Here is a 118,348-nt window from a genome sequence, read left to right as displayed (position 1 = left end):
AACCCAACAGTCAAGAGTGTTGTGTCGACCAGGCATCGTTATTGCAGAGCACTCACATCATTAATTTGTGTGTGTGGCGTGAATTGCTTTCCTTATTAATCAGGTTTGCATAAAGTAATATCCTGATTGGTGATTGACCTTGTCTCTCCTCATTATTGATTAGAATTTCCACGATTTGTTGGAACAAAAAATCTCAAATTTGGACTCATCAGACCAAAGGACAGATTTCCACCGGTCTAATGTCCATTGCTCGTGTCTCTTGGCCCAAGCAAGTCTCTTCTTCTTATTGGTGTTCTTCAGTAGTGGTTTATTTGCAGCAATTTGACCATGAATGCCTGATTCACACAGTCTTTAAATCTGTGAAGCATTTATTTGGGCTGCACTTAATTGTCGATTTTTGAGGCTGGTAACTCTAATGAACTTATCCTCTGCAGCAGAGGTAACTCTGGGTCTTCCTTTCCTGTGGCGGTCCTCATGAGAACAAGTTTCATCATAGTGCTTGATGGTTTTTGCGACTGCACTTCAAATAAAATAAAAAAAAACGGATTGACTGACCTTCATGTCTTAAAGTAATGATGGACTGTCATTTCTCTTTGCTTATTCTTTCCATAATATCGACTTGGTCTTTTACCAAGTCCCCCCCCCCCCCCCCCCTACCTTGTCACAACAAGCAACACCGACCCGTAGCATGCGTTCCAGCAGGTATATTGCACTGGTCATCCCCAAAGCCAACACTTACTTTGGCCACCTTTCCTTCCAGTTCTCTGCTGCCAATGACTGGACCGAATTGCAGAAATCTCTGAAGCTGGAGTCTTACATCTCCCTCTCTAACTTTAACCATCAGCTGTCAGAGTAGCTTACCGATCTCTGTACCTGTACACAGCCAATCTGTAAATAGCATACCCAACAACCTCATCCCCACAATGGCTGTGGATATGTATTACTCTATATTTTGTTTTGTATTATGTTAGCTATAACAGGAAACGTTATACAATGTATGTTATGAAATGCTTTTATATTTTGCAGGGCTCTACAGTGCTACCTTTTTACTTGTATGCACCTGGAATTTTTATTTAGGAGCACCAGTGCACCTAGAAAAATGAAGGATTTAAACTTTTATTTCTATTTGTCATTGTGATCCTAAATTGCTTTGAGTGCCTACATTTTTTATCATAGGTGCACACGTGCTCCTTGTTTATTTATTTTTTTAATATATATATATTTTTAAGTCAACGTAGAGCCCTGTTTTGGTTGTCTACTTCTTATCGGTTATGCATGTTCAATTTATTTTTATGTTGTATTCCAATATATTCATTAGTATATTTGGATACATTTGCATTTACAATGCCAATCTGACAATATTGGACTAACAATTGACATGTTTTTGTTAGGGATCCTATTTATTGTCCAAAAGGCCCAACTGCGCCACTCTCCCATCCACGGCATGCATTCGCTACCTATCAAATGTCTCTAACTACACTGCCCTACAATCACACGCTCCCAGGCCAATTTTACAAGGATGTACCGCAAACTACCGGCGGCGCCATGGCTGCGTTCCAGTTTGCATTCTTCATGAGTCCTGCGCTAGGCTCAAGGAAGTAAAGGCCTCTACAGCTGAAACTCCCCCGTCCCCAGCAGAGAATAGAGTCCCAGTCCCCACTGCCACATCCTCGCATGCTGCCCCTACTCCAAACAACTCCCCAGACTGAGTGGTAGCGCCTAAATCAATTGGGCAGAGAGTAGTGGACGAACTAAAGCACTACTATCATGGATTTCGGTTGCTTGGGATTGACACGAACATCGCAGGGAGAATGGTGTGGAAGTTACTACACGGCCAACAACTCACGAGGAGAGAGCGCAGAAGGGGAAGGCAACTTAATCCACAGGTACCTTCTATGCACACCTCTGCATTGATACCCAAGGAAAGGTTAGAGAATTGAGTGGAGTGATTCTCTGGCTGTCAGCCTGTTGCCTGCTGATGTGTTATTAGCCCTATCACTGCAGCCATGCAACTGTTGCCAATTTGCAGTCGAAAGTTGCTGAGCAACTACCGGTATGTCACCTATGGGCGTTTGCGCCGGTATGGCCCGAAATATATTTTTTTGTATCGCAGATTTGTTCTGGCAATTCTCACATAGAAACGTAATTGGGAGGAAGCGTGTTTAACATTCTTTCCACATTTGTATCGTGATGAAAGTGGCCCTTTTTAGACCTATACATGCCTCTTGTAAGACCCTATGATCCGTGAACCGTACATGGTATAGACACCATCTGGGTGTCATGAAACTCCTTATAGTATGCTTTAAAATATGTAGTATGTCTATATTCTGAAAAAATTTAATAATTCACATTAATTTATTCATATCTCATAAGTACCCTTTTTAATTTAGCAAAAAATAAAGTAATTATTTGGGACAATATACTCTTCATCCAGCACATCAAGTTTTCAGAGTGGGTTCTGCTACTTGAAGAAATTCTGAATGTTATACATAGAAATTGACATTATAGGTTATTAACCAATCACATCCCTGCTGTATGATTGCACATTCAGCAAGTAGAGGAAGTTCCCTTTGAATGGATTTTCTCGTTCACTGTGTTGGTGGTGCTCATAAAATGTATCATAACTTTAAAAGTAGCAGTGAGCTCACTCTGGAAATGTGATGTACTTGTAGAGTATATTGTTTTAAAATTATCTGTCTAAAAAATGAACAAAATCTAAAAGGGTACTTTTGAGATACCAATATAGTTTAGGGCCGTGCTGGCATGGAATTGCCCCCATGTGACAACCTTGTAAATTGAGTGACTGTTAAGATTAATGACAAACACCTGGCTATTTGTCAGTACATGGATTTGTTTTTACAGTGCAAATCAGAGCCATTTGTGTAACTGTATTTTTTTAACTGATCTTATGAAACTGTATAACTAGGCCATGTGTCTCTGCCGGATCACACAAGGGTGTTAGGTGTCGTTGTTCTTTTTCAGAGTACGGTTCTGTAATATCTCTCTAGATGATTGCCACAGAACGCATTGCACCCATGAGTGTGTCAGAGCTGCAGGTGGCGTGTCGTAGCCAGGGAATGAGGTCATCGGGGCTGACGACCGAGCAACTCATGCAGCAACTGCAACAGGTACGTCGTCGTCCTCTAACTCTCCAACCTAAACTGCCCCTCACCCACATATAGCTGCCTGTTAGTATGTGAAAGGAATGCTGCTGGGTCAACCTGTCTCAAGTTTCATTCCCAGTTAAAGACTCCCTCCAGCTATTTAAAAACATATATATTGTTGAAAAACAATTTCATAAGTATAAATACAGTAATAAAGGGTATACAAATAGGGTTTCAGCTATATATATATAATATACACACACACACACTCAACATGTGTTTGTGTGTGTGTAATTTTATTTACTTATTTTACACAACTGCAAACTTCAAGGAGTTGGCCATTCAAGGAGTTTGCAGGGGTTGGTCTGATGGGTTATTCATTGTCATCTTCAATGACATAGATGACAACAACCACATTAAACAGGCAATGCATGCCTCAACCAGGGACAACCATGCTCTAGCAATTGAAGTAACTTCTGTCTCTCTTCTGTCAGTGGTTGGCTCTTCACCTGAAGGAGAATGTTCCTCCATCTCCTGTTGCTGTCCCGTGCCATGTACCATACCGACCTCACACCCAAGTCCCCTGTCATCCTCCACATCGTCAAACTGGAGGTAAGGGGCTGAAGTTGGCAACTAAAGCAAGGGTTATGATCAATACAACCGCTTAGGTCAGGGCCAAAAAAGAAAGGGTGATGGCATCATCCATTAAAGACAGCAGCAACAACTTTTCTTGAATTCATAGTGGTCTTATGTGTTAAAAAAGCTGACACGATTCGTATGTTGCAGGTGCCTCAATATAAACGTAGTTTTCAATTTCAGAAAGCATCTTCTGTGAATGTTTTCTTGACCACTCCTTTTGTCTGACAAACTGGGATTGACATTAGTGTACTAAAGGGAGGAAATAGTACTGGAAGGTTTTATAATGGTTATTTTAGGCACACTGTGCCCTGAAACATGTGACTCCTTGGAGAGAATGTTTCACCTGAGGAGAAATGGCAAGTCATGTTGCTGACAAGGCAAAACTAGAGATTTTATTTCTTCTGTAATTGCTCTCAACAACCTTCCTAGATAAGAATGCCTCAGAGTAGACCATTGCTAAGTAACCTGCCACAATAAGACCAATGGCAAAGTGTTCTATTGGGCTGAGCTATAATTATGTAATGGCTACATTACCAGGCGCAACAGTATTTTGGCATCATCCACTGCCCAATGCCCTAATCTAACCAATAGACCGAGCAACAGAAGGCTAAATTCAACATTGAATTGATCCCCTCTTTTCTTGTTCTTCCCTGCAGCAAGTCACCGCCCCCTCTCCCGCAGAGATTGAAGCCCCTGTCAAAGACAAGCCCATGTCTGCGTCACTAGAAGTCCTGGTGGACTCTGCCCCCATTATCATGGACAGGAAGGTACACACTGGACGCACTTCTAAATTGCACGGTCAACGGGGTCCCTTCCATTCAGTCCATTTCTGTCTTTATTGATGGGGATTGATTGTTTCTGTTGATGTGGATGCTTCTTCTCTAAGAAAAACACCAAGAGAACTTCCTAGCCAATGTTTGTTGCGCGGCAGTAACGTTTTCTGATTCCCAAATTAGGAAATTAAATCCCAAATCAAAAAGTGCAAGCATACAGACACACTGACACCCCCCCACGTTTCCTTATTCTTAGAATCCCTTCTTTTTCCAGGTGGGGAGAGTTTTGGATAAAGCCAGGATTGTGGAATTGAAGATGGCGTCACCAGAAGCTCAGTTAATACATGTACGTTTGAGTGGGAGATGTTTCATTCCATGGTTTTGTGTACAACGCTTTTGGAAAGAAAGTGATACAGGAGCAGAAAGTAGGCAAGTTCAAGGGACATTCAGTGGGCTTTGTAATGGCCCTTTGGTTAGAGTCCACCCTTATCTGTTGTATTTCACAAAGCGGCATCAATATGTTAGCTACTCTTTTTGGAAGTAATGATTTGTTATATACCATCACATTTCAAGTTTAGATTTTCTGCTGTTCTCACTGATAATTTTCATTAACAATATCTAGTCAACCTATTGGTTCTTGAATAGAACATACTTGTCTTAGCTTAGCTCTTTGCGATTTTGCTCATATTATCTATCCTCCATTTTCAGGCAAAAGGTGCTGAGTTGGCTGCTAAGATGGCTGCCAGCATAGACTGCTGAAGGAAGCTGCAATCCCAACCCCCTTTCACTTCTGGTTTAGGGAAGCCATCGTGGCACACTTTTTAGTCAAGTAAACCAAGGAAAGGATGAGAGAGCTACACAGTTGGAGGCGGACATAGCTTACTACTTGTCATCCAAAAGGACAAGTCTAATCCCAAGAAACGACAATGGAGAAGAAGTGAGAGGGTCACTTTAAATGTATTGCTTCCTTCATCGTCTGAACTGTTAATTTGCTGCACTCCATCTGGCGGGATATTGCTCAAGTGTTTACAGTTGTAAGATCTGTGTCATATATCAGTATTGTTTTTACTCTGGAACAGAACATAATGTTCTGTGATTTGAACTACGGTAAACATTGCACTGTAACGGCAGCACATCTTTTGTATAATATCATGTTTAATAGAATCATCAGTCTCATCATTTATGCTAGCTAAATGGTATCCTGTAAATTTGTTGAATGTATGATATGGAAATAGATGCCTCTGCTTTGTGCAGTCCACTGGCCTATACTCTAAGCTTAGTCTAAGGGGCGTCAATCTTACTACAGTTTTATTAAGACAAAATTATGGGACGTTCCTGTTATTGGTTGGCGAACACATTGTTAATGGTAAGCTTGATGTTATTAGAATATCCCTCATACAGGGGAGTATAATGTTCACTCCTCTGGGACATTTTCGTTAGCCTGCTAGCTGCTACTACGTTGCCAGGTCACTATGTACGCCAGGTCTGCGTATTGGCTAAACCTGCAGTGTGAATCAAAATGGGTTTTATATTTTGGGTTTGCTTTATTTAAAGGGGTAACATGATATGCTGTGTACCATGTAGATAAATACCTTAAAAAATATAGTTTTTAAAATCATGATGCAATGATATAAAAAACATTTATTAAAAAAAAATTATATATAGAAAAATACGTGAAAAATATCAATAAGTCACTATAAAAACAACCCATTTATTTTATTAACCTTTCTGCAATTCAATTCCAAGCTTGTAAATTGCCAAAAACATGTGGGGCTCAAAAGTTTAGTTGATAAATTGGCAATGCTTTTAATTCGGGGAGAACCACTTGTCCAATTGCCCTTTAGGTGGAGATGTGTATAATTTATTTGAAGTTAGTCAGAAGTCAAATGTAATTTTTTCTCACCTGTTAGTACAACTATGGAAAGCCACCAACTCAATGTCTGCTTCCCCAAGGGCTCAAAAACAGACCTTTTGTCAAACAGTTTTTATATATTCTTTATTTTTGGTGTTTAGTTTTTAAATGTAATTTTCAGCCTATGAGGCAAAAGGTGCTTGTTCCATTTAACTCAATACCTCAGGAACTCAAGTATAGACTTCCAGAAAGTTTTAACTTGTGATTTTCTACCTCAAGTGAATTACAGTCAGAAATGGAACAATCTTCAGTTTTCTGATTGATAAGAAGCCTACATGCCTCCAGTAAAATGGAAGACGTTTAATTGCAATATTAAAAGTGCCATTTCAGTCAACAAACCTATGTCCTACTTTACTGTCTTAAAGGAAGCATCTTGATGCTGTTACTCAACTGATCCAATTAGCAATCTCAGACATCAACATAATGACATCTTCTCAAAAATAGATTTGCACTGAATTGGCTTAGTAAATTGTGGATCTTTGTCTGGAGAACACATTTCTTAGATGGTGGTCTTAGAAAAATAATCCCTATTTTTGGTCATTGACATATAGTGTAGTAATACATATCCACAGCCATATATTTATGTGTGAATATATCTACAGTTCAAGTCGGAAGTTTACATACACCTTAGCCAAATACATTTAAACTCAGTTTTTCACAATTCCTGACATTTTATCCAAGTAAAAATTCCCTGTCTAGGTCAGTTAACTTCTACTTCATCACAATCCCGGATCCGGGAGCACCCCCATCAGTAAAAAAGCTGACTAGCATAGCCTAGCATAGCGTCACAAGTAAATACTAGCATCTAAATATCATTAAATCACAAGTCCAAGACACCAGATGAAAGATACACATCTTGTGAATCCAGCCATCATTTCTGATTTTTAAAATGTTTTACAGGGAAGACACAATATGTAAATCTATTAGCTAACCACGATAGCAAAAGACACAACTTTTTTTACTCCACCATTTTTTCCCTGCATAGGTAGCTATCACAATTTCGACCAAATAAAGATATAAATAGCCACTAACCAAGAAACAACTTCATCAGATGACAGTCTGATAACATATTTATTGTATAGCATATGTTTTGTTAGAAAAATGTGCATATTTCAGGTATAAATCATAGTTTACCATTGCAGCCACCATCACAACTCTCACCAAAGCAACTAGAATAACTACAGAGACCATCGTGTATTACCTAAATACTCATCATAAAACATTTCTGAAAAATACACAGCGTACAGCAAATGAAAGACAAAGATCTTGTGAATCCAGCCAATATTTCAGATTTTTTAAGTGTTTTACAGCGAAAACACAATATAGCATTATATTAGCTTACTACAATAGCCAACCACACAACAGCATTGATTCAGGCCAACAATAGCGATAACGAATAAACCAGCAAAAGATATTAATTTTTTCACTAACCTTCTCAAACTTCTTCAGATGACAGTCCTATAACATCATATTACACAATACATATAGAGTTTGTTCGAAAATGTGCATATTTAGCGGCACAAATCGTGGTTATACAATGAGAAAAGTAGCCAAGCTGCCAACAATATGTCGGGAGAAATCTTGGGAGAGGCACCTAATCTAATCAGTAACTAATCCTAAACTTGACAAAAAAATACAGGTTGGACAGCAAATGAAAGATACATTAGTTCTTAATGCAATCGCTGTGTTAGATTTTTAAAATTAACGTTACTACGACATACAGCGTGCGTTAAAGCGAGACCGCACCGAAATTAATGGCGGAATAGTAGTTTAACATTTTTCAACAGAACAACGAATTAACATCATAAATAGTTCTTACTTTTTGATGAGCTTCCATCAGAATCTTGGGCAAGTTGTCCTTTGTCCAAAAGAATCGTTGCTCGGTTGTAGAATGTAGTCTTCAACGTTGGAATTAGCAGTAAACATTAGCCATGTGGCAAAGACGTGTCCAACTCACTATAACGCAGCACTAATAAATATCCGAAAATCGCAATATACTGATATAAACTGATACAACTCGGTTTAAAATAACAACATTATGATGTCTTTAACACCTATATCGAATAAAAACAGAGCCGGATATATCTAAGGGCTATAACGGGAGCTTTCTAGAACGACATCCAGAGGTCCTTTTTGCGTCATGGCGAAGATAAGAAAGGAAGGACCCCACGTTGCCAGCCCATTTATAAGCTCTCAGATCTGCCTAGCGACACCATTTCAATTCTCACTATTCGCTGACATCCAGGGGAAGGCGTATGCAGTGCATCTCAACCAATAGAAGACAGGCAAATTAATAAACCGACCTCAGAACAGCTTGCAGAATTCAGCATTCTCACATCCTCATAGGAAAATTGCTCCAACTCGAGTTCTGTTTTACTCACAGATATAATTCAAACGGTTTTAGAAACTAGAGAGTGTTTTCTATCCAATAGTAATAATAATATGCATATTGTACGAGCAAGAATTGAGTACGAGGCAGTTTAATTTTGGAACGAAATTATTACAAAGTGCAAACAGCACCCCCTATTGAGAAAAGGTTTTAAGATCACCACTTTATTTTAAGAATGTGACATGTCAGAATAATAGTAGAGAGAATGATTTATTTAAGCTTTTATTTCTTTCATCACATTCCCAGTGGGTCAGGAGTTTACATACACTCAATTAGTATTTGGTAGCATTGCCTTTAAATTGTTTAACTTGGGTCAAATGTTTCAGGTAGCCTTCCACAAGCTTCCCACAATAAGCTGGGTGAATTTTGGGCCATTCCTCCTGACAGAGCTGGTGTAACTGAGTCAAGTTTGTAGGCCTCCTTGCTCGCGCATGCTTTTTCAGTTCTGCCCACAAATTTTCTATAGGTTTGAGGTCAGGGCTTTGTGATGGCCACTCCAATACCTTGACTTTGTTGTCCTTAAGCCATTTTGCCACAACTTTGGAAGTATGCTTGGGGTCATTGTCCATTTGGAAGACCCATTTGCGACCAAGCTTTAACTTCCTGACTGATGTCTTGAGATGTTGCTTCAATATATCCACATAATTTTTCCTGCCTCATGATGCCATATATTTTGTGAAGTGCACCAGTCCTGCTTGCAGCAAAGCACCCCCACAACATGATGCTGCCACCCCCGTGCTTCATGGTTGGGATGGTGTTCTTCGGCTTGCAAGCCTCCCCCTTTTTCCTCCAAACATAATGATAGTCATTATGGCCAAACCGTTCTATTTTTGTTTCATCAGACCATCGGACATTTCTCCAAAAAGTACGATCTTTGTCCCCATGTGCAGTTGCAAACCATAGTCTGGCTTTTTTATAGCAGTTTTGGAGCAGTGGCTGCTTCCTTGCTGAGCGGCCTTTCAGGTTATGTCTATATAGGACTCGTTTTACTGTGGATATAGATACTTTTGTACCTGTTTCCTCCAGCATCTTCACAAGGTCCTTTGTTGTTGTTCTGGGATTGATTTGCACTTTTCGCACTAAAGTATGTTCATCTCTAGGAGACAGAACGCGTCTCCTTCCTGAGCGTTATGACGGCTGCGTGGTCCCATGGTGTTTATACTTGCGTACTATTGTTTGTACAGAGAAACGTGGTACCTTCAGGCATTTGGAAATTGCTCCCAAGGATGAACCAGACTTGTGGAGGTCTACAATTTTGTTTCTGAGGTCTTGGCTTATTTCTTTTGATTTTCCCATGATGTCAAGCAAAGAGGCACTGAGTTTGAAGGTAGGCCTTGAAATATATCCACAGGTACACCTCCAATTGACTCAAATTATGTAAATTAGCTTATCTGAACCTTTTAAAGCCATGACATCATTTTCTGGAATTTTCCAAGCTGTTTAAAGGCACAGTCAACTTAGTGTATGTAAACTTCTGACCCACTGGAATTGTGATAGTGTATTATAATTGAAATAATCTGTCTGTAAACAATTGTTGGAAAATGTACTTGTGTCATGCACTTGACTTGCCAAAACTATAGTTTGTTAACAAGAAATTTGTGGAGTGGTTGAAAAACGAGTTTTAATGACTCCATCCTAAGTGTATGCAAACTTCCGACTTCAACTGTATGTCCAGCAGGAGGTTAACCTAGACATCTTCTACATACAGTCAACTGAGAGTTTAATAGGCCTTGATATACAGTGCCTTCAAAAAGTATTCACACCCCTTTACTTTTCCACATTTTCCAAAAAGTATTTAGTTTTTTTATGGAATATTTCTTACGTTGTTAGCATGGAAAATGTTTTGTGTTATTACATACAGCCGGGAAGAACTATTGGATATCAGAGCGACAGTAAATCACCAGCACTACCAGCATTACGACCAGGAATATGACTTTCCCGAAGCGGACCCTTTGTTCACACCCTCCATGGCAATTGAACTGATTCCAGAGGCCGACCCAAAACAATGCCAGCGGAGGAGAGGTACTCAGAGTGGTCTTCTAGTCTGACTGAGGAGGCGTGCACACCACCCACCGCTTCCGAGTACATTACTCACTAATGTTCAGTCTCTGGATAATAGAGTTGACGAGCTCAGGGTGAAGGTTTCTTTCTAACGAGACATCAGGGATTGTAACATACTCTGTTTCACGGAAACATGGCTCTCTCGGGATATACGGTCCAACCAGTTGGGTTCTCAGTTCAAGAAGAAGGGCGGGGGTGTATGTTTCATGATTAACGACTCATGGTGTAATTGTGATAACATACAGGAACTCAAGTCCTTTTGTTCACTCGACCTAGAATACCTCACAATCAAATGCTGATCGGATTATCTCCCAACATAATTTTCTTTGTTTATAGTTACGGCCGTGTATATCCCCCCTCAAGCCGATACCACGACGGCCCTCAAAGAACTTCACTGGACTTTATGAAAACTGGAAACCATATATCCTGAGGCGACATTTATTGTAGCTGGGGATTTTAACAAAGCAAATTTGATAAAAAGACTGCCAAAGTTTTATCAACATATCAACTGTAGTACTCGCGCTGCTAAAACATTTGACCAGTGTTACTCCAACTTCCGGGATGCCTGCAAGGCCCTCTCCTGCCCTCCTTTCGGCAAATCTGACCCCGACTCCATTTTGCTCCTCCCTTCCTATAGGCAGAAACTCAAACAGGAAGTACCCGTGCTAAGGACTATTCAACGCTGGTCTGATCAATCAGAATCCATGCTTCAAGATTGTTTTTATCACGCGGACTGGGATATGTTCCAGGTAGCTTCCCAGAGTAATATTGGCGAATATACTGATACGGTGACTGAGTTTATCAGGAAGTGTATAGGAGATGTTGTACTCCCTCCGCAAGGCAATCAAACAGGCAAAATGTCAGTATAGAGACAAAGTGGAGTCGCAATTCAATGGCTCAGACATGAGACGTATGTGGCAGGGTCTACAGACAATCACGGACTACAAAAGGAAAACCAGACACGTCGCGGACACCGACGAATTGCTTCCGGACAAGCTAAACACCTTCGCCCGCTTTGAGGATACCACAGTGCCACTGACACTGCCCGCTACCAAGGACTGTGGGCTCTCATTCTCTGTGGCCAACGTGAGTAAAACATTTAAACGTGTTAACCCTCGCAAGGCTTTCGGCCCAGACGGCATCCCTGGCCGCGTCCTCAGAGCATGCGCAGACCAGCTGGCTTGTGTGTTTGCGGATAAATTCAATCTCTCGCTATCTCAGTCTTCAGTCCCCAAATGCTTCAAGATGGCCACCATTGTTCCTCTACCCAAGAAAGCAAAGGTAACTGAACTAAATGACTATCGCCCCGTAGCACTCACTTCTGTCATCAAGAAGTGCTTTGAGAGACTAGTCAAGGATCATATCACCTCTACCTTACCTGTCAACCTAGACCCACTTGAATTTGCATACCGCCCCAATACATCCACAGACGATGCAATCACCATCACACTATCCCATCTGGACAATAGGAATACCTATGTAAGAATGCTGTTCATTGACTATAGCTCAGCATTCAACACCATAATACTGTCCAAGCTCATCAGTAAGCTCGAGGCCCTGGGTCTCGCCCTGTGCAACTTGGTCCTGGACTTCCTGACGGGCCACCCCCAGGTGATGAGGGTAGGAAACAACACCTCCACTTCGCTGATCCTCAACACTGGGGCCCAACAAGGGTGCGTGCTCAGCCCCTCCTGTACTCTCTGTTCCCCCATGACTGCGTAGCCAAGCATGACTCCAACTCAATCATCAAGTTTGCAGACGACACAACAGTAGTAGGCTTGATTACCAACAATGACGTGACAGCCTACAGGGAGGAGGTGAGGGCTATGGGAGTGTGGTGCCAGGAAAATAACCTCTCACATTGTAAACTACATGATGATGGGTTATGGAGGCACCAGAGCGGTCGCCTAGTGGCTCCCCCCAGTTTGTTGGTTTACCTCGGATGCATGTATCACGGTGTGTCGCATGTGTCCAAAGGGGGGAATGGAAAGTTCTTGTAGAAAAGAATGGTACACACCCAAATTTACTACAATCGCTGCACAAATATGTGCCCAATGTCTAATTTGTCAAGAACACAGGAAACCAAGTATCAACCTCTGTCTAGCCTACCGGTCCCCTGGGGCCATTTAGTAAAATGTTTAGAAGCCTCTTGGACCTAGACTTGGAGCTCCGGTACCGTTTGCCGTGCGGTAACAGAGAGAACAGTCTATGACAAGGGTGGCTGGAGTCTTTGACAATTTTTAGGGCCTTCCTCTGACACCGCCTAGTATAGAGGTCCTGGATGGCAGGAAGCTTGGACCCGGTGATGTACTGGGCTGTGCGCACTATCCTCTGTAAAGCCTTGCAGTCGGAGGCCGAGCAGTTGCCATACCCGGCTGTGATGCAACCCATCAGGGTGCTCTCGAGGACCCATGCCAAATCTTTTCAGTCTCCTGGGGGTGAATAGGTTTTGTCGTACCCTCTTCACGACTGTCTTGGTGTGCTTGGACCATGTTAGTTTGTTGGGAATGTGGATGCCAAGGAACTTGAAGCTCTCAACCTGCTCCAATACAGCCCATTCGATGAGAATGGGGGCATGCCCGGTCCTCCTTTTCCTGTAGTCCACAATCATCTCATTTGTCTTGATCACGTTGAGGGAGATTGATTTTATTTGCATCTCTTTTAGTCCCCATTTTGACTAATCTTCCAAGAGTCCTTAAACATTCAAATACAATTTATAATACAAACACATTTTCACATATAACACACTATTACAAACATAAATAATATACTAACATAATGACCCAATAAATACTCAATCTAAAATATATTGATTCTTCATCTACTATAGTCCCACAACATTTCTATGTATTATATTTAAATCGTTTTAAAATAATGTTTAAATTTATATATTGAAAGGTTTCTAGTTTGCTCAGTTAATTTATTCAATTTCTTTTTTGCTCTAAATCAAAATGTTCTTTTGCCTATTTCTCTTTTCTGTCTGGATAACGCATAGATGGTGGACAATCTATTCCTAGTATTTACGGAATGTCTGTCTCTTACCAACTGAATACCGTTGTGAATAGAACTTGGCCGTTTTAAATGATGTATATTATGAAATAAAATAAGCATGTTCCTTTCAATTATCTTGTTGATTGATGACCAACCAAGAACATTGCGCATGACTGCAACAGAAGAACCATATCTCCACCTTAAAACAATCCTTGCTGCTTTGTTCTGTGTATTCTGCAGCCTCCTGACTTCACTTGATGATGCATTTCCCCAGACCACAGAACAGTAGTTCACCTGACTCTCAATTAATGCTTGGGTTATTTGACCACAGAACAGTAGTTCACCTGACTCTCAATTAATGCTTGTGTTATTTGACCACAGAACAGTAGTTCACCTGACTCTCAATTAATGCTTGTGTTATTTGCTGAAGAATTTTTCCTGGTAAATATTTAGCTATCCTTCTGATTATGCATGCTGTTTTAATATTTTTTTTTTTACATAGATTAGTTATTTTGAGGTTGTTGTCCTTCTACCACACGGTCACGTCTCTGACCTCCTCCCTATAGGCTGTCTCATCGTTGCCGGTGTACATCAGCAAACTTAATGATGGTGTTGGAGTCGTGCCTGGCCGTGCAGTCATGAGTGAACAGGGAGTACAGGAGGAGACTGAGCACGCACCCCTGAGGGGCCCCCGTGTTGAGGATCATCGTGGCGGATGTGTTGCTACCTACCCTTACCACCTGGGGTCAGCCCATCAGGAAGTCCGGGATACAGTTGCAGAGGGAGGTGTTTAGGCCCAGGTTCCTTAGCTTAGTAATGAGCTTTGAGGGCACTATGGTGTTGAACGCTGAGCTGTAGTCAATGAATAGAATTCTCACATAGGTGTTATTTTTGTCCAGGTGTGAAAGGGCAGTGTGGAGTGCAATAGAGATAATGGTGTTGATGTGAGCCATGACCAGCCTTTCAAAGCATTTCATGGCTACAGACGTGTGCTACAGGTCGGTAGTAATTTAGGTAGGTTACAATAGTATTCTTGGGCACAGGGACTATGGTGGTCTGCTCGAAACATGTTGGTATTACAGACCCAGACAGGGTGAGGTTGAAAATGTCAGTGAAGACACTTGCCAGTTGAGTACACTTCCTGGTAATCCGTGTGGCCCTGCGGCCTTGTGATTGTTAACCTGTTTAAAGGTCTTACTCACATTGGCTACGGAGACTACGGCTACGATGTTTACAGGTTGGTTATGTGGTCATTAGTAGTGCGCTGGTCAACTGTTTGTTCACCCTTCCGAAATTGCTAATAACCCATCCGTAACTGCCCAACTATATGATAAAGTGAAAACCTGAGGGCTGCACCCAACCCTAACCCGCGCTGTAAGCTATACAGTCAGATATGCAGAAATATTTTTTTACAGGGGGTGCCTGATTTTTTTTGTGCCTAATTTAGACAGGTTTCTGGTTATAATTTCAGACATTTTGGAAGGCTATTTTGGTAGGCTTGTTAGTCAACTTGTGTATAATTAGATACATGCAACTTCTCTTCTGTCATTACAGTACGTTGCCCAAAAGGACCAAATAAACTCTCGCTCACCAGAATGTCATAAATTATAGAATGAATGCTTCAATCTAGTTAAACATTTCTCTGTCGTCTCTGCTTCTTTCGCTGAGCTTGGTACATCTTTTCCAAATGACATTTGTTTAACCGGTTGTAAGGAAATAGAAAGCTAATGACCCAACATGGGTCTGATAAGTTTCTGGTTTCTGATAAGATTTCAGAATGAACCTGGAAGAATCCATTGAAGGGTTTAGGTAAACTGTCTGGGAGGTATGAGTATTTGTAGATGAAAGTGCACAGTTGGCGTACATTAATGTCATAAATAGACAAGATATTGAGTTTCTTAAACAAAGGTGCAGATGGAGCCAGGTAATTAGAGGAGGTGGCTAGTCTTGCAAATGTATTTTGTATGATGAATAATTTGTGTAGGTTGGAGGCATGTGTTCTGGCTCAGACAATATTTACTGTAAATGAGATATGAGTAAATTAAGCTATACTATAGAGTTAGGAAGCAAGACTGACGAAGCAAACCACTAATCTTTCTGATGATACCAACAGATTTCATCACTTTGCTGCAGATAAATTGAATATGATCTTTCCAGGATAACTTTTCATTAATTTGAACTCTGAGGAATCTAGTGGATGTGACTTGTTCCATTTCATTTCTACCAATTGAGATTCTGGCTCTTTTTTTAAAACTTTTAAAAACTTTTTTTTTTACAATATTTCTTATTCTTACTAGTGAATACAATGAAGTTGAATTTTTTACATTTTAAAGATCATTTGTTTATCTGGAACCATTCACAAAATGTGTCCATGCCTGAGTTGGCTTCATTAATTAGTGAATAAATATTATTGTGTGATAAAATCAAAATGGTATCATCAGCAAAGAGAATGGGAAGTACGGTGGAAGATATAGATTAGGAATAACAAAGGTCCAATTATCAAACCCTGTGGCACGACACAGGATATCTTGGCCCTGGTAGATGCACAGCCGTTTGCATAAACAAACTATATAACCAATTATATGTATAATCATGAAAATGTAATAATGCAATTTAGAAAGTAATATTTCATGATCAACTGTGTCAAACGCTTTGGATAATGCTACCAGATACTAATTGAGTGTATGTAAACTTCTGACCCACTGGGAATGTGATGAAATAAATAAAACCTGAAATAAATCATTCTCTCTACTATTATTCTGACATTTCACATTCTTAAAATAAAGTGGTGATCCTAACTGACCTATGACAGACCATTTTAACTAGGATTAAATGTCAGGAATTGTGAAAAACTGATTTTAAATGTACTAAGGTGTACGTAAACTTCCGACTTCAACTGTATCATTTCCCTTTGACATTATGGGGTATTGTGTGTAGGCCAGTCACCAAAAAATCGAATTTTAATCCATTTTAAATTCTGTAACACAGCAAAATGTTGAACATTTTAATGGATGTGAATACTTTCTGAAGGCACTGTAGATGTTGCTGTTATCCCATATACACTGGTTAAGTTGTACTTTCTTTGTTTATAAAGCACAATGGTAACTTGAAAAAAAGCTTGTTTTCAATGAGATACTGAGACAACGACCATTACATTAAACATACACCAATGATAACACAAAGTAGTAGATTAACCCTATCAGTCCCGAGAACCCAGCAAAAATGTATTTATCTGCATGTCCAGCCCTTATATTTAGCCTCACAATGAAGTGTTTTACCATTTTCTTTTCAGGACAACCAACACACAACAATTTTACATAAACAGTTGCATCCATGAGTTTTAATGCTTGGATTTGACATGCCCAATGTAATATTGATTGTACAACATTGTTTGTATAGTGCACTTTATAGAAACATTTGTCACTAAGTGCTTAAAAACAACCCTTAGCAAACACATCAATCTAACTTTATCAGCTTTTATTTGTATAACACTTTTTACTAGTGCTTAAAAGCAACCACAGCACACATCACTGCTAAGTGTCTGACTTACTGACTGTAGGTCGCTATGGAAAAGAGTGTTTGCTAAATGACAAACGTAATGTAAATGTAGTCCAAAGTCATTATTTACCCTGTCATGGAACAATAGACATTCCATAGAGATTGTAAGCTACTGTTAAAGCCTTGATAGATTCCCTCCAATCAACAGTAACTGCATTGTCTTAAACATATTGCCAAGTGATGGCACAATAGAGTCCATCTTCCAGACCTCTGGTCAGTGTCATGACACCTTTATGTAACACCCTACGTATGTTTTATTGACAGTTTTCCTTTTCCTCAGGCGTTACTCTCTGGAGGCAGCCATGTCATGTCAGTCACCAGCTCCATGACCTTCTTACCTGTCTGCAGCCGCCCGGCCGGGCTACAAGGCCTGGCCCACTATCAACGCCAAGCTGCTTTACGACTTCTTCCCTTTTGTGTAAACGACCAATAGACGGAAGAGAGGGCAGGTACGGTGTATTCGGAAAGTATTCAGACCCTTTCCCAGGTTACAGGCTTATTCGAAATGTTTGTTTTTTTAATCCTCAATCTACACACAATACCCAATAATGATGAAGTGAAAACAGGTTCGTAAAAATGTTTAAAAATAAAAAACAGAAATACCTGATTTACATAATTATTTAGACTCTTTGCTATGAGACTCGAAATTTAGCTCAGGTGCATCCTGTTTCTATTGATTATCCTTGATGTTTATACAACTTGATTGGAGTCCACCTGTGGTAAATTCAATTGATTGGAAATTATTTGGAAAGGCACTCACCTGTCTATATAAAAGGTACCACAGTTGACAGTGGATGTGAAAGCGAAAACCAAGCCATGAGGTCAAAGGAATTGTCCGTAGAGCTCCAAGACAGGATTGTGTTGAGGCACAGATCTGGGGAAGAGTACCAAAAAATGTCTGCAGCATTGAAGGTCCCCAAGAACAGTGACCTCCATCATTCTTAAATGGAAGAAGTTTGGAAGAACCAAGACCCTTCCTAGAGCTGACCGCCCAGCCAAACTGAGCAATTGATGGAGAAAGGCCTTGGTCAGGGAGGTGACCAAGAACCCAATAGTTCCCGAGTTCCTCTGTGGAGATGGGAGAATCTTCCAGGTCAGCCATCTCTGCAGCACTTCACCAGTCATGCCTTTATGGTAGAGTGGCCAGATGGAAGCCACTTCTCAGTAAAAGGCACATGACAGCCCGCTTGGAGTTTGCTAAAAGGCACCTAAAGGACTCTCAGACCATGAGAAACAAGATTCTCTGGTCTGATAAACCAAGATTGAACTCTTTGGCCTGAATACCAAGCATCACGTCTAGAGGAAGCCTGGCACCATCCCTATGGTGAAGCATGGTGGTGGCAGCATCATGCTGTGAGGATGTTTTTTAGTGGCAGGGCCTGGGAGACTAGTCCGGATCGAGGGAAAGATGAAAGGAGCAAAGTACAGAGAGATCCTTGATGAAAACCTGCTCCAAAGCGCTCAGGACCTCAGACTGGGGCGACGGTTCACCTTCCGACAGGACAACGACCCTAAGCACACAGCCCAAGACAACGCAGGAGTGGCTTCTGGACAAGTCTCTGAATGTCCTTGAGTGGCCCAGCCAGAGCCCAAACTTTAATCCGAACGAACATCTCGAGACCTAAAAATAACTGTGCAGCGACGCTCCCCATTCAACCTGACAGAGCTTGAGAGGATCTGCAGAGGAATGGGAGAAACTCCCCAAATACAGGTGTGCCAAGCTTGCAGCGTCATACCCAATAAGACTCGAGGCTGTAATCCCTGCCAGAGGTGCTTCAACAAAGTACTGAGTAAAGGGTCTGAATACTTATGTAAATGTGATCAGTTCTTTTTATTATTTTGCAAAAATGTCTTGTTTTTGCTTTGTCATTATGGGTTATTGTGTGTAGATTGGGAATTTTATTTGATCCATTTTAGAATAAGGTTGTAATGTAACAAAATGTGGGAAAAAATTCTGAATGCACTGTATGCTCTAATATCCTCACCAGCATACCACTTAAAATGCATAGCCAATACATTGCTTCATTCTGAGTGGTATGCTAGTGTGGATATCTATACAGTCACTCAGTGTACTGATCAAATTGAATGTCAAAACAAAACTGATATTGCACAGACGGTTGGTTCTCTCGTTGTACTCAAATACTGTTAGCAAATACCTTCGTTTTTATTCATTTGTACATAATTAAACGTTTTTCTAATAAAATGTCATATTTTCTGTGATTCATACTCGTATTGTCTTTACATAGCAGGCATGTAAGTGGTATTCAGAAAAACAGCCAGATGCAACATTCATTACATGGTCTTATTTACAACAAATTAGATGACAATTCATTGCTTATTTGAATACAGGCATAGCACATACAAATCCATACATTTCGATACAAATATCAAATGTAACTTTGTATTGCAAAGCAGGATACTGGCATATGATATGAATTCTACTAATCAATTAAATGTAATCAGCTTTTAAAATCAGCTTGAATATGCAGATAATGGCTGGAAGGTTGACCTAACATTGGCTCATGATGTGGAATCTACAGTTGAAGTCGGAAGTTTGCATACACTTAGGTTGGAGTCATTAAACTTGTTTTTCAACCAGTCCACACATTTCTTTTTAACAAACTATAGTTTTGGCAAGTCAGTTAGGACATCAACTTTGTGCATGACACAAGTAATTTTTCCAACAATTGTTTACAGACTATTTCACTGTATCACAATTCCAGTGGGTCAGAAGTTTACATACACTAAGTTGACTGTGCGTTTAAACAGCTTGGAAAATTCCAGAAAATTATGTCATGGCTTTAGAAGCTTCTGATAGGCTAATTGACGTCATTTGAGTCAATTGGAAGGGTACCTGTGGATGTATTTCAAGGCCTACCTTCAAACTCAGTGCCTCTTTGGTTGACATCATGGGAAAATCTAAAGAAATCAGCCAAGACCTCTTTTTTTTTTTTTACCTCCACAAGTCTTGGGAGCAATTTCCAAATGCCTGAAGGTACCACGTTCATCTGTACAAACAATAATACGCAAGTATAAACACCATGGGACCACGCAGCCGTCATAACGCTCAGGAAGGAGACGCGTTCTGTCTCCTAGAGATGAACGTACTTTGCTGCGAAAAGTGCAAATCAATCCCAGAACAACAGTAAAGGACCTTGTGAAGATGCTGGAGGAAACAGGTACAAAAGTATCTATATCCACAGTAAAACGAGTCCTATATCGACATAACCTTAAAGGCTGCTCAGCAAGGAAGCAGCCACTGCTCCAAAACCACCATAAAAAAGCCAGACTACGGTTTGCAACTGCACATGGGGACAAAGGTCGTACTTTTTGGAGAAATGTCTGATGGTCTGATGAAACAAAATTAGAACTGTTTGGCCATAATGACCATAGTTATGTTTGGAGGAAAAAGGGGGAGGCTTGCAAGTCAAAGAACACCATCCCAACCATGAAGCACGGGGGTGGCAAGATCATGTTGTGGGTGTGCTTTGCTGCAGGAGGGACTGGTGCACTTCACAAAATAGATGGCATCATGAGGCAGGAAAAATTATGTGGATATATTGAAGCAACATCTCAAGACATCAGTCAGGAAGTTAAAGCTTGGTTGCAAATGGGTCTTCCAAATGGACAATTACCCCAAGCATACTTCCAAAGTTGTGTCAAAATGGCTTAAGGACAACAAAGTCAAGGTATTGGAGTGGCCATCACAAAGCCATGACCTCAATCCTATTGAAAATTGGTGGGCAGAACTGAAAAAGCATGTGCGAGCAAGGAGGCCTACAAACCTGACTCAGTTACACCAGCTCTGTAAGGAGGAATGGGCCAAAATTCACCCAACTTATTGTGGGAAGCTTGTGGAAGGCTACCTGAAACATTTGACCCAAGTTAAACAATTTAAAGGCAATGCTACCAAATACTAATTTAATGCATGTAAACTTCTGACCCACTGGGAATGTGATGAAAGAAATAAAAGCTGAAATAAATCATTCTCTCTACTATTATTCTGACATTTCACATTCTTAAAATAAAGTGGTGATCCTGACTGACCTAAGACAGAGAATATTTACGAGGATTAAATGTCAGGAATTGTGAAAAACTGAGTTTAAATGTATTTGGCTAAGGTGTATGTAAACTTTCGACTTCAACTGTATCTAGCCTGAGTGCCAGTATGTTTTCATACCAACTTATTTTCACTCATTGTCATGCCAAAGGTTTGGCTTGACAATGACAACAATTGAGTTGGCAAGAGTACAAACGGCTCTAGGAGCAGGCTCGTAACTCAGTGTAAGCTCCTGTCATTGTGGAATTACTTACTGAAATGGTGTATGGATGGTGAACACTATTTAGAATATAGCTTTGTTTATTGAACAATTCCAATGACACTATAAGTGGATAATGAAAACGGCATCATGTTCCTCTTCCTGCATCAGAACTCAATGGCATGCTGTCGGAGGATAGCTCGTAGTTTACTGTTCTCTTGTTCCTAAAAAGGGGGGAAGAGATTGGAGGGTGGGTTAAAACCGGGTTTGTTGACTGATGCTCTTCATAAGATGTAGAATCTAAATGCCTTAACAGGTCTCGGGCAGGTGGAGTTTTGGGTTCCCAGGGGCTGCCCAACTCACCATCTTGCCATTGTGGTCTTGTAGGTCGTTAACTTGCTGGACCAGGTGATCATTGCTCTCCTTCAGCTTTTGAACTTCGCGATCGGCCCGTGACTTCACAGACATCAGGATTCCTGGGTGGTGGAAGAAAACATGTCATGTTGGACACAAACCCATTTTGTGACATTGGTGACCTAGCTAGCTACTGTATGTGACATAAAAGGTTGTGTTCATTAGGGCAAGCTTTAACATGTTTCACAATGGAAACCTTAAAATTTGTGCTTGTTATTGGACATGTCCAGGGAGTGCCTAATGAACACGACCAGTGGGGGATCTCTCACCGTTGACTATCCTGGCCACCCTCCAGAGCCTGAGGAGGATCAAGAGGCCCATGCCGTCAAAGGCATCTTTACTGGTGATATACACAATGTCCAGGATGAAGGACACAATCACCACCAACCCGTCAAACACCTCAAACTTGTGATGGAAGAACTCCAGCCGGTAGGCAAAGAGCTTTCCAGCTAGCTCCACCATGAAGAAGGTGAGAAGAGCCAAACTCAGGTAGTGGAAGACCTGGTGAAGAGGGAAAGGACAGAGGAGTTGTAGTAAGAAGGTTTGGGTCACGCATTTCTTGATCCGTGTGCCAAATGGCAACCTATTCCCTATATTTAACTAGGCAAGTCAGTTAAGAACACATTCTTATTTTACAACAGCCTACCCCGGGCAAACTCTCCCCTAACCCGGACGATGCTGGGCTGATTGTGCGCCGCCCTATGGGACTCCCAATCACGGCCAGTTGTCATACAGCCCGGAATCGAACCAGGGTATGTAGTGACGCCTCTAGCACCGAGATGCATTGCCTTAGATCGCTACACCACTCGGTGGACATATCTCACCCGAGGGGCAACGTGCCCATGCTCCAACTTGATGATTGACAGGTCGATCAGTAGCTCGCCCAGCACAAAGAATGCATCCAGGATGACCAGGCATACCACAGCTATCTAAAACAAAGGAAAACACTCAACATCAAAGACCAACACCATAGCGATCCAAACCACAGCAAAACACCCAACATCAGTAAAGACCAACCTTCTGACAACAATGTACAACAAGAGAATGGGAGTGAATTTACTGTCACATTTGCAGCCTAGACTGAGAAACACACATCCACAGTTGACAGTTGACATTTGATTTGAGCAAAGGTAACATTGACTAACTGTGTTGGATAGATAGTATGAGCATTGCCTACTCCACTCATATTCCATACCTGGAATCTGTCTGAGCTGTAGAGTCTCTTCAGAGAGCCTCTGAAGGTGAGTTCCCCGTGGGGCAGCTGTCCTGTGGCTGGTCCCGGCTCCTCTCTAGCCTCATGCAGCCCCTCGTTGTGCCAATGGGCTGTGTGGTCATCACCCACCGTGGTGAAATGCCTCAGGTACTTGGACATGGTGCTGCAGGGGGGTGGGGTGGCCCACCACAAAGAGACTGTGGTTTTCCTGGTTAGAAGTTAGCTTTGGCATTTAACATGATCAAATGTCACAAGTTTGTCTGAAGTACAATAACTCAATAGCCCTAGTGTTTATCTAAGGTTTTCATTTCCTAACATTGACATTGTTAGTTTAACCAATTTACTAGCCTTAACAAGGTTCATATCATCCCCAGCATGTTGATTAGGCGTTGGAATACATATTGTAACCCTCGTATTTTCATATACACAAAGAATAGACATGTCACCTATTGCAACTTAGACTGCTCAAACAGTAATTCATTGTACTGTACAATATGAGTATACTTCTCCTTTTAAACATTGCAAAAGCATGCAAGATGTCAACAAACCAAACCCTTTGACTCAAGATGCAAGTGAACTGTGTGGCCAACCTATGTTGAGTTTCCTAAGAAAATCTAGACCAATAGATTTTATCATTACAATAAATAATTGTTTTATGTCAACAATTCTATAGCCTGGTCCAAGATCTAGGAGGGGGTGACCTCGACAATTTATTGTTAAAACGAGAGGCTAACTGGATCTTTAATTTAAAGACCCTTGCTCCCTTCGGTCTCAACGTAGACTTTGATCTGAAGCCATTCTTGTGATTTTGCTATTGTAAATGTTTGTAGGCTTATGTAGCCAAATTGTATCTAAGATCGTACGCTATCCATTTATGTTTTTTGTATGCAATTTTAAAATCTGAGAATTAACCAATGATATCAGGCCACACCCGGCCATTATTACAGACACCTGTGTGTGTCTTTTGACACTATATAAATGAGTCACCCCGCAGTGTTTGTCATTGTACCCTGATGAAGACAGCTTGTCTGTTGGACATAAACATTTTTGCATCTGAGCTCCTAGAGTGTGTGGCTCTCCTTTATTTTTCCAAGATCTGTTTGTGTCATGTCAACTCCTTGTCATGCCAGAGCCCTATACTACGAATCAAATCAAATTTTATTTGTCATATGCGCTGAATACAACTAGTGTAGACTTTACCGTGAAATGCTTGCTTACGAGCCTTTCCCAACGATGCAGTTTAAAAATAATAACAAATTGTAACACAAGAGGAATAAAATACACAAGAATGGAGCTATATACAGGGAGTACCAGTACCAGGTCAAGGTGCAGAGGTACGAGTTATTTTAGGTAGATATGTACATGAAGGCAGGTAGATATGTACAGTCGTGGCCAAAAGTTGAGAATGACACAAATATACATTTTCACAAAGTCTGCTGCCTCAGTTTGTATGATGGCAATTTGCATATACTCCAGAATGTTATGAAGAGTGATCAGATGAATTGCAATTAATTGCAAAGTCCCTCTTTGCCATGCAAATTAACTGAATCCCAATAAACATTTCCACTGAATTTGAGCCCTGCCACGAAATGACCAGCTGACATCATGTCAGTGATTCTCTCATTACACAGGTGTGAGTGTTGACGAGGACAAGGCTGGAGATCACTCTGTCATGCTGATTGAGTTCGAATAACAGACTGGAAGCTTCAAAAGGAGGGTGGTGCTTGGAATCATTGTCCTTCCTCTGTCAATCATGGTTACCTGCAAGGAAACATGTGCCTTCATCATTGCTTTCCACAAAAAGGGCTTCACAGGCAAGGATATTGCTGCCAGTAAGATGGCACCTAAATAAACCATTTATCGGATCATCAAGAACTTCAAGGAGAGTGGTTCAATTGTTGTGAAGAAGGATTCAGGGCACCCAAGAAAGTCCAGCAAGCGCCAGGACCGTCTCCTAAAGTTGATTCAGCTGCGGGATCGGGGCACCACCAGTACAGAGCTTGCTCAGGAATGGCAGCAGGCAGGTGTGAGTGGATCTGCACGCACAGTGAGGCGAAGACTTTTGGAGGATGGCCTGGTGTCAAGAAGGGCAGCAAAGAAGCCACTTCTCTCCAGGAAAACATCAGGGACAGACTGATATTCTGCAAAAGGTACAGGTATTGGACTGCTGAGGACTGGGGTAAAGTAATTTTCTCTGATGAATCCCCTTTCCGATTGTTTGGGGCATCCAGAAAAAAGCTTGTCCGGAGAAGACAAGGTGAGCACTACCATCAGTCCTGTGTCATGCCAACAGTAAAGCATCCTGAGACTATTCATGTGTGGGGTTGATTCTCAGCCAAGGGAGTGGGCTCACTCACAATTTTCCCTAAGAACACAGTCATGAATAAAGTATGGTACCAACACATCCTCCGAGAGCAACTTCTCCCAACCATCCAGGAACAGTTTGGTGACGAACAATGCCTTTTCCAGCATGATGGAGCACCTTGCCATAAGGCAAAAGTGATAACTAAGCGGCTCGGGGAACAAAACATCGATATTTTGGGTCCATGGCCAGGAAACTCCCCAGACCTTAATCCCATTGAGAACTTGTGGTCAATCCTCAAGAGGCAGGTGGACAAACAAAAGCCCACAAATTCTGACAAACTCCAAGCATTGATTATGCAAGAATGGGCTGCCATCAGTCAGGATGTGGCCCAGAAGTTAATTGACAGCATGCCAGGGCGGATTGCAGAGGTCTTGAAAAAGAAGGGTCAATACTGCAAATATTGACTCTGCATCAACTTCATGTAATTGTCAATAAAAGCCTTTGACACTTATGAAATGCTTGTAATTATACTTCAGTATTCCATAGTAACATTTGACAAAAATATCTAAAGACACTGAAGCAGCAAACTTTGTGGAAATTAATATTTGTGTCATTCTCAACTTTTGGCCACGACTGTACATGAAGGCAGGGTAAAGTGACTAGGCATCGTGATAGATGAGTAAAATAAAGAACAGAGTAGCAGCAGCAAATTTGTGTAAAATGTTTGTGTTGTGTCGGTATGCGTGTATAGTATATTTGAATGTGTGTGGGGTTTGCGTGAAAGTGTCAATGTAGTGTGTGTGTGTATACACACCAAGTGTACAAAACATTAAGTACACCTGGTCTTTCCTTGACAGACTGACCAGGTGAAAGCTTTGATCCCTTACTGATGTCACTTCAAATCAGTGTAGATGAAGGGCAGGAGACAGGTTAAAGGACTTTTAAGCCTTGAGAAAATTGAGACATGGATTGTGTATGTGTGCCATTCAGAGGGTGAATGGGCAAGACAAAAGATTGACGTGCTTTTGAACGGCTTATGGTAGTAGGTGCGATGCACACCGGTTTGTGTCAAGAACTGCAATGCTGCTGGGTTTTTCACGCTCAACAGTTTCCCATGTGTATCAAGAATGGTCCACCAACCAACTTGACACAACTGTGGGTGTCATTGGAGTCAACATGGGTCAGCATCCATGTGGAACGCTTTAGACACCTTGTAGAGTCATTGCCCTGATGAATTGAGGCTGTTCTGAGGGGTGTGCAACTCAATTTACAATTTTACCATTTAGCAGAGCGACTTACAGTTAGTGCAACCATCTTAAGATAGCTAGGTGGGACAACCACATATCACAGGCATAGAAAGTACACTTCAGTGGAGTCAGAGCTATACTGAGCAAAGATATAAATGCAACATGCAACAAATAAATTCATTAGGCCCTAATCTATGGATTTCACATGATTGGGCAGGGGCACAGCCATGGTTGGGCCTGGGAGGGCATAGGCCCACCCACTGGGGAGCCAGGCCTGTGTAATGATCATGCTGTTTAATCAGCTTCTTGATATGCCACACCTGTCAGGTGGATGGATTATCTTGGCAAAGGATAAATTCTCACTAACAAGGATGTAAACAAATTTGTGCACAACATTTGAGAGATAAGTTGTTTTGAGCATATGGAACATTTCTGGGATATTTTATTTCAGCTCAAGAAACATGGGACCAACACTTTACATGTTGCGTTCATATTTTTGTTCAGCGTAGTTGGGAGTGCAAGTGCTGGTTCAGGTTTTATTTAGTATTTTCTTAGGAAGTGTTCTTGTACACTCCCCCCCAGTGTATAGTTTAGTGAGTGTGCGTAGGGTCATTGCAAGATAGGGTCAGTGCAGATAGTTAATTAATGGTTACCCTGACTATTTAGCAGTCTAATGGCTTGGGGGTAGAAGCTGTCTTGGAGCCTGTTAGTCCCGAAAGCCGATGCCCGGGTACTGTTTGCCGGACAGTAGCAGAGTGAACAGTCTATGGCTTGGGTGGCTGGAGTCTTTTTCAAGCCTTCCACTGACACTGTCTGATATAGAGGTCCTGGATGGCAGCGAGCTCGGCCCCAGTGATGTACCCCACAAGGGGTTTCTTCACAGCCCCCAAGTCCAGAACAGACTCCGGGAAACACAGTACTATACAGCGCCATGACTACATGGAACTCTATTCAACATCAAGTAACTCATGCAAGCAGTAAAACCCTTTTTTTTTTTAAACAGATGAAAACTACATCTTACGGAACAAGGTGGACTGTGAAGAGACAGACAGACACATACTCACACACACACACACTCTACACACGTAAATATTAATATTGTTTTATGGTGGTATTGTACATTTTGTGCTGTGGATATGTAGCGGTGGGGTGATGTGATGTACTGCTTTATTAGTTTTTTTTGGGACACTCAAATCAGTATGATATGTTATATTTGGTTACATAACACAAATGCGGAGAGAGTCCAAAAAGAGAACACAGAAAGAAAGCTGTTGTATAAAACAACTGTCTGTGGATTACATCTTCAAACTAAGGTCAACCATGTCATCCATGATAGAGGGAGAAGCGGTCATCCATATATATGGGTAAGAGTCTAGCTAGGTTTTCATTGCAAGTTAAAGCGTACTGTTATCTAGTTAGCTAACATTAGCTGGCTGCCTCGCTAGCTAACGTTACGTGTATGATCTGGGTAGGAGCTCTAGAAAGTGGCCCGATTTCCCGAGTTGGATGACTGTTCCAATTGATTTTTCTCAGTTGTTTTGAGCTGGGCACTAGAGTTGGGATTATTGTTCATTGTTTAGCTAGCTAGCTAGCTAGTTAGCTACATGTCAAAATAAAAGACTCCATTATGAAAGTAACCATTTCAAATAAACTTAGATTTGATATAGTGTGTGTTTTCCAGAGACGGTAATGTGAAGAACCACATGACCTGCACCATAGTCAAATTAGGATATAGGCCAAGGACTAGATCAAGTTGAATTTTATTTGTAACTTTTACCCCTTTTTCTCCCCAATTTCGTGGTATCAAATTGGTAGTTAGTCTTGTCTCAGCTCTGCCACTCCCGTACGGACTCGGGAGAGGCGAAGATCGAGAGCCATCCGTCCTCTGAAACACGACCCAACCAAGCAGCGCTGCTTCTTGACACAATGCCCGCTTAACCCGGAAGCCAGCCACACCAATGTGTCGGAGGAAACACTGTACACCTGGCGACTGTGTCAGCATGCTTGCGTCCGGCCCGCCACAGGAGTCGTTAGAGCGCGATGGGACAAGGACATCCCTGCCAGCCAAACCCTCCCCTAACCCGGACGACACTGGGCAAATTGTGCGCCGTCCCATGGGTCTACCGGTCGCGGTCTGCTGCGACAGAGCCTGTACTCAAACCAGGATCTCTAGTGGCACAGCTAGCAACTGCGATGCAGTGCCTTAAACCACTGTGCCACTCGACAGGCCCAGATTTTTACTACTACCTTTTGCAACTAATTTCTCCACTTGTAGTCTTGAAATCTTTGGTTGTTTACTACACTTTGAATCCTTGAAGAGATGTGTGGGGCTAATGCTTAAGAGGGTGTGAACGATGCTGAATGGGTGTAGACAAAGAAGAGCTCTCCAGTAGGTGTACCAAAATATTCACAGGCCATTTTCTCAACAGTAGGGTTACAATTTTACTTTGTAATTGTTCCTCAACCGCAGTGTATGATATACCATTTTCTGGCTCAGTCTACTTTTATCCAATGTAAAAAACTAAATTTATAATTTTGCTACATAGGACCGAATCCAGGTGGTGGGTCACAAATTGTTAATACCTATCACATTACACATTTAGTAATGACAGCATTTGCTTTCCAAACTGTACATTTTTCACGAGATTGTATTTTAAAATTTGCGAAAGGCAAACACAGCTGCAACCAACCATAGACATACTCTATAATCCATTGATGGCAGTTTCCATTCAAGTTAAGACTGCTAGCGTATTCGTTTTAAAGTCAAATTGAGATTCCAATATATATATGGATTATATGTCTATGGCCACAATGCAACAACCTGTTCCACAAGTAGAAAAAGGAGCGATAGCAGTGGGAAAAGGGTGCTTGTGCATTGATAATCACACAACAAGATGGCATTAACAATAAGTATTAAAATAAAGCCTACTTCCTGATGAATTTGCAAGATAACTTTTATTTCATTTTGACACAAATTAAAATGTGGCACTGACTTGTCCCATGGATTGATGTTCCGGCATTCCACTAGCTCCAGGGTTTCCCAAACTCGGTCCTCGGGACCACAAGGGGTGTATGTTTGATTTTTGCCCTAGCACCACACAACTGATTCAAATAACCAACTAATCGGGCCTCCCGGGTGGCGCAGTGGTCTAGAGCACTGCATCGCAGCGCTAGCTGCGCCACCAGAGTCGGGGTTCGCGCCCAGGCTCTGTCGCAGCCGGCCGCGACCGGGAGGTCCGTGGGGCGACGCACAATTGGCTTAGCGTCGTCCGGGTTAGGGAGGGTTTGGCCGGTAGGGATATCCTTGTCTCATCGCGCTCCAGCGACTCCTGTGGCGGGCCGGGCGCAGTGCGCGCTAACCGAGGGGGGCGGGTGCACAGTGTTTCCTCCGACACATTGGTGCGGCTGGCTTCCGGGTTGGAGGCGCGCTGTGTTAAGAAGCAGTGCGGCTTGGTTGGGTTGTGCTTCGGAGGACGCATGGCTTTCGACCTTCGTCTCTCCCGAGCCCGTACGGGAGTTGTAGCGATGAGACAAGATAGTAATTACTAGCGATTGGATACCACGAAAATTGGGGAGAAAAGGGGATAAAATAAAAAAAATAAAAAAATAACCAACTAATCATCAAGCTTTGATCATTTGAATCAGCTGTGTAGTGTTAGGGCAAAAAGCAAAATGTGCACAGATTTTAGGAAATGCTGTTAGCCATTTGCAACATGCACGCACAGTAAAAAGCCTGCTTGTGGCAGGTGGACGCAAGTATGGAGAACTGCATAGGCCTACTTGGGGTGTGTCTGAAGGTGAACATTGCGAAACAAGTGGGATCATCAAAACCAGTGGGTGTGTGTCGAAACCTGACAGTATTTTAGCTAAGCCAGTTAGGCAGAGTAGGATCATTAAGGTGGAAGGTTAGAAACAAACATAGCAGGTTAGGAGAATAAACGTAGCAGGTTAGGAGAATAAACGTAGCAGGTTCAAATCAAAGTTTATTGGTCGCGTACAGAGGTATGCAGATAACCTAGGTGCAGCGAAATCTTTGTGTTTCTATACTGAATAAAAAATATAAAAACGCAACATGCAACAATTTCAAAAAATGTACAGAGTAAAAGTTCATAAGGAAATCATTCGATTTAGGCCCTAATCTTTCAATTTCACATGACTGGGAATACAGATATGAATCTGTTGGTCGCAGATACCTTTTTAAAAAGGTAGGAGTGTGGATCAGAAAACCAGTCCGTATCTGGTGTGCAGCGCGATACATCTCCTTCGCATAGAGTTGATCAGGCTGTTGATTGTGTGGAATGTTGTCCCACTCCTCTTCAATGGCTGTGCGAAGTTGCGGGATATTGTTGGGAACTGGAACACACGTCGATCCAGAGCACACCAAACATGCTTAATGGGTGACGTCTGGTATGCAGACTATGGAAGAAATGGGACATTTTCAGCTTCCAGGAATTGTGTACAGGTCCTTACAACATGGGGCAGTGCATTATCATGCTGAAACACGAGGTGATGGCAGCGGATTAATGGCACGACAATGGGCCTCAGGATCTCATCATGGCATCTTTGTGAATTCAAATTGCCATCAATAAAATGCAATTGTTGTCCGTAGCTTTTGCCTGCCCATACCATAACCCCACCATGGGGCACTCTGTTCACAACATTGACATCAGCAAACCGCTAACCCACACGCCATACACGCGGCTTGTGGTTGTGAGGCCGGTTGGACGTACTGCCAAATTCTCTAAAAACAACATCTTATGGTAGATAAATGAACATTGAATTCTCTGGCAACAGCTCTGGTGCAAATTCCTGCAGGCCGCATGCCAATTGCATGCTCCCTCAAAACTTGATACATCTGCTGCATTGTGTGACAAAACTGCACATTTTAAAGTGGCCTTTTATTGTCCCCAGCACAAGGTGCAGGTACACAAGGATTTCGCTACACCAGTAATAACATCTACTAAATATGTGTATGCGACAATTACAATTTCATTTATTTGACCTTTGTAATGATCATGCTGTTTAATCAGCTTCTTGATATACCACACCTGTCAGGTGGATGGATTAAATTGGCAAAGAGAAATGCTCCAACAGGGATATAAACAAATGTGTGCACAAAGTTAAGAGAAACACGTTTTTTGTGCGTATGGAAAATGTCTGGATGGGCTCTTTTTTTCAACTCATGAAACATGGGACCCACATTTTACGGTAATATTTGTGTTCAGTGGAGGTCCAACAGTGCAGTAATACCTAGCAATACACACAATCCAAAAATAAGAAGCTGTTTGTCTGTCTCTAAGTCCCAGCTTTGACGCACCTGTACTGTCTCCGCCTTCAAGGTGGTAGCGGGGTGGGGTAAACAGGCCTTGAATCGGCAGAAAAGCAATATCTACCGTCGTAGTATGGATGAAGACTGACCTGGAATGTTAAGCTAAGTGAACCTGGCTAGTATTATAAAATACTGAGTAGATCTAGCTTACTTCGTAGTATACCACTCCGGAGTGACAAGGCTTTGACATAACACAAACAGATCTGGGACCAGGCTATCAATTTGAGGCCACACGAGAAATGACACCACTCAGTCCACCGAGGACTGGAATTGCCACTCACTATTGTAGAACCATATAATGTGTTGGCAACAATGTTTCGGAATACTGAGCGACACTTGCGGGGCACGTCTGATCTACAGCTCAAACCAAGGCATCTTGAGGACAACTCGTGATTTCCTGCTGGTTTAAAAAACAACGCCCGCTCTGCACTTTACACTATGTGCAAATCAACTGAATTAACTGGCATAATACATCGTTTATAATTCGTGTCAACCTTGAACTATTTACTTTAGAGTAGCCCCCTAAAATATGTTCATATCCACCGAAGAAATAGCCAGTTCACTAATAGAACACCATCTGAGCAACACCAAATCCTATTGCAGTGTGATGTGATAAATACTTTATTTGTTGAAGGTGGCTATTTACCTTAATGTAGACCTAGTGCTTTAATAGTTTATATTCCCGTTGAAAAGTTGTTTTTGTCCTCCGTTTTCCCATAAAACCTTTGTCCTCAACTCCGCCTCTGTCTCAGAACCAGCACATTCCAAGAGGAAGAGGGGTTTCGATGAAACTCGGCGCCCGTGTAGACGAAAGTTGACTGCATTAAATTTGGAACCGCACTGCCTCCCAGGCGTGAACCTGGTATTCAAAGGCTATGTCGGCTCAAAACAAAAGTGATGTAGCCTAATTTACGCACGTGTATTAATGAGTAGGATTCTGTGTTTTCCATGCAAAGGTGATTGCTTTTGATAAACGCTTTATCTGCCTTCCCAATGAAAACAAGTTTGAAAATGCAAAAATGTATTTTATGGAAAAGAGATGTGTTTCTGAATGATCACCATGCTGCCTTGTTGACAAAATGACGGAGCAGCTCCCAATGACGTGATGGGCCATTGTCCAGTGGCATCACTAGGGCTGGGCTTCGAGAGCTTCAGCCCCAGATGTTTTTTGATCGAGCAGGAACCTTTTGATGTCCCATAACCACACATCACCAGTGGCGACCTGTCATTCAGGGCAGGTGGGGCAGAGCCATCTGTTTTGAGCCCCACATTTTTAGCACATATATATATATATATTGGGGGGCTTGCCTGTTTTGCATGTTATTTTGGCATTCATACTGTCACATATCAATTTGCAAACAATGTAAAACATATATATATATATCATTGAGTTAATAAAGCCACATACATACATGGTCTCTTTTTTGTTTTCTTGAGTAAGGCAGCCCCAAAATCCAGGTGTTTCAGCCTAGCTCAGTGCTTTCTGTGGTGGTGGGGCAAGCCAGCAGAAAATACGGAGCATTGCGCCGTGATTGGCTCAGTGTTCTGTCACTCATGGGGACATTACGTCACTGCCAAGTCTAAGGGGAGACCCTAAAAAAGTATAGCCCCTTGGGTGCTGCCATAGAGTTACATTAGAAGTGCACATCCAAGAGGGCTCAAGGTCATTGGCCGCAGACAAAATGACGTCAAATCACGTTATATGTACAGTAGCTTTTAGTTGACTGATCATGTCACCATCATACTTTCAAAATCTTAGCTAGCAGTCATTATCATGAATCAAGTCGACAATCTACTGTCAAATCCCTTTTAATCCTTGTCACATGAAGAGAAATAATGAAGAGAAATTATAAATAAAACGTATCGGTGCTCATTACACAAGTAGGAAATCGCAAATTCTACAATGAGTTTTTCCAAGTTTAAAATGATAATCATTCAACATTGGCCATGCTGTCAATGTGCTGCGCTCAAAACAACTGTTAACTCGGAACTGCGAAACTTGACTTCAGTAAATTCAAGAAAACTGGGAAGTCGGGAATAAATGAGCTCCCACTGGGAAATACGCTTTGAACGGTCATCCAACTCGGAATTGTAAATCCGGCCTCTTTCTAGGGCTACGACATGAAGATCAATGATGTCATCATGATTCAACCTTGTTTTTTTCTGAGTTCCCAGTTGTTTTTAAAGCACCATAAATCCAGAGAATGCCAGACTTTGATAAAAAAAATTGCCCACAAAAAACCGCCACGCCACCTTCCTGTTCAAGTGAGCACAGCACAACAATGTGAGTCCAAAAATGTATTGTATGCTGCTGCATAAATTATGTAATATGCCAGGGAGATATGTATACTGTAGCTAAGAAAGTAATACTAAGTGTTGTTAGTAGCTCATGTGCATCACCCGAATAAGATGGTCTATTTACCCCTCTTCATTTCGCCTGCTGTTTTAACTTGGTGGTGCACATGTAGCCTATAACCTGTTTTAGAGAAATGTAATCATTGAATATTGTAAGAGCTTTCATTGTCTGCTTATATGCCCCCCTTATTTATCCTACCGTGCTGACTTGGGGTACAGGGAGAACACTGTAAGAACGGCCCATGTTCTGAATTCTGTCGCTGTACATTTCAAAAGTGCTAAACAAATAGTTATATTGACTACATCCGTCCTAGCTCGCTCATTAATGTCTTAATCGAAATTACGGATTGCCTTTTATCTTGCTTGTTGTCCCCTAATGCCATAGTTTGTACATCTCAATATTCATTAGAAACCACAATTGTTTAAGCAAGTCAGCCATATCAACTATGTTTTTTTAAAGGCAGTAAATGAGGCTGAATTAACTGTTTCGCTGCCAGACAAGGCTCCGCTGATAGCCAGGTTTAGCAGTGGTAAGATGTTGGGACTGCTGGTGGGACAGCTTTATGTAGGCCCTAACAGTTTGTGGGCACTGTTTGTTACCGTTATAGTGAAATGAATGTATTGTTTAGTGTTGTGTTATGTAGTGGCTTTGCTGGCATGCATCCCACTTTAAAAATGTTTTGCCCCACCAAGATTTACATGCTAAAATTGCCACTGCACATCACTTGCGCTATGCAGTATTTATTTATGTTTTACTGACATTTGTTAATGAGTAGCAGGCACTGCAAGAAGCCCCTGGAGGGATGCTGGGATTGGTTGAGATTTCACAATGCAGTGGACTGATCACATCCATTGACCACTCCCCCACCCCTACAACACTGGTTAGACGTCAATGTCATCACTCAGCAAAACGCCTGTGAGTCAGTATGGATATTTGGAACTTCTTCCGAAGAGTGGCAAAAAAAGAGCCATTGAATGAGGTGGAGAGGACAGAACAGCCAGAAAGTCAAAGTGCAGCAGCAGCAGAGATAGCCACAGGTTTGTCCCAATGATGTATACTGAACAAAAATATAAACTCAGCATGTAAAGTGTTGGTCCCATGCATTTTATCGATGGCAATTTTAATGAGATCCTGAGGCCCATTGTTGGGCCATTCATCCGCCGCCACCACCGCATGTTCCAGCATGATAATGCACGGCTTCATGTTGCAATCGTGAGCTGGCCCGATTATGAGCTGAAATAAAAGATCCCAGAAGATTTCCAGATGCACAAAAAGCTTATTTCACACAAATTTTGTGCATTAATTTGTTTACATCCCTGTTTGTGAGCATGTCTTCTTTGCCAAGAGAATCCATCCACCTGACAGATGTGGCATATCAAGAAACGGATTAAACAGCATGATCATTACACAGGTGCACCTTGTGCTGGGGGACAATAAAAGGCCATTCTAAAAGGTGCAGTTTTGTCACGCAACACAATGCCACAGAACATCCAACCGGCCTTACAACCGCAGACCATGTGTAACCACGCCAGCCCAGGACCTCTACCTCCAGCTTCTTCACCTGCGGGATCATCTGAGACCAGCCACATGGACAGCTGATGAAACTGTGGGTTTGCAGAACCGAAGAATCTCTGTACAAACTGTCAGTAACCGTCTCAGGGAAGCTCATCTGCATGCTCGTCGTCCTCACCAGGGTCTTGACCTGACTTCAGTTTGGCGTCGTAACTGACTTCAGTGGGCAAATGCTCACCTTCCATGGCCACTGGAACTCGGGAAAAGTGTGCTCTTCACGGATGAATCCCAGTTTCAACTGTACCGGGCAGATGTCAGACAGCATGTGGGCGAGCGGTTTGCTGATGTCAACGTTGTGTATAGAGTGCCCCATGGTGGCGGTGGGGTTATGGATGGGCAGGCATAAGCTATGGACAACAATTTTAATGAGATCTTGAGGCCCTTTGTGGTGCCATTCATCCGCTGCCATCACCGGATGTTTCAGCACTTTCAGCACGATAATGCACGGCGTCATGTCGCAGGGATCTGCACACAATTCCTGGAAGCTGAAAATTTCCCAGTTCTTCCATGGCCTGCATACTCACCAGACATGTCACTCATTGAGCATATTTGGGATGTTCTGGATTGAAGTGTACGACAGCTTGTCCCAGTTCGGAGAAGGACAACATTCCACAGGCCACAATCAACAGGCTGATCAAATCTATGCATATAGATCAGATGCATATCTAAATTCCCAGTCATGTGAAATCCATATATTAGGTCCTAATTAATATTTCAATAGACTGAATTCCTTATATGTAACTCAGTAAAATCTTAGAAATTGTTGCATGCTGCATTTATAGTTTTGTTCAGTGTATATAAGCTCTGGATTGTTGACGCTATGTATTGGCCATTGAAAGGCTTTGAAGCCACCGGTCGGCCACATTGGCACTCCCCAGTAGGAGCGGCTGAATGGAATTCTGCAGTATTTCAATTAAATGTTTTAAGGACAAATTACATGTATTTTTTTGTTGTAGTGGGGACAGTAAAATTTGTAAACTCAACAAATTATACTTTAAGGGAAGTTTTTATAGTGTAAAAAAATATATATTTGTATGTTTAGCTCACATAATATAATTTCAAAGTATGCATTAAGGCGGTTAGACATTTAATAAATGCATTTCTATAGCTTCCAAAATGTTTTTTACGGTGGTGGTGCCAAGATGGAGACATGGTGGCTTCAACACTGCGACCCCAAATTGTCATCTAGTGTGTAAATATAAATGATTGGTTTGTGCAGGGTTTGGTGAGTCTCCCCCACCATAAGGGTTGGCTAATGCTAATAAACTAGCGTTAGCGCTCAGCATCCTTAAGCAGCTATTGTGTCAGTCAGAGTTATTTAACAGTATATTTAGTGAATGGGAAAGCTAAGGATGTTTATATAAGTCATGATATTAGGAAAAGTGTTTATTTCCAGCGAGTGTATTTGATGGATTTCGTTTCTGTAGCTAGCTTGGCTGGCTAGCCACTTCGGTAGCTACTGGCTGGCTAGGTAGCTGAAACCGAAGAGATGATAGAACGTTTTTCTGACTGGAGCACATATCTTCTGACAGTGACGCAGTGCCCCCCTGTGGATTGAAGCTGAACTTTACTACAACATTATATTTAACCCTTTTTTTAAATTACCAATGTGGATGTGATAGAACTGACCAAATTAAATGAATCATAGAGGTCTTATAACCTATTCCGTACCGCACGGAAAGCGGTACCAGAGCGCCAAGTCTAGGTCCAAAAGGCTTCTACCCCCAAGCCATAAGAGTCCTGAATAGCTAATCAAATGGCTACCCAGACTATTTGCATTGTCCCTCCTCTTTTTACGCTGCTGCTACTCTCTGTTATTATCTATGTATAGTCACTTTAACTCTACCTACATGTACATATTACCTCAAATACCTCCAACTAACCTGTGCCCCCGCACATTGACTCTTTACCGGTACACCCTGTATATAGCCTCGCTACTGTTATTTTACTTCTGCTCTTTAATAATCCGTTTTTTACATTTTTACTAATACTTTTTTTACTTAATACTTTTTTTTAAACGGCATTGTTGGTTAGGGGTTTGTAAGTAAGCATTTCACTGTAGGGTCTACATCTGTTGTATTCGGTGCATGTGACAAATACAATTCGATTTTATTTGATTCTACTGGTAAACATGCTTGTTTTTTCCATATAGGCTTTGTAAGTATTTGTAAAAACTGAAAATATTTAATTGTGCTTTTATTTGTATTACTTTTTATTCACTTGGCTACTTACTTTGTATTGTTGCATTCTCGAGTGGTTAACCTGCATGTTAGTATTTAATTGCACTGTGTACGCCATGTATATCATGTGTATATAATAAACTTGGGGGAGGGAAGCCAGAAACATAATCATATTTTTTTATTTACAATGACGGGTTTGACAGCCTACCCCGGCCAAAGCCTAACCCGGACGAAGCTGGGCCAATTGTGTGCCGCCCTATGGGACACCCAATCACGGCCAGTTGTGATACAGCCTGGAATCGAACCGGGGTTTGTAGTGATACCTTTGGCATTGAGACGCATTGCCCTATACTGCTGCGCCACTCAGGGGCCCAAAAGGAGTGCGCCGCCCGGGAATCGAACCCGGGTCAAAAGAATGGGAATCTTCCATGATACCACTACCAAAACAACACCGCATTAGCTAATAGACATCAGCTGGTAGAACTCATGTTGTGAAATTAATCATAGCAGTCTTATAACTCCACTCCATTTGTTTCTCTCATGTCTCTAACACATTCCAAACAGGACAGATAAGAAGCTACATAGTCGTATCTGTCCTGTTTGGAGTTGTGTTGCACTGTTATGTGAACACTTGAATTTTTCTTTACAGTTGAGTTGCCCTGGTCAAGTACGTATACAGTAACTTTAAAGAGCATCTGCCCCTAGAAAACGTGTCATCTAGAAAGAAGCCTATGTGGCATCGATATAAGTCAGAAACATTTATTCTAGTGTCAAAATTGACTACAAAGTGTAAATAGGATAATTTTGGTCATAAAGTCACTCGTCCAAAACTGAGTTTTGTGAGACTTGTGGTTGTGACTGCATCACAATGTAAATGAATGTTGGGTTTGTTTCAATAATGCCCACATGCCTATAGCTGGCAGCACACAAGTAAATGTTTTATTTATTTTATTTAACCTTTATTTAACTAGGCAAGTCAGTTAAGAACAAATTCTTATTTACAATGACGGCCTACCAAAAGGCAAAAGGCCTCCTGCGGGGATGGGGGCCTGGGATTAAAAAATGATATAAAAAAATACAATATAAATATAGGACAAAACACACATCACAACGAGACACAGCACTACAAAAAGAGAGACCTAAGACAACAACATAACAGTAAAACATGACAACACAGCATGGTAGCAACACAGCATGACAACAACATGGTAGCAACACAACATGGTAGCAGCACAAAAACATGGTACAAACATTATTGGGCAAAGTCAACAGCACAAAGGTCAAGAAGGTAGAGACAACAATACATCATACAAAGCAGCCACAACTGTCAGTAAGAGTGTCTATGATTGAATGTTTGAATGAAGAGATTGAGATAAAACTGTCCAGTTTGAGTGTTTGTTGCAGCTCGTTCCAGTCGCTAGCTGCAGCAAACTGAAAAGAGGAGCGACCCAGAGATGTGTGTGCTTTGGGGACCTTTAACAGAATGTGACTGGCAGAACGGGTGTTGTACGTGGAGAATGAGGGCCGCAGTAGATATCTCAGATAGGGGGGAGTGAGGCCTAAGAGGGTTTTATAAATAAGCATCAACCGGTGGGTCTTGCGACGGGTATACAGAGATGACCAGTTTACAAAGGAGTATAGAGTGCAATGATGTAATCATCAATTTGGAGTGCAGCTGCATGCCGCCCGATCGTAATGCCTGTGGTAAATTTGGGTTGGCTTTGGATATCCCTATGGGGCTAGTTAGGGACCATCTGTAAATTGCAAAATGTACATGGAACAATGTTAAAATTCCAATAGCTCCAAAATTCATTACTTAAACACATCAAACCAACTATAAATTGTAAAAAATGATATACAAATATTGAAATAATTTAATGAGGATTTAAAGGTGTGCAACATGAAAATATTGTCTCATTTACTTTGTGTAATATATTGACGGTCCCTAACTAGCCCCAGACATAGGCTATCCAAAGTCAGTCAAGCCGCACACCAGCCAATTGGCTAAATAATTTGTCTAACTCTTCTCATCTGTAAACAAACACATGGGAAACTCACATCTAACCACACCCCAAAACCAACTCACGTTTGAATTCAGTCATGGCTGCTAGCATTTCTTGGCTGCTAGCATTAAACAACCAAATCTAAAATGAGGCCAAATCAGGAAGTGCAGTCGCCCTTTAAAACTAACTAATGGCATGTTGCACCTCTACCTTGTTACCATTCAGATGAGCCAAGGAGGAGGACAGATGAGAACAGCAGGCCGGTGGAGCACTTAGAACAACAGCAGCCAGGGGCGAATAGTAGGGTAGAGGATGATTTGGGTGACCCAGACACAAGCCCAAAACAAAATAAGCTACCCCAGTATCCCCTTGACCGTTTTGGATTGCTAAACTAAAGAGACACACCAGACAAGAAAAAGAGACAGCAACAGAAAAATAGGATATGATGGAGAGAGACAGGAGAAGAACAGAACGGGCCATAACAGAAGACGATAGACAAAGGACACAGTAACAAACAAGAACCTGAGACGGCAACGTACAAGACACAGACAGCAACAGATAAGACACAGAGAAAGTGACAGAAGAGGGCAGATGGAGATAGAACAGAGGTGGACTGAGCACACAGTAGACTGCCACTTCAAACTTCTCTATAGATTCTAATGAATTTTATTTGCACAAATTATAAGAGGTGAAATACAGACAGGGGAAAAGTAAAACACGGTTTACGAAGAATTTGCAGGTGAGGTGAAGAAGCCTGTAAAATTACTATTAAAACCTGTCTGGCAATTCTCGCGCAGTGTTCTCTCATCATCGAACTGCAGCCCTCCTCCTTCCCCTCTGACCATTCAAAGATAACGTACCTCATCACGCTGATGTCTGGGAGGGCTCTCGCCTGGGCTACGGCCATGTGGGAACAACAGTCGGCCATGTGCTTCAGTCTGGAGGAGTTCGTGGCGGAGGTGAAGAAGATTTTTGATTCTCCATTGTCCGGGAGAGAGGCTGCAAGGAAGTTACTCCAGCTTCGGTAAGACTACCGCAGTGTGGTAGACTATGCTGTGGATTTTCGCACGATGGCAGCTGAGAGTGCATGGAACCAGGAATCACTGTTCGACATGTTCCTGCATGGAGTATTGGAGGAGGTTAAGGACGAACTAGCAGCCCGGGAACTACGGACGGATTTCAACTCGCTCATCCCCTGACCCTCCGGATTGACTGGCGGCTACGGAAACGTAGGATTCTACCTCGCCTCCGACGCATCCCGAAAGTCCCCTATGTCTCCACTGCTGAGAGGACCCGAGGCTACCCGAGTTCCCCCGAGAGTCTCCGGAGTCTGCCGATTCACCTCAGCCGATGCAACTAGGCAGAGCTAGGCTGTTCCCAGCCGAACGTCTACACCGGCTTCACACGAATACCACTCCCACCAACCTACGAGTATTAGGGAACCACAGCGAGATGATCCAATTCCTGCTGATTAAGTCTCCTCAGGTTCCCGTGGTATTGGGATTATCTTGGCTCCAATGACACAATCCCCTTATTGACTGGACTGCTGGTGCCATCATGGGCTGGAGCCCATTCTGCCATGCCCATTGCCTGAAGTCAGCGCAGCCTGCCCCGGGACGTCTTCCTCGCGGGCTCGGAAGTTGCCCCGGACTTCACCGCCATTCCCGCGGAGTACCAGGACCTCAGGGAGGTTTTCAGTAAAGCCCGGGCCACTTCACTTCCTCCTCACCGACCCTATGACTGCAGGATCGACCTTCTCCTAGGCATCACACCACCCCTGGGACGACTGTACTCTCTGTCGGATCTGGAGACCAAGGCTATGGAGACCTACATCGAAGACTCCCTAGCTGCAGGGTGTATACGTCCTTCAGCCTCCCCTGCTAGCGCAGGGTTTTTCTTTGTGGAGAAGAAGGACAAAACCCTGTGCCCGTGCATCAACTACCGGGGCCTCAATGACATCACGGTGAAGACCCACTACCCGGTACCACTCATCACCTCGGCCTTCGAGCCGCTCCAGGGGACCACCGTTTTCTCAAAGTTGGACCTGCGGAACGCCTACCACCTAGTGTGGATACGGGAGTGGGACGAGTGGACTGCACTCATCTCTCCCAAAGTTCCGTTCTCGTGGTCCCCAGCTGGTGACCGGGTATTCTGGGACCTCAAGCACCGCTTCACCACAGCTCCCATATTGATTCATCCTGACCCGTCCCGTCAGTTCGTGGTGGAGGCCGATGCTTCGGATGTCGGAGTGGGGGCTGTCCTGTCCCAGCATTCTGCCCTGGACCTCAAGCTACATCCCTGTGCCTTCTTCTCCCATCGCCTCAACGGGATGTAGAGAAATTACGATGTGGGGAGTCGTGAGCTTCTCACGGTGAAGATGGCGTTGGAGGAGTGAAGACACTGGTTGGAGGGGGAGGAACATCCGTTCATTGTGTGGACGGATCACAAGAACCTGGAATATCTCCGCACCGCCAAGGTTCTCAATTCCAGGCAAGCTAGGTTACTCGGTTTAACTTCTCCCTCTCCTACCGACCGGGATCCAAGAATATCAAGCCGGATGCGCTGTCACGCCGCTATAGCCCCGCATCTACACCCTCGGATCCCGAGACCATCCTTCCCACCTTATGCCTGGTGACGGGGGGAGAGAGGGGGGGGGGGGCAGATAACCAAATGTTTGTGCCTGACTCTGTTCGTTCCTCGGGCCTTGGAATGGACCCACTCCTCCAGGCTTGCCTGCCAACCAGGCTCCCGTCGAAACCTGTGCCTTTGTGCTGCAACGCTTTTGGTGGCATACCATGGTCCCGGACATCTCCGCGTTTGGCGCCGCCTGCACAGTCTGTGCGCAGAACAAGCCTCCTCGGCAAGCTATGGCTGGTCTCCTTAAACCACTGCCTGTCCCTCACCGTCCCTGGTCTCACATATCCCTGGACTTCATCACGGATCTTTGCCCGCCTGATGGCAACACTACCATCCTGACAGTAGTGGACCGGTTTTCCAAAGCCGCCCATTTCCTTCCTCTTCCCAAGTTGCCCTCTGCCAAAGAGACGGCCCAGAATGTGTCCCAGATCCAAGGACTCCTGGTGGACATGGTTTCCGACTGGTGTCCTCAGTTCTCGTCCCGGTTCTGGAAGGCGTTCTGCACACTCATTAGGTCTTTGGCCAGCCTGTCATCCGGGTTCCACCTGGAGTCCAACGGCCAGTCGGAGCAAGCCAACCAAGACCTGGAGGCGACTCTTCGCTGCCTTATCTCCGCCAACCCCACCACCTGGAGCCAGCAACTCGTGTGGGTTGAATACACCCGCAATACCCTCCCCTGCTCTGCCACCGGGCTCTCACCTTTTGAGTGTTCCCTGGGTTATCAGCCCCAGATCTTCCCGAAACAAGAGGAAGAGGTCGACATACCCTCATACCCCCAGATGTTTGTCCGCCGCTGTCGCCGTACCTGGAAGAGAGCCCAGTCGGCTCTTCTCAAGACCACCACCAGGTATCGACGACAAGCAGACCGCCACCGGACTGGCATCGTCCCTCGAGACCTGCCCCTCCGGTTGGAATCCTGCAAACTTTCCCCCTGCTTTATCGGCCCTTTCCCTATCTCCAATATTATTAGCCCCTCTGCTGTTTATCTTCTGTTGCCCTGTACCCTCCGTATACATCCCACTTTTCATGTGTCTAGGATTAAACCTATGTCTCACAGCCCATTGTCTCCTGTTTCTAGGCCCAACCCTCTTCCCCATCTCATCGACGGCCAACGGGCATACACAGTGAGGTGCCTCCTGAAGGTTCAACCTCCGGGCAGGGGATTCCAGTACCTGGTTGACTGGGAGGGTTATGGCCCAGAGGAGAGGTGCTGGGTCCCCGCCAGGGACATCCTAGACCCAGGCCTCATCGCTGAATTCCAATGCTGGCACCCCGGTCAACCAGGTATGCGCCTAGGTAGGACGCCAGGTGACGCCCCTAGAGAGGGGGGTGGGGGGGGGTACTGTCACATCCTGATCTGTTTCACCTGTCTTTGGGCTTGTCTCTACCCCCCTCCATGTGTCGCCCATCTCCCCCGTTATCCCCAGTGTACTTATACCTGTATTGTCTGTTTCCAGTTCGTTTTGTTTCGTCAAGCCTACCGGCGGTTTTTCCCTTGCTCCTGTCTGTCTCTAGTTCCTGTTTTCCATCTTTCCTGGTTTTTGACCATTCTGCCTGCCTTGACCCTGAGCCTGCCTGTCGTTCTGTACCTTGTTATATCACGCTGGATTACTGACCTCTGCCTGTGCTGACCCTGAGCCTGCCTGCCGTTCTGTATCTTTAGGACTCTGCTCTGGACTACTGACCTCTGCCTGCCCTTGACCTGTTGTTTGCCTGCCCCCCTGTTTTTGTAATAAACATTTGTTACTTTGAAACTGTCTGCATCTGGGTCTTCTCCTGAGCCTTGACAGGAGAGAGGCAGAGAAGGGGTGGGTACACTGCTCTATGTATTCTAATTACTGCAGAGTGTGTGTGTGTGTGTGTGTGTGTGTGTGTGTGTGTGTGTGTGTGTGTGTGTGTGTGTGTGTGTGTGTGTGTGTGTGTGTGTGTGTGTGTGTGTGTGTGTGTGTGTGTGTGCGAGAGTGTGTTTGGGTACTGTGGGATTCTTTGATCAGTTTGGCTCATTGGACAGGTCATAGTCTATGTTTGAAGTTGTTTAGTGGTTTTTGACAATACACTGTAAATGTATCTGTTCGGGAGTAGAGAGTGCTCCAGAGTAGAGGAGACCCACAGTAGCAACTATAATTGAGTACGGGCAGTGTCTGCTGTGGCAGGTGGGAAGGTGCAAGTTACCTGAAAAATATCTAATCTCTCAATGTTCTGATCTTTCAATCTTCATCTCAAAGTGCACCAAATTCATTCATTTAGCTGTTGAAATTCTTTCTCTCTTTTTTTGCTGGGGGAGAATGTCCCCAGACCCCCCTAGTGGCTTTGGGCTAAGCCCCAAATGTCTTCAAATCCTACAAAAGCCCCTGCCATTGCTTGGATCAACCCGGGTCAGCATAAAATAACTCCCTAATTTAAAAAGCCTTCCCAACTTCTGGGGCATATGCTGCTTTCATAACGAAGTGGGAAGGTGGTAATTACTCTTTGTGAACTCATAAATACCAGTTGGATGCATTCACGTGCTTGGACTTGTTGAGAAACACCGCTTGGCTATTGGCCAGCGTCATCCATAACTAAAAGTACAGATATCATTATTTTTAACAAATTATAGTATTCAAAACCATATTAATAGTTTTCATTTTATAAATAATATTTTGTTGCTGCATTTAACTGCTGAAAAGGCTGTTATTGAAGTCATTTCCTTAGTAGGTGATATCAGAGGTCAGCATGTGGGAGAAATAGGAGCTCAGGGATGATAGACGAGTTTCCCACTTGTAATTACCAGTTGGAGGGGCGTTCAAGTTGGTTATGAACGCAGCAATAGACCTTTGCAGCTTATTCTGCACAGTGTCGGAAAGTCATTAGACTACACGTACGTTGAAAAGTGAATTGTCCCCCACGATGAAATCGGGGAGGGGACTATGGATCTGTCTCTGTACATTTGTACGAATGAACGTTAGTCACATACAATATCTGTAAGCACTGGCCCGATTTTGACAAAAAAATTGGTGAATGATACATCTAGCCATAGAGATCCGGCATTTACAAAATTACACTGATTGGCCAGACGGTGGCGCTATAACACAAGATTGAAAATGCAAACTTTGGAAGGTCACGCCCCTCACCACGTTTGACCTTAAAGTCATGAAATTTGGTACATAGGTCCCTCTACTCACAAGGAACAAATTTGCCTCAGGGACCCATAAGTTCTGTCAAGATGGATTTTTCGCCATTTAGAATTTTGTGAAAAACAACTCTGGCATCAAATGACCGATCTGCATTAAACTTGATGTGTGGCATCTATGGAGAAATGTCTCCAAACACACAATTCTTCAGACTATTAGCTAAAACAACATGGCTGCTATTGACCAGTAAACATTCATGTGGGCGTGGTCTGGCACAAATCGATATAAATCAGTCAGGATATTCGTATTGTAACAACATTTGGTACACAAGTTGCAAACACTGTAAAGACTCAACATATGCAAGAACATTCATATCGACCACACGGTGGCGCTATAATACGGGCACATGTTTATAGCTCTTGATCTGTTTGACTCAGTGATGAAATATGGCACACTTGCTCAGGGATGTGAGTCTAGCTAACCCACGCAATATCTCAGACAGCACTGGCCCGATTTTGACAAAACTTGAGTGAATGATGCTTGTTGGCATTGAGATCCTTAATTTACAAAATTACACTGATTAAGGGGGCGCTGCATCATTCGTGGGGGCCAACATGTTTACTGTTGCCTTGTTGGTTACTGATTTCATACTTTGGGTTTTGTAAATGATCTGAATCAATCACCACCAGCCTCATGACAAATTAATAAAAACATGTTTTTAAAGTGTTGATGTTTCTAATAAAACAAATTTGTGCACTATGTCATGACTCATGTCCAATACACTCTGAAGACATTAGTGCTTACTCAAATCTCAATTGACAGAAAACTACAAGGTGTACTGTACCTGTTGACTGGATCTGTGTGTGTGTGTGTGTGTGTGTGTCTGTGTGAGTGCATGTAACATTTCAATGGAATGTCCCGTAGTCTACATTAACTTTGTTGGGTGAAAGTGCATCATTTTTATGGTGATAATAAATTTGAATGTTTTATTTAGTCTTGGACGTCTCCTAGACACTCAACTCAACTTCCCATGCAAGTTGATGTCTTCTGGTTCCATGTTACCATCTACTGGTCAGTGTTTTACCCTACAACCATTCTAAAGAAGGAGATGTAAACCAGCACCATTAACCAAATATTATTTCTGCTATTTTATGATGTTGGCACACTAAATAATATTATTCTAACAACCTCAGAGAAGTTTTCATAGCAAGTAAGAGGGCCTGACAAAAACATCCAGTTGGGTCAAACCAAATCGGGTTCAAAGCCTTTATTATTTCCATCCCAGACACATAGGTAAGTCAGTGATGGTTACTTCACTTCCGAGTTCGTCGTTTCTTGCTGGCCCTCTGTGATGAGGAGGTGAGGCTCGGTGGAGCCCTGGATGGATGGGAGGCCCGGATTTGGCTTCTTAGGGGGCCTGGGGCCACAGCCACTCTCTTTCAGCTGGTGCCAGCGGCGGTAGGGGGGGCAGGTGCTGGGGGTGTGGGGTTGGGGGCGGGAGTGGGGGTGGGGGCAATGAAGCAGCCTCTCTTGTGCCACTGCATGTCACGAACGCGTCGGACAGACTGGATCTGAGGTGTCGATGCTCCCCAGTCATTCCAGTGCTTGTAGTCTCCATGCTCAAAGATGTACTGGCGGCCCCTGTAGCCTGGGAACATGTAGCCCACCCACCTAGGGAGGACAAGGGGACATACAGCTATAATGACATTTATGCAACAGAATCGGTTGAACTTCAGAGCCATACTTGCATGAGAGATAACCTTGCAGTAACCTAGCTGTAGACAGATACTGTATGCCTGATCTCAATGATGTGTAAAGGTGTTGAACTTACGCTCCATTCGTAGCCTTGATGCTGGCCACGCGGTCCTGAAAGCCATGGACCCACAGGCTGGGGACGTCGTCATCCACAATCTCCATCTTCCTCCCGGCTAAGCCTGGGTTCTCGAACAGGTGGAGTTTGTGATCCGCACTGTCCTGGGCAGGAACAGGAATGGGTGGTGGTTACACTATGTTTTCATGTCTGCTGTTTACTTGGTGTTTACTTTTGAGGAAGGTAGCTACTACTCCAGGGCTGGTAACCCTACTTAGAAAAGTGCAGTTTAAAATAACTAAATAATGATCAAATAAATACTTTTGGTGGCACAAATCATTTGGTACAAATAGGTTTCTTATGTGTAATTCTGTTAACTTAGGAAACAAAAGGGATTTGCCCTTTAGCTCGACAGGTTAGTCTTATCTCATTGACATGACAGTTGGATGCCTGTCCACTGTGGGTTGCTATGATCAGTAGGCTACATCCTTATATACTGTACGTAGATTATGTGTAAATCATTTTGGCTATATTCTGTCTGTGTATTCTGTTTATTGTAAGGGGTTGTCAGCACCATTGCACCATGTCAGATTCCTGGTACATGTAAATATACCCAGTTAAAGGATGATGATTCTAATTATAGTTACAGGGATATACTGACCACTTTGAGTGGCCTGAGGGACAGCAGGTAGTTATTAGTCTGGCTGTTGGTCCAGGTGCTCCAACGAGGATACTCGCCCTTCTCCAGCACAAACTGCTCCCCGCCAAATGCCTGGCGCTCAAATGCCACCCAGCTGAGAACACAAAGGTAATTACACTTTACCAATTTCTTGTACATAAACAGTAGTTGCGAGATAGTAGGAGAGACCGGGGTTGGTTGTCACACTTTTTACTCTTGTGTCTCTTTCTCTTTTTTTTTTTAATAATATGTTTATTATTTTCCAATAAAAATAAAGTAAAAAAAGACAGCAATACAAACAATGACATTCATTGTACAGTTGAATGGGATGGCCACTTTAGAGGACAAAACAAAAGTTAACTCACACATACACAAAATAAAACAAAATCCTATTAGGTGGTACATGTATAAGAAGACAGCATATAGTCATTACAAGCAGTGTAGTTAAGCCAAAAATAAATATTGAGTGTAGTACAGCACAGAGTAGCAGCAGATCGTCAACCCAGTTATGAAGCGGGACTAGACCATTTATCCAGTATCGGCTGCCATATTTTGTAAAACAATGGACTTCTATTGGAGGTGTTGTATCGAATCTTTTCCATATGTATTACATTCCCTAAATCCCGTAACCACATTTCAAAGGTAGGTACAGTCTCCAATTTCCAAAATTGCAATATGAGCCTTTTGGCTAATAGAGTACAAAGCGAGACAGCTTTCCCCTCCTGGTTATTCCCATCAACTGTACCAAACAGAGCGATCAATGGGTCTGGGGCTAGAACTCTATCAAAGGCCTTAGATAAGTAATCAAAAATGAGAGCCCAGTAAGCATGTAATTTAGGGCATGTCCAGAATAAGTGGGTCAACGTCCCCTCATCCTGCTTGCACCTCTCACAGTGGTGAGGTGTCCGGGAATATTTTATGCAGTTTTACTTTTGAGTAGTGTAACCTGTGAATCACCTTAAACTGTACAAGGTTGTGTCTGGCATTCACTGAACTGTGGTTTATATTCCTGAGAGCTTCTATCCAGTCCTCATTTGAGATTTCTGAACCAAGTTCTTGTTCCCAAGCCCTTTTAATGGTGTCTGTGGATACCTCTATGTGGGCCTGTAGCACATCATACAGTCTAGAGACCGACCCTTTTGAATGGGGTTTGACAAGGATCAAGCTATCTAATGTAGGACTATTTGGCTTCATGCCATACTGTGGGATATGTGTCCTTAAGAAATTCCTGATTGGGAGGTATCTGAAAAAATGTGTTGTTGGCATGTTGAACTTTGCCTGTAGTTGTTGAAATGAAGCTAACTGACCATCTATGTATAGATTACCAATTGTTGTGAGCCCCTTCTCCCTCCACTGTGAAAACACCACATCATCCAATGCAGGGTGGAAAGCATGATTCAGGCTAATCGGGCTGTCTATGTAAACAGTGGGTATGTTAAGAAAATCCCTAATCTGTTTCCAGATCCTAAGCGTATGACAAATGACTGGATTGGAGTCATAAGTGGCTTTTTTCACATATGATGGGCTATTAACAAGTGCAGGGAGTGAGGAACGTTGACAGGAGGCCTGCTCAATCAAAAGCCATGAAGGCATATCCTTCTGTCTCATCTCAGGTAAACTTTCCCTCCAGAAAGACACAATGTTCAGATTAGCAGCCCAATAATACAGTTTGAAGTGAGGAAGGCCAAAGCCCCCCTCTATCTTGTACTTGCATAAATGCTTCTTTGCAATTCTGGCTGCCTTGTTATCCCATAAAAATGGAGTTACTATTGAATCCAGTTTCTTAAAATAGCTTTGTGGTATGAAATTGGGTAGACATTGGAAGAGGTAAAGAAACCTGGGTAGGACAACCATTTTAATAGCGTTTATACGACCAACCAAGGAAATAGGCAGAGTTTTCCAAAAATCTATATTTTGTTTAAGCTGATATATTTTCATGTCCCAATTCGCTTTCAATAGCTGATCAAGGTCTCTTGTCACTACAATGCCAAGGCTTGTGAACTTGTCCCTCACTGTTCTAAACGGGGTAGATTGCAGAAATTGCATATCCACCGGCCGTGATATTGGCATCAACTCACTTTTTTGCCAGTTTATCTTGTAGCCAGAGAAGGAGCCGAATGTGTTTATCAAGTTAAGTAAGGGTGGAATAGAAGTTTTAGGCTTGGACAAAAACAAAAGAACATCGTCTGCATATAGGGAAATTTTGTGCTGTGTGTCTTTTATTTTAACAGAAGCTATATCGGGACATGCCCGAATGCGAGTAGCAAGGGGTTCCATGGCTATAGCGAAGAGAGCAGGCGAAATAGGGCACCCCTGTCGGCACCCCTTGAACAGGCGGAATGACTGCGACATTTCCTGATTGGTCACCACGGAGGCCATTGGGTGTGCATAAATAATTCTTATCCAATTAATAAATTCCTTTCCAAACCCAAAATGCTCCAGAACCGACATCATATACTTCCACTCAATCTGATCAAACGCCTTCTCTGCATCAAGAGCTATTACCACTGCCTCAACTTTATGATCATGATACATTACGTTGAAAAGGCGTCTCAAATTGTAGTATATATGTCGGCCCGGGATAAAACCTGTCTGGTCAGGGTGTATGATGTCGGAAATATATTTTTTCAATCGGTTTGCCAATATCTTTGTCAACACCTTGTTTTCTATGGGGAGTAACGACACGGGGCGATACGACGACATCTCCACGGAATCTCTATCTTTTTTCAAGATCAGGGCTATTGTAGCCTCATACAGTGTTTGCGGGAGTTTGGCATTTTCTTTTGATTGTTGAAACATTCGCAACATAAGTGGAGATAGACTAGCGCAGTACTTCTTATAGAATTCTATTACATATCCATCGGGCCCCGGGGCCTTGCTGTTTGGAAATTGTGCTATCGCTGTGTTAATTTCCTCTAAGGTTATCCCTGCATCGAGTGCAGCAGCTGCCCCCCTGTCTAGTTTAGGAAGTTCACATTCAGCGAGAAAGCGTTCCATAGTTTGTGGATCAGTAGCATCGCATTTTGATTGGTATAGCTCTGAGTAAAACTGCGCAAAGCATTTATTAATGTCCTGCGGATCTGTTACTATTTTACCCTTCTTGTCTTTTATTTTGTGAATAGCTCTAGATGCCTGTACATGCCTTAGCTGTCTTGCTAATAATTTATGTGGTTTGTCCCCCAGTTCAAAATAACTTTGTTGCGTTCTAGCAAGTAAAGAGCCCAACTTCGAAAGGATGGTATTGTATTCATATTTTAACTTTGTGATCTTCTCAAGGACTGTATATGAGGAATTTGTCCTAAAAACGTTCTCCTGTTCCCCTAACTCTCTTTCAATTTCTCTCAGCCTAGTATTGGCACGTTTCTTCCTCTCTGATGTATAAGAAATAATGTAACCTCTAATCACAGCCTTTAGAGATTCCCAAAGGGTGGAGTCGTCAACATCCCCCGTGTCGTTAGTTCTGAGGAAAAAGGCAATCTGCTCCTTCAAATACTGACAAAAAGCCTCATCTTTCAACAGGTATGCGTCTAAGCGCCACGGTCGCCGACCTGTCGACATATTGTCGAGTTTCAGCACCATGGACAGAGGAGAGTGGTCTGTAATTAGAATGGGGTGATAGGTAACCGATTCAGCTGCTGAAATTAGTTTGGAGTCCAACAAGAAATAGTCAATTCTGGAATATGATTTATGAACTGATGAAAAGAAAGAATAAGTCTGTTGGGTGCGTCAGTCTCCAAATATCGACCATGTTAAGGTTTGTCATCAATGTATTTAGACAGGCACTGGCATTTGATTGTTGAAGTGACCTTGATAGCTGTTTATCTAAAAGAGGATCTAACGTACAGTTAAAGTCACCTCCAACAATAACACTTGTATCCGAGATATTTGGTATGGCCTTAAATACCCTTTGAAAAAATAACGGATCATCGAAATTGGGTCCATATAAATTGACCAAGGTTATTGGTTTTGAATTCAGTGTACCAGCAACAATAATATACCGACCATTAGGATCTGAAATCGAGGTTGAGTAAACAAAAGGAATGTTTTTCCTTATCAGGATTGCTACCCCTCTCGCTTTTGCATCAAAGTTAGACTGGTATATCTGACCGATCCAGCTGACTCGTAGCTTGGCCTGCGCCGAGCGTTTAATATGAGTTTCTTGAAGAAGCACTATGTCAGCACCCAGTGATTTAAGATGAGAAAAAACCTTAGCTCGTTTCACGACATGCCCTAATCCATTACAGTTCCAGCTGACTATCTTTATTCCACCTGGTCTACTCTGTGCTCGGTCACTATGTGGCATTTCTTATTTTAAAGCAAATTGCTGCTGTCATACAAAACCCAGAAGAAAAACGTCCCGCCGTACGGGAGCTTGTCATGCCACCTGTATTAATAAACGTGAACATAAAACACAGACCCCATCCCCCCTCCCATCCCTTTACTGAGTGACTTCCCCAAACGAAGCACTCCTTGGCTAACACACAAACCTTAGGGTGTCTAGACATACAGCTTGAACTAACTCGTCGTCTATAGATGCTCCGCATATAAACTAATATTAAATAACACTTAACTTAACTCTCACGTTAGGGGGTGAGTGGCGCCAAAACATGACATGCCAAACAATGCTATATTAGCCACAACATCTCACCTATCCTATAAGTCCCAATTTCTGATCTTCTGATCGAAAAGACATAGGCCGGAAATTCAATTCAAACACATTCCTGGCCTGTATTTGGCCATTTAGCCGGCTGGCACAGCCGTTCTGTATCCTCAGCCGGGGAGCTTGCTTGTCAAGAACAGATCGGCCTCTTTTGCGTTGTCAAACGTACGTGTTGATCCCTCGACTGTCACCTTAAACCGGGCTGGGAAGAGGAATCCATATCGGATGTTGGCCGCCCTGCATTTGTTGCGTACCTCATCATACTCTTTCCGTTGGTTCCTCACCTCCAAGGTAAGATCTGGGTAGAAAGACACCCTGGCTCCGTTGTAGTTAAGGGGGAACTTTTGACTAGCCAGCTTGAGGATGAGATCCCTGGTGTGGGGATAGTGCAGCCTTACAATGAATGGCCTTGGTGGCCCGCCCTTGGCCGGCTTCGTTGCCTGTGATCTGTGTGCGCGGTCGATCAGGATGGCCGTTTTGAAGTGTTCACTCCCCAGCAATGCCGGTATCAGCTCCGAGACAAATTCAGTGGGTTTCCCTTTCTCAGTGTCCTCATGGATCCCACATATTCGGATGTTCTGGCGTCTTGAATGCGACTCGAGCATTTCCAGTCAGGGTTTTGTTGTCATTTTTGAACGTTGCGCACTGTTTCTCTATGTCCTGTAGTCTGGCCTCGTGATCGACTGTCGTCTGCTCAACCTCGTGCACCCTTCTCTTAGTTGCCTTCACAGTTTCGGCCAAAGTACCAATACTCTTTGAGATATCAGCCAACCTTGTGTCCACCTTCTTGCTTAGTGCGATTATGGCAGCCAGTATGTCACTTTGAGTAGGATCTGTGGGGAACTCTTGGAAGCTAGCCTCTTCAGCTAGCTCCTCGTGGGTCGGCGACGTTGAAATTGGTTCGTTGTCTATCTCATTCCAATTATCTTGTTTAGCGCCCCCTTTTTTGGTGCCTTTCCCCTTTGTCATATTTGTTTGAAGTTATAGGTTGTGAGAGGTTAAGATAAATACTAATTTGTTTCAGAATTGAGCGGAGCTCTAGCAAAGCACGTCTACTCCATAGCACGCTCTCTAGCGCCCCCCCTTGTGTCTCTTTCTCAGCAGCAGTATATCTTACAAGACTCTTTTCAATATTAGGAGAAAGAGCAAGGTCTTGGGTTGAAACTGGGACCTTTTTTTAAAATCATTATCTTATTTCAACATGGAGTTATAAGGCATCAAACACACTCTGTCCACTTGTGACAACCATCGCGGGGTTGGTTGTCACAGTATGGGGTTGGTTGTCACAATGTTTGCTAGTAACTTATTCCTTTTGTAACAGGGAATGAAGCAATACAGCCAACAGTCTTAGAAGTAGCCAAGCCTTTCTTTGATAGAATGATATTCCTAACAAACTTCAGCATTTTATGCCTTGAGAATAATATCCCACTGGGCACACCTCGTCATTTCAACTTGGAGAATTGGGTAATATTTGGTTGATACGTTGATCAATGTGATTACAACTTTTTTTCACCCACTCAAAAAGACAGTTGAAAGTTTGTTGAATTCCCAATGTGTTACCACTATGCTTTTAACCATCTAAAAGGACATCCAAATTCTCGCAGTAGCACATTGGTAACAGACAGTGACAAATCTCAAAGATAAGCAGGGCCTGGATGGAAAACTGCAGGGTAGTTGTAGATAGATAAACTCTCCAGTAGGAGGTGCTGCCCAGCCTATTGCTTTTTTATTTTAGTGGATATTACATTGAAGATCTGACGTTGTTTCAAAGGTACAAATTCAACATATTTTATGCAAGGTTTGTCAATGTTGAAATTGGTTACCATGATGACATAATCCTATGGTTAAAATTTTTACCTCAAAAGATTACTTTTTTCAAATCCAATGTATTTTCCACGCAGATTCCACGTCACAATACCTTGACAAATTACACTGAAACAATGTTGATTTAAGCAGTTTGTGCCCAGTGGGATATGACATTTTGAGTACATTTGTGTGTGTATGCGTGTTTGCACACGCCTGTGTGTCTGTGTAGGTGTGTGACAGAAAACGTGTGTGTGTGAGAGAGAGGCAACAAAGAGAGCTCTTTATAGCACAAAAGAGATGGGATGTATTGTATACTGGCAGTGGCAACGTTGATAGTGACAACCAACCCCAAGTTCCATGTGACAACCATCCCCAACCACCCCCCAATGCTAATGAATATGTTAGTTACCACATGGCTTGGCCTAGGAACTCAGAAATTGGTTTGAAATATAGCGTTCCCTTTCCTCTTTTCAACAAACATAAGTGTTCATGGATACTTCCATAATAAACATTTACAAAGAACATACCAATATATATTTTTACTTTCACCTATGAAAAACACAAATTCTCCTAACCTCAATGTTTTATTATGCTGACATGAATTGACCAGGTGGATGAGTTCTTTCAAATAGTTCACAGATTTTAACCTTAAAATTATTACACAGCACCATTTACATTGTGAGTAATTAGCACTGTGAAAACCAACCCATGAGACAACCAACCTTGGTCTCCCCTGCATGAAAGGTAATTGATAAGAACTGTGATCAAAATGTATACACAGTTCAATAAGAATGGAATTTCATTGTCTAGAGACTGAAGTTGGATTCATAAATGTTTTAACGTTTTAATAAGGGCAGTGTTGGAGAGTATTGGAGAGACAGGTAAACAGGAAGTGGGCAAGAATGAGGCATGATGGAAAATGTAGAAAATCAATATTGGTGACACTTACGGTCCTGATTCCACGATGATAGATCCCACCTTCTCACATCCCTTTTCGATCACATTCTTACACTCTGCAGACAGCTCCATTTTCTTCCCACAGAAGTTCTCAAACTCAAACACCACCACCTACAAGATAAGCCAGGAAGAGGCATGGGTCAGTGGTAAGTAATTACATTAGTACAAAATAGGCTTAACAACAACATTAACATTAGCAGAAACTGCATGAAGATTGCACAGTTGTAATTTAACAATGTGTTGTACTATACTGCCGTGTTATTGTGCGTTATTTTGCTTATGTCATTGTAAATACATACTGGTAGTATCAGTGACATTTCATAAAAAGTCAGACCAAGTGAATCTTAGGCTAAGATATAAAACGATTATAATAAGGTCCAACGGATGTCAGGCACCTTGTAGCTCTAGGGTGAATTCTTCCCTACAAAAAGAAAGAAGGTGCTCCCTAGAACCATAAAGGATTTTTCAATTGTCCCCATAAGAGAACCCTCTGAATATAACATTTTTTGCCTCCATGTGGAACCCTTTTACGAATACAATGTTCTACGTGGAACCCTTTCATCACTAAAAAGAAGGTGCTCCCTAGAACCCTAAAGGGTTCTTCAATTGTCCCCATAGGAGAACCCTCTGAATGTAACTAATTTTGGTTCCATGAGGATGCCCTTTTACTAATACAATGTTCTACATGGAACCCTTTTACCACTAAAAGATTCTAAGAATACGCTTTTTCACCACCAAAGGATTGTAGGTACAGAACTAAGATCAGCTTTCCCTCCCCAGTCCTAGTGGGGAAAATACAAAATTGACCCAAGATCAGCATCTAGAGGCAACTTCACCCTACACCCACCTTGTAGGTGGCTCCTGCCCCTCCTTGGCTCTTTCCAGCTGCTAGCTGCTCCGGTGCACCCTGCTGCTCCGACATTTTCCCTCTGCATTCCAAAGAAAAGTTGACAAACGTCCAAAAATGTTTGAGAGGTGCTGACTAACGGAATAGTAACTTCATGGTGGAGAAGAAGGCACTGTTTGCACGAAATGTTGTTTTTTTCCCATTACATCATTGTTTGACCATCTACATTCCAAAACATTCTTACATAAAAAAATCTTACATATTCTGATTCCACAAATGGACTTTTACATTTGACACGATGCATATTCAGTTCCAGGTAAAATAACAGTGCATACATAGTTATGGACAGCGATAAATGGGGATAATTGAAAACAGCAAGAGTTGCAGCACAAGATAGACAGTCAGAGCACCAAGGAAAGAGAGGGATCTGTCTGTTTTTACCTGGATGGCTTGTGCTTCACTGCACCACGTACGAGCCACACTCTCTCCGTTTTTCCTTGTTCTTTCTTTTTTCTTTTTCTCTCCCTCTTTCTGTCTCTGTATGAGGGTGTGTGAGTGTGGAGGCCTGGCGAGCAGGCACTAGGAGCCGGGGGGGTATTTATGGTTTATAAATGGCACACAGCAGCAAAAAAACAGGGGCGGGTGATGCTGTTGATGCAGCAAGTCTGTCGCTCGCATTGTGTCCATCACATTGCCTCTCAATAGGGCTACATGCCCTCGGTCGGGGCATATTGGCACCCGCTGCCACCCGGGCCGACCACGCTCACGCTGCCACCCTGCCAGTGGCCTGATGGTGGTCACACACAGACAGCGAGCCAAGAGGATTGAGCGAGATCAACTCCACTCAGCACTACTGGCCACACCCAACTGCCCATCTGTCTGTCCAGCTTTCCATCCGTCCGCCTGTCCACTGCCCCGCCACCTCACCCGCACTTTCTGCTTTCTATTTACTCTCCTTCATCTTCTTCTACCTTCACTCCTCCCTCGTGCATTTTATTACTTCATTTTCATCACTCCTCTTTTACTTTCAGTCCTTTCTTCATCCTTAAAGTTGCTTTCCTCCTATCCTTTTCCTCTCCTTGCATCCCACTATTCACCTCTGTCTCTAATCTATGTGTGACACTCTCCTATGCATCAGGTGTCAGTACTATATCAGTAGGATCCCAGTCAAACATCTGTCTTTGCCATGCAAACCCTGAAAATCGTCTTACAAGCCTCCCTTGACGCACTGGACATTTTCGCAAGCTCACTTTCCAGGGGGAATCTGGAGAAGGCCTTCCTTACTATACAGTAGTCATATTGTCTATTGACACCTGGTGCATGGAACCAACATGCTCCTATCACACACTTTTTGGTAGCACTTTACTTGACACCCAACGTCATGACACGGTCATAACCATGTCATAATATGTCATAACAGCTGACATAACTTGTCATAACCTGTTATAATAGGGTCATAACACTGTCATGACACATAGTTAGACCTGTTGTGACATATATTGCATTATTTTATGGCTGGTAATGACACGTACATAAGAGTGTAAAAACCCACAAAACCTACCACACAAGGCAAAACATTTCATTAGTCTGCGTGTCAACAGTATGTTTATGTTATACAGTACCAGTCAAAAGTTTGGACACACCTACTCATGCAAGGCTTTTTCTTTATCTTTTACTATTTTCTACATTGTAGAATAAGAGTGAAGACATCAAAACTATGAAATTACACATACGGAATCATGTAGTAATCAAAATAGTGTTCATCTTCAAAGTAGCCACCCTTTACTTTGATGACAGCATTGCAAACTCTTGGCATTCTCTCAACCAGCTTCATGAGTTAGTCACCTGGAATACATTTCAATTAACAAGTGTGCCTTGTTAAAAGTTAATTTGTGGAATTTCTTTCCTTCTTAATGTGTTTGAGCAAACCAGTTGTATTGTGACAAGGTAGGGTTGGGATACAGAAGAAAGCCCTATTTGGTAAAAGACCAAGTCCATATTATGTCAAGAACAGTTCAAAAAAGAAAAGAGAAATGACAGTCCATCATTACTTTAAAACATGAAGGTCAGTCAGTACGTTTCTTCAAGTGCTGTCGCAAAGACCATTAAGCGCTATAAGTTATCAGCCTCATAAAATTCAGCCCAAATAAATGCTTCATTGAGTTCAAGTAACAGACACATCTCAACATCAACTGTTCAGAGGAGACTGCGTGAATCAGGCCTTCATGGTCGAATTTCTGCAAAGAAACCACTACTAAAGGACACCAATAAGAAGAAGAGACTTGCTTGGGCCAAGAAACACAGCAGTGGACATTAGACCGGTGGAAATCTGTCCTTTGGTCTCATGAGTCCAAATTTGAGATTTTTGGTTTCAACCGCAGTGTCTTTATGAGACGCAGAGTAGGTGCACGGATGATCTCCACATGTGTGGTTCCCACATGTGTGATGCTGCATCAGATGACCTGGCCTCTATAATCACCCGACCTCAACCCAATTGAGATGGTTGAAGAGGAGTTGGACCGCAGAGTGAAGGAAAAGCAGCTAATGACCTCAGCATACGTGGGAACTCCTTCAAGACTGTTGGAAAAGCATTCCAGGTGAAGCTGGTTGAGAGAATGCCAAAAGTGTGCAAAGCTGTCATCAAGGCAAAGGGTGGCTACATTGAAAAATATAAAATACATTTTGATTTGTTTAACAGTTTTTTGGTTAGGACATGATTCTGTATGTGTTATTTCATAGTTTTGATGTCTTCACTATTATTCTACAATGTATAAAATAATAAAATAAAATAAAAACCTTGAATGAGTAGGTGTGTCCAAACCTTTGACTGGTACTGTATATATTAAAAAAAATATTGACCATATTAAATTATCATTGTAATTGCGCACACATTGATGTCAGACATGCACCTACCCCAATGCTCTGTTGCTGATGACTGAGATGAATGCAGGAGCAGATTTCAGGAGCAGGACAAGACACCCTCTTTTTGACTAATGACTGATATAAGGGCATGTTTGTGATAGGCCTATTTGGCTTATATGATTATGATGGTCATAGTGCTTCTTCACAGTGTCATAAAGTGTATTTTCTTAGTCTAAGTAAAGTTACACAAGATGGTCACAATTCTTCATGACAGTGTCATAAAGTTTATTTTCTACAAGTTATTTAAAGCTTGAATGTAAAGAATTCATTACAACAACAACAAAGGATTTAAGAAACAAACTTTCAAACGAAAGGAAACCTCTTGGCATGCAAAAAAGTTATTTGAATAAATGTGTAAATATATATTTACAGCTGTTGTGACATACATATATATATATATATATTGTGACAAGTTATGTCAGCTGTTATGACATGGTTATGGCCATATCATAATGTGTTATGACATTGGGTGTCAAGTGGTGTTACCCACTTTTCACACAGTCAATGTAGACTAGTAGGTGTAGGTGTCAAAAACATTCTATGGTGCCATTCAAAACATGTTTCTTACTGTATATAGGCCTACAGTATTTGCATTTCTGAGTGTGTGGATTGTTTGTGTTTTCTATTATTCCATTGAACGTTATGAAGATAATATGAAAGTGAAAATGTTAGAGATTTGCACCCTTTCAAAAAACACTGGTAGAAAATACTCCTTAATTGATCTGGCAGCAATGAACAATATCAGCTGATCAACACTCAGAAGAAACAAGATCTTATCTGTGGCTGACAGCAATACATACAGACATATCAGATCAACATGCTTATTACTAATGCAATGACAATAGGACCTTGCCCAAATATACTTGAATCTGTAAAATTAGTACTTATTATTTGATAGACATCATTTTGTCAATGTCAGTCTGCACCTATGGACGGGGAATGGTATTGTATACAATTATTTTCTGGTGCACCTGTCATTGTTACTGTAAATGGATCACTCTTAAAGTGCTTTATGGCACTTTTGCAGGATTTGGGCATCATGGCAGGCAGAGTATGCACATGTGTATTGGTTTGTTATTGGCTGAGATCAGATGAAAGACCTATTGTACACAGGGGTTGAGACATTGTCTCTAATCAAACCACACAAGTGCACAAGTGTACACAAGTGTGCAGACAGAGCTATTCCTCTCCTTTTCTTGTTTGGACAGAGTAGAGATAATATCGTTGTATCTACCAGATACTTTTATCAAGAGCAGCTCATCAGAGCAGCTCATCAGAGCAGCGAGTGAGTGCATAACATAACAGAGAAAGGAAACTGACGGATTAGTTCAAAACAAGAGATCAATTGAGAAAGAAGGAAAGTTCCATTGGCTATGTGCCAAAAGATGTACAATTCAAGTATGTATGTGAACCTTGTGGCATTGTGGATATTTGTGTGCATGACCTAAACACGTATGGTAATTACGTCAAGCTCCCACACAGAATCTGGCATGCAAGTTTGGATGGATGGAAAGATACAGTCTAGAACATATAGTGGCCTGGGATGAGAGGCACTTGTCCAAATGTTGCAAATATTCTGTGTGTGTGTGTGTGTGTGTGTGTGTGTGTGTGTGTGTGTGTGTGTGTGTGTGTGTGTGTGTGTGCGTGCTTCTTGTTTCTGTGTTGCAAATAGTCTACATGCTTATAATTCCTTTGACGAATAGAAAAGTCGAAGAGATGGTCACAACGCAGGGCAGGAAAGTATCCAATGCTTCTCCATTGTCTTGCATAGTTTGTCAATAAAAAAAGTGAGTTTCTGGAAAGGCACATGATTGGAGGGAGTCCAGGTCACTGCTGTGTTTGTCACAGGGGTGTTTGTCAGCAACAACAGCAGCATCAGTTGGATGATCTCCAAGTCAATGCCCAGCTAGCACATAATGTTCTGAGAACCATATGTTTCCTAGAGCTTGGTGAGAGCGTGGTTGTCCTATGGTTATTTTGCATGCATCCTTCCCACAACTTTCTGGGAATGGTGCAGGATAGTTGCTTGGCTTTGGAACATTCTCAGCACATTTAAGGAACTTCTTAAGAAAACATTGTTTTCTTGGAATTTCATTACTTTAACAGAACGTTTCCTAAAAGTTCAAACATGGTTATATTTCATTAAAATTTTGGTAACATTCTAAGAATGTTCTCCAACTGGTTTGACATTGAGAATGTTCTCCAATAGTTCAGAGAACATTAAGAAACAACATTTTTCTGTGGTAATTTTGGTACTTCAGCATAACGTTTCCTACAGGTTCTAGTTAAATTCATGTTCTCAAATTGTTCAGAGAACGTTAAGAACATTTTCCATAAAAAACAGAAAAACTTTAGTAACATTCAGAGAACGTTCTAAGAATGTTATTTAAAAACATATACATTCTGTTCTCAGAATTAACAAAACACTCTCTATCCTCTATCTTGTTAAGTGTGTTGGCTGCGCCCACTAATTGGCCATGCCGGATCTTAATTTGCGCTTGTTTCCTTTGAAATGGGGTCTATTTGAATAGATTAAAATGATCAGCTTTGTATGAGTAAAAAACAAACATGGCATGCTAGCTCCATCCTGGTGGCGCAGTTGACTAATTCCATGGATAAAAAACAGAAGATCATAGGTTACACTCTGGCACAATAAAAAAAGATGCCTTTCCATGTGTCCTATATGTTCTAAGCTATCAGTGTTTTTAAAAGTCATATTGAAACACTTTCTCAGGACGTTATGTAATTACCTTTAAATAACCTATAATTTACGTACTCAGAACGTTAATAAAACCTCCCAGGAAAGCTTCTCAGAATCTCTCTGCAACCTAAAAAATGTAAGTTTCCAGAACAGACCACGTTTTCACTTCCTTTCTCAGAACTTTTCGTTTTACCGGTCAAGATACTTATGGCTTCGTTCCCAGAACCAATGGGAAACCAAATACGTACGTTCCTACAAGTTCCAAGGAACCGAATGTGCTAGCTGGGTGGTATCTCCTAGAGGTAAACAGGAATAAAAGCTAATTTACATTAAACAGATACAGGGCATATTTTAAAGTGACAGTTCACTCAAATCAAAGTGTGTCTGAAATCGTCAGACTGCAAACTTTTAACAAGCTATAGGCTTTCTTTGGAGTTAACTAACACTTTAAGGTGTGCATGGAAGGGGAATGTGATCAGATATGTATTTTGATTGTAATAACGGGTGTAAAAATGAGGTCCATCCACTCAGCTAGTCCTCACTGTTGTATTGACTCAAGCGCTTCTTAGACTTGAGTTCTTGCAGCCATGAAGGAGACGAGTCCCCCCTGAGGGTCACACAAACATAGATCAAATGGTTTGCCTTGTAGCCAGCTATTGTTGCACATTTTGTACTAACAGCTAACTCATTTATCCAGCTAACTATTTCAGTCATCTGCATTGCTAGTTGTTATCTCATTCATCACATTTTGTTGATTCATGTTGAATAACATTTTAAAACTACTAAAATAACTTACAATGCTGAAAATGTGGTTTTATGCTAGTAAGATAAGAGCAGCATGTTGGGACTAAACTTACCCTCCATCTTTGTTCCCTACAGGGGGTAGCATCTGTGATGCCCCGGGTAGGAAGGAGGAACATCCGGGAGAGCGGGAGAGATGAGAGGGGGACGGAGCAAGACTGTCTGTCTGACTGTCTGTATCTGCTCCTTTAACTCCTCCCCCTGTTCGCTTCTTTAACTGGGCCTAGGAGAGGCAGTGAAGGTAAGAACGAGTCATGTTCTAAACCTTTTTGATAGTGCAGGGAACTCCTTACTAAGAAAAATCCTGCAGTAAACAATCACTTATCACCCATAATGCACTTTTTATGGTTTAGGAACTTTGTCATGCAGTATGTCCAGCAGTGCAGGTTTGATTGCATCTAAGATTACGCCCCAAAGGGCACCCTATTCCCTATATAGTACACTACTTTTGACCGGAACCCTATGGTCCTATGAACCCTAAATAGGAAATAGGGTGCCATTTGGGATGCAGCTTAGCCTCAGTCAATCTTTCAGGATGTAACATAGAGCATCGGTGGATTGAGAGCATCTACATACTGTACCTTGAGGGCGGACGGGTCCATTCCAGAAAAGAGGGGTATTCTCTGGGGCTGGGAAGGTGGTGAACATACCTCCCTCCCTCGGGGCTGCTCCTCATCAGACTCACAATCTCCCCTTGTTAGAGAGTCCACCTTATCTGAAAAAGGGGTATAACAGATGTTTGGTCTTGTGTGAATTACTTTTAATGAGGGATGGTTGCAATGACCCTTAACCTCTACCTCCTAGCCATTTGTGTATCTGAATGAAGGAGATTGGTGTAAGAAATATATGCCGCAAATTCCACCTAGCCTATTAGAGGGCAAGGTGTAGCTATCAACCTTTTGTCTAGAACTAATGTACATGATCTCTACAGATTTAGCTGCATTGGGATCCCGAGTGGCGCAGCGGTCGAAGGCACTGCATCTCAGTGCTAGAGGCGTCACTACAGACACCCTGGTTCGAATCCAGGCTGTATCACAACCGGCCGTGATTGAGCGGCGCACAATTAGCCCAGCGTCATCCGGGTTTGGCCGGTGTAGGCCGTCATTGTAAATAAGAATTTGTTCTTAACTGACTTGCCTAGTTAAATAAAAAAATGGGGGTAGGTAGTAGACAAATGGAATTGTCTACTAACCTGAGGAGTCACAGAACCTCCAGTCGTGGACGCGGTTTTCCTCAAGCGTTGCTGTGGTAGAGTTCTGATGGACAGCTCGAGGGGGGCGGGTCCTCCGACTCTTCCTCAGCTTTGCCCTTGCACGCTGAGCACTGGTGTCCAATAGAGGAGGAGAAATCTGTACACACACGCAGGGACAAGCAAAGTCAAATATCGTAGCCTACAAATACATAGTGAAAGTACCAGATAGGCCTTGACAAGAGACTTACATCAGGAAAGGCTAATGGCTCCTCTGTTTCTTCTAGTGGAGATGTACTGTTAGGCTCATCTGGTGTGACAGGGGAGACCTGTTCCACTGTCGTCTGCAGACTTAGGATGTGGGGAATAAAAAAACAGATCACAACAATTAAAATGGAAAACCTTTGTCCACTTAATCTGGTACTGCTCCAATGTGGGTTCACACAATCCATGTGTCCCCCCTGCAATATGTTTTATTAACCAGCAGATGTCAGAAGAAGTATACTACCTTCACTTTGTCTTGGTAGAACAAATGAACTACCTTCTGCGTACCGACCTGGTAGGCTACTTACTTATAGAATCGCAATGCTCCTCAGTGGCCGACAGCTTGACTTTGAGCCGATCAGAGTGCACAAATCTCCATGTGGGGGACCCGACAGGAGTGACAACAAAAAGCTAAAAAATATCTTACGCTATCTAGCGAATGACATGCTAACGGTTTATTTAACATTAGCTAGCTAGGAAAAAAAATGTCTATGGGCTGACACTGGCAGTTTGGGATTATGGAGAGTGAATGAAATTGTTTTTTTGCCATTTTGCTAGCTAGTTATCTAGCTGTGGCCATCTGGCTAGTATCAGGTGAACGGAAAGGCTCTGGAGCAACGAACCGCCCTTGCTGTCTCTGCCTGGCCGGTTCCCCTCCACTGGGATTCTCTACCTCTAACCCTATTACAGGGGCTGAGTCACTGGCTTACTGGTGCTCTTTCATGCCGTCCCTAGGAGGGGTGCGTCACTTGAGTGGGTTGAGTTACTGGCGTGATCTTCCTGTCTGGGTTGGCGCCCCCCCTTGGTTTGTGCTGTGGTGGAGATCTTTGTGGGCTATACTCGGCCTTGTCTCAGGATTGTAAGTTGGTGGTTGAAGATATCTCTCTAGTGGTGCGGGGGCTGTGCTTTGGCAAAGTGGGTGGGGTTATAACCTTCCTGTTTGGCCCTGTCCGGGGGTATCATCGGATGGGGCCACAGTGTCTCCTGACCCCTCCTGTCTCAGCCTCCAGTATTTATGCTGCAGTAGTTTGTGTCGGGGGGCTAGGGCCAGTTGGTTATATCTGGAGTACTTCTCCTGTCTTATCCAGTGTCCTGTGTGAATTTAAGTATGCTCTCTCTAATTCTCTCCTTCTCTCTTTCTTTCTCTCTCTCGGAGGACCTGAGCCCTAGGACCATACGTCAGGACTACTGGGCATGATGACTCCTTGCTGTCCCCAGTCCACCTGGCCTTGCTGCTGTTCCAGTTTCAACTGTTCTGCCTGCAGTTATGGAACCCCTACCTGTCCCAGACCTGCTGTTTTCAACTCTTAATGATCGGCTATGAAAAGCCAACTGACATTTATTCCTGATTATTATTTGACCATGCTTGTCATTTATGAACATTTTGAACATCTTGGCTCTCTCTAATTCTCTCCTTCTCTCTTTCTTTCTCTCTCTCGGAGGAACTGAGCCCTAGGACCATACGTCAGGACTACCAGGCATGATGACTCCTTGCTGTCCCCAGTCCACCTGGCCTTGCTGCTGTCCCAGTTTCAACTGTTCTGCCTGCGGTTATGGAACCCCTACCTGTCCCAGACCTGCTGTTTTCAACTCTTAATTATCGGCTATGAAAAGCCAACTGACATTTATTCCTGATTATTATTTGACCATGCTGGTCATTTATGAACATTTGAACATCTTGGCCATGTTCTGTTATAATCTCCACCCGGCACAGCCAGAAGAGGACTGGCCACCCCTCATAGCCTGGTTCCTCTCTAGGTTTCTTCCTAGGTTTTGGCCTTTCTAGGGAGTTTTTCCTAGCCACCGTGCTTCTACACCTGCATTGCTTGCTGTTTGGGGTTTTAGGCTGGGTTTCTGTACAGCACTTCGAGATATTAGCTGATGTACGAAGGGCTATATAAAATAAACTTGATTGTCACGTTCCTGACCTGTTTTCTCTTGTTTTGTATGTGTTTAGTTGGTCAGGGCGTGAGTTGGGATGGGCAGTCTGTGTTGTTTGTTCTATGTGGGAGTGTGTTGGTTAATTAGCCTTATATGGTTCTCAATCAGGGACAGGTGTTTTTCATTTCCTCTGATTGAGAATCATATATAGGTAGGCTGTTTTACACTGTTAGTTTGTGGGTGATTGTCTTCCGTGTCTGTGTATGTTGCGCCACACGGGACTGTTTTCGGTATGTTTGTTCGTTCGGTTTTTGTGTAGTCTGTTTTCCCGGTTCGTGCGTTCTTCGTGTTACATGTAAGTTCTTACGTTCAGGTCATTCTACATCGTTTATTGTTTTGTTAGTTAGTCAAGTATAGTTTGTTTTCGTCTTGTTTAAATAAATATCATGTCATATCACAACGCTGCGCCTTGGTCGAATCACTACTCCTCCTCTTCGTATGAAGAGGAGGAGGAACACCGTTACATTGATTGATTGATCAACAAGGGCTTTCTACAACAATAGCAACATTAGTGCAGCTAGCTAGTTAGCTAACATTGGATACCTAAAAAGCTAAATACACAGGGACTAGCATTGCCAAACTAAGCTTAAGAATGCAACACTACTGCCACCTTCTGGTTTGGAGTATTTTAACAAGGCTGATGGCTTCAAAGTCTGTGCGGTGTGAACACAAAAGCGATTGACTGCTGACACACTGTTCAGAGGGGCTGAGTGCTCTCGGCAAGCAAACATTTGACAATCTTACTGGTGTGTGGGATCCTTAAGACTATTGACATGCACCCATAGTGTAGTTATGAGTAGTATAGGGCTATTGTACGGTGGTTCTCCTGTACCTACCTGTCATCCTCAGACAGTCTAGTGTCACATCCCCCATACTGCTTGTCTGGCTCTCCACCAATCAGAGCCTCTGTGTCATGTCCCTCTCCCGCCCCCACACAGCACTTCAACTGCTCCTGATGAGAGAAAGAAAGAGAGAGTTATCAAAACTTTAGCTAAGTTTCATGAAGAGGGACACTATGCAGGGAGCAAAACAGATACCGATACTCAGCTGACACTTTTGCCTAGAGGGCCTATATAATGTTAATGTAAGGAGCATTCCCCTAAACGTGTGGGGCGACTAGGAGAGGGGGTTGCAAGAGAACGCTGTTGAAGAGAGCACATGAATCCAAGAGCGTTCATCACAACAGAGAAAGAAAGAGGTCAAACAACCAGCCAAGCATTAATATTTTAATGAGCTGGTCACAGAGGGTACACTGTCCTCAAAAAACACCACCCTGACACACACGATTACACACGCACGCGTGCACGCACACGCACACGCACACGCACACACACACACACACACACACACACACACACACACAGGCATGTACACATTAACAGACACACTGACAGTCACACACATTCTTTGACCTCACCTCACTCTAGTGTTTGTCAAGGCGCACATGCCAATCTACTGTCGTTTTTATGTTACCCAGCAACAAAACCAACCAGTTGAGACTGGTGGGAGGAGCTATAGGAGGATGGGCTCATTGTAATGGCTGGAATGGAATCAATGGAACGGAGTCAAACATGTGGTTTCCATATGTTTGATCTGTTTGATACCGTTCCATTAATTCCATTCCATTTATTTAATTCCATTCCCGTCCTCCTATAGCTCCTCCCACCAGCCTCCACTGAAACCAACCCGGTGTAAATACAGTGGGAGAGGAACAGCTTTTGATTTGGTAAACATCTTTCTTCATAACTCCTTTACTGCCTTGATTGCTGATTGATTGGGTGAGTCGGGCTACACACACACACACACACACACACACACACACACACACACACACACACACACACACACACACACACACACACACACACACACACAGAGAGAGAGCGGGAGCTATTTTCTCTGTCTGACTTCATTTGCACAATGCATCTGGCCTGGATGGCCTTGTCACTGTGGAGATGAATCAACCTCTATCAGTAGATTTGCCTACAGTACAGCAGGCTATGTCCTCATAGAGTAAGCACAGTGACAGACAGGAGGACTGGGTCTACTTCGGCCCTGTCTCAAATGACACCCTATTCCCTATATAGTGCACTACTTTTGACTTTGTCTCCACAACCCTGTCTGGTATGTACAGTAGCTGAGTTAAATTGCCGGTGTTACACCGGCAGCTGTATAGCAGTCCAGAAGGCAGCTAGCCTAGCAGGTTCACAAATCTCTACCTGTGTACATAGAAAGCTTACAGTGTATTAGGTGGGCAGTAATATGTAACCAAATTAGGAACTTAGGACAACTATAGTGAGTAGACCTAGCAATGTGGTATGAAAATAGTTTTGTTTTTTTAAAAGCCACTTTTTTACATTAAGGGCAAGTTATCCACATGTACAGCGATAATATCATAACTAGTGTATATCGATTGCAGTAAGTCATTCAAAAATAAGGAGTCATTCTCCTTCAGAACAAGGAGTCCTTCTATAATAAAAATATAATACATTTAGCAGATGCTCCTATTCAAAGCGACTTAAAGTAGTATACGCAGAGGTTATCGTATGGGTGGCACCACTGGGAATAATGTTCACATCTTGGGGAGAGATGTTATGACACAGCCAAACTATTTTTGCGGGGATCAAAACAGCATGAGTATAATAGGTGGGTGTGGGGCGAGGGTTACAAGTCAAGACAGAGCAGGATTCCTGGTAGTGCTCCGCAGTCACACCTCATTTAAACATCTTTACAGTATAGTATTGGGGGGCTTAAAGCCATCCAGACTGAAATACAACCTAATGCTAGCTAGCATGTCCTCTAAAACATGCAGCAATAAATTACACAGGCACAGACACACCTCGCTAAGGGGTGTGGCTTAAAGCAGTGTTGGGGAATAGAGAACTATATGTAGGTCAACTATACTGGACAAAAATATAAATGCCGCATGTAAAGTGTTTCATGAGCTGAAATGAAAGATCTCAGAAATGTTCCAAAAAAAGAAGCACAGAAAGCTTATTTCTCTACATTTGTTTATATCCTTGTTAGTGAGCATTTCTCCTATTCCAAGATCGTCTGAGACCAGCCACTTTAACTCAGTGAAATCGTTGAAGTTGTTGCGTCTATGTTTTTGTTCAGTATAGTAATTTCACTCCATTTTGCTGTAGCTTGGTGATAGTCAAACTAAATTCAAAATCTAGGTAGTGTTTTCAGTAGTTAATTACTTTTTTGCCATGTAGCAGTGTAGCTAACTACTGGAAATACACACTACCTTTTTCCCACAAAGAAAATAAAATATGGGTGAAGTAGGCAAGCATTTCCTCTCTTTTTTGGCATCAGACTGGCCTTATTCTCACTTGAAACAGTTTTGGTGTTTAATAGGCTAAATTACACATTCTGTTAACATTTGACTCCAGAGCAGACTGTTCTTGCAATTTGTAGTCTATGACATTTCAGATTTAGATGTGATCATCACAAAGTAGTTTGGATGCAGTGAACTACTTTTTCAAAGTAGCTTTAGTTAAGTAAACTATATATTCCTTATTAAGGGTAGCTTTAGCGTAGCTTCACTTTTTCCAGTGTGAAGCAATTGGTAGCTTGGTATACTATATTTTCAGAGAAGCTTCCCTATCACTGGCTAAAAGTGAGGTTAGCATGAGCAGACACATTATGAGTAAATTCATAGCAGGGAACAAACACACACAGCTGTGTTTCCATGGGCCTTATCTCTATCCCTCAGGCCTTGTGTTCCCACGTTCACACCACTGACAGAGGGAAATGCTAACCGTATGCATACTGATAAACAGCACACACACACGCACACCGGCATATGCCATAGGCCTACACAAGCCTCTGAGGGGTCGAGAAGAAGGATTGGAATAAGCAACAATAGGTAGAAAGGTGTTGGAGGGATAGAGGTGGAGAAAGAAGCGTAATTAGTGGCCCGACGGACTATGGAGGGAAAGAAGCTGTTCGGCTAAGTATCACTTTTATGTCCATGTTCATTCGAAAAAGGTTTTGGTTAAAGTGCAGATAATGACATTGTTCAGACAGGTTCTCTTACAGCGCTGGTGTCTGCTGCCCGTCTACGCAGCGTCATCCGCTGGCGACTTCGGACAGAGAACAACCTCAGGGATTGCCGGCTCCGGGAGGCAAAGCTACGCAGAGGGGACACAGCCCTGTCGAACCTCCTGCCCCCTCCCCCACCTTCTCCCTCATCCTCCTCTTCCTTCTCCTCCTCTTCTTCTTTTACCACCACCACCTCCTCCTCATCTCCCCAGACTAAGTTCAGTGCCCCCTGTAGGGAACGACGCACGCTGCCCACCCAGCCAGAGACATGGACCTGGGCGGAGGACAGTTTACCACCCAGGTACTGCATGGCTGTTGGCTACCACCGTGATGATGCTGACAGGTCACCGTGCTGACAGGGTCACCATGGAAACCAGTGAAACGTGGTAACCAAGCGTCAATACTTTAAAAAAATGTGGATTAAGGTTTGAGGTGTTGAGGTCGAGATAACCCTCTCCCCTGGCAGTGTTATACTTCCTGGTGCAAAAGTTCAAAGATGGCGGTGGTAGAAATTGTCCTCCTCACAGAAAGTCCACAGGGACCAGTACAGGTTGAGTTCATCAAAGTCTGACTTAGGTCCAAAGTGTACTGCTAGGGCAGGATCCATCTTATCTCCTCATGTCCTCCTGTATAAGCCTCACTCCCGCTTCCTGAAACAACTCTTCTTCTTTAGCCCTGTCAATCATTTGAACTGGCCAACCGTGTGCTCAGAATACAACAAAACCCTCCAATGACACCACAGTGCTCACTACAATGGATCTGAGCACACACAGTGACAACTAGACTGACAAACACTAAGAAACAGCCTGAAAGTGAAAACGTACTAAGTTATAAATCTATGACTCCTGTTGCAGCTGATAGACTATTTTCCTTATTGTATGTATTGTTCTTGTTCAATGCCCAGCCAGCCTTAAAAATGGACTACGTAGAACTACTTTAGCTCTCACTTATGTTCTTTGTCTATTAAGTCTCTTTCTCTCTCTCTTGCTCTGGCACATTCCCTCGTTCACACACACACACACACACCAAACCTGTCCGTCTCTCCTGCAGTTAAAACCCCCTGAACTCCCAGGTTCTCTTTGACCCTTCCTCAAACTTCTTTTCGGAAAATGGGATCAAATGGGAAAATCAGATGGGAATCCTGACCGCTTCGGGTATCCATCCATGCACAGCCAGGTGAGATGAGCTTCATTCGCTGCTTTGATCTCCACAGAGCTGAGTGAATGTTCCCAACGTTCCCAGAGAACAACAAACAAAGCTGGGCTCTGTGTTAAGAAGTAAGGTGGAAAATCCCACAGGAAGGTGAGGCTGGGCCAAGGTGCTGCTCTGCTCTCGCCTCCCTCTCGCCCTCTTTCTGTGCTGTAGGTAAGGGCAGGTGCCGGAGTGAAAAGCCTACCCTTTTCAGGCTAGGGGAGGGAGAGAGAGAGAGAGAGAGAGAGACAACAGGGAGAGAGGGAGAGAGGGAGAGAGGGAGAGAGAGAAAGAACTGAGAGAGAGAGAACAGAGAGAGAGCGAGAGAGAGAGAGCGAGAGAGAGAGAGAGAGAGACGAGAGAGACCAGAGAGAGAAACAGGAAGAGACGGGAAGAGAGAAGGATAGTTATGTGGAGAGAGTATGTGAGGTAGAAGTAGGGAGAGAGAGACAGCAGAAAGAGAGAGAGAGAGAAACAGGGAGAGAGAAAGAGAGTTATGTGGAGAGAGTATGTGAGGTAGAAGGAGGGAGAGAGAGGAAAGGGAAACAGTGTTTGTGTGAGAAAGAGAAAGGGGGAAGAGGAAAAGGAGAGAAGGGGGAACTTTGCTGTCAGTCCATGAGCCCTCCCTCTCTTGCTGTGTGCGTCTTTGTGTGTGTGTGTATGTGTGTGTGTGTGTGTGTGTGTGTGTGTGTGTGTGTGTGTGTGTGTGTGTGTGTGTGTGTGTGTGTGTGTGTGTGTGTGTGTGTGTGTGTGTGTGTTTGTGAGAGAGAGAGGGAGAGATAGAGAGAGCAAGAGTGAAGGCGGCACTCTCTCAGCAAGGGGTGGGGTGACAAGAGACGGAGGGAGAGAGACAGAGAGCAAGAGCTAGCTTGAAGTACCATGTATGGTATTTATGAATTGCTGTCTTGAGAGAAGTGAGGTTGTTGAACAGTGTTGATAGATGGGAGGGTGTGGGGAGGATTCTAATCTATTATTAAGTTATGCTAGCATGCCTTCCACTACTACATACTGCCCATCTGTCTGTCAGTCAGTCCGACAGTCAATCCATCAATCAATCAGTGAATCAGTCAGTCTGAACGGGCCTCTCATGGTTGGCTGCTCAGCCTGGGGTTTGGATAGCAAACACTCAAGACCCTTTGGACACTATCCTCTCTCAGCCCACATAAAAAATACTACAGTTTACAATAGAATACTACAGTACTTACTATAGAATTCTATAGTGAACTGTATTATACTGTAGAATACTATACTACACACTGTAGTATCCCTCGATCATGTTGTAGTATACTATAGAATACTATAGTTAATACTACAGTATTATCCGCATTAATTTGCATATACCCTGCTCATTCCCCTCCCCCATATCACAATTTGTGCCACCCATAAGTGAGAAACCTACATGCCAAGTATAGACCATATATTGTATCCATGGAAAGTAATATCTGCAAAAACACTACAGTAAATACTACAGTATAGTACAGTCCACAAAAACACTACAGTAAATACTACAGTATAGTACAGTCCACAAAAACACTGCAGTAAATACTACAGTATACCACAATCTGCAAAAACACTACGTTAATTATTATAGTGTATTTACTACAGTTCCATTACTATAGTATTTATAATATAGTTATCTGTAAACAGTACAGTAAAGTCTGCAAAACTCTACAGTGAATACTATAGTACTGTATGCATGCTATAGTATTTTTTTCATGTGGGAGACCAGTAACAGACTTCCTCTAGCTCTAGCTTACTCTACTTTAGCTCTAGTTTATCTCTAGCTTACTCTACTTTAGCCCTAGCTCCGGTCTAGCTCTACCTTACTCTTCTGTAGCTCTAGCTTACTCTACTTTAGCTCTAGGTCTAGCTCTAGCTTACTGTACTCTACTTTAGCTCTAGGTCTAGCTCTAGCTTACTGTACTCTACTTTAGCTCTAGGTCTAGCTCTAGCTTACTCTACTTTAGCCCTAGCTCCGGTCTAGCTCTACCTTACTCTTCTGTAGCTCTAGCTTACTCTACTTTAGCTCTAGGTCTAGCTTACTGTACTCTACTTTAGCTCTAGGTCTAGCTTACTGTACTCTACTTTAGCTCTAGGTCTAGCTCTAGCTTACTGTACTCTACTTTAGCTCTAGGTCTAGCTCTAGCTTACTGTACTCTACTTTAGCTCTAGGTCTAGCTCTAGCTTACTGTACTCTACTTTAGCTCTAGCTCTAGCTTACTCTGCTCTACTCTAGCTCTAGCTTACTCTACTCTAGCTTACTCAACTTTAGCTCTAGCTCTAGATCTAACTTACTCTACTCTACTTTAGCTCTAGTCTATGTCTAGCTTACTCTACTCTACTCTAGCTCTTGTCTAACTCTAGCTTACTCTACTCTAGCTCTAGTCTAGCTCTAGCTTACTCTACTCTAGCTCACTCTAGTCTAGTTTACACTAGCGCTAGTCTAGCTCAAGCTTACTCTACCTCACTCTACTCTACCTTACTCTACTCTAGCTTACTCTAGTCTAGCTCACTCCACTTTACTCTACTATAGCTTACTCTACTCTACTCTAGCTCTAGTCTAGCTCTACTGTAGTTCTAGTCTACTCTACTGTAGTTCTAGCCTACTCTACTCTAGCTCTACTCTGCTCTACTCTAGCCCTACTCTTGCTCTACTCTTGCTCTACTCTAGCTTTAATCTACTCCAGCTCTACTCTAGCTCTACTCTAGCTTTAATCTACTCCAGCTCTACTCTAGCTCTACTCTAGCTTTAATCTACTCTAGCTCTACTCTAGTATTGCTCTAGCTCTACTCTACTCTAGCTTTAATCTACTCTAGCTTTACTCTAGCTCTACTCTAGTATTGCTCTAGCTCTACTCTAGCTTTAATCTACTCTAGCTTTACTCTAGCTCTACTCTAGTATTGCTCTAGCTCTACTCTAGCTTTAATCTACTCTAGCTTTACTCTAGCTCTACTCTAGTATTGCTCTAGCTCTACTCTACTCTACTCTAGCTCTTACTGGTGAAACCTGACTCACCTACATCCCTAAAGTTATAAAGGTCATATTAAATAGAACATATTATTTTATCTTCACTGAAGCATTTTCATTTTGTTTTATATATATTAATTACAGCCAATAACGATTCAGCATTGATAAGGGATTTGCTGTAACTAGTAATGTGTGAGGGATTGCCATGACGTGCAGTAAATATGACTGGACTCACTGAACGGTAACTTCAGTTTTTATTCCAGTAAATGTAGTTTGGTTATTTAGCACCACTTAGTGGACTAAATGGTAACTCACTCATTCAAAGAAAAGGGAATTAAGGAAGTGAGATAAATATAAGGATAACATAGACTTGGATAGACTTCTCACATGACACAAAGCCTGTTTCAGCAGGCAGCACCAAGGGCTTTAAAATGGAGAATGCCCTATATAGCGTTACCTTCCCCTGTCACAGAAACCATTTTATGGCAAAAATGCAAAGCAGAGCCCACGATCCAACTCTATGAATGACAAGTCTGTTTTGCACACAAAAATTCTCTCTGCACTTCCATGTAAACACAAGAGTGTACTACAATAGAACGAGGAAGTAAGGCAGAAAAAAAAGCCACACAACAACAAAGAAAATGTGAATCACTGATGACGGGGAAAATACTTTGAACATGACTCATTGAAAAGAATAGTTCTGCATTAGTCAGCCTACTAAAAATACCACATTGAAGCAGAGCAGCATTTGCTACACATAAATGCGGTGGTAATCTCAATACAAAGCAACAGGAGCAGTCTCCTTATGTTTGTTCAAAAACATTGCATAGCTCTAGAATTGCTTTCATATACATCTGTCACTCAAACCCTTAATTCAAATTCAAAATGTTTGGTGTTTGCATAATCAAAATACTAACTAGATCATGTGGCTAGTTGATACTTCTCAATCCTACCAATGTGCATGGAATGTCTTCACTTTTTTAGCAGTGACTCTTCCCAGCGGGTAGAACCAGATTGATATTCAACATTAAAGCTACATTCTTTGTGTGGTGCGTGTGGATCAATAGAGATTACATTCATATTTAACCATGTTACCTGCCCTGAATTCTCTAGCTCTCTTTTACACTGACGGAAAGTGTAACCGCTTTCAATGTGGCTGTTTGTTCTTCTATGAGAAAAAAAGATCACTCACCCATAGAAGCCTCAGGTACGACAGACACATTACTCCTCTCTTATTCCCCTTCACCAGTTTATCACTCTGTCTCTGAACACAATCTATCCTCTCTTCCTCCTTTATCTCTCACTCTTAGGTCGGTATTTCCTTCCTGTAACTCTCCATTTCCTTTCCTTTTTCATATCTACAGTCGCTAGTGAATGTCTACACACCCGTTGCACAGTCTTCACATTTACTGTTTGCTGCCTTAAAAAACGAATCTAAAAAGGGATTAAATTCGATTTTTTTCACTATCAATCTACACAACATAGTCCACATTTTCAAAGTGAAAAAGAATGTGTAGAAAATGTTCTAAATGACTAAGAAATACTATATCAGGATGCACTGACTCCAACTGCACTGTTGGAACTAGGAACACAAACATTGCGCTACACCCGCAATAATATCGGCTAAATATGTGTATGTGACCAATAAAATATAATTTGATTTGATTGTGTATGTCTTCATACCCCGTGCGTAATATGTAAATCGGGAGGTGCTGGAACAAAAAGTGAGCGCGAGGGAGGTGACCTGAGGAGTTCTGAGGTACCAGAACGCATGAGAAAAAAAATCACCTTTATAATAATTGCATCACATTTACGTAGTGGCGTAGAGCAGAGAGTAGAGCCACTTACAGAAGTTGCACACATGGGAAACATTTTTTGTTGCCTAGGGTCCAGGAAATGTTTGGCCTTTTATAAACACATTTCATGCAATTCTACATCATTTTACATGACTGGAGACTTTGGCATAATTTAAAAAAAATGCCGCCTTCAAAACAACTGGGAACTCGGAGCTTGGAAATCTCCGACGTCAGACATCAGCGTGTTCAAGACAACTGGAAAATCGGGAAAAAATGAGCTCCAACTGGGAAAATGTATTTTGAACAGTCATCCAACTCGGAATTCCAAGTGGGGAAGTCTGGCCTCTTTCTAGAGCTCCGACTTTCTGACCTGAAGATCACTGACGTCCTGATTTGACCTCATTTTTTACAGAGTTCCCAGTTGTCTTGAAAGTACCATAATACTGCACAAACGATCGAAATGACAGGCTACTTTGACACTGACAAACTGAGAATCTGAGATCAATGAAAACAACCTTGTCTTGGATCCATCAATAGCCTAGGCCTAGGTGTGTGGAGACATATTGTAGGCTACAATATGAGGAGGAAATGATGGTCCTAAAAATACTTTCCAGTTTCACTGACTCACCCAATGACGTGCAGCTCACTCGCTGGTGATGGCATATGCGCTCGTGAAAAAAGCCTCTCAATATTTGGAAGTTGATCAAATATTTTGGTAGCCTACAGTTGACAGTTTGAAAATCTTCCTCTGAATATCCATCTTCTGCTAAAACTGATATTTCTTATTTGTTTTTGAAGTTACACGCCTGAAACCTTGAACAGACTGCTGACACCCTGTGAAAGCCATATGAATTGCATCCAGGGAGCTAATTTTCAATATGACCTTTCTCTTGAATTTCTAAGAGGATGGTCTCTCTCAAAAAAAGATTTCCAGTTGGTTTTTCTTTGGATTTTTACTACCATATCTATTGTGTTATATTCTCCTACATTATTTAACAATTTCTACAAACTTCAAAGTGTTTTGTTTCCAATGGTACCAATTCTATGCATATCCTGGCTTCAGGATGTATGCATATCCTGGATACTTTGGGCACGTCATTCAGACAGGAAGTGGAGAAAAAAGGGGCCTAGCCCTGAAAAAATAAACACTGCAGAGCAGTGTTAAAACCAGCAAATCAAATTGTTTGGGGATAGACTTGGTGGAGACAACCGAGCACTGAAGGTGTTCCTTGGTAAAGATTGCGACTCCACCACCTTTGGAAGATCTGTCTTCCCAAAAAAGGTTGTAACCAAAAAGGTTAACATCTGTGTTCAAAACACTCTTTCTTAACCACGTCTCAGTAATGACCAACACATCTGGATTGGAGCTGTGAACCCACACTTTCAATTGATACATTTTAGGTAATAAACTTCTAGTGTTAAAGGGCAGAAAACCCAGGCTTTTATGAGAGCGGAAATCAGTGAAGCAGATATCAGAACACAAGTCCGAATTGGGGCTAGCAACAGTAGATGGGCCAGTTTGTACATGTTCATTTTCAAATATCATCAGCAGTAACACAATTAGGGCACGGCAGAGGACAGGGAGAGCTCTGCAGTGTTTATTTTTTTATGACATTTGAATGTGCATCAGATGGCATCAAGATCATATTGTATAGCAATTTCATCAGGTAACATGAATACAAAGCCGGCGTGAGATGGTTAGAATAGGATGGGAAGCCAACAGTCTGTGTAACCAATAGAGAGTCAGAGTCCCGAGTGTGGGAACAAACATAGTCTGTCCCATGGTTGGGTAAACAAGCAAGTTCATAGTCAACAAAGCACGCAGGAGTCATGAGGCAAATAGCATAAAGCACAAGAAAAATATATAACGACTTGGGCTAGCCATTGTTAGTTCAAAGAGTCACTCGCCCCAACAAGATAACTTGAGAGAGTAGCTCTCTATGAGTCCAGTAGGCTTCAAAAGTATGAGATACAATAAATAAATAGTAGGCTTATACTAGTTAATTAAAGTGTTTCTGAGTAAGCTCACTTAATAAGCTTCACAAGTTAATTAGCCTACCTAAAATTCCGTTCAGTCCAAAGTCTGTGGTGTGTGTGTAAGTGCGTGTGTGCTAGAGGCGAGCGAAAGCTCGGGAGGGAGGGGGGACTGTGGCGGGGGTACCTGTACTAGACAGGGGGAGACAGGCCAGGGCAGATGGTGAACAGATCGCCAAGTGGAATACAAGCAGCAGTGCAGCAGGCAACGGGAGTAGGTGTCACACCCGCTTGGGAGAAGCTGTTTTCGGGAGGCAGATTCCTTGTAGAAAATCTCAGCTAGCTAGCTGTCCACCATTTTTCCCACGTGGAAAAGCAGGTCGTAAGCTAGCTATATCTCTTCAGTTTCGGCGAATGGTACTTCACGACGTCCAAACAAAGTTGTCCTGTGGCTGTTGTATTTTGGAGATTGCGAGGAGGATATCTTCTGATGTGATCAAGCAACAATATTGTTTCTTATTGAGGTAATTTACAATTAAAGTATCTTGGCTGCATATCAGTTCAAAATATAGATGAATCCAGGGGCTCCTGTATTGTAATGACCTCTGCACAGAGGGAGGGGGCTTCAAAAGCCTCTGCATTTGGGTGGGGGAGGCTGTGAAACTCTTTTGCCATTGTTGGGCTCAAGGGCTTTGACACCTCTCACTTCACACCTCAGTGCTAATCGAAGTTGCAACTGGATCTGTTCTGTGCTAGCAAGCTTGGTAGACTTAACTTAGTATTCAGTCCTTATAAAGTAACATATCATTGTAATTTATTTTTCTTCTTGGCTTACAAAGTAGCTTCAGACTAAACATTACCCACTCAGTTCCAGGTTGAATGGTGGTTTCAGGTTTCTGTTGTGCCTCTTTTGCTGGTCGTTGGTTTGCCAGAGCATTTGCTGTATAGTCCTTGGAAATAAAAATATTTGGTAGTAGGAATCCTTCCAGGTAATTTTTTCTAAAATCAGGTTGCAGGTTTGGAGTGAAGGTTATGTTGTGGAGGGTAGTATCCTGTATATGTCCTTGCAGAAAATCCAAGTTCATCTATCTCTAAATCTATCTTTTTGTAAAAACATGCTGAGAGAGGTATGGATCCGGCTCAAATTAAGCATTGTTCATACCCCAGAGTTAATACTTGGTAGAAGTACCTTCGGCAGCCATTACAGCTGTAAATCATTCTGGATGACATTCTACCAACCTTGCCAAACTCTTAGAGCAACATACAGTGCATTCCCATATTAGCATGTGAGACAGAGTAGGAGGCAGTTCACTATGGGCACGAAATTCATCCAAAAGTGAAAATGCTGCCCCCTATACCAAAGAAGTTAATTTAACTAGGCCTGCTTAATGGCTATGCTTACTACTTTTGTTAGCTTTTTATTGTCTGTTTACTTGCAATGCTATGCTATGTAGCCATTAATAAATTAGCCTGCAATAGCTTCGGCCTACTATGCCGCATGCTATTGCACCCCCTTTCTGGCCATTCATGCAGACCGTTACCAATGTATATGCTTAATGCAATTGTAATTGACTATTGCCATTAACAGCTGATTAATTGTATGTTCATTGCTATTATTGCTCGTTATTGTTTGCACCTTTCTGTGTCTCCTTTTAGATCAACCATGCTCCATACAAAGTCAACCAAGTCTCAAGTCAAGAGTCTCATGTTAACAACTTTCAGTCATTCCCTACCATGTATCGTCTCCATTACCTGAATCTATAAAGACTCTTAAACTGAACTGCATCTCTGCCTCCGCCTGCTCTTTAACTGGAGTCCCACAGTAGATGGGCATCACCATAACCCTCACCTCAATCTGTTATGATCTTGTAACTGAAGAATATTGTGACAGGCTAGGAACTAAAGTTTTGGTCAGTGTTTCCCTGGGAACGCTTATTAGGGAGAAATGCAGGAAATGTATAAAAGCACCCATTGGTCATGTTCAGGTGAGTGCATTGTTCCTGGAAAGTTCTTTGTTTGTATAGGCTGTGCAATGTTGCTGTTTTTTCTGTGAGCAACCATTTTGTGACCATACTGTCTTGAAGAAATGTTTGTGTGGTTGATTGTTCTCAATGGTATGTGTTACGTTTGACCATCAGTGAGTTTATTCACCTGTGACAATATTCAAGAGGTGCATTATGTAAAGCGACTGCAATAATATATTTTCATTTCAGATGGTTTGCTGGTTTGAGGTCCAGGCAGTTTATTGGCAGTGCCCTGCAATAAGTCTTTGTAGTCATTTGTATTTCTAAAATATTTGTTTATGTCAATGCCTTTATTTTCTACCATCCATATTAGTGTTTGGAACTGTTTTTGGTCATCTTGTGAACTTGGTCAGCTGAATCTCTGTGAAAGCACTGTTCTATTTCAGCAAGCTATCTAGTGGAAGTAACAGATCTAATTCATTTTGGTGTACCATTAATGTGTTATTTCTGTGTCAAACAAGCAAACCTAATTCTCTAAGCTTCAAACTTTGTTTGTTCTTTATCTGCCTCTGCACTGTTTCTCTTTAATGGGCATGGAACCTGTAATGTTTAGATGTTACAATTGTAATAAATAATATATTGTTGCATGGTCCATTGCATTGCTCAGAGCTGTTGACCCAACTCAATAGGTGTCCTGTCACAAACCTGTGTCTAATGTTGTAGTTGAAGCGTTCCCCTCATTAAACCATAACTGGCGTAGTCTGCCATTAGTTCTGCCATTTTAGCTAACGCTAGTTGTCGAGTGCTACTACGAAGTACTAAAGTAATTTCTGCAGAAATACTACAGTCATGTATGCAAAAACAGTACAGTAAATACTGAAACACTATAGTGAATACTACAATAAAGTCTGCAAAAACACTAGTGAATACTAAAGTATAATACAGTCATGTCTGCAAAAAACTACAGTGAAGTCTGCAAAACCTCTACAGTGAATACTACAGTAAAGTCAGCAAAAACACAACAGTGAATGCTATAGTAAACTACAGTCATGTCCACAAAAACACTGCAGTGAATACTATAGTATCTAGTACTACAGTATTTAGACCATAGTATATTATAGTATTTTTTTCATGTGGTCTGCCTTGATCTCATAATAGCTTGTATGGCATAATTAAATAAAACAATATACAGAGGCAAAACAATATACAGAGGCAAGAAAACGTATGTGAACCTGTCCTCTGACCTTAGAGAGCCTTGTTATTCTCTATTTCGGTTAGGTCAGGGTGTGACTTGGGTGAGTACTCTAGTTTTCGTATTTCTATGTTGGCCTGGTATGGTTCCCAATCAGAGGCAGCTGTCTATCGTTGTCTCTGATTGGGGATCATATTTAGGTAGCCTTTCCCACCTGTTGTTTGTGAGATCTTGTCTATGTCTAGTTGCCTGCGAGCACTACATTTGCGTCACATTTTGTTTTGCGCTTTGTTTTCTGGGAGTTTCATTTAAATAAACATGTGGAACTCTACGCACGCTGCGCCTTGGTCCATTCATTATAACGATCGTGACAGAACCCTTTGGAATTACCTGGATTTCTGCATAAATTGGTCATCAAATTTGATCTGATCATCTAAGTCACAACAATAGACAAACACAGTGTGCTTAAACTAATAACACACAAATTATTGTATTTTTCTTGTCTATATTGAATACATAATTTAAACATTCACAGTGTAGGTTGGAAAAAGAACCCCTAGGCTAATGACTTCTCCAAAAGCTAATTGGAGTCAGGAGTCAGCTAACCTGGAGTCCAACCAATGAAAGATTAGAGATGTTGGTTAGAGCTGCCTTGCCCTATAAAAAACACTCACAAAATTTGAGTTTGCTATTCACAAGAAGCATTGCCTGATGTGAACCATGCCTCGAACAAAAGAGATCTCAGAAGACCAAAGATTAAGAATTGTTGACTTGCATAAAGCTGCAAAGGCTTACAAAAGTATCTCTAAAAGCCTTGATGTTCATCAGGCCACGATAAAAATAATAATAATAAATGGAAAAAGTTCAGCACTGTTGCTACTCTCCCTAAGAGTGGCCGTCCTGCCAAGATGAATGCTCAACGAGGTTTAGAAGAATCCTAGAGTGTCAGCTAAAGACTTACAGAAATCTCTGGAACATGCTAACATCTGTTGATGAGTCTACGATATGTAAAACACTAAACAAGAATGGTGTTCATGGGAGGACACCACAGAAGAAGCCACTGCTGTCCCAAAAAAAACAAAGCTGCACGTCTGAAGTTTGCAAAAGTGCACCTGGATGTTCCACAGCGCTACTGGCAAACTATTCTGTGGACAGATGAAACTACAGTTCAGTTGTTTGGAAGGAACACACAACACTATGTGTGGAGAAAAAAAGGCACAGCACACCAACATCAAAACCTCATCCCAACTGTAAAGTATGGTGGAGGGAGCATCATGGTGTGGGGCTGCTTTGCTGCCTCAGGGCCTGGACAGCTTGCTATCATCGACAGAAAAATTAATTCCCAAGTTTATCAAGACATTTTGCAGGAGAATGTTAGGCTATCTGTCTGCCTAATTGAAGCTCGGCAGAAGTTGAGTGATGGAACAGGCAACGACCCAAAACACAGAAGTAAATCAACAACAGAATGGCTTCAACAGAAGAAAATACGCCTTCTGGAATGGCCCAATCAGAGTTCTGACCTCAATCCGATTGAGATGCTGTGGCATGACCTCGAGAGCAGTTCACACCAGACACCCCAATAATATTGCTGAACCTAAACAGTTTTGTAAAGAGGAATGGCCAAAAATTCCTTCTGACCGTTGTGCAGATCTCATACGCAACTACAGAAAACAATTGGTTGAGGTTATTGCTGCCAAAGGAGGGTCAACCAGTTAATAAATCCAACGATTCACATACTTTTTCGGTGTGAACCGTGTTTACACGGTGTGAACAATAAAGACATGAAAACGTATAATTGTTTGTGTGTTATTAGTTTAAGCAGACTGTGTTTGTTTATTGTTGTAACCTAGATGAAGATCAGATCAAATTTTATGACCAATTTTTGCAGAAATCTAGGTATTTCCAAATGGTTCACATACTTTTTCTTGCCACTGTATCTCCATGGCTTGTAGCTATATTACCCCCATAAATGCCTTTATGTGGATTCTCATGTCACTGAGCTTAATCCTCAGAAGCAACTGTTTGAATATTCAGAGCTTGTGGTTTCTGCTTGTCCATGGTGTCAGCCCTAGCTATGGAAACACAATTTCCCTAGTATAACACCAGGTTTTAAGCCCATGGTAAGTCTGCACATACTAGTGTTGCAAAGGAAAAAGGCCATGAAATACAATTTTTTGTGGAGATCATTTTCAAGTTCTCTCCCTCCCACCTTCCCTTTGCTTACCTCCTCTGTGTCCACATTTGCTTCCTCTTCTTCATCCACCTTCTCATGCTCCTTCTCCATCCTATTCTCTCGGGTGGGGACTACCCACTCTATGTTCCCCTCGGCTGGGTGAGATTTGACGTTGAGTAACTCCTGGGTGTTAACAACAGTTCTCTGGAGGCCCAGTAACCTTCCAGGGAAAGATGTCTCATCCTGGGCACGGTCGGCGACGAGCCTGGCCTGAGACCCCCACCTCCCGAGCTTGATGGAGAAATTATCATTGACCACCTCAAGAAGAGGTTTCTCCTCTTTGTTAGAAAAGTTGTAGACCACCTTGATGTGAGGCTGTTCCTCATCTTTCAGTATGGGTTCTATGATGGGGATGGTAGGGGAACGAGAAGGAAGCTCTGGCTTGGGAGATTGGTCAGGTTCAAGAGTGATCAATTGGACTGGGGAATCCGCTTGTTCTTTCTCCCTCTCTTCCTCTCTTTGTCTTTCTCTTGCCTGCTCTTTTTCTCTCTGTCTCTCATCTTCCTTCATCTTTTCCTCCTCTCTCTTTCTTTCCCTTTCCCTCTCCTCTTCTATGAGTTTCTCCCTGTCCTCCTCTCTCAATCTCTCCTCTTCCATTCTAAACATCTCCCTCTCTTCCTCCTTTCTCAGTCTCTCCCTTTCCCTCTTCACTTCTATCTGTCTTTCTGTCTCCCTCTCCTCTTCTTTGCTCCTCTCCCTCTCTTCCTCCTTTCTCAGTATCTCCTTTTCCCTCTCAAGTTCTATCTCTCTTTCTCTCTCCTTCTCTAATTCTTTCGTGTTCTCCCTCTCTTCTTCCTCTCTCTCCCTATCCCACTCCTCCTCTCTTTGTCTTTCTCTCTCCCTATCCTCTTCCTTCCTCTTTCTCTCCCTCTCTTCCTCCTCCCTCTGTCTCTGTCTATCCCGTTCCCTCTCTATTTCTCTTTGCCTTTCTCTCCCCTCTTCTTTCATCTTTCTCTCTTCTTCCTCTCTCTGTCTCTCCCTTTCCCTCTCCCATTCTTCCTCATTCTGTCTCTCCATTTCCTTTTCTTTCTCCACTTTTTTTTGTCTTTCTATCTCTAACTCAACTTCTTGTTGCCTCTCTTTCTCCCTCTCCTTCTCTGCTTGTCTCTCTTCTAGCACCAGCTGTTTAAGTTTTTCCTCCTTTTGCACCTTGGTCTCCATATCTTTCTCTATTTGATCAATCACTAACGCTTGTTTTTTCCCTCCATCTTCCATCCAAAGAAGTCTTCCTACTGGTTTGTAGAGTGGCACCTGGGCCCCCTTCTCCTCTCCCTCCTCCTCTTCCTCATCTTCTATCTCCTCACTATTAACCTTTATCCCAGAACGTCCTGAGTGACATAGGGTGGAAGCCTTGTCCTCCCGGGGAGCTAGCTGAACGCTTTCACTCGTTGCCAATGACCCCCCAGTGACACCCAACGCAGGGTGAACTCTGCCAGGGATTGGTTGAGGGGCAACATCCACCCTCTGATTGGATGCCTGAACAGGAGGTGTGTCTAATGCCCAGTCTTTAATTCGCTGTTTCACACCCCCAGAACCGTCTGCTTGTTTAATTGGACCAGGTACTTCCTCCCTCTTGGTCAGAGGCTCTGGCCTCGAGGAGGAGTCCAGCAGCAAACTGATCCTCCGTTGTATGCTGCACACGTTCTCTTCTCCTGCCTCCTTTACCCCTTCCCCAACCCTCTCTTCCTTCAGCGGTGCTGAGTGCTTGAGTCTGCACTCCGGGTCAGACGGTGTCTCTGGTGAATCTGTTATCTTCTCTTCCTCCTTGGTCCTGAGGACAGACACTTTGAGGACTGCAGTCTCTCTCTTGGTCGCCTGTTCCTGCTTCTGGTTGTTGTCTTTGGCTGGTGGCTGTGAGGGGCGCGAGAGGCCGGCCGACTCAAACCTGGAGGTGAGCTCCATGGACAGCCGTTTCCTGCATCCTCCCCAGCGGGCTGCCTGATCCTCCCCAGCGTGACATCTGACGATCGCAGAGGTGGGCTCGCTCACAGTGTCTTCAGACTGGGGTTGAAGGGTAGCTGAGGTGACCGATGTTAATGGTACAGCCTCAGTTCCAGTAGCGGAGTGGCCTGAATCAGAGTCGCCATGTTCATCCAGTTCAGATTCACTGACTTGATTTGCCTCCGAGGTTCCAGTGGGGTCAGATATGTTACTAGCCGGTGGCTCAGATGTTGGGGCAGTAAGGGAGCTGGATGTGGAAAGAGCAGCTTGGTTTTGTTCAGTGGTGTGGGTTGAGTCAGTGTGGGGTGTTATGGTTGAAGGAGCTTTGGGAGCATTGGCCGGTTCTGGTGTCATGGTGCTCTCTGTATCGCGTTTCACAGCTCCGCTTGAGTCAGACACAGGGCCACTGATAGGCTGATTAGGCTCCGGTTTGCTGGAGGTAGTGGGTGTAGTGGGTGTGGTCTGAGACGGCTGTGGAGTCCTTGTCAGTGTCTTTGGGGCTAGGATGGAGCGTAGGGTGGTGTTCCTCTGCAGTGAGAAAGGTTTGGGAGTCAGGCGAGGTTTGGGGCCTGGCGCAGGCTTGACGCCAGCCCCTCTTGCTTGGCCCACCTCACCAGAGGCCATGTCCATACGAGCTGCCATGCCCTCACTTTGTTCTTGAGAAGAGAAAAACCGAAGGGAGGAGTGGAGAATGGGTGGAAAAGGAGAATGGTGGGGAGAAAGGGAGAGGTGAGCAGGGGAGGAGAAGGGACAGAAGGGGAGGGAGAGGAAGAAGTGAACAGAGAGGCGAGAAGAAGAAAGGCTATTTTAGGCTACTGGTGCTACATGAAGCCAGGTAGAAAACAAATCATTTCCTTTACTTCACATTTAGCTGTCACTCTGCTCTCTGACAAATACTTTCACCATAATGTATCACTTTCACATATTCTGGTGATACTCTGTGTTAAAAGCCAGACGGTTTGGCTCTCTAAGGCCAAGCTAGAAGAGCTGGTTGGATTAGATTTTTACAGAGGAAAAATACCTACCTCTAAAACTAAACAAAGTGAGACATACTACAAGCTACCTCTTACACCGCAACTATACAGTATTATTGTTATGTCAGTCAAATAAATGTCAATGGACTGACTGTTGTTTGCATTTTGTTTGACATCCAATTCTACATTATGTACAACAACTCACTTAGTTTTGCGAGGGATTTGCCACCAAATGCAAACCTTTAGCACTATATTCACTTAAAGATGATAAATCGTATACTTATGATCACTTAAAATACGGGGATTGTCTACAAAAAGTGCTGTTGCTTATGCTCAAATAAACAGTGACATCCCACTGGGCAAAAACTGCTTGAATCAACGTTGTTTCCACGTCATTTCAACAATATAAAAATCATTGTATTTGCTAAAAGTTATCAACGTAAGGGAATATAGCATTTTTTATCACCCAACTTTTAGCCTAAATACAATGGCATGGTCATTTTTTTGTTGATTTCACGTTGAATTCACGTTAGTTGACAACTCAACCAAATGTAAATCAAAAATAGACGTTGAACTGACATCTTTGCCCAGTGAGATACTGTTCCTTGGCCTGATATTCATGATCTAGGGCTCTATTCAATCTGTAATGCTGATTGCACAAAATCTCTATACTATAAAGTTGTTTGAGTTGTTTAAAGGAAGCTGTTCTGATTTCTAACCATACTTATATTGACACTAGTGAGTCAAGACAGATTGTTTGGTTGATTTGTGAGTGATGTCATCTAAATTTGAATGGAACAAAACACAAATGTGTCCCAGTTGCATGTTGTACATCCTGTCTGGTTTTTCCTGTCAGCTGTCAGAGTGTAGTATAAACCAGTCCAACCACACACCACTGCTCCATATATGAAGCACTTTAAAATCATGTGAGAAGCTCCAAGGTCTGACTCGGAGGCAAAAGGTTGTCGTTCCAAATGGCACTCTAATTCCCTATAAAGTGCACTACTTTTGAGCCCTATGGGACTACCCCTTTCTAGCCCGTCATAATAGTAGTGGGACTCAGGGCTCTCATCAATCAACCGGGTTTCCACTTTAAGGACAGGATAGGTTTCCATTGAATAGGACTCTTGTCACATAGTTAGATACGATCTATTGGTAAATGTTTGCAACATAATCACTTGTTGTTGCAAACAAATGGGGACTGTCACCATTTTCTGACAAATACCTAGCAGCCAATTCTGATATTGGCATTATCTATCATCAAATCAAATTGTATTGGTCACATACATGTGTTTAGCAGATGTTATCGCGGGTGCAGCGAAATGCTTGTGTTTCTAGCTCTGACAGTGCCGTAATATCTAACAAGTAATATCTAACAATTTCACAACATATACCCAATACACACACATCTAAGTAAAGGAATGGAAGTAAGAATATATAAATATATGGACGAGCAATGTCAGAGCGGCATCTACTAAGATACAGTAGAATAGAATACAGAATATACCTATGAGATGAGTAATGCAAAATATGTAAACATTATTAAAGTGACTAGTGTACCATTTATTAAAGAGGCCAGTGATTTCAAGTCTATGTATATAAGCAGCAGCCTCTAATGTGCTAATGGTGCTAATGGTCTATTCCACCCCATGTAATAGATCCCAAAATATGCCTTTGTCAAATGTTGTTTATACAATTGTTTATACAATTCCAAAACACCTGCAACTCAGCGTCCCCTAGTCTCAAATAGTTTTATATGGGTTTGCAGTCAGTCCACAAAAGAAAATACAAAAACACACTTTACCTGCCCGAGTCTATCCTTTGCAGACTGATGTTGAAGACGTGTTCTTTTATACAGAACATATAACAAAGTTTAGCAACGTGCTAAACGTTTTGGAAAATAATGGTTGGTTGTAAGAAAAACTAAGGAAACAAACCCCTTGTTTGACTCTGTAACCTTCAGTTGGTGTTAATATGTGACCAATAAATGCAGCACACAATGACCTCACTGTGGTTGAACTCACATGGTCTAATCTCTCCTTCACAGCAGGTAGAGAGCGGATAAATAGAGGCATATCAAAACCATAAAGGCGCTATAATAACAATCATATTATAAAAGTCCTGGAATGACCTCCTGCTATGTTGACTCCTGGTAGTGAAATAGCCCTTTTCCTTGTTGCATATCCCTCCCTAGCCTATAGTGACAAATTAAAAGCTTTTTATGATCATATACTTAGAATCTACCTGTTTTGATAATGACTATGAGTCTTTCACTTTGAAAACAGTTCAACCAAAAGGACCTTTCTAGCCAGCTTAACGATATATAAGCTGTTACTTATAGCTGTGACCAACTGACAAGGCAGATGTTTTATATGAATAGACTTTAAACTTCAGGATCTCCAGATTACAGCATGTGTGGAACAGAGACTGTTTGACAAATTTGTCTCTCTCCAAAGTCATTCAACACAGATCCCACACAAGAACACTATTGTGCCACAGGGAACGATGGTCCGCGACAGTCCCTAGAGCGGCAGTCCGGACAGTCAAGCCTCGTGCACACCAACTGTGCCAAACTGTATGTGTTTCGTCTTCTTCAGTGATGTTTTAGGGAAGACTTCACTGGAAACAGTGTATTGCCACCCACTACTGGATACGGGAAATAAAAAAAAGGAGAAATCCAAAAGGGAAATAAATTAAAACATTTAAGCCACTAAAACATCAGTTTTTTTTAAAGTTTTTTTTAACTTTGCCCTAAATACACTCAGAGCCCTACTCAGATCTGGTTGACCTGAGATAATGGAACCACAGTACGCCATGCAGCTCCTCACCCATTACATCCTGCATTCCCAAGAAGCGTTCATCTGCAGACACGATGATATTGATATTGAGTTCTTATCCACTCCTGCAGGGCAGTTTATCACCATAGCAATAAATGGCAAAACAAATCTACTTTCTTCACGACAAGGATATCTGGATCCTGCACCTTGCGAACAGCAGCCACAGCGTTGGACTGCGGTGACTCCACGGCAACAGAACCACCAGAACATTCTTTACCTTTTCTTGCTGTCGCGGCATAGGAGACACGCTGAACAGCTCTTATTTTAGCAATCTCAGCCTCCTTCCCCCTTAGAGGACATTCAGGGAACTCATGTGCATGCTTCCCACCACAATTGCGACATTCAACACCATCATCTTCCGGAGCAAAATAACCCCTCAAGTCATTATCTTTGCAAACACACTACACATGCCCAAATGCTTTTCAGTTGGAACACTGCAGTAACCTGGGGACAAATGCCCTCACAGGCTAACTCACATATCCCATCTTGACATGTGTGGAGCGGCGACTCATCAAAAAACAGTAACACAGACGCAGTCTATATCATCTTTCCACTGAACATACGCCTCAATCGTCATGCCCCAAATACTCCAGGAATTTGTATCTTGATCTTCTCAGAGACTCCAGAATCACGCCCTTTATTCGGTGCACTGCTACGAAAATCTTTCTCCTTGATTCTAGTGAGGCGAACGTGCTCTCCTTTTGTTCTCCCGACAGAGAACAATTCTACAAAATTCCACTTTTGGTCACCCTCACAGATTCCACAGTACCCAACACTTTCTTCACCATCTTGGCAACATCAAACAAATCTCCCAAGTCATCAGAAATTTTCTGTCCAAAAATGATGCAGAAAAATTAATCCATGCTTTTGTTACTTCTAGGTTAGACTACTGCAATGCTTTACTTTCCGGCTACCCGGATAAAGCACTAAATAAACTTAAGTTAGTGCTAAATACGGCTGCTAGAATCCTGACTAGAACCAAGAAATTTGATCATATTACTCCAGTGCTAGCTTCCCTACACTGGCTTCCTGTTAAGGCAAGGGCTGATTTCAAGGTTTTACTGTTAACCTATAAAGCGTTACATGGGCTTGCTCCTACCTATCTTTCCGAGTTGGTCCTGCCGTACATACCTACACGTACGCTACGGTCACAAGACGCAGGCCTCCTAATTGTCCCTAGAATTTCTAAGCAAACAGCTGGAGGCAGTGCTTTCTCCTATAGATCTCCATTTTTATGGAATGGTCTGCCTACCCATGTGAGAGACGCAGACTCGGTCTCAACCTTTAAGTCTTTACTGAAGACTTATCTCTTCAGTAGGTCATATGATTGAGTGAAGTCTGGGCCAGGAGTGTGAAGGTGAACAGAAAGGCTCTGGAGCAACGAACCGCCCTTGCTGTCTCTGCCTGGCCGGTTTCCCTCTCTCCACTGGGATTCTCTGCCTCTAACCCTATTACAGGGGCTTAGTCACTGGCTTACTGGTGCTCTTTCATGCCGTCCCTAGGAGGGGTGCGTCACTTGAGTGGGTTGAGTTACTGACGTGATCTTCCTGTCTGGGTTGGCGCCCCCCCTTGGTTTGTGCTGTGGTGGAGATCTTTGTGGGCTATACTCGGCCTTGTCTCAGGATTGTAAGTTGGTGGTTGAAGATATCCCTCTAGTGGTGCGGGGGCTGTGCTTTGGCAAAGTGGGTGGGGTTATATCCTTCCTGTTTGGCCCTGTCCGGGGGTATCATCGGATGGGGCCACAGTGTCTCCTGACCCCTCCTGTCTCAGCATCTAGTATTTATGCTGCAGTAGTTTATGTGTCGGGGGGCTAGGGTCAGTTGGTTATATCTGGAGTACTTCTGTCTTATCCGGTGTCCTGTGTGAATTTAAGTATGCTCTCTCTAATTCTCTCCTTCTCTCTTTCTTTCTCTCTCTCGGAGGACCTGAGCCCTAGGACCATGCGTCAGGACTACCGGGCATGATGACTCCTTGCTGTCCCCAGTCCACCTGGCCTTGCTGCTGTTCCAGTTTCAACTGTTCTGCCTGCGGCTATGGAACCCTGACCTGTCCACCGGACGTGCTACCTGTCCCAGACCTGCTGTTTTCAACTCTCTAGAGACCGCAGGAGCTGTAGAGATACTCTTAATGATCGGCTATGAAAAGCCAACTGACATTTACTCCTGAGGTGCTGACTTGCTACACCCTCGATAACTACTGTGATTATTATTATTTGACCATGCTGGTCATTTATGAACATTTGAACATCTTGGCCATGTTCTGTTATAATCTCCACCCGGCACAGCCAGAAGAGGACTGGCCACCCCTCATAGCCTGGTTCCTCTCTAGGTTTCTTCCTAGGTTTTGGCCTTTCTAGGGAGTTTTTCCTAGCCACCGTGCTTCTACACCTGCATTGCTTGCTGTTTGGGGTTTTAGGCTGGGTTTCTGTACAGCACTTCGAGATATTAGCTGATGTACGAAGGGCTATATAAAATAAACTTGATTTGATTTGAAGTACATCTTCTTATCCTCAAACCCCACTCCTAATACAAACTGTGAAGTAGTTGGGCCATGAGCAGTAGGATTACCAGGCAGTGTTTTAAATTTGATTTTAGCACTCTTTATCCATCTTTTTGCGACTCTAGTCTATCCAGTATTCTTAGCACCTTCATTCTCAATCTCATTTTTGCTAACTCGGTATCCGTTTCCACCATTCTCTCTAGCTCTCCTTTATACGTATATATACACTACCGGTCAAAAGTTTCAGAACACCTACTCATTCAAGGGTTTTTCTTTATTTTTTACTATTTTCTACATTGTAGAATAATAGTGAATAGATCAAAACTATGAAATAACACATATGGAATCCTGTAGTAACCAAAAAAGTGTTGGTACTCTTGGCATTCTCTCATCCAGCTTCATGAGGTAGTCACATGAAATGCATTTCAATTAACAGGCGTGCCTAATTTGTGGAATTAATTTCCTTCTTAATGCGTTTGAGCAAATCAGTTGTGTTGTGATATGGTAGGGGTGGTACACAGAAGATAGTCCTATTTGGTAAAAGACCAAGTCCGTGTTATGGCAAGAACAGCTCAAATAAGCAAAGAGAAATGACAGTCCATCATTACTTTAAGACATGAAGGTCAGTCAATCCGGAAAATGTCAAGAACTTTGAACGTTTCTTCAAGTGCAGTCACAAAAACCATCAAGCGCTATGATGAAACTGGCTCTCATGAGGACCCCCACAGAAAAGGAAGACCCAGAGTTACCTCTGCTGCAGAGGATGAGTTCATTAGAGTTATCAGCCTCAGAAATTGCAGGCCAAATAAATGCTTCACAGAGTTCAAGTAACAGACACATCTCAGCATCAACTGTTCAGAGCAGACTGTGTGAATCAGGCCTTCATGGTTGAATTTCTGCAAAGAAACCACTAGTAAAGAACACAAATAATAAGAAGAGACTTGCTTGGGCCAAGAAACACAAGCAATGGACATTAGACCAGTGGAAATCTGTCCTTTGGTCTGATGAGTCCAAATGTGAGTTTTTTGGTTCTAACTGCCATGTCTTTGTGAGACGCAGAGTTGGTGAACAAATGATCTCTGCATGTGTGGTTCCCACTGTGAAGCATGGAGGAAGAAGTGTGATAGTGTGGGGGTGCTTTGCTGGTGACACTCAGTTATTTATTTAGAATTCAAGGCACACTTAACAAGCGCGGCTACCACAGCATTCTGCAGTGATACGCCATCCCATCTGGTTTGCGCTTAGTGGGACTATAATTTGTTTTTCAACAGGACAATGACCCAACACACCTCCAGGCTGTGTAAGGGCTATTTTAACAAGAAGGAGAGTGATGGAGTGCTGGCCTCCACAATCACCCGACCTCAACCCAATTGAGATGGTTTGGGATGAGTTGGACCGCAGAGTGAAGGAAAAGCAGCCAACAAGTGCTCAGCATATGTGGGAACTCCTTCAAAAAAGCATTCCAGGTGTAGCTGGTTGAGAGAATGCCAAGAGTGTGCAAAACTGTCATCAACGCAAAGGGTGGCTACTTTGAAGAATCTCAAATATATTTTTATTTGTTTAACACTTTCTTGGTTACTACATGATTCCATATGTGTTATTTCATAGTTTTGATGTCTTCACTATTATTACTATTATGTTGAAAAAAAAAAAATATATATATATATATATATATTATCAGTGAACTGGGCATTTAGTACTCCCATATGAGCGGAGAAACACATTCTTTGGCACTAAAGTTTCGGAACTGGCTCAGGAAATTAGTTCTCTTCGTCTACAAGGGAAAGGGTTCATTTCACAATTCAAGACGCTCAAATCCCGCTGAGTGTTGGTGATTTTGGTATACTTCCTCTGGCCTCAGTTTGCTATTAAGTAGGCTAGTAGTTGCGGGTTTGAAAGTCTAATTAGTAGGCCTATGCCTAGGCAAAAAAAAACTTAGGTAAGTAGGCTAATAGCCTAAAACCTTCGATTTTTGGCTAATGTAAACAGTACAGCATCCTAAAACTCAGAAAATGCAAGCTGCATGGTCCATCTGGCATTTGCCGTGCAGCATTTATGGTGATATGGCCTCTGCAGAAATTCAGGTCATTCAAGCCTCATGTCCACCAGATTAACTATTTGTGTTCCGACAGACGTTCAATATTTTCAAGTCGTGCATTGCTTTACATTGCGGTGGTACAAACAGAAGTTCATAAACAGTCAAGCTAGTTATCTAACTATGAAGTGAACCACTTTGCTAGATAGCTAAGACATTGCCAGCACCTAGCTTCCACTTTCCAGCTAATTCAACTGACCAGGTAATCCAATCGTATAGGCAATGTGTCTCCATGCAACATTTTTAGCATGTAGGTCGAGATAGCAATCAGCGCTTTGGTCAAACACGGCAGGGAACCCAGAGACAGCGAAAATTACCTTCTCCATGCTGCAAACCTTTCTGCAGCCTTGTGTCAAGTACGGAAAATGTGGACTAGACATCTGGCAAAAACAACATACAGCAAAACTATAAGCATTTGGTGGACATATGGCATCAGACTTTGAGCAGCGCTGTTTAACAAAGCTGTTGTGATTGAAGTTGTCAAGGAAGTGACTTTGTGCTTATACAGGACCTCCTGCCCCCATCTACCGTCAACCAATCATGTCAATGCGGAGCTATACTCCGCTATAAGGATCCCTCTGCATTGTTACAAAATTTGGGAGGCACATAGGTGATGAGTACTGATTTTGTACTCTGCATGCCTCTGGAGGCTCCGCAATTGCGTCACACCCCCCATACCCCTCCATACGGAGCCTCTGACCACATAGGAGGATAAAGCATACATTCGCTTTGAGGCTCGATCTGCCTGAATCAATGCTGGTACAGCAATACATCATACAGATTGTAACTTTAAAATATTGAGGGACTGTGAATCAGTGGTGGTTAAAAACAACACCTGTAGGCGCCATGGTTCAGTGCCTTTGCCCACCGCATGCGTAAATCAATTTTGGCGCAATCTCTCCAAAAGACCTTTGCGCATAAAAGTCTGAGTGCGCGGTTAAGCAAGCATGTGTAACCAATGCCTGGTGTGGTGCACATCATGCCACCTAGTGTTATTCCTTTGAAAGTCCCTCTTTCACCTGCACTTGCGCTCTGATCAGTTGTCATGGCAACTGTACGGCATGTGCCTAAAAAACAAGTGCTTGACCCATCAACGAGATGCGGAGGTTCGTCAGTCGACAACTACGACGCCATCTTACTACTTTAAGGTAGAGAGACAGAGACAGAGACAGATAGACAAGGTTGTCATCATAGCTGGGAATTATGAGCGGAGCTAAAGCCCGCATCGACCCGCCTGTTGCTGCTGAGAATGTCTCGAGCGCCGGGCACAGTTCCGCGGCTCCTGCGCGGGAGCGCAAGCCAAGTGGAGGGGTTCTGAAGAGACTCAAGTCTCGGCGAAGCCAGGTTGATAGTAGGCCCGTCACAGAAGACGATCTGCGGACACAAGTTGGCCACATCACCCCTGAAGAGGTCCTAGGATTGCGGGTTGCTACACGGGGTAGGCTATATCTATTTTCTGAACGATGCATTTATATACAGTGGCATTGAGTAATTGAGTGTGGCATTGAGCATTGAGTGTGGCGTTGAGTAAAACTGGCACACGAATGTCTGTCTATTTACCTGCATAGTCGCTATGATAGATGGATAGATCAGAAGATAGATCATTTTATTGCACTCTAGATCTTGTAAAACAGCCACTGAACACCCATAACCTGTATGTCCATCCCAGGGTACCTGTGTAAACCAGAGGACAACATCTTCAACATAGATTTCATTCGCTTTAAAATCAGAGACCTGGAGACAGGGACTGTGTTGTTTGAAATCGCCAAACCAGCTCATACGGGTACAGTCCATATTCTCTCTCAGTTTGTGTGTGTCTGTGTATTACCACTGTAGTATGTCTGACTAATATGATCATGTGTTTGTGTTTGTTGTATGTACTGGAAATCATCACCGTGCCATTGGTGTAAAAATAAATGGTGTGTGTTGTGTCATTGACCTCAGAGGAGGACGAGGAGGAGAATGGAGAGGGAGACATTAGTGCCGGACGTTTCGTAAGCTACCAGTTCACAGCAGCATTCCTACAACTGAGGACAGTGGGAGCCACGTGCGTAACTCTCTCTCTTTCAATTCAATTTCAATTTAAGGGCTTTATTGGCTTGGGAAACATATGTTAACATTGTCAAAGCAAGTGAAGTAGATAATAAACAAAGTGAAAAAAACAATAAAAATGTGCAGTAAACATTACACTCACAAAAGTTCCAAAAGAATAAAGACATTTCAAATGTCATATTATGTGCAAATAGTTAAAGTACAAAAGGGAAGATAAATAAACATAAATATGGGTTGTATTTACAATACTGTTTGTTCTTCACTTTTGCCCTTTTCTTGTGGCAACAGGTCACAAATCTTGCTGCTGTGATGGCACACTGTTGTATTTCACTAAAATGGGGCGGCAGGTAGCCTAGTGGTTAGAGCATTGGGCCAGTAACCGAAAGGTTGCTGGATCGAATTCCCAAGCTGACAAGGTAAAATATGTTGTTCTGCCCCTGAACAAGGCAGTTAACTCACTATTCCCCGGTAGGCCGTCATTGTAAATACGAATTTGTTCTTAACTGACTTGCCTAGTTAAATAAAGGTAAAATAAATAATTATGGGAGTTTGTTTTCAAATTCTTTGTGGGTCTGTGTAATCTGATGGAAATATGTGTCTCTAATATGGTCATACATTTGGCAGGAGGTTAGGAAGTGCAGCTCAGTTTCCACCTAATTTTGTGGGGAGTGTGCACATAGCCTGTCTTCTCTTGAGACCAGGTCTGCCTACGGTGGCCTTTCTCAATAGCAAGGCTATGCTCACTGAGTCTGTACGCAGTCAAAGCTTTCCTTAAGTTTGGATCAGTCACAATGGTCAGGTATTCTGCCACTGTGTTCTCTCTGTTTAGGGCCAAATAGCATTCTAGTTATCTCTTTTTTTTCCTTTTTTTCTTTAATAATTTTTTTTAAATTTCCAATGTGTCAAGTAATTATCTTTTTGTTTTCTCATGATTTGGTTGGGTCTAATTGTGTTGCTGTCCTGCAGTCTGTTTGGGTTTGTGAATAGAGCCCCAGGACCAGCTTGCTTAGGGGACTCTTCTCCAGGTTAATCTCTCTGTAGGTGATGGCTTTGTTATGGAAGGTTTGGGAATTGCTTCCTTTTAGGTGGTTATAGAATTTAATGTCCCTTTTTTGGAATTTGATAATTAGCGGGTATCGGCCTAATTCTGCTATGCATGTATTATTTGGTGTTTTACGTTGTACACCGAGGACATTTTTGCAGAATTCTGCATGCAGAGTCTCAATTTGGTGTTTGTCCCATTTAGTGAATTCTTGATTGGTGAGCGGACCCCAGACCTTACAACCATAAAGGGCAATGGGTTCGATAACTGATTCAAGTATTTTTAGCCAGATCCTAATTGGTATGTCAAATTTTATGTTCCTTTTGATGGCATAGAAGGCCCTTCTTGCCTTGTCTCTCAGATCGTTCACAGCTTTGTGGAAGTTACCTCTGGCGCTGATGTTAGGCCGAGGTATAGTTTTTTGTGTGCTCTACGGCAATGGTGTCTAGATGGAATTTGTATTTGTGGTCCTGGCAACTGGACCTTTTTTGGAAGACTTTTATTTTTGTCTTACTGAGATTTACTGTCAGGGCCCAGGTCTGACAGAATCTGTGCAGAAGATCTAGGTACTACTGTAGGCCCTCCTTGGTTGGGGAGCAAACAGTAAACATTTGACTTCAGATTCTCGCCAATTCGTTGATATATGTTGAACGGAGTGGGGCTTAAGCTGCTTGTGTACATGGATTTGATAATGTCGTATGTTTTTCCCCCAACACCACTTTCCATTGATTTGTATAGGAGACCCTCATGCCAAATTGAGTAAAAAGCTTTTTTGAAATCATCAAAGCATCAGAAGACTTTGCCTTTGTTTTGGGTTGTTTGTTTGTCAATTAGGGTGTGTAGGGTGAATACGTAGTCTGTCGTACGGTAATTTAGTAAAAAGCCAATTTGACATTTGCTCAATACATTGTTTTCATTGAGGAAATGTACCAGTCTGCTGTTAATGAAAATGCAGAGGATTTTCCCAAGGTTGCTGTTGACGCATATCCCACGGTAGTTATTGGGGTCAAATTTGTCTCCACTTTCGTGGATTGGGGTGATCAGTCCTTGGTTCCAAATATTGGGAAAGATGCCAGAGCTAAGGATGATGTTAAAGAGTTTAAGTATAGCCAATTGAAATTTGTGGTCTGTATATTTTATAATTTCATTGAGGATACCATCGACACCACAGGCCTTTTTGGGTTGGAGGGTTTATATTTTGTCCTGTAGTTCATTCAATGTAATTAGAGAATCCAGTGGGTTCTGGTAGTCTTTTAATAGTTGATTATAAGATTTGTATTTGATCATGTATATGTTTTTGCTGTTTGTTCTTTGTTATAGAGAAGTGGTTTACCCATACATCTCAATTTTGGATAGATAACTCTCCATGTTGTTGTTTGTTTAGTATTTTCCCAGAAGTGGTTAGAGTCTATGGATTCTTCAATTACATTGAGCTCATTTCTGACGTGCTGTTCCTTCTTTTTCCGTGGTGTATTTCTGTATTGTTTTAGTGATTCACCATAGTGAAGGCGTAGGCTCAGGTTTTCTGGGTCTCTATGGGTGGGTTGCACCAACATGGTTTAAATTAACCTAGGATTAGAGCAAATCTAGGTTTATAATTAATCAGAGATGTGTTGCAGCACTTAATTTAAAATCTGGATCAGTAAATCTATGATTACCGGTATTAAACTATGATTAGTGACATGTTACATCAATATATCGGGTATTTCGTGAGTTGAAACGAAGTAGCTAGCCTACTTGACAAATGAGGCCACAAAGTTGCTGTTCCTTGATAAAATAATAACAATGTAACGTTATAACTACTGCAACTCCATCGTGAAAGGTTCTAATGGGTTGGCTGATTTGAAATAAAATCCGTTATTTGCCAGTACTAGAAAGAAAACTAGTTTGTTAGCTACTGTAGCTAGCAAGTTTATAAACCAAGCTAGCTAGCATACAATATTATTCATTATTGTCATTACTTAACGTTATTTAGCCACAAAAAAAATATCTATTGCCAGAGCTGATGGAGGAATTTAGTAACGTACTGGAGGATAAAAAGTCAGACAACACGACTGTCAAAAAGAAGGAAGATACCTAGGTCATTTTTGCGACAAATATAATGGATCGACGCGGATTAAAAAGAAGAGGGACCCAAATCGGATGAAAGCGTGCTGGAAAAAACCTAAAAGCGAAAGCCAAAAAGGATGGGGGGGGGGGGGGTGCTCCGTCCAAGGGAATTGATCCTATCACCCAGAAGATATGCGAGATGATTCCCTAGCAGTTTGCCTCTCTCCATAACCCCTATGATAACGACGGACAACTTGACCCACCAATATTTAGTAAGCATAAATAACTGGTAAATATCAATGCCTATAATGCACGTTAAAACTAATGTTAATGCTACTTCACTACAATGTTACCTTTATCAGGCCCGTTACAGCATGTTGCATAACATCATCATTCGTACCAAGGCTGGACATATCATAAGCCCCAATTCAATTGTTGTACAAAATGGGCATGTAAATAGCCTGCTAATAATGAGTTAATTATCATAAAACTCAACAGGATTCAACCTGTTTCTAATTATTCTCTGAGGAACTTGTTTTGGTCTGCCATTTTGTCAGTTAAACTACCTCAAGTGGCAGTTTAGAATTAATCTCCAATCTAAGTTGATATATATATATATTTTAATTAATCTAGATTTAAAGTGAAAACTAAATGTAACATTAGAGGAAGGATTTAATTTAAAACTAGGTTTAAAATTTGGTACCACATGATTAATAGATAAACCTTGATTTAACCCAGTTTAAGAGTTCATCCATGTTGGTGCAACCCACCCTATGTTTTTGGTTGGATAGGTTTCTCTATTTCATTCTTAAGTTTTTGCATTCTTCATCAAACCATTTGTCATTTTTGTCAATTTTCTTCGGTTTTCTGTTTGAAATTTTTAGATTTGATAGGGAAGCTGAGAGGTCAAATATACTGTTTAGGTTTTTCCTTTGGCTTTGATGCCTCATGATTGAGTATTGCTTTGTTCAAGTAGTCTATGATTTTGCGATGATCTGATACGGGTGTCAGTGGACTGACTGTGAACGCTATGAGAGACTCTGGGTTGAGGTCAGTGATAAAGTAGTCTACAGTACTACTGCCAAGAGATGAGCTATAGGTGTACCTACCGTAGGAGTCCCCTCGAAGCCTACAATTGACTATGTACATACCCAGCGTGCGACACAGCTGAGGAGTTGTGACCCGTTTTTGTTGGTTATGTTGTCGTAGTTGTGCCTAGGGGGGCATATGGGGGAGGGAATGCTGTCACCTCCAGGTAGGTGTTTGTCTTTCTGTGTGCTGAGGGTGTCAGGTTCTTGTCCAGTTCTGGCATTTAGGTCGCCACAGACATGTCCCTGGGCCTGGAAATGATTGATTTTCCCCCTCCAGGATGGAGAAGCTGTCTTCATTAAAGTATGGGTATTCTAGTGGGGCGATATAGGTAGCACACAGGAGGACATTTTTCTCTGTTGAGATAACTTACTTTCGAATTTCTAGCCAAATATAAAATGTTCCTCAGTTGATTAATTTAATAGAGTGAGTTAGGTCTGCTCTTAACCAAATTAGCATAACCCCTGAGTCCCTTCCCTGTTTCACACCTGGTAGTTTGCTGGATGGGACTACCAGCTCTCTGTAACATAGAGGGCAACCAGTGGGTCCATCTCCTCTATACCATGTTTCTTGTAGGACACACATACAGCACAGGACAGACAGCATAGTTTTTCTATCCACACGTTTACTCACGTACAGTACCTACTGCATGTTTACCCCCTCTCTGTCGGTCTGTCTGTCTGTTTCTCTCTCTGTCTGTGTGTCAGAGTGGAGTTTACAGTTGGCACCCGGCCTCTGAACAGTTTCAGGATGATTGAGAGGCACTACTTCAGGGATCACCTCCTGAAGAGCTTTGACTTTGACTTCGGCTTCTGTATCCCAAACAGCCGCAATACCTGCGAACACATCTACGAGTTCCCTCAGCTGTCCGAGAGCTTGGGTGAGTTTTACATCCCAACCATTAGTCAATTAAGCACTTTGTTACTAATGTTTTTTTGAAAAGTGCTACATAATTAAATAATGTAGGAGTAAATAAGTAGAATGTGTAAATTACATTTACAGTTGAAGTCGGAAGTTTACATACACTTAGGTTGGAGTCATTAAAACATGTTTTTTCAACTACTCCACATATTTCTTGTTAACAAGAGTCGGTTAGGACATCTACTTTGTGCATGACACAAGTAGTTTTTCCAACAATTGTTTACAGACAGATTATTTCACTTATAATTCACCATATCACAATTCCAGTGGGTCAGAAGTTTACATATACTAAATTGACTGTGCCTTTAAACAACTTGGAAAATTCCAGAAAATGATGTCATGACTTTAGAAACTTCTGATTGGCTAATTAACATCATTTGAGTCAATTGGAGGTGTACCTGTGGATGTATTTCAAGGCCTACCTTCAAACTCAGTGCCTCTTTGCTTGACATCATGGGAAAATCAAAAGAAATCAGCCAAGACCTCAGAAAAAAATTTGTAGACCTCCACAAGTCTGGTTCATCCTTGGGAGCAATTTCCAAACGCCTGAAGGTACCACGTTCATCTGTACAAACAATAGTATGCAAGTATAAACACCATGGAACCACACAGCCGTCATACCGCTCAGGAAGGAGACGCGTTCTGTCTCCTAGAGATGAACGTACTTTGGTGCGAAAAGTGCAAATAAATCTCAGAACAACAGCAAAAGACCTTGTGAAGATGCTGGAGGAAACAGGTACAAAAGTATCTATATCCACAGTCAAACGAGTCCTATATCGACATAACCTGAAAGGCCGCTCAGCAAGGAAGAAGCCACTTCTCCAAAACCGCAATAAGAAAGCTAGACTACGGTTTGCAACTGCACATGGGGACAAAGATCGTACTTTTTGGAGAAATGTCCTCTGGTCTGATGAAACAAAAATAGAACTGTTTGGCCATAATGACCATCGTTATGTTTGGAGGGAAAAGGGGGAGGCTTGCAAGCCGAAGAACACCATCCCAACCGTGAAGCATGGGGGTGGCAGCATCATGTTGTGGGGGTGCTTTTCTGTAGGGGGGACTGGTGCACTTCACAAAATAGATGGCATCATGAGGGAGTATAATTATGTGGATATATTGAAGCAACATCTCAAGACATCAGTCAGGAAGTTAAAGCTTGGTCGCAAATGGGTCTTCCAAATGGACAATGACCCCAGGCATAATTCCAAAGTGTATGTAAACTTCCGACTTCAACTGTATGTGGAAATGCAATCATTTACTGAAGGAAATGCACATCACCTTTTGAATACATTATCCAGACATTGGAATGACATGTGAAATACAGAATAATAAATGTTCCCTTCCAGTTTGTCAGATGGTGGAACATCCCTACGAGACGAGATCGGACAGCTTCTACTTTGTCGACAACAGACTGGTCATGCACAACAAGGCAGACTACGCTTATAACGGGGGCAGGCATTGAGAGTGTGTGTGTGTGTGTGTGTGTGTGTGTGTGTGTGTGTGTGTGTGTGTGTGTGTGTGTGTGTGTGTGTGTGTGTGTGTGTGTGTGAGTGCATGCTGTGCCCAAGCCTATACTCACACAAACAGACTCTCCCCCAAATGTTGATTACTGTAAGTTAAAAAGCCTTTATTGTCATGGTATAGCTGTATAGTATGGAAAAGTTTTAAAACAGCAGGACAGAGCCGCATAGAGCCACATAGACTACTGGCAGTAGTATGGCAAAACTCTGCCAATAGTGCTTTCTCTGTACCACCAAAAGGAAGCAGGTTGAACCCCAATGATGTGTCTCAACTAACCAAATGGTTGATTTTAGTGTGTAGTTATACAGTTGATGTACTGTGCATTCCTTGGCTTTTAAGGGAAAGCATATTCCCCACTTTTGTTGAACCATGAGAAGCACTAGTTTCCCACCAAATTCAGCTTTTTAGGAGTGAGTCATACCCGTAAAAGACCCAACAATGACCACACACACAGGCAGGCAGACAAACAATCTTTCTCTCTTTCTCTCCCTATTTCTATTTCTCTCTATCGTAACCTGCTGTGCTCAGGTCCACACTCCAGTCTGGAAATATAATTAAGATGGGAATGGGGAAGACATCCACGCACTCACACACTCACTGTCAAATACACATGCTGTGGGGGTGCTTTTCTGCAGGAGGGACTGGTGCATGTCACAAAATAGATGGCATCACGAGGGAGGAAAATTATGGAGATATTTGAAGCAAAATCTCAAGACATCAGTCAGGAAGTTCAAGCTTGGTCGCAAATGGTGGCCATCACAAAGCCCTGACCTCAATCCCATAGAAAATTTGTGGGCAGAACTGAAAAAGCGTGTGCAAGCAAGGAGGCCTACTAACCTGACTCAGTTACACCAGCTCTGTCAGGAGGAATGGGCCAAAATTCACCCAACTTATTGTGGGAGCTTGTGGAAGGCTACCCAAAACGTTTGACCCAAGTTAAACAATTTAAAGGCAATGCTACCAAATACAAATTGAGTGTATGTAAACTTCTGACCCCCTGGGAATGTGATGAAAGAAATAAAAGCTGAAATAAATCATTCTCTCTACTATTATTCTGACATTTCACATTCTTAAAATAAAGTGGTGATCCTAACTGACCTAAGACAGGGAATTTGTACTAGGATTAAATGTCAAGAATTATGAAAAACTGAGTTCAAATGTATTTGGCTAACGTGTATGTAAACTTCCGACTAATTATTCGAGGAACAGAATCAGAACCAGGAACGAAAGTGATCTATACTGTTCCGGAACAGAACCATTATTTGAAAAGCATGGGAACCGGTTAATAACATTCTTCTTTGTTCCGAGCATTTTTTTCCCATTCCTACAAAAATTGCAACAAAGCGCCTATGCAAAGCCCTCACTCTGTTACTCAGAAACGTATTCCTGTGTCTGCCTGCCAGCTGGAAATCTTGCCAGTTTGTGTGCGTGTTTAGGCTACCTGCCACTTCACAACCGAAGCATAGGTTACTGTAGCCTACTTACGACGTTATAAGCGTGATTCAAAAATTAGGGAGAGAGATTTTTTTTATTAGAGAAGAATGGATTAACTTTTTCAATGCTGGTTAAGGATACTATAGTTATACCGTTTCACATTGGATTAATTAACTACAAAAGATAAGACGTGTTTTTAATTCTAGTGCTGCTCTACACACACAAGCTTGTTAGCTAATGTTATTTCTGGTCCAACATTAAGCCAACTCTCTGAAGTTCAAAGACATTCAAAGTTCCCCTGCGTAGGTATAATTATACCTCCTGCGTAGGTATAATTCTGTGGGCCTAATTCAGATAATGCATGTCATGACAAGATGCCCTTCAAGCCAGGCCTCCTACACTTGTCCATAGTGACTGACAGCACAGTGCACAGTGTGTGTGTTTGTCTTTCATTATGATTAAACCATGCTGTTACGGCAAAAGACAATTTGCTTTTAACGACTTTCCTATAAAGATGAAATAGCTTGTCCGCTCCATTGCAAGCTGCTCTATCCACACTGATTGGTGAAGTAATTTGATGTCGAAATAAAAGAACAGAAAGGAACTATATAACCCGGTGCTTTTTTGGGGTTCGAACCGGTTCAAACTTTATTTTGCTGGTCGGAATAGTGGAACGGACACCCCAAAAATGTGGATTCTGTTCAGAACAAAACCATTGGAAAATCATTTTGGTTCCAACCCCTGCTTCACAAACAAGGTGATCAGAAGAAGTACTCGTATGTTTACATTCAAATCAAGAACAAAAATCTAAAGCAGTGAAAGTCACAGGTTGTAAAATAACTAGAACTTACAGTTTTATGTACACAAATATGTCCTTTATTTTTTGTGTCTTTGGTTGTTTTGAAAGGCACTTAAAAAATATATAGCTTTAATTTTATTTATATAAACTGAGAAGACCGCTCTGATCAGAAATGTTTTTCACAGTCAATAATTAGATATGCAGTCATATAGGATACAGTGTATTACTCAACTCTTAATTGTATTAATATGTCAGGTTGATACTTTTATCATGTTTTAAAGTAAAATGTTGTAGTGTTTTGGATTGTTTCCTCTAGAAACACCAAAAGCACGTGTGGCATAAACATTTGTGAAATATGTGGAAATTTAAAGGAATTGGTGATTGATCTTTGTTAGATAGAAATCAAATAGTGTATTATTGTGTATTTTGTTAACTACTGGCGTCCAGGATAAAGTGTGTAGTTGTATGAAATAAAAATGTCAAAAATAAATAAATAAATATACTGTATGTGCATTTTCAAATTAATTTGATGAGGTGCAGCAGTGCTTCAGCAATGCCATTCATTCATTCAACCTGTAAGATGTGTGTTTACCAGATTGTGTAAGCACCCTTTTCTAGGGAGAGAACAGTGTAATGGCTGGTGTTGGCCACGAGGTGGAGTCATGGGACAAGAAAGAAACAAGGGAGACGTCTGTTTTGGCGAATGGAAACATACTGTACTACAAGAACAATTACTAGAGGCATAATCTGTTGAAAGGTCATTTAAATGAATGAAACATAACCATTGATAACCATTAAATCAAATCAAATTGTATTTTCCACATGCACTGAATACAACAGGTATTCCTTACCATGAAAAGCTTACTTACGAGCCCTTAACCAACAATGCAGAGTTTTTCAAAAGTAATTAAGAAACATTTGCTAAATAAACTAGAGAAAAAATAGTAACACACTAAAATAACAATAAAAAGGCTATATACAAGGTGTACCGATACCAAGTCAATATTCAGGGGTACGGTTTAGTTGAGGTAATATGCAAATGTAGGTAGGGGTAAAGTGACTATGCGTAAAAAATGAACAGAGTAGCAGCAGCGTCTGTAAAGGAATGTGTGTGTGTGTGTGTGTGTGTGTTGGCGTGTCAGTCTAGTATGTGTGAGTGTGTGGTTAGAGTCCAGTGCGTGTACATCAAGCCTGTGAAAGAGAGTCAGTGCAAAAAATAAGGGGGTCAATGCAAATAGTCTGGGTAGCCATTTGATCAACTGTTCAGCTGTCTTATGGCTCGGGGGTAGAAGCTGTTAAGGCGCCTTTTGGTCCCAGACTTGGCGCTCCGGTACTGCTTGCAGTAGCAGAGATAACAGTCTAGACTTGGGTGGCTCAAGTCTTTGACAATGTTTAGGGCCTTCCTCTGACACTGCCTGGTATAGAGGTCCTGGATGGCAGAAAGCTTGGCCTCAGTGATGTACTGGGCCGTACGCACTACACTCTGTAGCACCTTGCAGTCGGATGCCAAGCAATTGCCATACCAAGCGGTGATGCAACCAATCAGGATGCTCTCGATGGTGCAGCTGTATCATTTTTTGAGGATTTTAGGTTCCACGACAAATCTTTTCAGCCTCCTGAGGAATAGGTGTTGTCGTGCCCTCTTCACGACTCTGTTGGTGTGTTTTGACCATAATAGGTCCTTAGGTCCAAAGCATTTCATGGCTACATATGTGACTGCTACTGGGCAGTAGTCATATAGGTTACCTTGGCATTGTTGGACACAGGGACTATGGTGGTCTGTAGGTATTACAGACTGGGTCAGGGAGAGGTTGAAAATGTCAGTGAAGCTGATTCAGCGCACGGTCAGAGTATGCGTCCTGTGGCCCTGCGACCTTGCGAATGTTAACCTGTTTAAAAGTCTTACATCGGCTACGGAGACGTAATCACACAGTCGTCCGGAACAGCTGGTGATCAGGAGCCCGTAAAACAGCAGCCATCCCCTCCGGCGAGATTCTATCATGACTCAAAATGTATGGTTGTACACATTTTATTTAGATGTAGCTTATTATTATAATAAGATGGCAAATACAGATTTGTGTATCCGATACAGGAGAATTTCGTAAAATGACACATTTTGGAATACAAAACAAAGCATCCTATTCTGTGATTTTGTGGAACAGTTACCCCCAGCTATGTTAGTCCTCTGGGACTTTAAACAAAACCTCCCTTTTTCTCACTCTTTATTTTCTTATCTGTATGTACGGCTCTACATCTTCCCCTTTCTCCGTTCCCCTCTCTCTTTCTTTGTATCTCTTTCCACCTCTCTAACTCATGTCCAAATCTCATTCGTTCTCTTCCCTCATCTCCCAGCCCTCTCCACACCTCTTTGCTCCTCCCTCCCTCCTCTCTCTCTCTGTTTTTCCTTTCTTTCTTCCTCTCTCACCTGGTAACCAGACCTCTGGAGAGGAGTGTTGAGTTTCCACTTTCCCAGAGAAGAAGACAATCTGAGCCTCACAAAATCCCCACAATGGAGCTCTCCCTAGTCTCCCTACCTCCCTCTGTCCGCTCTCTCTCTCTTCTGCATCTCTCTTTCACTCTCTCCCCTGTCACTTTCTGTTGAATGGTTTTAATTTCATTTTAGTATGTGTGTGTAAATTGTCACACATTCGTTCTGTCTGTTTGATAAGTTATTAAACTTCATGTTGCACTTCCGGTTCTGTCCACAAGATGACCCCTCCAGCTGAACTGCCCCTGTTAATATTGAAATGTGGTCATAGATATTATTACTGCATTTTGCCAAATGAGTGACCAAAACCTAAACTGCAGAAGCGTTTCTGCAATCGTCAGTGATATTACCAGACAATTTCTGTTCCTGTTGATTTTGCCATCTGATATTTCCTGACTGGTGAGGTCACACAAAGGCTTTGCCTGAGGGCCACATTACCATGGTGAAAGGTGAGGGGTTAGATGTAAATATACAAGCTCATGCTACATGTTGGAATACACAACATTTACAGCATTTGTTACCTCTCTTGCTCTCTTCTAAATGCCATCTCTCTCTCTCATACTGTATACACACACACACAATCAATCAAACAACAAAGCAGGACACGGTCAAACTGTAGGCTTCTGAATCAGATAGCTCAATCTGCCCTTTCCCCATAAATCAATAACCATGGGCTTCTATGCAGGGTTTGTTTATTATGGTTCCTGATAGGAATCCGCCATTGCTTTCACCCCTATTCATTCTGGTTGGGATCAGTGCAGATAAAGGAGAGGAGACAAGGAGAGGTAGCCACTGTTGATGATTGCGATACACCCCCATGTCTTTGCTTTTGCAGTGAAGCGGACGAGGGGACAGTCGTATCCTATAAATAGAAGGGAGGAATGGCGTTGATGGGCCCTGTGGATGGAAGTGGGGGGGGGGGGGGGGGGGGGGGTGGAAAAAGGATTAAAAGAGATACAGGGCCCTATTCCGACTTCACTTGTGTGTGTGTGTGTGTGTGTGTGTGTGTGTGTGTGTGTGTGTGTGTGTGTGTGTGTGTGTGTGTGTGTCTTTGGCAGAGGTGCTTTGTAGATGAGCAGTGTGGATTTCGCCACTGGGCAAAGTCTTTCCTCTGAAGGTTCCTATGGGAGGAGTTTCTGATCTGACCGATTATTAACATTGTTTGGTAGTTGATCTGTCACTTATTCATTGGTCAAGACCAATACTTCCCGATATTCTCATTTCGAGACTGCATTGACCATGTGACCAATGACCAAAGACATTGTTGTAATGTCAAGTACATAATGATGGGCTAACATCTAAGCAACATTGTATATGGTTACAACATGGTTACTATGTCAAGAAAACGGGAATTTCCTGCTCTAGTACAATGGTTAACCAAAGTTAAATGGTCTGATGTATAATGTTTGCTTAACCTGAAGATGCCGGTGCCTTAGTGGTAGATACGTGCCCAGGCCTGAAAGTTATCATGAACCACACAACTAAGGATATGTCAAATCCTTTTTCAACAAGCAAACACATTCTATTGACATTGTCTTCTTTTCCAAAGATACTGTAGCTAATAGCAAGCCTATTGCTCAAGTGCAAATGCTCAAAGGACAGCTAATAGTGCAACTGAGGTTGGTCAATGTATAGAAATTACATTGTTGATTGGTTGGTTGGGAGAGACTATAATGCAATAAGTAAGACAATGATGGATATGATGTTTCCCTAATGGTGCCTTGTTTCCCGTAACCATTGTCTTTGTGGTATATATTCAAGGTAAATGTTAGGGCTGTGCTGCATTGTAACTGGAAGCCTCTGTTGTTTGTGTGTGTTGCTCCCAGTCTTTTATTTTGAAAGAATGGGCAACTAAAACAACCACCTAGTTGTAGAATAATGTGCGAACAACCCCTTTATTTCCCTCCCCATATCAATCCAGTTTATAAATATTGTACTGGTGAGATTAAACCTTTACCAAACGTTGAAGCTGTCTGAAGCCTTCCTCTTAATCTCACCCTTCCTCTGTCTTTCTCTCCTCCCTTTGTCTCGTTCCCTTGCCACACCTTCCCCTGGGGATGGAGGGATTGTGATAGCAGGAGAGCAGAGGTGGAGCTGTTTGCGCCAGCAGCACAGGTGTGCTTGTTTTTTTCACTCCTTCTCCTAAAGCCTACTCTTCAGTTCCTCCTCTTGCCACCTGCCAGGTGAAAATATCCTGAGCAAAGGGAATGGCTTCTATCCTCTTGTTGTCTTCTTGGTCTATTGTAGCATTTCCCAAACGCAGTCTTTGGGACTCAGTCCTCAGTCCTTGGGGTGCACATGTTGGTTTTTGCTCTAACACGACACAGCTGATTCATGTGATCAAAGCTTGATGATTATGTTTTTATTTAAATCAGATGTGTAGTGCTAGGGCTAAAACTAAAACGTGCAGCCCTTGGGGACCCGAGGACCGAGTTTGGGTAACCCTGGTCTATTGGCTCCCTCCCAGGTACCCAAAGCAGGCAGAGACTTCCTGACGTGCGGTGAACGTACAACACAGTGGCATTGGCCAAGTGATTTGGGAGGGAAATCGCTCACTCGGCAAAAATGTACATTTCCCTACTTCTGTTTATTTAAACGGCAAAAGGTACAAAATCCTGAGAAAGGCTTGCACAGAATATCAGGGCTGGTTTCCCAAAAGCATCTTCAAGGCTAAGTTCATTGTTAGAACCTTGTAAGAACATCGATAAATCTCTGAGCTGTTTCCCAAATGCATCATTATTAACGCTGCACTTGAAAACGCTCGTAAAATAATGCTTGCCTCAGACCACTCGTAGAACAGCTAAGTGCGTCGTTCAATGCTTTTTTGCCCTCCCGCGTCACTTTATACACAGAAAATCCCCGCTAAACATAGAATTACATGGTTTATCCGTCTCTATGTGACTGCCGATAACTTCAGAACACAGTTGACTACAAATACAAAGTCGCCAATGTCTTTGCAATAGATACAAACATGAAATGAAAACCAAGATGACTGCATTAAAATATAAACCGTGGGCTATAGGCCTATTTCAATCACATTTCATGTTCAATCAATTGAGTTCTATATTGCTACTTGTAGGTTATTGTCTGTAATTTGTCTCAATATATTGCATGATGTGAAATATATATTTTCATGAGTTAGTGCATTTCATTGGGTAAGCATTATACTGTAATAAGCCACCTCAATATTTGCAGCCGTATGTGGTAATATCGCTCGAGAAGCTGATCCTTCTCAGTATTGTGAAATAATTCTAATGTTAAGGAAAGATTTGAATGGAGAAAGCTGACCCGAGAGCAGCGCTCCCTTTCTTTCGATTCTATCATGTATAACACATGCTCCAACGACGCACTTAGTGACCGTTCTCTCTGCGTGGTGTTTTGGGAAACGTTACATCTCCGGCCTTTGTAGGAAAGATGCATCATAAGCCTAAGTTCCATCGCTATCGGGAAACCGGGCCCAGCTCTTTGTAACACCTGGAGAGAAGCCTCTTCAACCTCAGGAAGCTGAAGAAATTTGTCTTGGCCCTCCCGTCGGGCTGTATCACCACCTTTTATGTCAATTGTACCGTCCGCAACCGCAGGGCTCTCCAGAGGGTGGTGCGGTAAGGCCAACGCATCACCAGGGGCACACTACCTGCCCTTCAGGACATCTACAGCACCCGGTGTCACAGGAAGTCCAAGAAGATCATCAAGGACCTCAGCCACCCTACGAGCCAGGGCCTCATCACCCCGCTACCATCTAGTAGGCGGAGACAGAACAGGTGCATCGAAGCTGGGACCGAGAGACTGAGGTCGTGTCTAAACTTGACACTTACATGCGACTTCTGCTATCAGAATATGAAGATTGCACTGAAAAGACGGGTCTAGACGCACAAAAGTCGCTTTGTGGTCTGATTGTGTTCAGATCTGGCTGACCACTTCAGGAGGTGGTCAGGGATGCATTGTGTGCAAATTTCTCCAGTCGGGCTACCGAAAGCGCATACAGTGGGTGATGTCATCAGCCCTCCTCCCACAAGTCTCCAGAAAACTTGTGTTTTGGGACAGAGAGGCACCTTTTCATTATAACGTGTGAGGCACGTGTTTGCTGGCCTCATAAATGCTAGCCAGCTATCTAATAGAAAAATAATGTATTTATGCTAACCCGTTTGCAATCCCTTTAGTGTTGCTTGCTAGCGTGCTGGCTAGCTACATAGGTTAGCTGGCTAGTTAGCTATAGTAGTTAGCTACTGCCATCAGTTGTTGTTTTGTTATTATCATATTTTGCCTGGCCTGATAAACAGCTTCTATCTCCAGGCCATCAGACTGTTAAATAGTCACCACTAGCTCGCCACCGCCCAGTACCCTGCCCTGAACTTCAGTCACTGTTACTACCCGGCTACCACCCGGAACTCAACCCTGCACCTTAGAGACCGCTGCCCTATGTACAGTGCATTCGGGAATGTATTCAGACACATTCCCATTTTCCTTTTTTTTTACGGTACAGCCTTATATTAAAATGTAATAAATACTTTTTCCCCCTCATTAATCTATACATAATACCCCAAAACGACAAAGTGAAACAGGTTTTTAGACATTTTTGCATATTTATAAAAAATGAAAACAGAAACACCTTATTTACATAAGTATTCAGACCCTTTGCTATGAGACTCGAAATTGAGCTCAGGTGCATCCTGTTTCTATTGATCATTCTTGAGACGTTTCTACAACTTGATTGGAGTCCACCTGTGGTAAATTCAATTTGTTGGCCATGATTTGGAAAGACACACACCTGTCTATGTAAGGTCCCACCGTTGGCAGTGCATGTCAGAGCAAAAACCAAGCCATGAAGTAGAAGGAATTGTCCGTAGAGCTCCGAGACAGGATTGTGTCGAGGCACAGATCTGGGGAAGGGTACCAAAACATGTCTGCAGCATTGAAGGTCCCCAAAAAACACACTGGCCTCCATCATTCTTAAATGGAAAAAGTTTGGAACCACCAAGACTCTTCCTAGAGCTGGCCGCCCGGCCTAACTGAGCAATCGGAGGAGAAGGACCTTGGTCAGGGAGGTGACCGAGAACCCGATGGTCACTCTGACAGAGCGCCAGAGTTCCTCTTTGGAGATGGAAGAACCTTCCAGAAGGACAACCATGTCTGCAGCACTCCACCAATCTGGCCTTTACGGAAGCCACTACTCAGTGAAAGGAGTTTGCCAAAAGGTACCTAAAGGACTCTTAGACCATGAGAAACAAGATTTTCTGGTCTGATGAAACCAAGATTGAACTCTTTGGCCTGAAAGCCAAGCATCACGTCTGGAGGAAACCAGGCACCGCTCATCACCTGGCCAATACCTTCCCTACGGTGAAACATGGTGGTGGTAGCATCATGCTGTGGGGATGTTTTTCTGTGGCAGGGACTGGGAGACTAGTCAGGATTGAGGGAAAGATGAACGGAGTAAAGTATAGAGAGATCATTGATGAAAACCTGTTCCAGAACGCTCAGGACCTCAGACTAGGGTGAAGGTTCACCTTCCAACAGGACAACGACTCTAAGAACACAGCCAAGACAACACAGGAGAGTGGCTTCGGGACAAGTCTCTGAATGTCCTTAAGTGCCCCAACCAGAGCCCAGACTTGAACCCGATCTCTGGAGAGACCTGAAAATAGCTGTGCAGCGACGCTCCCCATCCAACCTGACAGCGCTTGAGAGGATCTACAGAGAAGAATGGGAGAAACTTCCCAAATACAGGTGTGCCAAGTTTGTAGCGTCATACCCAAGAAGACATGAGGCTGTAATCGCTGACAAAGGAACTTCAACAAAGTACTGAGAAAACATTCTGAATATAATAATAATAAAATTTGATTTGATTTGATTTGAATACTTAAGTAAATGTCATATTTACTTGTTTGTTTTTAATACATTTGCAAAAAAAAAATATATATATTTTTTTGCTTTGTCATTATGGGGTATTGTGTGTAGATTGATGAGGGAATTCAAAAAAAACAATACATTTTAGAATAAGGCTGTAACGTAAAAAAATGTGGGAAAAGTGAAGGGGTCTGAATACTTTCCAAATGCACTGTATATATTTATATTTTTCCTTTCTTTTTATTTTGGGGATTTGTATGTATTGTTTTGTATTGTTAGGTATTACTGCACTGTTGGAGCTAGAACACAAGAATTTTGCTGCACCTGTGATAATATCTGCAAAATATGTGTACGTGACTAATAACATTTGATTTGATTTGAGAAGTTTGGAACATCTCAGTTCAACCACATCAATATGGTTAATGTCGCGACCTTAACACAACACCTAGCAACCTCGTCAAGAGGTTCAAACCTCTTGGTGTAACGATTAAGGTGTTGGCTTGACAGTCGCCGGGACCCAGGTTCAAGTCCCGGTCAGGGATACCCCCCAAATTCTCTATAATATGATCAAATGATCTTGCAATCTGTTCTGGCCTGCATAGCATTTGTATTGAAGATGCACCCAAAGCTGTATAACTTATAAAACCTGTAGCCTAGCCACTACCACTCCCAGTGAATCTTTTTAGATGGCCAAAAGTTGCCACTGCAGCACCCCCAAACTCCCTTGAGGCTCTCTCTGAGCAGGTCCCAGGACCTAAAGGGTCAAAAGTCATGGTTGAACAATAGGCTTCCCACTCTGGGTCAGTTGTGGTCAAGGAAACAAAGAGAAAGAAAAGTCCAATTGGACAAACTATCCGAGAGAGAGAGAGAGAGAGAGAGAGAGAGAGAGAGAGAGAGAGAGAGAGAGAGAGAGAGAGAGAGAGAGAGAGAGATCGTAGCTTCTTTAATCAAAGCTGAAGCCATTTTGGTTTGTTGAGGTTAACAAACCAGAGTACGTAGAAACGTCCAAATTACTGAATCACACATATCACTAAAGTAGCTGATTCAACTGTTCCAAGTCTCTAAGGCCAAAAAACGAATTCCTCCCCCTCCCCCTCCCCCTCCCCCTCTCCCTCCATCTTGCTCTCTCTTTTTATTCAGCCCCATTGATCATGCATGCAGAAATTCAGAAGGCCCATGGCTCCAGTCAGTCAGAATAGGAAGGGCACTAGCTAGGCTCTGTCCTACATACTGTTCTCTCGCCATGGTCCACCACTCCCCCCGTCCGCCCCCCTTCCCCCACTCCCCCGCCCGCCACTCAGTCCCTCTCGCAACCATTTGACACACATACGCCCCACAGCACATCTCGTGAGGCTGCACACAAACAGCCACCACTCATTATTGTGTGTGTGTGTGTGTATTCAGTGCAGTTCGACGCATTGAGGGTATTGTAAACACACACGTTTGTGTGTGGAAAAGGAGAGAGTCTGGACTAGAATGTTTAGTTGTTGGAGCCCCCTCTCTTTCTCACTGTCCTTTTTCTCTCTCTCTCGCTCTCTCTCTCTCGTTCTCCCTCTCTCGCCCATTTGGTGTTTTGATGCATTATATGTTGCCTATTTCAAAGGCAAAAGGTAGCTTGCCACGACTTGTTTCCATAATGCACATATTGTAGGCTACAGCTCAAGGTCCACCTTTCAAATTCATTTCACAGTGACAAGCTGGACATACTGTGGCACAACTTATTTCATATTTGTAGTTACCCCGCCTCCCTTGTGTTCTACAATTGATATAGATGCCATCTGTAAACTGCACCTAGTATACCTGCTCAGTAACTAGCAGTAAACAAACTGCAGTTCTGACCAGTAAACTTTTAAAGGTTCAGTTAATACATTAAACATAGCTGGTAGGGTAGTACATGCTTATTGTGCACCTCACTCTACCATAGGAGCAGTTCAACCAATGCGTTTAAAGCCCTCAGGTGACCATCTTGGCCCAGCCAAGAGGGTAGCCTACTTAGGGGAAAAGCTGGTAATCTTCCACTTAGTTGGTTAAGGCAGTCACATGGGCATGGAGTGTGGGGCATGGACAGGACTAGGGCTGGAGGATATAAGGACTAAGCAAGTTCAGCATCCCAAATGGCACGCTATTACCTGCACAGTGCACTGCTTTTTACAAGAGCCCTATGGGCCCTGGTAAAAAATGGTACACTATATAGGGAATAGGGTACCTTTTGGGATGCATCCAGGGAGAATTAAAACCCCAGCCATTTGCAGAGTGAGAGTGAGAGTGAGAGAGAGAGAGACACACACACAGCAACCTGCTGCTTCTGCGACTGAGTACAGGCATGTACAGTTCAAACAGTTCAAAATGAGCAGAGGCAGAGTACTGTGTAGCTTACATACCAGGCCTCTGGCACCCCGCAAGCACAGAGGTTCCTAAAGTGAATGCCTACTATAGGCTTTAGCTCAGCAGGGTAACACAGTCTTGTGGTGTGCAAGAGTTCCGGGTTGAAGGTTTCGAACCCAGTCGGTACCATTGGTGCCATGACCTAGATGGGTCTCTGCAAGGAGGAAGAGTTCTAAGGGGAATGTACTGAGTTGAGCCAATCCAAGTTGTACTGCGCTGGCCTGGTTAGACATCCATAAGTTGCTGGAACTGTGATGTGAAAAGAAAATATACAGCACCAGTCGAAGGTTTGGACACACCTACTCATTCAAGGGTTTTTCTTTATTTTTACTATTTTCTACATTGTATAATAACAGTGAAGATATCAGAACTATGAAATAACTCATATGGAATCATGTAGTAACCAAAAAAAGTGTTAAACAAATAAAAATATATTTTATATTTGAGATTCTTCAAAGTAGTCACCCCTTGCCTTGATGACAGTTTTGCACACTTTTGGCATTCTCTCAACCAACTTCATGAGGTAGTCACCTGGAATGCATTTCAATTAACAGGTATGCCTTGTTAAAAGTGAATTTGTGGAATGTCTTTTTTTCATAATGCGTTTTAGCCAATCTATTGCGTTGTGACAAGGTAGGGATGGTATACAGAAGATAGTCCTATTTGGTAAAAGACCAAGTCCATATTATGGCAAGAACAGCTCAAATAAGCAAAGAGAAACGACAATCCATCGCATTACTTTAAGACATGAACAAACCACCAACAACAAACTAACATGGTCCAAGCACACCAAGACAGTCGTGAATAGGGCACGACAAAACCTATTCCCCCTCAGGAGACTGAAAAGATTTGGCATGGGTCCTCAGATCCTCAAAAGGTTCTACAGCTGCACCATCGAGAGCATCCTGACTGGTTGCATCACTGCCTAGTATGGCAACTGCTCGACCTCCAACCGCAAGGCACTACAGAGGGTAGTGCGAATGGCCCAGTACATCACTGGGGCCAACCTTCCTGCCATCCAGGACCTTTATACCAGGCGGTGTCAGAGGAAGGCCCTAAAAATTGTCAAAGACTCCAGCCACCCTAGTCATAGACTGTTCTCTCTGCTACCGCATGGCAAGCAGTACCGGAGCGCCAAGTCTAGGTCCAAAAGGCCTCTAAACAGCTTCTACCCCCAAGACATAAGACTCCTGAACACCTAATCAAATGGCTACCCAGACTATTTGCATTGTCCCCCCTCTTTTACACTGCTGCTACTCTCTGTTGTTTTCATCTATACATAGTCACTTTAATAACTCTACCTACATGTACATATTACCTCAACTAACCGGTGCCCCCGCACATTGACTCTGTACCGGTACCCCCCTATATATAGTCTCGCTATTGTTATTTTACCGCTGCTCTTTAAGTTACTTTTATTTCTTATTCTTATTCATACATACTGTATATATATATATATATATATATTTAACTGCGTTGTTGGTTAGGGGCTCGTAAGTAAGGATTTCACTGTCAGGTCTACACCTGTTGTATTTGGCACATGTGACAAATAACATTTGATTTGATTTGATGGTCAGTCAATATGTAACATTTCAAGAACTTTGAAAGTTTCTTCAAGAGCAGTCCATAAAACCATCAAGCGCTATGATGAAACTTGCTCTCATGAGGACCGCCACAGGAAAGGAAGACCCAGAGTTACCTCTGCTGCAGAGGACGAGTTCATTAACTGCACCTCAGATTGCAGCCCAAAAATGCATCACAGAGTTCAAGTAACAGACACATCTCAACATCAACTGTTCAGAGGAGACTGCATAAATCAGGCCTTCATGGTCGAATTGCTGTAAAGAAACCACTCCTAAAGGACACAAATAATAAGAAGAGACTTGCTTTTGCCAAGAAACACAAGCAATGGTCATTAGACCGGTGGAAAGCTGTCATTTGGTCTGATGAGTCCAAATTTGAGATTTTTGGTTCCAACTGCTATGTCTTTGTGAGATGCAGAATAGGTGAATGGATGATCTCCGTATGTGTGGTTCCCACCGTGAAGCATGGAGGAGGAGGCGTGATGGTGTGGGGGTGCTTTGCTGGTGACACTGTCTGTGATTTATTTAGAATTCAAGGCACACTTAACCAGCATGGCTACCACAGCATTCTGCAGCGATACACCATCCCATCTGGGTTGCGCTTAGTGGGACTATAATTTGTTTGTCAACAGGACAATGACCAAAAACACACCTTCAGGCTGTGTAAGGGCTATTTGACCAAGAAGGAGAGTGATGGAGTGCTCAGAAAACCTGGCCTCCACAATCACCCAACCTCAACCCAGTTGAGGTGGTTTGGGCTGATTTGGACTGCAGAGAGAAGGAAAAGCATCCAACAAGTGC

General features: G+C 42.6%; 3 protein-coding genes across 9 annotated transcripts; 1 reads left to right on the top strand and 2 right to left on the bottom strand.

Annotated features, from left to right (window-relative positions):
• Positions 1 to 21,499: 21,499 nt before the first annotated feature.
• On the bottom strand, positions 21,500 to 33,206 carry LOC120025742 (voltage-gated hydrogen channel 1-like). 4 transcript variants are annotated; one of them, XM_038970376.1, is made up of 6 exons: positions 32,841 to 33,206; positions 23,296 to 23,476; positions 22,925 to 23,029; positions 22,370 to 22,601; positions 22,050 to 22,162; positions 21,500 to 21,910 (listed from the first exon to the last, which is right to left on the bottom strand). In XM_038970376.1, exons 2-6 carry the CDS (start codon positions 23,470 to 23,472, stop codon positions 21,854 to 21,856), a joined length of 684 nt encoding a protein of 227 aa, XP_038826304.1. In that variant the 5' UTR covers positions 23,473 to 23,476; positions 32,841 to 33,206; the 3' UTR covers positions 21,500 to 21,853. The 4 variants fall into 4 exon arrangements, with proteins under 4 accessions (XP_038826304.1, XP_038826297.1, XP_038826280.1 ...); XM_038970369.1 differs by having other exon boundaries at positions 23,296 to 23,510; positions 32,841 to 33,205; XM_038970352.1 differs by having other exon boundaries at positions 23,296 to 23,536; positions 32,841 to 33,204.
• Positions 33,207 to 47,299: 14,093 nt separating this feature from the next.
• LOC120062549 (beta-crystallin B3-like) lies at positions 47,300 to 84,529 on the bottom strand. 4 transcript variants are annotated; one of them, XM_039012604.1, is made up of 11 exons: positions 83,986 to 84,529; positions 67,466 to 67,581; positions 64,676 to 64,775; positions 64,428 to 64,584; positions 63,817 to 63,950; positions 63,292 to 63,458; positions 56,812 to 56,893; positions 55,957 to 56,075; positions 48,524 to 48,656; positions 47,884 to 48,026; positions 47,300 to 47,723 (listed from the first exon to the last, which is right to left on the bottom strand). In XM_039012604.1, the coding sequence occupies exons 1-11, from the start codon at positions 84,502 to 84,504 to the stop codon at positions 47,492 to 47,494; spliced, it is 1,902 nt and encodes a 633-aa protein (XP_038868532.1). In that variant the 5' UTR covers positions 84,505 to 84,529; the 3' UTR covers positions 47,300 to 47,491. The 4 variants fall into 4 exon arrangements, with proteins under 4 accessions (XP_038868532.1, XP_038868550.1, XP_038868540.1 ...); XM_039012622.1 differs by lacking the exon at positions 83,986 to 84,529 and adding an exon at positions 76,028 to 76,125; XM_039012612.1 differs by lacking the exon at positions 83,986 to 84,529 and adding an exon at positions 70,672 to 71,923.
• An 11,014-nt stretch (positions 84,530 to 95,543) lies between these two features.
• LOC120021429 (protein unc-119 homolog B-like) lies at positions 95,544 to 102,955 on the top strand. The gene is made up of 5 exons (XM_038965198.1): positions 95,544 to 95,778; positions 96,010 to 96,123; positions 96,285 to 96,387; positions 101,280 to 101,452; positions 102,840 to 102,955. The coding sequence occupies exons 1-5, from the start codon at positions 95,544 to 95,546 to the stop codon at positions 102,953 to 102,955; spliced, it is 741 nt and encodes a 246-aa protein (XP_038821126.1).
• Positions 102,956 to 118,348: the final 15,393 nt, after the last annotated feature.

Source organism: Salvelinus namaycush, chromosome 2 (assembly GCF_016432855.1).
Source record: "Salvelinus namaycush isolate Seneca chromosome 2, SaNama_1.0, whole genome shotgun sequence".
NCBI classification, from domain to species: Eukaryota; Metazoa; Chordata; class Actinopteri; order Salmoniformes; family Salmonidae; genus Salvelinus; species Salvelinus namaycush.
Note: the sequence above shows the minus strand (reverse complement) of the source record. Positions and strands in the feature narration are given on the sequence as shown.

Bases quoted from the DNA above. Each gene is read 5' to 3' on its own strand.
- LOC120025742 (XM_038970376.1), bottom strand. From the start codon at position 23,472: ATGTCCAAGTACCTGAGGCATTTCACCACGGTGGGTGATGACCACACA. The intron at 23,030-23,295 runs GTATGGAATATG...CCTTTGTTTTAG, and splicing joins ACAGCTCAGACAGATTCCAG to ATAGCTGTGGTATGCCTGGT. The intron at 22,163-22,369 runs GTGAGAGATCCC...TCCACCACCCAG, and splicing joins GGTGGCCAGGATAGTCAACG to GAATCCTGATGTCTGTGAAG.
- LOC120062549 (XM_039012604.1), bottom strand. From the start codon at position 84,504: ATGAAGGAAGATGAGAGACAGAGAGAAAAAGAGCAGGCAAGAGAAAGA. The intron at 63,951-64,427 runs GTTAGTAGACAA...CCCCTTTTTCAG, and splicing joins GAGGTTCTGTGACTCCTCAG to ATAAGGTGGACTCTCTAACA. The intron at 63,459-63,816 runs GTACAGTATGTA...TGCCTCTCCTAG, and splicing joins TGGACCCGTCCGCCCTCAAG to GCCCAGTTAAAGAAGCGAAC.
- LOC120021429 (XM_038965198.1), top strand. From the start codon at position 95,544: ATGAGCGGAGCTAAAGCCCGCATCGACCCGCCTGTTGCTGCTGAGAAT. The intron at 95,779-96,009 runs GTAGGCTATATC...TGTCCATCCCAG, and splicing joins ATTGCGGGTTGCTACACGGG to GGTACCTGTGTAAACCAGAG. The intron at 96,124-96,284 runs GTACAGTCCATA...CATTGACCTCAG, and splicing joins CGCCAAACCAGCTCATACGG to AGGAGGACGAGGAGGAGAAT.